General features: G+C 41.6%; 1 protein-coding gene and 1 long non-coding RNA gene across 5 annotated transcripts; one reads left to right on the plus strand and one right to left on the minus strand.

Moving 5' to 3' along the window:
* Window positions 1–1,587: 1,587 nt before the first annotated feature.
* On the minus strand, window positions 1,588–7,195 carry LOC310672139. Of its 3 annotated transcripts, none has more exons than XR_014508423.1 (4): window positions 6,775–7,195; window positions 5,031–5,120; window positions 4,550–4,598; window positions 1,588–1,738 (listed from the first exon to the last, which is right to left on the minus strand). It is a non-coding gene; the product is annotated as an uncharacterized lncRNA (long non-coding RNA). The 3 variants fall into 3 exon arrangements; XR_014508424.1 differs by lacking the exon at window positions 6,775–7,195 and adding an exon at window positions 5,641–5,717; XR_014508425.1 differs by lacking the exon at window positions 6,775–7,195 and adding an exon at window positions 5,656–5,715.
* Window positions 7,196–27,576: 20,381 nt separating this feature from the next.
* Window positions 27,577–101,738, plus strand: FUT8 (fucosyltransferase 8). 2 transcript variants are annotated; one of them, XM_083432845.1, is made up of 11 exons: window positions 27,673–28,125; window positions 51,980–52,393; window positions 59,282–59,397; window positions 59,495–59,660; window positions 66,146–66,260; window positions 73,456–73,693; window positions 76,175–76,246; window positions 90,722–90,968; window positions 93,414–93,590; window positions 94,192–94,342; window positions 100,688–101,738. In XM_083432845.1, the coding sequence occupies exons 2-11, from the start codon at window positions 52,191–52,193 to the stop codon at window positions 101,003–101,005; spliced, it is 1,803 nt and encodes a 600-aa protein (XP_083288971.1). In that variant the 5' UTR covers window positions 27,673–28,125; window positions 51,980–52,190; the 3' UTR covers window positions 101,006–101,738. The 2 variants fall into 2 exon arrangements, with proteins under 2 accessions (XP_083288972.1, XP_083288971.1); XM_083432846.1 differs by lacking the exon at window positions 76,175–76,246 and having other exon boundaries at window positions 27,577–28,125.
* Window positions 101,739–144,179: the final 42,441 nt, after the last annotated feature.

The raw sequence follows: 144,179 nt of genomic DNA on the forward strand, positions 1-144,179 counted from the left end.
CCATGGCTGAAAAGGTTGCTGATCCCTGATCTAAGCCATGGTTTGTCTTAGCATGCTGTCCATACTCAGACTCATGGTTTATTTCTTCCAGACAAACCATAAACTATAAACCAAGACAAACCTCGATTACAGCTTGTGGTTTGTTTGGAGCTCACAGTAGTGTGGCACATTTGGTGGATTGTGAGGTCCTTGGGGTGAGGATGTTAACCACCTGGTGGCACCTGGCCCAGGGGTTGCAATCTCTGCAGGTCCTAACTCTCAACAGCATGACCTGGATGCTCAAATGCCTTTGCAGTTTGTGCTACTGGCTTCTCTCTATCTGACTGCAGGTCAAGTGATGATTTTCATGTGTCACAGATATATCTGGGCATCACAGATATAAGACCAGGTTGCTTTCATATCTATTCACATGCAAACAAGTCATCACATAACACTTTTCGGTGGAGTCAGATCACACGTGTATTAATTTGATTATTCATTTCCAGTGTGATTCTTTGCACGTCTACTCAGAAGTTCAACAACATTCCCTTCCAGGTAAGTGTGCACGTAATATTGTAGCCTTTAAATATTTTTGCCCCCACCTTCCAATGGTGTGGTCCACAAGGCAACACACAATTTGTTCTTTGAAACAACATTGTCATAAAAATAAAACAGCCTAAAAATAGAAGCCTATAAACACAGTATGATTAAAAATAACATAAAACACAGCACAACGGGAGGTAGTGCAAAGTTAATCAAATGCTGTTAAATGCTTGGACAATTTTTTTTTTTAACCTGGCCAGGTGCTTGGTGAATTAAACATGTGGGATCCATGTCATTTTCTTGGCTCTTTCCAGCTGCGATTGATAAACCAGCTTTGGAGGGTGGTTTTGAGCTAGAAAAATGACAGGAGGGTAGAGGTTTAAGCAACTTGTACCCAGGCTCACTCCTCATGTTCATTCACAGCCTGACTTTTTTGAGTTCAAATAAACGAAAAGGGAGAAACCATGGAATGCTGTTTAATGTATGGTTTCATGAGCTTCACTTGTCCATCATCATTAAGTTTATAGTACCCAAGTGTAGAGAAATCAACCCATTTACATTCAAGAAAGCAATTAGAAGTTAGAACATTTGAACAGTTTCAGTGAAGAGGAATTATCCTCACAGGAGTCAATTTTCTTCATCTTTGCTGGAAGCCAAGCATTCCCTTCTGTCTGTTTAGGTCCAAGTGGACAGAGAGTGGAAGAAACTTGCTAGCATTTATGAGCTACCTTTTAAGTTCATGGAGGGGAAGGATACAAATGAAGACAAGCAAAAATATCAACTTGATTTTTTTTCGGATCCTTAGCATTTTAGTAATCAGAAGAGGGATCAAGAAAGATCCCCGGCCAGGCTATTTGGATTCCTGGGGTCAGCCATGTTTTTCTGGGAGTGATGGCATGCCATCAAGCGCTGTTGCTCCCAAGGTAACCTGCTCTATGTTCAGTCAAGCTGTGCTCATTCAAGCAAAAGTCCTTGTATCCTAGGTACTCGGGTTGGCAGTGGTTGGATACATCATTTCAGAAGGTTTAAAAGGAAATTATTTTTATTGGGGGGGCAGGGCCTTTGGATCACCTTGTAAGTTGTTTAAAATTTACCTTTATAATTAGTGTTTGTGGATGGATTTTTATGAATTTGCCCTTTAAAATCTGCCTGGAAACAGGATGGGATAGATCTACGAGAATTGAGATGCAATGGACTTCAGTGGTTATGTCCATGCCTACATGAGGAGGGAGAAAATAAGAAGAAGCTATTTGCTTCATAATTTATAGGTCAGCCCATAGTTTCTACAGCAGTCATCCAGTGGAACTTGCCCATAGCTGTCAACCTTTCCTTTTTTTTTGCGGGAAATTCCCTTATTCCAGCGCCATTTCCCGCTGCTTCCTGCTGCTATGCTGGATTGTTAGATATCCCGTAGACTGTCCCCGGGACAGGTGAGGCTTTCGAGGATGCTGATCCCTTATTTTCAAATCTGAAAGTTGACAGCTATGATTACTTGCCATGAACATTAAATGGATATTCATGTCCCAAGAATTTGGGCACATGCACCAAGCTGGGGAGTAATGATTTGCTATGACTCCATGCTGTGTTACTATACACATAAGAACATAAGAGCTTGCTGGATCAGGCCAATGGCCCATTTATTCCAGCATCCTATTCTCATAGTGGCCAGCCAATGCCTATGGGAAGCCTGCAAGCAGGAACTGAGCACAAGAGCACTCTTTTCTCCTGCATCTTATAGCCACTGGTATTCAGAAGCATACTGCCTCCAGATTTGGGGTCTCTTCCTCACATTCTACCTGAATGCTACTATAAACCTGGGTGGAAACACCTGGGGTTGTACATAGTTTGAAATGGCCCTTACAAGCTGCACATATATATCAACAATTTTGTGACTCATCCATTTCCAAGTGGGTTTGGGGCCTGCCAGGAATCTCTTCTTCCAAATGCAAATAAAATAGCTGGTAATGTAGGCACACTCTGTACTTCAGAAGAGAAACATGAAACTCCACAATGTGATAATCCCCACTATAGCTTTGGCGTTGGGGCGGGGGGGGGGGGGAGATGCTGGAAAATATCCAGAGATCCTTGTGGATGTCATTATTAAGTGGTACTCTCTGCTCTTGCTCTCTGGGCCTTGTCTTTTCCTCAGGCAGCCTGCCCAGCCATCACTAATCTGCTTGGACAGCGTGGTCCTACCACACACTCCAAATATTGGTAAAATATTGTTTCCTGGCAATGATGTAACTGGTATCTGGAGTTGCTGGGAAGCAAGAATGACCATGTGCCAAATGGCCCGTGACACTGAACACATCCTTTCCAAGTTTCATTATTCTTTCCCCCCTACCCCAACTCTAAATGGCAGGTGCCGGTGCAATAATAATAATAATAATAATAATAATAATAATAATAATAATAATATTTATTGTTACTACCCTGCCCGTCTGGCTGTGTTTCCCCAGCCACTCTGGGCGGCTTCCAACAAAAGATTAAAAATACATTAAAACATCTGTTATTACAAACTTCCCTAAACATGGCTGCCTTCAGATGTCTTCTAAATGTCATATAGTTGTTTATTTCCTTGACATCTAACAGGAGGGCATTCCACAGGGCGGGCGCCACTACCGAGAAGGCCCTCTGCCTGGTTCCCTGTAGCTTTGCTTCTCACAGTGAGGGAACTGCCAGAAGGCCCTCGGCGCTGGACCTCAGTGTCCGGGCAGAACAATGGGGTGGAGATGCTCCTTCAGGTATACTGGGAAGAGGCCATTTAGGGCTTTAAAGGTCAGCACCAACACTTTGAATTGTGCTCAGAAACGTACTGGGAGCCATCGTAGGTCAATCAGGATTGGGACAGCGGCATGCAAGAAAGGGGTGGGGTTAACTCTTTTTTGTGCCCAGTACGGCCCTTATGAAAATCCTGCTTCCTGAGATGCCTTTTGGCCCCAGGAAGAAAGAGTTCATTGCTAGCTTCCCTTCTAGGGCTAATAGCTGCTTAGTGGGGGATGGGCAGGAGGGATAACTTCCTCTAGACCGTGACAGGGGATGAAAGGGCTTCCCCATATGTGTCATGGTCCCCATCCTGATTGTGTCTTCCTGGGACCTGCTATTTAGAGTGTGGGAGGGAAATAGCACTTGAAGTGACATATTTCGTCTCACGCATCGTGTGATCTCCAGGCATTTTTATTCAGACAGGACTGGGTGGCATGTCTAATTTGTTCAATGGGATGTTATTTATTTCAGTTTTATTAGGAGATCTGTACAAATATTTTTCAATTTTGTTTAAAACATTAATGTACTGCCCTTCGTTGAAAAATCCCACAGCATCCTTTTCCAATAACATTTAACATAACCTGGTGCTTTTTAACTGCTTCTTTGTCTCCTCCCCTCTTCATTCTCTTCACGCCATTCCAACATATGCCTCCTACAGGAAAAACAAAATGGGAATGGCCTGTATCAATTGTTCGAACATTTCTGTGAGGTAGGTTGGGTCGGGAGTCAGTTTCAAAAGCTGCTTAAGTTGTAAATAGAAATATGCCGTACAAGTTAAACCTACATTTAAAAAAGCTGTATCCAGAGAGAAGCTTTGAGTTGTCAGGGAAAAGCCCCCCTTCCCAGCATCCTCTTTTAACTTCAGTCCCATTAACCATGCTCAGTGGGAAATGCAAAAGGCTATCTGTTCGAAGTTCATGGCTGAGCAAAAACTCAAACCTTGATTTCCACAGCCCTCCTTCTATTCAAGTATACCAGAAGTGGTCTTCCAGATATGACCTTTTAATTTCATCTGTAATGTCTATTGATTCCTATAATTTCCTACATTTTCCCTGTAGCTAGGCAAAGCATTCAATAAATTATCAGAACAAACAGAGTTGAAAATGAGATCATTTAGATGGGCAATTTCCTTTCAATTCTGCAATGTGAGGTAGGAAAACAATGCTGCAGCCTGCTTTTATCTCATTAGAATGTTTCCACTTACGTTTAATGGCCACAATTAATTAACCTTAAGCAAGAGCCTTTTATCTTAGATCCATACCAGGATTCTGCAAAAAGAAGAAGTTTGTGTTTTAGTGTTCTCTTGTTGACTGTTGGTTGAAAAAGACAAGAGAAAAAATACAAATGGCAAAAATTAAAATAATGCAAAAAAACAAGTTTCAGATGGAAATTGCACTCCATTACCATTTTGCGAAAGCCTGTATTTCAGATCTGAACTGATTTCAAAATAGCAAGGCAAGCAATGAACTGAAAACTCATTTGTGCACAAAGCACTGCAAAGTGTAGGGTGTAGTTTAGCTTTTTAAAAATATTCTGAACAAAGTGGGTAAACAACCAGAGACCTGTTACAAATAGTTTTTCCACTCTTTGTTTTTTTCTACACAGCTTTTATCTCTCTCTCTCTCTCTTTTTAAAAAAGCTCTACAATCTCCAGTTGCTTACACGATCATAGATTTAATCAACGGTTAAAAGGGTTTGTTGTAAACAAACACAATCCTGACAATTACGGGATCTCAGCTTACTTGTGTCATATTGATAGAAACGAGCACATCCTCAATGGTGTCTTCATTATACCAAGAAGGACAGAATTCACTATTATATGACAGAATCACCTGAGAAAATAAGAAGATTTTGTCATTACTCCCATGCCCTGCTCCAGAATTCTTTTAACTGCCATATATTGTTGACTCAGCATGAAAATAATGAGCAACTTTAGTCTGGTCAGACAAAAAGCAAAAGAAAAAAGCAAACATTTTCAAAAAAATAACCATTTTAATTCCTTCATTATAAAAGCATTTTATTTGAACGCTAGCCCACAGAAACATGTCAGGCACACTTGCATTCACAAAAATGGTATATATCAAAACCAGCTAAAGATCGGAACTGTGGGCTCACATTTACTGTTATTGCTTGAAGAATTAATCTGTTCATTTATTTTATTTATTACATTCGGATACTGACTTGTCCACACCCTCAAGCCTTACTAACTGAAACTCATCCAGCACAACAGGACTAGACAGTGCTCTGGACACCCCTTGAGATTCGTCTGCCATCATAGCAGAGTCACGATCCCGGTGGAGGCAAGTGATTATTTCCTCAAAATGCTTTGCAAAGAAGTGTACAGTGAGCTACCATAAGTTCTACCACCTCCTTTGGGCCGGACTGTAAGAGGCCCACACTGCCCAGAAGAGCTCCGACTGGATGGCAAAGTGAGGATGCAATGGAGGCAACAAGTACCGTATTGGCCTGAATATAAGCCACACTTTTTTTTCCAAAATTCTGACCGTGAGAAGTTAAAGTGCGGCTTAAATTTGTGACCTTACAAAAATTGGCTTTTATGATATTGCTGCTGAAACAGACACACGGTAAAACGGAACCAAAAAAATTGTTTTATTCTCAATTTGCGAGCTTGAGACTGTTGTGCAATTAAGTCTAATGTCGTTCATTGCTTTCCCCATATTGTACAGTGCAGTAGTGATTTTTTATTTGCATTTACGGTGCGAAAAACAAGTGTTTAACCCACTTGCAGGTCATCTCTAGTACCCATAGGATTTTCTTCTATGTTTGCCATTTACAGGTGTGAATGCCTGTGGAATTTTAAGGTAGCGGCTTACATTCGGGTATCGCCTGCTGAGGGCTGCCTGCTGGTGCCTGAAGGGCCCTGCCCTTTCCTCTTTCCACCTGGCTTGGGGCAGGGCCTGACAGGCTTCACAAGGACTGCTGCTGCTGCTCAGCAGAAAGGGCTCCTCTTTTAAACTGTTTTTTATTTTTATCTGTGTTGTTTTAAATGAGACCATCTTGGCTGTGAGCCTTGGAAGACCTGCACCCTGCCTTGCTGGCCCTTTCTCATCTGTCCTGGGAGAGTGGAGTGCTGACTGACTCCAGCTACAAAAACTGAGGCTGTTGAACAGATTCTTGGACTGGAGTATTTTTTATGGCGGGTTGAGAGAGCTTGTTGCTGTTATTGATATTATTGTTGTATCTCTAGTTTTAGATCTTACGATTTACATGGAAATTGTTTCCATTTGGTTGTGTACTTTTTGAAGTGTTTTATTTATTGCTTATGACTTCTGTTATGTTTGTAATTATGTCAATCTTGTCATGTTGTAAGCCGCCTTGAGCATAGTTTCAACTATGGAAAGTCGGTGTACAAATAAAATGATGTTGATGATGATTGTCTCTCCCCCCCCCCCTGAATTCTAAAGGTGCGGCTTATTTGCGGGTGCGTATTATATTCAGACCAATATGGTATTACTCAGAGCAGACCTGGCATTCAACAACAGCAGCTGCAAACCCGAAGGCTGACTGATATGACAACCACAGTTCCCCAGGTTGGAGGAGGGTCTGGCACATAGAACAGTCACTCACTGCCTGCTCTGTGTGCCCCTTACCCAGCCTGTCCCACTGTCCCCTACCCTGAACCATTGCGACTGGGCCCTCCTGCTCTCCCCAGCCCCTCTCTTCCCAGGCATATCCCACAAAAACCCTGTAAAAACCGTTTAAAATAATTTAAAGCATTTTAGACAATGGGGTCAATCATAACGAAACCGAAACCAGCTAAACAATACTGCAATTCAAATGTGTGTTCCGCTGCAGCAACTTTCATAGCTGCAGTTACTCAGGGCCCCGCCCTACTAGACCAGGTGGAAGAGGCCTGTCAGGCAGGGAGCCCCTCCCCTGCCACAAGACTCACATCTGAGATAGTATCTGGCCTCCTCAGCAGCCTCAACTCCCCCCCCCCCTTCTCCTGCCTCCAAGGGGGGGTTAATGTTCTTAACCGGTGGAAATTTATTCTTTTACAAAGGGCTTTCCAAGACTTCAGCTTGCAGCCTCATTGCTTCAGTCTATTTACAAAAGGGGAAGGCGGACTTCCTGTGTTGAACCTCCCCATTTCGATGCCAAATTAAACTTTTAGAAATCCAATTCTCCCGCTTCAGCTGTACTCACAGGTAATTATTTTGAAGTCAAATTGTCCACAAGAAACAGTCAGTGCTCTCCGGCAACAGCTGTGCGGCTTTGATCCATGGAAGAAGCAGACGATTCGAAGCACCGCGCCACTTACCCCATGTCGCTCCGGATCCCCGAAACCGGGTTTCCCTGTGAGTAGGGGAGGCGCAAAAGGTGCCCGCCGAATCCCACGTTCACACGCTTCTCCTGCCTGTGATTTTTTGCGGGTCTCTGCCTTCGCCGTGGCGGCCAGACCCAGATTTCCCTCCATGGCTCGCTTTGAAACAGCAAAGCGGGAGAAGAGCCGCTGAGTGGGGAGGAGAGAGGGACAGAGAGCCTGCTTCTTTAAAGGAGCAAAGCAGTGTAAGCGGCTCCTGTCCAGTTGGTTCCTTTAAAGCAAGCAGGCTCTCTGTCCCTCTCTCCTCCCCACTCATCTCACTAAATAGCAGCAAAGTTTTTCAGCTCGCTAAGCCTGCTTGCTTTAAAGTAGCAAAGTGGGAGAGGAGAGGAATCTTCTCCCCTTATACCCCTCTTCTTCATTATTAGCAGCATCCTTCTCCACCCACCCCACGTGTGCTTCTTCTCCCCTTAAACCCCTCTCCTGCATTATTAGCACCATCCTTCTCCACACACCCCATGCATGCTCCTTGTCCCTTGAGTGCTTTTCCTTCCCTCCCCACTTAAAACGTGGTTACAAAGCACAGATCCACATGGATCCTCAGGATTTTTGCACTGGGTCACCCCAAATTCACCATCAGATCACATAGCATGTCCATGGCTACAGCCTGCACCAAAGAAATCACGCACCCACTGTTGCCTCGGGACACAGTGGTGCAAAAACGTGGTTACAAAGCATGGATCTACATGGATCCTCAGGATTTTTGCATTGGGCTACTCCAAACTCACTGTCAGATCATATGTCTGTGGCCACAGCATGAACCACAAAAATCAGACATTCACTGTTTTGTTTAGAATATTTTTTTCTTGTTTTCCTCCTCTAAAAACTATGTGCGTGTTATGGTCGGGTGCGTGTTATAGAGTGAAAAATACAGTAATTTAACAAGTCCAGCCAGAAAACCAGACAAACATGGAAAGTGGCTCCCCTCCTGTTGTCAGCTACATTGACTTTAGTTAGTATTACATGCTAACAAGGGCAATGTGGGAAAAGTGCCACTATAGTGCTGCAACGATTCCAGATTCACCCAACAAGTCTATGTATTAAGTTGGTTTGCTTGATTGTACTACACCCTTATTGCCTGGAAATGTCACTCCCAGAACCAAGAAACTGATTAGCTTCATATTCATCAGCTCTAATCAAGGCTTATGACTCAGCCAGGGTAATAATACATACGGAAACCTTGTTCTCAAACTGAAGAAAATAAGAGATATAAATAGAAAGGTGATAGTTTGTAGTTGCTTAACATGTGGAGATTATTAAAACTCTTCTCTTGGCAGAAATACAACTCTCTCTCTCTCTCTCTCTCTCTCTCTCATAAACACACACAATGGGGAACTTCAGCTGATGATGCTTTCAGTATGAATTTGCAAAATATGCACATGCCTGTTGGGTTAGGTCAGATAGTACTGAAACGACAGAGGCTGACAGTGTTGGGGTGAGACATTCATTCCCAGAAACAACACTGGAAGTTACCAGAAGTGGGAATGCAACATGTAGTCAATATATGTGGACTTCTGACAACATATATGATCATGAAACAAGAGGTACATGTATTTATTTATTTCATAAAATTTCTATACTACTTTAAGGCTGCTTGGTAATGTAGCCATGTAGAATGGCTTTTCCAAAGCCTGGTCTAACGTTTGAATAAGATACAGTGGTACCTCAGGTTACATACGCTTCAGGTTACATACGCTTCAGGTTACAGACTCCGCTAACCCAGAAATAGTGCTTCAGGTTAAGAACTTTGCTTCAGGATGGGAACAAAAATCGTGCTCCGGCGGCGCGGCGGCAGCAGGAGGCCCCATTAGCTAAAGTGGTACTTCAGGTTAAGAACAGTTTCAGGTTAAGTACGGACCTCCGGAACGAATTAAGTACTTAACCTGAGGTACCACTGTACTATAATATTCAATGATTGCTATTCACTGAATAGTGACAGGGATTAATGCAATGTAACCCTTCTAAAATACAAGGGCTATGATGTCAGACTTTGGGTGTCAATTCCAGAAACTATTGCATTGCTCAGAAGTGGATCTGATATCTAATTCGAACTACAGATGGAACACTTCTCGCCATCCTCTTCCTTCTGTTGCAAGAGGCAGTAGGTAAGGTCTCTATCTAGCCAGATGGCTGGAAACAGGGCTGGAATTAAATTTATGTAATGCGTTTATTTATTACTTCTCTTTAAAAAAAAATACTATAAAGATTGCATGCAACATTTGATGGATGGGCACCGATGTTGTAAAGTTTCCTATGGATTTTTTTATCACTTATAAAGAGAAAATGAACTTTTTGTGCATGTGTAGAAATGTGTATCAAAGAGTACCAAAGTTTCTAAAAGTATATAAAAGTACAGAAAAAATAAAAGTATTACAATTCAAAAAACCTATTATTATGATTCTTCTTCAAACAAACGCTTAATAAATATATTGCTCATACAAACAAGTTGGTTCAATTTGAACATTTCTGGTTTAATCATTTTCCAAATTATCATATCAGAATCTAAAAGGAACATGAAATTAATCCCTGTCCCAGAAATTCCTGTCTGTTTAATATATTTCACAACAGAGACCCTGTCAGATCCATGGCTGAACTGTGCCTAGGGTGCTGTACTGGGGTTGGGGGAACCCTGCCATGTACTCCCATATCCAGTCAACAGCTGAAACAAAAAGTTCATTTTCTCTTTACAGGTGATACTGACCTACATTAATATGTGTTTTCTTCTAATCCATAGGAAACTTTACAACATCAGTGCCCATCCATCGAATGGTGTATGTAAGTACTGATGTTAGATCTGTGCATGCAAATTTATTGTCTTACAGGACAGGAATAAACCATGCATGCAAATTGTGCATCAGAGTCATGAAACAGGCTGTGAGATAACCAGTCTCATATAACCAACATGCTTAAGTCTCATCAGCCACTCTTCAGTTCCTATACCAATAATATAGGAACTTTTGCCACTTTGTAATTAAGCTAAGTTCTACTGCTTGTGCAACTTTCTGACTGAAGCATGGAAAAGAACATGAACCAGACCTTTGAGAAGTTTGTAAGTAAACAGTTTTAAACTTACCTAATGTGTGGTCTTTTCCTATGTTGTGGGGAGAGATAAGTTTTGAAACTCATTGGGAAGAGCATACTTTAAAGGTCTAGTAGCTTTACTTTGCTGCATATCTCTGCTGTGGTTCTCTCACCAAAGAGTACAGTGGTGCCCCGCAAGACGGATGCCTCGCAAGACGGAAAATCCGCAAGACGAAAGGGTTTTCCGTCTGCAGAGGCGCTTCGCAAGACGAATTTCCCTATGTGCTTGCTTCGCAAGACGAAAAATGACGAAAAAATTTGAATTTTTTCCCCGCTCCAAAACCCCTTTTCCTGAAGCGCTAAGCTGCTAAAAGCATTTTAAGCCCTTAAATTGTCAATAGCGCTAATCCGTCAATGGGCTTGCTTCGCAAGACAAAAAAACCGCAAGACGAAAAGACCCGCGGAACGGATTCTTTTCGTCTTGCTAGGCACCTCTGTACTTGCCTCAACCTTGGATCTTGGAATCCAGGAATTCTCCTTTCTATATTTATTTTTGCACCCACACAGGCTTCAAGTACAATTAAAAATATGGATTTTTTACAAATGAGGCGAACAAGTGAAGAATTGCCAGAGATGTTCCTTTCCTGGAGTGCCATTTGGTTTAGGGCTGGTTCTGGGTAGCTGCCGTCATATCACGATCTAGAGGGAGTCCCAGCTGGCAAAGCACCTCAGCACTGGCTAACAAAGCATCAAGGCAGGTTAAGCAGATGTGTGAGTTCAGCACAGGGTGAGGCGGCCAGGGCATCCCATTCTGCCCCTTTTTCCCTTGACCTAACCTCCTAGGATTGGACAAATTCATGGAGGATAAGGCTATCAGTTGCTACTAGTCTGATGGTTATTCTCTGCCTCCATGTGCAGTGGTAATAATGTTTCTGAATTCCAGTTGCTGGAAACCACAGAAAGCAAGAGTGTTGTTGCACTCAGGTCCTGCTTACAGGCTTCCCATAAGCCACTGTGAGAACAGGATGCTGGACGAAATGGGTCATTGGCCTGATCCAGTGGACTCTTAAGTTCTTACATTATCAAGATCTGGACCTTGTGTACAGTGGTACCTCGGGTTAAGTACTTAATTCGTTCTGGAGGTCCGTTCTTAACCTGAAACTGTTCTTAACCGGAAGCACCACTTTAGCTAATGGGACCTCCTGCTGCTGCCGTGCCGCCGGAGCACAATTTCTGTTCTCATCCTGAAGCAAAGTTCTTAACCTGAGGTAATATTTCTGGGTTAGCGGAGTCTGTAACCTGAAGCGTATGTAACCCGAGGTACCACTGTATTGTATTGAAGGCAACTGAGCCTCAAAAGTTTGTAGTTCCCATGATTCCACCAGCCTCCTGCTGTGAACTGACTCCTCCTTACAACCTGCTGTTTTGTGCTACTTATGAGGAGAACAGAATTAACAGGCAGGGCCAAACTGGCAGGTTAGAGGACACTGAGAACCTGGACACACATGTACACTCATGGTGAATTCCAGAAAGATGGGCATCATAGGGCAACAACAATTCAATTAATACTTCTTGACTAAAAGCAACACCTGCTTCCTGCTTCTGTTTTGTGTAGGATGGCATTTCAACACTTCCTCTGCTGGCTTTCTTCCCCAGAGTGATTATCACACAGTTTCTACTTGCTTTGAAATCATGAGTCCAATTTCCAGTGAAGGCACATCCTTTGGCTATGACGCAGAATCGTACAGATATATAAGTTCATGCTAATTGCAGAGAGGCAAGAGCCCCATAAGGCACAGGGCTGCATATGTAGCATAGTGTAGGCTAGAGTTCTCATTGGGTGTTATCACTTGAAGAGGAAACCCAGGTGTAGAGGCCCTGTCCCACAACTGCACAACTCCTCAGACCCCTTTGCAGTGAAATTTTGTAGTGGGGAGGCTTCTCACACAGGTGGGAACCTTGATCCTCCAGTGCTTCTACTTATGTGAGGAGCCTTATGGATCACCACTACAAAAAGTAAACATGTGAAGGGGTTGGAGGGAGTCAGGCTAAAGGTTTATCCCTGTTCTATCCATGTTCCCTGTTCATGTGATGGCACCAGAAGAATGCTTAGGGTCGCCATGTATCATACATCATGTATCATATCATACATCAGACCTTCAGTTGTGACTTACTTGCCAAAAAGGTTGAATGTACTGTACTGATTTGACCCCAAACACAGTAAAATTGACTTAAGAAAACAAAGAACGGGGAGGAACACTCAGGACAACTGTTCCTCCAGTTAAAGAGATGTCTACAAAGACTAGCTCTGTCCTGAATGCGCAGGCTTTCACAAAAGGTATAAACAAGACTCAGATATCATAGATAAAATTGATTCCTCTTGGCATCCATCCTAGGTTTGAGGTCTTGACTATTTCCTTCTTCTGTAGGCACAACATTTAATGTGGGTTTTGCAGGACGATCTGAAATAGGAGAGAGTGTTGTTAAACAGAAACAGGTTCTTTCTTGCATGGTAACAAGAGTTAAAGCATGCAGGAGCTGCTGCTTTGTAAGTTTGTCTAAACTGAAGACTTAAACCCCCCTAAGCATTTAATTTAACACGTAAATGCTGCTTTGGGGAAACTGGCTAGGCCTGATTTTCACATGCTTAAAACCATACGGTATAAAGATTTGTGATGCTTAGTCCCTCGGATATACCTGTGCTCATATGTATCCTGTGAAAAACTCCAGCAAAAAGCTTAGGACTGATTATTGAGACCCCTGCCCCCGTAGCAGGATTGGAACCAAGAACCCAAGTGTGGGCTTGTCCACACTTCTGTTTGGCCTGCTGGGGAAAACTCGCTCTTTACTTCTGAATCAGAGCAAATGCCAATTACCGGTAGGTTTTCCACGGACTGACATTTGCTCTGATCAGGCAATAGAGAGTGGGTTTTCCTGGGGGAAACAGCAGGGCAAATGGGAAACTGCTCTGACCCACATCTAGAAAGCACGGGACAAGCGGAAACCTCTTTCCGCTTTCTGCTTTCTAGGCACAGGACAAGTGGAAGTATGGCCGAGCACTTAGCTCCCATGCTGCTTGACTCCTATAAGGGATTTATACTGAACACCTGCTTTGCTCTACCCATCTTGGGACTGATCCCAAGACTCACTCTGCTACCACTTAAGAGCTTATAATGGGATGCGCCAGGCAGCATGCCAAGTGTCACAAAACATGTAATGGCACATGGCAGAAATAGACAGTATATGTATGCCAGAAACACAGGCAAATATGTTGTCACAGATGTAGGAGGCAAGATTCTAAGCTTTAAATCTAGCATATGTTGCTGCTTAAATAACTTACTTGCTTCCCCCTCCCAAATTCCCACTTTCTCTCACAATATATACAGCAGCTACATTGTGTGATTGTTTGTTTAAAAGATGGACTCGGCCTTTCATATATGACATTTTAACTGGATTTTAATTTTTAAATGGTGCATTATATACCATAAGGTAAAGGTACCCCTGCCCGTACGGGCCAGTCGTGTCCGACTCTAGGGTTGTGCGCTCATCTCACTTAAGAGGCCGGGGGCCAGCGCTGTCCGGAGACACTTCTGAAGACACTTATATACCATAGAGCATAGTAAAAAGAAAAACAGCATTATCCATATGCAGTCTCAAATAGATATTCTTACACATTCAAATTTTCTCCTTTCAATTTTTTTTAAACAATAATATCAAAATAACAATGAAACCATATTTTAACCAATGTTATAAATGACAAAGCCAAAGCATATAAAACAGCCGCAGGCAGTAAAACACCATGCATTTCAGACTAAACGGTCCTAAACGGAAGACCTAGGGAAGTTTTTAATATTTGATGTTGTTGCGATGTTGTTGCTTTTTTATTATTGTTATTGGTGTTCTGTTGGGAGCCACCCAGAGTGGCTGTGGAAACCCAGCCAGATGGGCGGGGTATAAATAATAATGATAATAAGAATAAGTTGTTGTTGTTGTTAGAGTTTGCTTGCCCCTGCCTTTTGCTGAAGGTTGGGCTAAATTTGCATCTATATACAAAAATTAGCATACACAAATTTTACGCCAAGTTGTGCTACAGTCCTTCTGTTGCTAGGTATTGAGCAAAGCCCTGTGTGCAGAGCTGACCATTGATACCTTCTGGGCAGGAAGAAATATGAGGACTTCCTGTTTAGGTGGTGCTTTGGTCAACAAGGACTCCCTGAGCTCTAAGGTGCCTTGTATTCCTTGTTCTCTGGTCCTGTCTTTTGGTCTGCATTCCAGTCAAAGTTGCTACCTAGTCATGACTTTTGCCTTGTTCCCCAGTCCGGCTGCCTCATTCCTCTCCCATCTCTTGGGGTGAGTGAAGGAGCAAATTTGTTTGTGTATATATAAACACTACCCTTCAACAGGTTCTCAGGGTGCTTTACATAGTTAATTACAGTAAAAGAAGTTGACTTACAGGAGATATTACTGCACTGCTGTTAGGTCCATATGTTTTATATCAGGGGCAAAGGTAAAGGTAAAGGGACCCCTGACTGTTAAGTCCAGTCACGGATAACTTTAGGGTTGCGGCACTCATCTCACTTTACTGGCCAAGGGAGCCGGCGTTTGTCCACAGACAGCTTCCGGGTCATGTGGCCAGCATGACTAAGCCACTTCTGGCGAACCAGAACAGAGCACGGAAATGCCATTTACCTTCCCGCTGGAGCGGTACCTATTTATCTACTTGCACTTTGATGTGCTTTTGAACTGCTAGGTTGGCAGGAGCAAGGACCGAGCAACGGGAGCTCACCCCATTGCAGGGATTCGAACCGCCGACCTTCTGATCAGCAAGTCCTAGGCTCTGTGCTTTAGACCTTTTTCACCCCAAGGGCCACATGCCAGTGGTAGGAGGGGCCAGGGGCAAAAAGTGGGTGGGTGAATGGATATGACTCCTCCTTTTGTAAATAGGCTACAGTATAACCAGGCAAAAAAAAGAGGTTTACACACACACCCCAACATCCAGGTAAGGAAGAGGATTCAAGGACACTTTCCAACCAGGCAAAAGGACCTAAGAAGGGCATAGAGCAGCAGAGGTCAGAGGTGTCCCCCTCCTGTTTTATATTGCCTCACCTGTAGGTAAAAAACCTGCAACTAAAAAAACCTGTTTAAGAAATTGTTTATAATGCTTTACCTGTAGTTTCAGTGTTTCCGTGCTCTCTGGTTTCCGTCACAGTTTTCCGTTGTGCCAGAAGCGGTTTAGTCATGCTGGCCACATGACCTGGAAACCTGTCTGTGGACAGACGGCAGTTCCTTTGGCCTGAAAGCGAGATGAGTATCGCAACCCCATAGTCGCCTTTGACTGGACGTCAAAGCGTCCAGGGGTCCTTTACCTTTTACCTTTACCTTAGTTTCATCTAAAAACTGGCTGAAGAAAAGCTGCCATGTGCTGTGTCATTCAATGGAACTGAACATATACACAACCCTTAGCATTACTCGTCTGAAAAGTTTTTCTCAACAAGAAACAGATGTAGGGTGACTGCTAAATATTTGTGATATGGATGAACAACCCCTTGAGTATGTCCATTTTTGTTGCTTCCTTCCACTCTCCCCCCACCCAAAGGCAGTGCTTAGGAAATTGTAATAAATTTGCTGCATCTCCCAGAAAGGGAACTCCAGCATTTTCTGTTTTCTTATCAATGAGTACAGATCTGGATTTATCTACCTATCAATATATATACATGAAAATGTGCCAGATAAGTAGATTTTACAGGCAATGATACCATGAACCAAATAAATATATGGGTACAAAGCTAATAGGCTTTTACATAATTAAGCTACAAATGCTACAATATTTGTTTAATAGTCTCTGAGTTACATTTATATGTATGGTAGAATACACTGATTTCAGTAAAGACAAAATATTTGTGTAACACCAGCTGTAAGGATAGAGAATACATGAGTGCACTGTGTGAAATTATATGCAACTTATAACCACCCTGTGTCTGTGTCATTCTTTTGATGATCAGGCTGCCACCTAGTTTGTGGTACAATTGAAATTAAAGGAGGTGAAAGAATCATAGAACCATAGTACTGTAGAATCATAGAGTTGGAGGGGACCACAAGGATCATCTAGTTCAGTGTTTCCAAAACTTGGGTCTCCAGCTGTTTTTGGTCTACGATTCCCATCCCTGACCACTGATCTTGCTAGCTAAGGATGGTAGGGGTTGTAGTCCAAAAACAGCTGGAAACCCAAGTTTCGGAAACACTGATTTAATCTTTTTGCCCAGTGTAGGGTTTGAACTCGTGACCCTGAAATTAAGAGTCTCATCTGTGGAGACTAGTTTACAATGATCCAGTTTGCATTACCAAAATCTGCAATAGTGGAAATGAACCCCGATGGCGGCAGCTGAAATGTTCTTGCATTGCACTAATGGATAGGAAAAGGTTTTAGCTTACAAACTAATTCAAATATGCAGTCCCATAAAATACCATCATAAGCTACCACAAAAAATAGATAATCATAAATCAGTTTTATAATGGATCTTTTACGTAGTGGAGTTGGGAGTTTTTATCTATATATATTCCACTCAGAATATGAGGCATGAAAATATGTACTTTCATATAATAACTTCCAAAGAACTTTATTTCTCATTATAAAACCATCACAGGCTCCCTGGCATGGGCTTAGTAGCTTGATCTTGCAACAGGAACTTAAGTAGTAACTAAGGAAAGAACTTCCCCTCAGGCCACAACATTTCACCACAGAGCCTTTACTATAATTTTAGGCAGAACACTTAGTGGTGCCTGTAGCTGAGATTATATGCCTTCATTTCCAGCTCTGACAGATTTGCCAAACTGTTTGGTTTCAGTTCTGCGGATGGAGCATTAGACATAAGCAGCATTTTTGCACTTTGGCTCTCCAGATACTGTTGGACTGCAACTCACATCATTCCTGACCTCTGGCCTTGTTGGCTGGGGCTGATGGGAGTTGGAGTCTAAGAACATCTGGCAGGTCACAAGTTTCCCATCCCCATGCTCTTCCTGGTCAGGCCTGTCCTCTTCTTCCCCTCCCCTCACTCCTCTTCCTGGACTTTTCCTTCACAGCACAAGGCTGAAGTTGGTTACTCGTTCCCAGTTCCTGATTAGCTGAAAAGTTAGCAACATGAAAAGGAAGGAAAATACACATGTCCCGCATCTCCAATGTGATGTTTATCTGTCACTGATGCCCAAAATAAATGTTACGATACCCATATCATATATCCCCTTGATTAGGGGACTCCTCAATTCAAGCACAAGAATAAAGCTACTCAACTAAAATTATAATGCTTGGAGATGTTCATGAATGCATGATGAAAACATAAAAATTGAGTAACTGAAGGTGCCTACCTCAAAATCCTGTTTAGCCCAGTGTAAACAGGAGAATGTCTCATTCCAGATGCCAGTGGATCCTGCCTGGCCTAGAGTTTCCTGTGGGCACATGACATAGAATCACAGAATCGTAGAATTGGAAGGGACCTGAGGATCATCTAGTCCAACCTACTGCAGGGATATGCAGCTGTCCCATATGGGGATCAAACTTGCCACCTTGGCATTATCAGCACCATGCTCCTACCAACTATCCAGCTATCTAGGCTGTGCTGCATGGATATAGGCATCTATGCACAACAAAGATAACCAAAGTATGCAGAAAAAAATATGTATTGAGGAGAAGGGTCCCATTGCATAATCTGTTTCAGGCCAGGGCAAAATTTGCAGCCAAGAAAATGGGAAGGTATTCTCCATGAGATGCCAATGCAACCAGCCCGGCCCAGAGCTTCCTGTGAACACATAGCACAGTCGAGCGCACCTATGCACATTGAATATAGACAAACTGCAGAAAAAAGTTACTGGGGGTGTCCACCTGAACACCTGCTTTGGGGCAAGATAATTCATACACACAAACAAACAAACAAACAAACAAACAAACAAACAAACAAACAAACAGGAGAGTCTCCCTCTACAATATGCTCAATAGGCTCCCTCCCAATGCCTGGGACTAGTGCTCAAATACCAGTGACCAGAGGGGGTCCACCCCCTTACCTATTGTAATGCCCGCCTCAGCTACTGCTTTTATATTACTGGCAGCATGATTTGTCTAACATTAGCAAGTGTCATTGGGTGAGGCTTGTGGATTTCATTACAGACCTCTCCTGTAATGCAAATTACTTCCTCATAATTTAAACACTGCCTGGAGCCCCAGCTGAGGCATAGCTTTCCTGGGGATTGGCATTGGACTTGTGAAGTTTAATGTGTGTGATACAAACACACTCTTCAGGTTCCAACAGCACCATTTATTGAGTACAGTCGTACCTTAGAAGTCAAATGGAACCCGTTCCGGAAGTTCGTTCGACTTACAAAATGTTCAGAAACCAAAGTGCAGCTTCTGATTGGATGCAGGAAGCTCCTGCAGCCAATCGGAAGCTGCAGAAGCACCGTCGGATGTTCGTCTTCCAAAAATAGTTTGGAAACCAGAACAGTCACTTTCGGATTTGCAGTGTTTGGGAGCCAAAATGTTTGAGAACTAAGCTGTTTGAAAACCAAGGCACGACTGTATTCTAAGTGTATCTTAGCTTTATATTGTTTTAATACAATAAGTCTACTGTACAGCCATTCTGCAACAGTTTGGGATGCATTTAATTTTACGCACTCGCAAGCATAATTGGACAAATCACAAGCACTCTCTGTTTATTTTAGCCCACACATTTCTGTAGGCTGAGACTACTTGTCTGACAAATGCCTGTGCAGAAGCTATTCAGATACCTACTCATGTAACTGAGTAGCCTGACGTCTCTTCCCTGCTCCCACCCCCCGCCTGGGTGACATTTAAGCTTTCCCAACCATTGTTCTTCTGAATTTATTCAGAAGAGCCATATGGGGAAATGAAAGCAGCCACTTAGGATGAAAAGATGGATTCCACTAAATATAATGGGAATTTATTACAGTAAGTCCGGTGAAAATACAGTTTCACTCCAGATGCCTGAGAAAGGATTCTTCATCTTTTGGAAATTGACCTTCAAATTATTTAACCCCCAACTAAAGCTACCTGCAGGGACGCGGGTGGCGCTGTGGGTTAAACCACAGAGCCTAGGACTTGCCGATCAGAAGATCGGCGGTTCGAATCCCTGCGACGGGGTGAGCTCCCGTTGCTCGGTCCCTGCTCCTGCCAACCTAGCAGTTTGAAAGCACGTCAAAGTGGAAGTAGATAAATAGGTACCGCTCCGGCGGGAAGGTAAATGGCGTTTCCATGCGCTGCTCTGGTTTGCCAGAAGCGGCTTAGTCATGCTGGCCACATGACCCAGAAGCTGTATGCCGGCTCCCTCGGCCAATAAAGCGAGATGAACGCCGCAAGCTCTACACACCTCAGAGAAGGAACATGATGTACCTTACCTCTTTGGTTTCCTGCCCCTACACCCCAACCCTCCAACCCCTATGCATGAAGCTGTGGTCTGTGTCTAAACTGTCATCTGTGTAATGGCTGTCTCAAACATACACCTCAGCTGAAGTACAAAGGGAGTGTGGCTTAAGTTTTGGTTTTGGAAGCTGTTCTGTGTAAAAATGCATCAAACAGCAGTACAGTATATCTTAAGAAATTACAGGCTAGCTCTGCACTGTGGGTAATTTTTGCTTTTGACCCATTTTCTGCAGTGCAATGGTATTTCATGACCTGCAGTGCTCTTCCTCCCAAACTCCATGATTTCCCATGTTTACTGATGTCAAAGGAAAACCAAATTCAGGCATCCTCAGAAAGTAATGCTGCCAGCTTTACCTCTTTCTACAGTGGTTAGCTAGTGGAATTCACTACAACAAGGTTTGCTGATGGCCATTAGTGTAGATGGCTTTCAATAATGCTCTTCATTGGCAATGTATTAGTCATGCTAGCTAAATGGAACTTCAGCTTTCAGAAGCAACATCCTTAGAAGCACCAAGTGCTTCTAGAACAGCAGAGGAAGGTATATATTGATTTTCACTGGAGTTTCTAGCATTCAGGTGCTCCATTCATACTGAATGAAAGCGCATAGAGCGTTATACTCTCATTTTATCATATACCAGTATTGTAAGAACTATATTTTTCTTTTTGATGCTTACTGCTGGAAAATCCCAAACCTTTTTGATGTTTTATAAATATTGCTTCACTTAACATTCCAAATAATTGCACCAAGGACTCTTTACTGTAAAACAGTTTTACTATAAAAGTGGTATTTTAACATTCTCAGTTTAAAATTTGAAGTATGAAATCTATTATTTTATGCAATTGGACCTCAGAAGGCAACCAGCCACTAGTATTCAGAAGCATTGCTTCCTCCAATTGTGGAGGTAGAGCAGAGGTATACACCCAGACACAGATGTCTACATCTGTCATTAACAAAATAATGTTTTCCAAGATCTTGGGCTTATAGCAGCCTTCCCCAACCTTGGATCCCCAAATGTTGCTGGGGTACAATTAACACAGCTACCACTCTGGAAACTAATCAATATAATCATTTCCAAGAAGCGGCCTCCGGAACAAATGGGAGCCAGAAGTAAAATGATGGAGAGGCAGAGTAACAATTCAGTGGGCAAATTAATATGCAGCAGCATGGATACCTGAAATGAGATTGTGACATCACCTGTTCAAACATCTGTGGTATTAATTGTTTAGTAAGTGTGTAGAGAGGGAGAACAGTCTGCCAGAGCATGCTCCAATAGACTATGATACAGGACTTGAGAGTAGATTGATACCCAGTGATTAAAATGGTATTTAATGCAGTTTTGCAGTCCTGCTCCTTAATGTGTGGGAAATACGATGTGTCCTATATGTTGCGGGCGCTTGAAAAGAAAGAAAACTGTTTGGTGCATTGTGAGGGTTCTGGGTCAACTTTGATCCAAGTTATGGTGCAACCAATGCTGGTGTCTGGCTATTTTGTGTCCTAGGCAAGGCTAAGTACTTGCACTCCCCCCAGTTGCTAACTTCAATTTTCAAAAACAGATGTGTTGTAGAAAAAAGTGAACAGCATAAATATTGAAACTGCTAAATTTATTTTAAATTGCCAAAGTAAGTAATACAACAATCTTTTATTATCATAAGAAATTATTTTAGCACACAAAGCATTTTGAATGATCTTGTTATGTTGAAATTTAACTTCTCTTAAAAGTTTCAGTTTTAGGCACATCAAAATCTCACTTTATGTGCTATTTCTGTTGCAATTTCCCCCCACGAATTCCTTCAGGTCAAGTGCTGATGCTTGGACATGTTCAATTGATATAGCTGCCAAGCTAATTAGTCTCTTTCGCAACATTGTTGAGCATATGTTTTATAAGTTTGAGCTTTGAGAACCTGCATTCATCACTTGCTACTGACAATGGAAGTGTGAGAAGGATCCTTAGGGCAACAGAAACATTGGACACATTATCTAGGAGTTTTTGCTGTAGTATGAAGAGATGTGGGGGCATAGACTTTGGAAGCCTTCAAGCTATAAGTTTACAGCATAGATATTCAGCATCAACATATTTGCTTCTATTGTGCATCAATGATTTTTCCAAATTCTTGCAGGCCTTATGTACATCTTCAGCAGATATTTTGTTCATACTGCATACATATCATACAGGAAGCCAAATAGGGATATATGTTGCTGTAGCTGTTGGAAGCTCTCTCCAACATATTGAATGGTCATATTGAGTGGCTGGGGCAACCCAGCCAGGTGGGCAGGGTATAAATAACACAATTATTAGATTATTATTAGCAGTAGAAATCTGCTTTGAATTTCTGCTTTGGATCTTGTGGTGCCTCTTCTTGGGCTTCATACTCAAACTGCCATTATAGAAGCATTGCAAAAACTACATGTTAAATGTAAGAAGGGGAGCTGATATATCTGTGAGAGAAGACAGAGGTGGTTTGGGGAAGATGGTGAGCAGCTGCTCATTGCTGTGGTCACGGACTTTCAGACAGGAAGTGGCAAAACCATTCATGAACCATCCCATAAATACAAAGTCCTGCAGTCATGTAACCAACATATTTACCAGATTTCTACAACACCCTATAACAAATGTATTCCCAAGACAGTTAATACACCATAAAGCAATCAGAGAAGCATGTGTATATATAAAAATTATAAAGCATGTTAATGAAATAATATAGAAACAAAACAGCCATAAAAACACATTCCCAAATAAATCTCAAATGTTTCTGAACATTTGAGGCAGAACACAAATAAGACTCCTGAGAATCTATATGCCACAGGTCTGAAGCTGCAGCTGAAAGGACTCTTCTCCTAATACATACTAATCTCAACTCCCGGGACGGCGGCACTTAGATTGGCAGTTCCGAAAGCCCCACTGGGCTCATAAGGGAGAAGGAATCTCTTCAGAATTTTGAATTACCTTTGGAAACTGGTAACCAATGCAGATGGTTTGATATCTGTTTGCACTAGAGCTGAACTAAAAAGTTCTCATGTGAGAAATGGGGAGGGATGATTCCCTACCCCCCCCCCACCTCATGAAGTCTATTCAATTTTTACGGACTGCAGATTCTGGTGGACGAAGTAACCCTTTCCCCCCCTTTAAAAAAGTTTTAAAACTGGGAGAAGCCGGAAATGCAATCTTCCTGGCTGCCTCCTGGAAGCTGCCACTCCCACCCCCACCCACAATGCCGCAGGCAGTCCACAACCATATAGTGGTCTTATGTCTCGGGACATTTTGGGCGACCCTCCACTAGTGGCTGCCCCCCGCTCAGACTGGTTCCAAATGCCCTGCATGACAGTAGGGTTATAAATTGGGTGTCATTTTGACGCAGCTCTAGTTCTTGCCACCTGATACTTCAGGGTGTTACATATGGTTACTAGATTTCTTTCTTTCTTTCTTTTTTAAATAATTTTTATTAACCGACCAATCAAATCAAATCAAATCAAACCAAACCACATCACATCACATAAATTCCGAATTACAAAGCCGAATTTTAAATTTTTGTTGGGGGTACCCATATTTCAAGTTCCGAAGGGGATTCCAATCATCTTCTTGCTGCTGCATTAATGTCCACAAATCTGTCCACAATTCTATCCAGTCCTATCTTGCTGTTCCCACATCTCATCTTGTTATTTTCATATATTTTTCTTTTTTCTTTGTGATCTCTTCTGATGATCTCCTTAAGCAGGTAAACACAAGTTGTAATCCTGTGTGAATTTTTCCGTTCGTCCAATAACCATATCGAGATGGTTTCCATATATCATCACTTCCATAAATAAAAGCACTCTTTCCATCATTAATCTTCACAAATCTGTTGCCTTCTTTAGTCCTCCGAGGAGGTTCGCCCGCAGTATGAAAATAGATCCATTCCTCCTCCCAGACATAAGTCTTTCAACAGAACTTGCCAAAATGGCGACACTGTTTTTTACTGCGTCATCCCAAAGCTCTTGTACTTTCCACGATCTCCTTAAAACATGCTTTTGGTTAGAAATTATCTCCACACAGTCTTAATCACCCAGCTTAGGTCATTTAAGCGGCATTTCTGACTTGTGGTGGGGGGATTATTGGTTAATCACATAGAAGAAAGGAAGGAAAGTCCCTCCCATCCAGTCCCGTTGCCGACATACCGAGCCCTGATGTGTCTTATCATGATATATTCCTGTTTATCCGACCCGTCTTCTTTCTCAGAGATCTCTTCAATTAGCAGTCTCTACTCCTCATTCTTCCTTGAAATATGTGCATTTGCTTCTTCCTAATTGTTTCTTTTGAAGTTGCTGCAGCTAGTGGCGCGAATCAGAGACAGCGTCCAGGAGCTCTGAGATCCGCACAAGGGCTTTCTGCCTAGTGACCCCACCCCCTCAAATTCGGGGGTGGTATAGGGCACAGCAGGCAAGGGCAGTCCCCCCCATTCCCTTGGGGGGGCAGGGAGGCTGCATACTCCCATCACAGCCTCTTAATTACCTCGTGTGGTTCGGAGAGATGTTATTGTCGGCCATCTTCCAATGCGCCTCTAGTGGCCCCCCCCCCGTTACTAGATTTTTTTCAATGAATCCGGGGACACTTTTTTTTTAAAAGCCAAGTAGCAACAGGGAGTCAGTAGTGGGGATGGTGAGGCAAAAGATCCTGGGCCCAAGCTCACATACATATTGTATAAAGGTGCAAAGTCCTTCTTTTGCACCTTGTGAAACATAAACGCACAGTTTTTAAAAAACGGCAACGGCGCCCTGCCCACCCATGACTCCTGAGCCTCCCCCAATCTCCTCCCCCCCTTCCCCCTTATAGTTTTGACTGATCGGGGGAAGCCTGGGAATTGTGGGCGGGTGGCCGTTGCCCAGTTTTTTTAAAAAAACTCTGTGCATTTATGTTTCACAGGGTGCAAAAGAAGGGCTTTGCACCTTGCCTGGCAGAGAAACTGCGCGCCTTGCGCCCCTCCTGAGCAACGGCCACCCACTCGTGACTCCCGAGCCTCCCCTGATCTGTCAAAACAAAGGGGGCAGGAGATCTGTACAGCCGGTGGCAGCAAGCAGTGAGCAGCTCCTGAAGCCAGCCAGAGCCAACTGCGTTACCAGGCTGGCTCCAGGCTGCTGAGTCTGCCGCTGCCACATTTCCTGGGGATAGATTTGCAAATCTGGGGACATTCCAGGGATGGAATTTGTCCGGGAACAGATTTTCAAATCCGGGGACTGTCCCTGGGAACCGGGGATGTCTGGTAACCCTATTATAGATGTGGGTAAAATTGATAAATGCTAGGCTTTTGTTTATTTGTGGTATGAAGGGAGAACGCAAGCTGCAAGTGAATTCCTGGGCTGGCTTATGCAAACCAGCCTGGCTGGCTGGGGGAAGAGCAGACCTGTTAGCATTACAGAAAGGTGTTGATTCTTTGGCCTGGGGAGTCACATGTCACAAAGGTTGCCTTTGTGTTTGTGTTAACTGTGTGTTTGAGGGGACAGGAAAAGGGAGGTCTGGGTAGAAAGAGGACAAAGAGAGGTCGGGATCCATCTTGGGGAGAAGAGGGAAGATTGCCTGCAATACTTTGGGCAATGCCTTAACATCTGGACTTCTTTCATGCAGTCTCCACCGTGTCTTCTATTCTCCAAAGACCATGTGTGTTTGTGCGCCTGTGGCCTCATGCACTCTTGCTGCTGCTTGGCAGAGAGAGGAGCAGGCACCAGGCTTTTGTAACAATACGTTAAAGAGGCAGCAGTAGCATTTTAAGCTATTGGCCCATTTTCCAAGGCAGCCCCACTTGAAATAAAGTAGGCCAATCTGGAGGTCAGTCACCAAGGTATGGATTACAGTAATTAGTTTCTGTGTTCCAGCAACTGGTGCAATTGGAGACGTTGACAAAAGGCTTCTCAGGCTAGATACCATCTAAGATTCTGTAAGTCATCATGGTTCCAGAAAGGCTTAAGCCTTGGAGTGTTTGGGGGGAAGTAATAAAGCCATTCACCCTACTTACATGGCTCCTTTGTGGCAAGATGTCTTCAGAGTTACGTTATCATGGTCTGTGTAAGTGGCTCTGGGCATTCTAGAAGCAAGCATTGATGCTTGTCTTTTGCCGATCCTTCAAGGGAAGGGGCCTTGGGACACTTGGGAGGCACTACAGAAGGCATGTGATGCCGTAGTGGAAGCCAAGGGCCGAGCGGGGACCGAACTGAGACCAAAGTGGGCTGGAAGGAGCCTTGATAGCCCTGTGAGTCCAGTGAGGGCACACATAAGAATTAAGAATTGGGCCTCATTCTTTCACCTCCTACTTGGTAGATGCAGGGGCAAGATTTAGATCACTGATGGGGGGAATCTGTGGTGCTCCAGATGTTGTTGGACTCAAGTTGTAGCCCACAAACATCTGACGAGCCACTGGTTCCCCACCTCTACTCTAGAGAGCCTATGGTGCTGTACACATACAGAAGCAGCCTCCTCAGGAAACACTATACGGGCACACCTTCATATTGAAGGCAGGAACCAGTTCAGCAGCTGCTTCACAAGCAACTCCAGGAAGTTAAGGTAAAAATATGAATGAAAGTAGTGTAAACTAATACTAGTGCGATTTTTTTGTTTTGTTTTCAATATGATTGACACTGTTTAATAATAAAAAGTATGCATGGTGAAATCCTCATCTTCATTTCTTTATTCAAGAGTCGTCTTCTTCACCTTGCTCCCCTGTATTTCAGTGTTGTCGCTGCAGCTCTCCTCTTGCGACCGGGGCGGACCTACATTTTGGGGAGCCCTGAAGTTTGAACTGCTATGGGGGCTCCTTCACAACCAGCATTGAGGTCTGGGTAGCCAATGTGATCTTCAGTGTTCCATGACAGATTGCCACATTTTCTTTCTTTTTTTTTAAGTTAGCTACTACATCTCTGTTTTTGATTAAAATTGCTGTACTGGATTGTCTCACATGTCAAAGTCACTGGTGTGAATAATTATTTCCTATACTTTATAGTTTTCAAGTTATTGGGTGTGTGTGTGTGAAAATTAGGGAAATGTCATATACATCCATGAATAAAGTCGTTTCTTGGGCCTCAGTGGGATTAGGGTCCCTAAAGCTAAAACTTCATTAATTTCATAGTAGATCTGTCCCTGCTCGCGACTCTGGGCTGCTTGAGAAGCCTTTCAAAAATACGAAGACGCCGAAGAGCGGCTGTTCCGCCGGGCTGAGGAATGAAAGGCTCCACTTCGCGTTCAGGATATAACAGGGCCGAGTCCGACGGACTGGCAGGTCCGTCCCCGGCTCCCGGCAGTGATAATCGCATTCGGCGGAGATCTCTCAGCGTCTGGCAATCCAGAACGCCGCTCCTACCCGATCCGGCCAATGCGCGTTCCGCGCGCTCTCCGCCGGGCGCGGCAAGACCCGCTTTGCCTTCAAGCGCAAACGCTAAGCAAGCCGGAATGCAAAAGCAGAGCAGCGGAGACCGCCCTACCACGCATGCGTGCTACCAGCCCTTTCGCCGCCGCCACCGCCTCCTACTTCTCCCCGGCTGTGAAGCTAACGTTCCGCCCGCATGGAGATTTCACAGGAGCACCTCTCCCATTGGCTGCCTCCCTCCCAGCACGCGCGTCTACGCCACACCCACTTGGCTCCCTAGTTTCCCTTTGAGGCGTCGAGGGCCAATGCCTCGCGCTCCTCCTCCCCAGTCCGCGCGCGCCCTCGTTGCTCGTAGTTCCTCAGCTCGGATTACTTCTTCCCTTCCCTCCCTCCCTCCTTGCCTGCCTTCGGTGCGCGCGTGAGGGGAGCGCGTTTGCGCGCGCCGTATCTCCCCCTCGGCCCCCCCCCTGCGCTCTGTCAGTGTCTCGCGCTCCTCCAGTCTGTTGGAGGCTCCGTTAAACGGCGGTGGGTTCCTGTTTCCGTCTTTTCATCACTCCCTTCCCCCGCCGCTGCCGCCGCCGCTCCGTTTCCACCGCCGTCTCCCTCCGCCTCTTCTTCACAGCCGGCAACCTCAGGAGCGCCGGCGTTGAGGAGCAGAGGTGACCAGGAACCCAGCCTGCGGGCGGGCGGCCGGGCAACACGGGCACCGAGGCGGGTAAGGCGAGGCCGTGGGGGCGCTCGGGGAACTTGAGGGATGCTGCTTCTCCCGCTCCAGCCCATCCTCCCTCGCGGGCCTGGCGCAGCAGCAGCAGCTGCGGTTACTGATGAGGAGGGAGGTGGCGGGCGGGCGAGGGGTGGCTGACTGGGAAGGGGAAGGAGTGATGGTGGGGGGAACGGGGACCTTCCGCCGAGGCCGCCTGGCTCTTGGGGTTCCTTCGCCTCGCCCGGGACAAAATCCTCAGGGAAGGAGGGAGGAGGAGGTGTCGTCCTGGCCGGGGCCTGCCTGCGTGCTCCGGGAAGGCGGCCGGGGGTGTCTCAGGCCGGGGGTGTAGGTAGGAGATGGTTCTCTTCTTGGGGCAGCAGCGTTGCTATGTGGGTGCTAGGAAAGAGGCGGCGGCGGCAGCAGCAGCAGCAAAAGCAATGCTGATGCACACACACAAAAACACCCAGGAAAAAAAAAAGGACGTGCACAAGCCAAAGCCCCGAACATCGTGCGCGGAGGCGCCCGCGAGAGACGCGGCAAGCTGTACAAAATGCAGCACGAGCAGCCAGTGTGCAAGGAGCTGGGGGTGGGGTTGCCATCTGGGGAATAGGCGGGGGTGGAAAACGAGGGGTAGGATGTGCTGAAAGCGGGCGCTGAAGAAGAAGAACTGCGGGAGTGGTCTCGCTTTTCTTGCACCCCCGCCCCTTGTGTAGAAGTGGTGGCTTTCAACTTTACTTCAGAGTCAGGAAGTGCACCCGGTAGCTAGCGGGGGTGCATACTCCTTTTATTTCCTTATATCTAGCTTTTTCATGGGCCTCATTAACAAGCATGGGCGCTTGGCCGTCCGCCGTTCAGTGGCCTTGCCATTATCGTTTTTCATGTATCTGTTTTAGTCAAATTTCTTACTAAAACAGGATGTTTTTGTGTTTTATGTAATTGGTGCTGTTTGTGCTTGGATACCTTTCGCATTTAGTTCTTTGGACTTTTTAAAACTTGTGCTGTGTTGTGTGAGTGACTCAACATGTCAACTAGAGACTATTTCAATAAAAGTCGCTGTTACATCCTTTCCAAATGTTCATGGATGATCCCCATTGCAAAAAAATTCAGAAGACTTGAGAAACTATAGACAGGGAGATCATAAAGACCTCTAGCATAAACTGCTACTCTTTCTTTCCTCTTTATATCCTCAAAACCTGTGGACACATCACCACTTACTTCAGAAGTGCATATAGTATTGTACAGCTTCCGTAACCTGTTCTTGACCTTAACTCTGCAAATATTTACACACATTCTAAATTTGATTATTGATAGTTTAACTTTTGGGAGTAGTCCTTTCAGTGCGGCTGTTGACACCAATAAAAATAGTGGTATGTGTTTGACGATCAGAACATAGCATTTTAAAGTACTTTAAAGTACTTCCATATGGCTTGAGCTTGCAATGTTGTTTTAAATTTTTGCTCAGCAAGGAGTGCCAATGTTGTTTCCAGTACTAATGTCTCAAATTTCCAATTATGTTAATACGTATTTGGACAGTCCTCATCTTTTAAAAAATCCCAAAAGCTGAAAGAACTATAACAAATTATTCATCAGACTTATGCCTTCGAGTCTTTCCTTCATATTTTCCCAAAATTGCCCTGTTTCAAAGGATTAGAAAGTAAGGAACTTACACTTTAAAGTCTATGAAGTAGATATTTAAAATCAGTTGCTGGTAAGGGGTTTTGTAGAAAGATACCTGGTACAGTATGCCATTTCTTTATTAATGCAATTTTGCTTTGAGTAATGGCCTTGTTGATCATGCATCCTTTAGATATGGTACTCACTTGCATCCTGCAGATGTTCATTCTTTTGTAATAAAAAACAGGAGGAAAGCCTACTTGCAGCACAATCGTAGGCCTGTCTACTTAGAAGTAATCCAGTGGGGTTTATTCCTAGGTATAGGATTGCAACCTTAGATTGTATCTTCTGATAACTTTGTTATAGTTAACTGTACTGACTTGTTTCATACTTCATATCATGCAGCTACTTAGAATGTCCAAAGAGTTGAGCTGGGTGCTTAAGTTGTCTTAAAACAGTGTTTATTTCAGAAATGTAAGTTGCTAGATATAATAAGTACTAATAGTTGATAAAAGCAGAGGCTTAATTTTGGGTAAGAATTCTCGTAGAGTTTTTGTTTTAATTTGCTTAGACTATTTCTTCAGAGGAGTGAAGGGAAATACTGTACAGAAAGGTTATATGGTAGGCTACTTCACGCTACTCAGCAACCAAGTAGGCTATTTAATAACAGCTGTTCAATAATAATAAATTGTGTGGAGAATTCCTTGATTATAAAATTTCATTCTAAATAGGTTATGTTTGCATGTAAGTCTACCAACAAAGGTTAGTATAGGTACAATAAAACTGAGTGTTTCTTCCATCTGAAAGCGGAGTGTTTACTGTTAAACTGTAATGAGTGTCAGTACTGTTCCAAATAGTACTATCTTGGCAATATGGACAATACAGACACCTCCCTTTAAAAAGTAGTTCTCGTCATTTTAGAGACTCACTGCATATTATTCGAAATTTTGAGAGACAGTTTCAATCTCTGGCTTTTGTAGCTGTGTATTCCATAATGAAAAAAGTAATTACAGTGTTAAGTTGGTCTGGAGGGGGAGCTAGTGCTAAAGCAAAACAACATTTAAATTTGTTAGAATCCTACAGACCTTACAGGACTGTTTCCCGTTTGATTGTGGTATGTTCTTATTACGGTTATAATTGCTTAAAATGCTTCAAGGGAAAAGAAAACTATTTTTATTATGCTGTACTCTAATGCCTATTAATACAAATATGTTCAAGAAGTTCATATAATAGTGTTTCTCACAAACAGTGCATAAAATGTTGGCTTGGAACATGTGTCTGCAGACATAGCTTAAATCAATTATTTTGTTCTGAAAGTAATGACTCTGTTTCAGTGTAAAAATAGTTTTTAGTGTAGATATACTCTTCTTGTATTTCTTTTGCAACCTGGTTCATAACCAACTAAGTTATAGTACTTGGGTTTAACCTGAGTTGGACTACAATCCTAAACATACTTTCTAAGAAATAAGCCCATTTGAACCCAGTGAAACCATGCTTTTTAGTGTCATTGAACTCTTAAACTGCTTAAATCAAAGTACAGTACTTGCTGACTGGTCTTACAGTATATATAAACCTACTCAACTGTTTATATATTTTTTGAAATATTAAGTGCTTTATAAATGCTTTTAAATAAATAAACCCAAGATTAGTCCTTTATGCACTTACTTGGGAGTAAGCCCCAGTGAATATAGTGGGACTTACTTTTGAGTAAATATACATAGACTTGGAAGAGGTTCTGTTGGTATCTTGAAGGTAACATTTAGGCCTGAGCCAAAATTCCTCTTGGTTCTTTTGCGTCCTTTTCTCATAGATAGGCTTCTTGTTTTGTTGGGGGCAAACATTGAAAAAAATGTGATATCATAATTATTTCTTTGTATTGATCAGTATTGGTGATTTGCGTGATTTGCTGTCTTGACATTGTTGCAGTGCTCAGTAACATCAGCACCTCTTGTCAAGTATAGCACCTCTTGTCAAGTAGTGGTATAATTGCTACACTGGTGGCAGCTCTGGCTTTCGTGTGTTTCAGTTCACTTCTATGTCACTTGTTCATGCCTAAGTTCAAAAATCATATCTGTATCTCAGATAAGGTCCTGTAATTAAGATAACTGTTCTGCACTTTGCTCTTTGTAGAAATCTTGGAACAGGGTTAAATAGTGTAAAGTGTGGGTTGTAGCTGCCTTGTCAAGGCATTTTCTCATGGTGCTGTGTACAAATTTGTCCATTGTCAGCTTCTTCTGTGGAAAAAGCCTTAGTAGGTTGAGTGGTGGTATTGCATATTTTTGCTTTAAAAGAATGACTCTTCACTTATGATGTAATTCTTGTGATTAACTTGTAGGGACTTGTTTGTATTTTGTCAACCTGTATGCATGACAGTGAGCTACATACCAAGCGGAAGTGTTATAGAAGTGTAGTAGAAATTACTGAAATACAACTTGTTGTTAAGGAAAGCAAATGACACAGTATATGGATCCTTGTTCCTGGGTGGATTAGATTGACTTTCAGCCACTTTTCTAGCCACCTTCTCTCCAAGCTTCCCTCCCTCACTGCCTGTAATAGAAATCTGGGAGCTCGAAACAATAGTTTTTGTAACACATTCCCTCATGGCTTTAAAACCGTGTTTCCAGGTGGAAGATGCTGCCTGCACAGTAGTCTTAAAAGGTTAGGTTCTGTACTCCTCTTTGCCCTGGGATGCCTGCTCAACAAATAGAGCGCATTCCTCTCGTGTGTGCATATATTGATTGATATATCTGATATGGTAGCACTCCATGTGTGTATGAAATGAAGGTGTGTAAAAAGGGGCAGTGGATGCATGCCACTGAAGTTGCATATCTCTTTGGGCCTGCTGCAATGCATGGATGTCTGCACAGGTGGAGCCTATGTATGAATTCTTCCACATGAGTGGAGTGCTGTGCAATTAGATACAACTTCTGGGGAAGCCTATGCACACGAGTTTCACCTAAGAAGAGTCTTCACTTATTGAATATCCATGCAATATGTTGCCCCTTTGAATATCTAGAGCCCCTTCACACAGTTGATAATAGTTAGGAGCAGCATTTAGGAATAATTCTTTACGAAAAAAAAGTTTGACTGTACTAACAACACTTCTAGGGGTTTCAAATGTCTATGCAGAAAACAGTAATATAATTACTGTTGTTGTTGTTGTTTTAAAAAACAACCAGGAGAAGTCCTTTAGGTCCGGAGGGTGTGTGTGTCAAAATCCAGTTTCAGGAAATGCCTTTATTTGTATTTTCATTGTTGGATTATTATTTTTATATTTTTATTTGTAAGCTGCTGTAAAAAAAAAAAGGCTTAGTAAATACATTTTTATACTACTTTTCCAGAATAAATTTTCCCCCAAGATGGTTCAGATAATGTATCAAAGTACTGTACAACAGTAAAATACAATAAACATAATTTAAAAGTGTCTTGTCATTTTAATACAGTATAACGTAATCCTATATTGTTAAAAGTATTGACTAACATCTGTTCAGTGCTAAAAATGCAACATAGTTCAGTCACCAATATCAGATTCCAAACCATAATTTGTTACCTTAAGCGAAGGTAAAATATCCAGTGACAGGGCCTTCCTAATATCATTCAGGTGGACTTCTATTTGAGAGTTGTGAGACCACTGCTGAAAACCCCCTCGCCTGCATGTCTGCCAGCTTAAGTTCTTTTGCTGACAGGCATTTCAGCAGGGTTTCAGATGCAGATCTGCTTTGCTTTGAGCAGTGCCTTTGGAGGGGAAAATTAGGGTATAAGTTTTAAAAATAAATAAGAACGTACCAAAATTGTAAGCAGTCTTCCAAGTTCTATTGTAACTTAGTTTTCAAAATTTTGGCTGGCTTAGAGTTATGTGGAACCAGTCAGGGATTATGAACATGTGGCACTTAACTCCCATTAGTTTCAACTGATGTGGTCTGGGATGATGTAATTGGTGATTCAGCAAAGGCTGCAAGTTTCCCATTCTTGTTTTAAATTGTGGCCCCCAGCTGTTGTTGGACACAACTCCTATCTTCCCTAGCAAGTTAATTTATTCCCAGTAATAAAGGAAGGCATTTCTGATAGGACAGTGAAGATGAGTTTAAACTTCAAAGCAAGGGTTTATCTCTTTCTTTGCCACTGGATTTGCTGAAAGCACCAAAGGGTGAGTAGTACGTAAGTATCTTATTCTGGTATTACTTCATCTTATCTTGCAGTGGTATGTATCCTGAGCCCTTGGGATGGGGATGGTTAAAATGTAATAAAATAAGTTTATTCTATTCCTCTTCTTCATGTTCTTGTTTCTTCTTCTGACCAGCCGTAGTTGGCTGAAAGGTAATCTGAATCAATTTCCTTTACCATCAGAAGGGGAAATGCTACTTTCTTCACCACTTGACAATATATTTGAGAGAGAATAGTATTTTTTTGATGCTATGATGTTTATTAGTTCTCTCTTGCATCATGATGTGGAAATGATCATGATTATCTCTTCTATCAGCTTACACAGACCAGTGATGTGAGGGCCCTTGCATTATCTCCTTGTTACTGGTTACCTTTTCCTCCCTTTCCTTGAAGACTAGAAGCTGATAAGAGAACCAAGTTCAGCACACCCCTATAAATAAACTGGAAAACAATATTTTCTTCTCCAGCTATTAAGTAAATTTTGTCCCATCTGAGTATTTTTAAGACTCCTGTTCTGTATGCTTGCTCTCTTCCGTGTTTCTGCAAAGTTATAAGGGAATTAGCAGTTTATTTCGCATTGTTGGCTCTCCAGGTTTTGCAGTTAAGCATTTGCTCATGTAGAGGTAGTATAGTGAAATGTGCTGCAGAGCTTCACTTTGATTTCTACTTGTTAAAGTTTGTATTGAACAAAATCTTTGCATGTGTGGAATGACTTCTGCACATGCAGTGCAACTTTCCCTTCTTTCCCTTTTATTCTGCATGTCCCCTAAATCTGCTTTGAAGGGTTGGGGAAATGCACAGAGCAGTTGAAGGGGAGGAGAAGTTCCATTATGCTTATAGAAGTATTTCTGCATGTGCAGTTATTTAGTTGAACATGACCCTAAGACTACAGTCCTGTACACATTTCCCTGGGTATATGTTCTATTGGTCTTCTGAGTAAACAGGCCTAGGATCAGGTTGCACATAACTACCGGTATAAGTTGGAATGGACAAATTTGACAACAGTTGGAGATTTTTGTGGTGGCAGTGCATATAAGGTCAGAGGTTTTCCAACATCACTGTCTGCCTTAATGAAGGATTCTTGTTTCAAGTTTTCTTAGAAGAAGAAAAACTTCAGTGGAAGGCCTTTGTCTCTTCCTTTGAACCTGGTATTTTGATCAGGTGCAGTTTGCTTTTGTGGGGAAAACTTTTTCTTAAAGGCAGTTCACTTTTCTTGAAGTAAACAACATCTAAGGTTTAGAAATGGGCACTATTCAATTTGATGCTCTGTTTCTGACTAGTTGTGGCTTGATTTCCAAAATATTGAGAGACAGGAAACTACCCTGGGGTGGTGGTGCTGTTGTTAAATTTCTGTCCTTCCTATTGATGTAGAAAAAACCTGCTCCTTTTTCCTTATGCAAGAGCCCGGTTCCCTATCTGTAGGAGAAAATAACAGAGGCCAACCAGAGAATATTGAGAAGCAAAGCAGCTAGTAAGCCTGATCTTTATTAAACTGCTGCAATAGAGTCCTCACTCACCACATGCAGGAGGGAGGAGGAATCCAGAACAATGGTGTGCAAGCCCTTATATAGACTTTTGAAATTGCCCCCCCCCCCCACACACTGTAGCTCAAGACCACCCCCAAAAACACCATACATACACCACAGAAGGAGGCGGTCTACAACAAAAATCCTTTCTGCCAGGATACCTGACAATGGCCAGTGATTGTTTTACTTGGGCAGCCTGCCCATTCTTTTGTGATGGTAAATACTTTAATTCCTGAATCCAGGTCATAGGTTCTCACCCTGTACATACACAAAGATGCCCTAAAGACAGGTAAGCAAACGACAATGGAGAGGCTTTCCCATTTCCTTCCTCCTTGCAGAGAAATATTTGAAGTCAATTTGGGAGAGTCAAAATGGTTTCAGGATTGCTCTCTTGTACTATTTCAGATATGTGGTTTATATACTTATGTATGTGTTTGCTTTGTAAATTTATGAACATTTAATTTATATATTTGAGACCTTAAGTTCTTATAACACCTCCCAAATTTCCATCCTGCCCTGTCCTCCTCAAGACAACAAACAACAAAATAGCAAAAAAAAGCAAACTTTTTTTTTAAAAAAGAAACCAATCAAATATTCTCACAGCTAAGGTTCAAGGTTGCTAGGAACAACATATTTCAGCCATCAAAGACCTGAGAGTTAATATTAGGTCTTTGGAATTGGAAATATGTATTGGGCAATTTCCCATAAAAGACTTTGAAGACTTCAGATGTGTTGTGTATCATCTAAATATTCAATGCAAGTATGTTAAGAGGATTATTATCTTTGACCTTAGTAATAGGTATGAAATGCATTGTAGTGTGTAAACCTCAGAGCAAAATGAAAATAAAACATAAGATGCATTAAAAGATAATTGTTTTGCAAAATGCAGCTACTTAGAAGCAAAGAGATCCTCATGCATCACTTCACATTATTTCATGTGCTCAGTTATCCATTCAATGCATAAATGAAACCAGAAGCTATGATCTACTTCACTTAAATTCAATAACCAATATCAGGAGTTAAAATAAAGTCATGTGTTTCTAAATAGGAACCCCTTTTATAATCACGTGGTAAATAAACCTTAAATAATACTAACCTAGTAAAGGGCTGCATGATATGTGATGCAGACACTTTATGATGTCCGACACTCCTGACATAAAAATTTCAACCTTTGGATACTCTTGGATTTACTACTGTTCATCTGCAACTGTAGCTAGGAGCCAAACTCTACAGAGAAATCCTTTAGTTCAGGAACCCTTGGCCCTCCAGATGTTGCTGAACTACTGTTCCCATCAGCCCCTAAGAGCATGGCCAATGGTCAGTAATGATGGGAGCTGTAGTTCAGAATATCTAGAGACAGAAAGCTTCTTCACACTAATTCTAGAGAATGATTTATTCTACTCACTTTTAGTAAGAAAAGCTAAAAACTGCTAAGGTTACCAATTTTCTGTGGGAAATAAAGTACTGGAAAATCTTCCCCACATCACTGATGATTAGCATGGCTCTTTGGCACTAGATTATCAGATTAGCAATATGTGCCTTAGGACAGGAGGAAGAAGCATAGATGTTGCCCTTGCTACCAACTTCATTCTCTTTTAGGAACTTGAATGAAATTCTGCAGGTTGGCTCTTTGCTTTCCCATTCTTGACATACTCTATTGTATCTTCCCAATAAGAAAAGGTTAAAATGCTTAGTTGTTTTTTTTTTAAGTTTAGGAAAGAGGCAGCTATGGGGAGGGCTTGGCTGAGATTTATAAAATCCTGTTATGGTGTGGAGAAAGGTGGATTTTTCTTTCTTTCACACAGTAGTAGAGCTTGACCTCCCAGTGAACTTTATTGAAAACAAAATGAAGTCCTACTTTACATAATAAGTTCTTAAGGAATTAGCTGCCCATGGATGGGGTGATGACCACTGACATACTTAAAATGGGTTTACACAAATTCATAAAATATGGGTATCAACACTCTGCATCTGTATTGGATATGTTATATCACTTGTGTGTTTGCTCCCCATGGCTCCTATGCGATGAAGAGTGAGATGCAAGTTTAATTAATAATGATGATGATGGTAATGATAGTAGTAGTAGCTATTAGTTATCATGGCCAAATGAAGCTTTGTCTATGTGCTTAGGAATGCTATCTGCTGGGTGTGGAATCTATATGGGGAGGGTTCCTTTGTTCCTTGCTTGTAACTTCTTAAAAGCATCTGATTGATCTGTTGGAATCAGGATGATTGACTAAATGGATTTCTGGTCCAATCTAGCAGGTAACATCTGCAAACATATAATAAAATACATTAATCTTTTGTTATGAACATGCAGCTCACAAATGATCCTTAAGTGATTAATACCTGAGTGAAAATATATTCTTGATGATGCTCTGGTTTAGTTGGATGATAAGTCTTTAGAGTACAGTGGTACCTCGGGTTACATATGCTTCAGGTTACAGATGCTTCAGGTTACAGACTCCGCTAACCCAGAAATACTACCTCGGGTTAAGAACTTTGCTTCAGGATGAGAACAGAAATTGTGCTCTGGCGGCGCGGCAGCAGCAGGAGGCCCCATTAGCTAAAGTGGTGCTTCAGGTTAAGAACCATTTCAGGTTAAGAACGGACCTCCAGAACGAATTAAGTTCTTAACCCAAGGTATCACTGTAATCAGGTTTCATTTGTTGATATTCTTTGACTGTTACAGTGTTAATAAGTACGACTGTTACAGTGTTAATAAGTAATTTAATACAGTGTTACTAAATAATCTAAAATTTTAAGCAAGTTGATATGTGTTAAATAACCTAGCTGTCCACACAGATATACATGCTTGCTGAATTGATCTTCTTGACCTTATTTTGTTAGCCCCTTTCTCAGTTTTGAAATTCACCATAGCTGAATTGAACTCTAGCCTTCTGGAGTTTACTTAGAGTGTCAACAAGCATGTGAATAGGAACAAAGTGGTAGGGAATTGTATACTTGGCCTTTCAAAAAGCTTTTGATAGTATCATATAATGCTTCAGAGTAAACTTCACAGTCATGGCTCATCTTATTGATTGGTAACTGGTTAAAGAAAAAGAAGTAGAGTAGGAAGAAATGTACTGTTATCGGATGGAAGGAGTAAGAAGTGGGGTATTTCCAGACTAGCTGAATGGGTATTAAAGTGGGCAGTGTGTTCATTGTTTGCAAGATTATAACACTTTAAAAAAGAAAAGAAAAAGCCTAACTGCACATATACAGTAATGAGAAACTGAACAGGAAAGGAATCTTAGGGTTGTGATGTATAGTTGAATGAAAACACCAACTCGACGTCAGATTCAACTAAACAGTTATGCCAGTGGGACCAGGTCAATGAGTGTCACAAGCGCAACAAAGATTTCCCTCCCCAACCTAACCCACTACACATGCCCCCTCTACATTGGCTGTGCACTGACAGAATGATCATCTGAACACAACTTTGAGTTCCACCCTTGGTGTGTGCCAGCTGTGATGAGGGCAAATCCAATGCTAGTAATCATTAAGCAATGCACTGAAAACAAAACTTCCAGTATTGTGATATCCTTATATAAATGTACGGCACAGTCACACTTGGAATACTGTGTATAGTTCTGTGTATAGTACCCATTTCTCCAGCAGTAAAAAAAAGTTTTAAAATACAGTGGTACCTCGGATTAAGTACCAGTGTAATAAATTTCAATAGGACTGGTCTAGGGAGACTAGGGGATCCTTTTGAACCTCCGTTTTGATTTTATTTCCCTTTGAATAAACTCAAACCAATCAGGAGTATCTTAGAAATGTATTGAAAATTTTATAACACTAGGACAGGACTATGAAGATACTTACTTGCTATGTGTGTTTAAACAAGATTGAGAGAGAATTACTGAATGAGCAAAGATCTAGGTTCCTGTTCACTGCTGAGGAAGCGTGACTTAACTGTGTGCACACTCATGAAAGCAAGCATACAACTAAAGCTCTGTTGGGTGCTAAGTATTAATAAAACAGCAAGGTTTGAATGTTCACTGTTTCTTTGCTGAAAAAGGAGGATAGGGAAAGAGCCAGAACTGGTGGAGGCCATGCAACTTTTCTCATATCAGAAAACTGAGACAGCTGTAAAATACTTTTCAGTTAGATGCTATTTGCAAGGGAGCAAGTTGTGAAGAAAATTGGAAGTTGGCCACATGCCCTGTGACATCTTCCCAGGTTTAGTGGACACCAACTGCCACTGTTCCAGACTCTTACCTTGCTTTCTTTACTGGAGCAGGTAGGGGAAGAAAAAAGTTCCACAACCAGTAGTGCTAATGGACAACCCCTTACTTTAGCCTGCAAGGAGTGGGAAGGAAGATGGCCATATTTTCATCCTCCAAGGATGAAGAAGGATGAACCCTTCAAGGGTTAAAAACACTGGCCTAGAGGTAGAAGGCATGTGAAACCTGGTCACTAATGCTTTATGTCTGTGATCTATTGCCCCAACTACTTTCCTGAAAGAGAATTGGCTAGCTTCAGGTCAGGAACACATTGTGGGTTTTTTTTTTTTAAATGTTTCATTAAGATTTTCTTGCATAACAATAGAACATACAAAGCTTCTGTTTTAAGTCATAGAATCATTCAAACAAATCAGTCATATTCAGGGTGAGACATTACTGTTCCAGGCAGTACGGGGTTGTGGGAAATAAGTTTCAGAGAGATCTCTTCTTTTGGCTGAGATAGTTTTAAAGGGTAGCTTGGTTGATGACCTCCATTCAGTGTGGTAGCTTGCAGTGTGGGAGAGTCTACATGGTTTCCCTTCCCACTTAAAACAGGATTCTTATTACTTCCAATCATTCACCATTGTGTGAACCAAATGCTGTCTCCTCTAGTCAGTATATTATAAAGATGATAATGTAAAAAGTGCTCTCCATATCTGTAAACCAAACAAAGATATAAAGCAATCAAGGGAGCAACTGCTTTTAGGTCACCATAGGTTTGAATTTGGGAGGTGGGTGGCACTGTGGGTTAAAACACAGAGCCTAGGGCTTGCCGATCAGAAGGTTGGCGGTTTGAATCCCCACAATGGGGTGAGCTCCTATTGCTCGGTCCCTGCTCCTGCCAACCTAACAGTACGAAAGCACCTCAAAGTGCAATTAGATAAATAGGTACCACTCGGGGGGAAGGTAAACGGTGTTTCCGTGCGCTGCTCTGGTTTGCCAGAAGTGGCTTAGTCATGCTGGCCACATGACCCGGAAGCTGTACGCCGGCTCCCTTGGCCAATAAAGCGAGATGAGCACCACAACCCCAGAGTCGTCCGCAACTGGACCTAATGGTCAGGGGTCCCTTTACCTTTAGGTTTGAATTTATCTTTAGTAGTGATACTGTTTTTCAAGCTCTGCTCTTCTGGATTAGCATTTTAACATGGCACCTCTTGCAGGATATCAGACTGATGCTGTCATATATTACTATTGGTGAAGGAAGCATGATTTTAGTCTGAACTGTACCCGCAGGAAGGTTTGCAACATAAAACACAAAAATCATCTTCAGAGGGAGCCCTATGTATAATGTGTTGCAGTAATCTACCCTAGAGGTTACCAGAGCATAGACAACAGTAGTTAGGCTATCCCTGTCCAGGTAGGGGTGCAGCTGGGCCACCAGCCAAAGCTGATGGAAGTCACTTCTCTCTTCCAACACAGGTCATTGTGCAGGGTGACCAAAGCAGCTCTTGTGCCAAAACTAGGCCTAAACTCTGATGGAAGTAGATCTAGAAAATTCTGCTTCTCTCATCTGAGAGTAAGGAATTTATTTTGCAATAGGGATGTCTTTCTTGCCTAATCTCTGATACAGTGGTACCTTGGTTCTCAAACTTATTCCGTTCTGGAAGTCTGTTCCAAAACCAAAGCATTCCAAAACCAAGGCGCACTTTCCCATAGAAAGTAATGCGAAACAGATTAATCCGTTCCAGACTTTTAAAAACAACCCCTAAAACAGCAATTTTACATGAATTTTTCTATCTTAACAAGACCACTGATCCATAAAATGAAAGCAATAATCAATGTTCTGTACTATAAAATAAATAAGACAGTGTTGTAGATGATAAAAATTAAAATTATTTCCCCCCCTTACCTGCACTGATGATAGTCATTGTTTGGATGGGGGGCTTTTATCCATTTCCGCAGTCACAAAATCAATCAATCATAAAATGAAAAACAAGCTAGAGTCACAAAAATGAAAAAACCACAAAAATGCAAAAAATAGCAAGAACAAAAGCGCCAAAACAAAAGCAGAAGTGGGAAGAAAATAGGCTTAATTATGATCGGGGAGACTGAAATTTGCTGCGCAACAGTAAAAACAGAAGCTCAGGAGCACGTTCGGCTTCCGGGACAAAGTTCGAAAACCGGAACACCTACCGTATTTTTCGCCCTATAGGACACACTTTTCCCCCTCCAAAAATGAAGGGGAAATGTGTGTGCGTCCTATGGGGTGAATGCAGGCTTTCGCTGAAGCCTGGAGAGCGAGAGGGGTCGGTGCGCACCGTTCGAGTTCTGAGTTGTTCGGGAACTAAGCTGTCTGAAAACCTAGGTACATGAATTTGTATCCTCCTATCACTCATATATGCCATTTCTCTATACAGTGGTACCTCTAGATGCGAACGTATCCATTCCGGAGCCCCATTCGCATCTAGAAGCAAACGTAACCAGTGATAGCACGTCTGCGCACATGCATGTCGCTTTTCGCTGCTTCTGCACATGCACGTGATGTCATTTTGAGCGTCTGCGCAAGCAGCAAAACCCGGAAGTAACGCGCTCTGTTACTTCCGGGTTGCCGCGGAGTGCAACTCAAACATGCTCATCCCGAAGCACATTCAACCCGAGTTATGACTGTACAGAACTTTTAAAATGCCCCTGCCACAGGGGATGTGGTGGCAGTAACAGCGGCAGCCTGCATGGCCTTGCGGACGCAATGGTAGGTGATGGCAGTAGCGGCATCCTGCGAGGTCTTGCGGTGGCAATAGTAGTGGCAGCCTGTGAGGCCTTGTGGTGGCAAGAAGTGGCAGTGGCCTGCAAGTCATCCTGGCGGCAGTGGGAGCTAGTGGTAGATGCTGTAGCACCTACCTTGCAGTCCACTTCTGCTTCTGTCACTGTGTCCTGTTGTCACTTGCAGGCCGTCGCTGCTGCTGCCACCACAACAAGGCCTTGCAGGCTGCCACCACTGCCACCACTGCCCACTACCATGGCAAGGCTTTGCAAGATGCTGATTATTGTGCTACTGCTGCCAGGCTGCTTCTGCCCCCCTCCCCCACCATTGTTGATTCTGCCACCACCAGGCTGCTGCCGCTTCTGTCACCTAAGAGGCTTGCTGGCAGTCCCAGATTATTTGTATTCGCTATGACCCGTCACCGTACTTTGGATTGTCCTGAATACCACAATATGGTACAACTATAAGTCTAATTTGGATGCATTTTGGCTTGCTGAAACTGACCATGAGGTGATTGGTAATATCATCATTTATCAGTTTTAGACCCTTAAGTGCTAGCATTGTCTTGTTTGCCTCTGTGCATTTCCTTCCTTATTTAAGATGTTGTGATATATCAATATATCACTATATTTAGCTGGTGATATACCGCAATATTGAAAACCTGTTATCTCCTAGCCCTACTGCCTATCTGCAACCCTTCTTTCAAAACTTAATTTCAGCAGGTAGCGTGGTAAGGGGAGGCAACCATGCGGATTCCAGGGAAGGCGGCTTCTTCAGATGCATATATGTGCTTTAGAAAATGACTTTGGGCTGATAACTGGGTGAAGTGTTAGTAGATGAAAACATATTTCCTAAATGGTAATGGTTGGTTATGGAAAGAGCTTTGAAAGTAGAGCTTTTTAAAGTTTCGACTTCCTGAATATTGGCTGTACTAATTTCTATTCCAGCGATGCAAGCTCTGTTGAAAGCATAATGTAGACTTGGGAGTAAGACTGCATCTTGCTGCCCTTCACTCAGGACTCAACTTAAAAAACAAAAACAGATTAGCAAAATTTGCTGGTGTTTATGGGTTACAGGGAAAGCTATACTGAAGTTCTAGTTTGAGGATCCTCCTATTATATTGGTCTCTGTAGACCAATATAATAGACTGTTGTATCTCCTTCAATGCTTTTCAGAAGATTCTTCTCCATTTCTTGCTTTGATGTGTGTGACTGCAGAAAGAAACGCTGGAAGAACACTAAGAAGTAAACAACTCTGTTTTTCTTCTACATGCCTCCATAGGGAATTCTGAATAGATGGTACCTTTGAAAAGCTTATAACTTAGCAGGTAGCTACAAGTTCCTTTCCCAGGGGATGGGAGAGGACTTGGAGAGCTAGTATCAAGCTAATTCTTGGCCCCTTTGCAGTTTGTCCCACCACCAGCCAGGGAATACTTCCTTCACAGACTGAAATTGGATTCTCTCTTTCTTTTTGACACTTCCTGCCATTCTCAGTTTCTTATTAAGATGTGAAACCATGAACCGCCTGCCATACCTGGTATTTCTGCTCCCCCTCCGACCATATATATGACCATTAACTCCTGGCTGTTTTACATTTCTCCAGGACTCTGGTGGTGCTTCCTCCATACTAAACCTTTGTGGTAAGCAGCCTTCCTTGTCTCTTGTTTAAAATATCATTCACTTATACTGAAAGAAGTGGTCATTGTTTATACATAAGATCTGATAAAATATTTTAATTGTCTCTCAATCAGTCTCAGTTTTCTTAAGATATTTGAATTTCATAACTTGAGAAATCAAACTTCAACGTTTTTTATTTAATTCATCCTTTCATTAGACTTTGTATGTGTGCCCCTCAGGAATAAGTATTATACAAAATTATTTCCTAAGGGCAAAATTAGAATGATCAAGTGCTAGTGTAGTAATCAGTACAGAAAATATCAAATTCTGCCATTTAGAATCCATCATATAAGTATGTACAGTGATGGGGAGCAAAAAGTCAGCTATTGAGTTCTTGGTAGTTTTCCACTCCAATGTTAAAGAATTGTGAAGTTAGAGATGGTATGACCTTCTTCAGCAGTATTTGAGCACAAGTGCAGGGAATATTCAGCATGAACACATGATTATAATTCACTATTGTGTTTATCAGTCTCTGTTTTCTGGCATTTAAAAAAGTGATCATTGTTTTTGACCACTTCCCCTCCTTAAGAAGATTGTTCTTCATAAGCACATCAAAATTTCATTTTCAACATGAGTAGAACTGGAAGAACTCTTTTGACTCCGTTCATGGGTAAACTTTAAGTCTTCATATTGATGGAAATAAGTAGTCAGCAGATGTGGAACAACTTGAGGGCATCCACTTTCAATTGTGCGTGTCTTGAATTGCACATCATTTGCACATCATAACCATTAGATTATGGCTGCAATATTGTGAAAGGTGGAGTTAACGATTTCCTTTATCTAAATCTCTCCCAGAGATTGCTATTTACCCCATAGCAAGCCTACAGGGACTTGTGTTTCTTGTGCCTTAATCAGTTTTGCCTCTGTTTTGCAAAGGGAATTATAAACTGACCCTCTAAAAGAGAACATTATGTTGAGAGCAAAGTAACTGTTCCTGATAACAGTTCAGTGTGTCAAATCCAGTGGAACCTGGAGTTATGGGCGGGATCTGTTCTGGAGGCCCGACCGTAACACGGAAGCGACGCAAGCCAAAGTGCTGCGTCTGTGCATGTGTGTGGCGCGATTTAGAGCTTCTGTGCATGTGTGAGCGGCAAAACCTGGAAGTAACCCATTCTGGTACTTCTGGGTTGCCGCAGGACGCAACACGAAAACACGTAACCTGAAGTGGACGCAACATGAGGTATGACTGTATCTGAAATGATTATACTAATATGAAGCATTATCATAAACACAATACAATACTATAAACAGGGTGAAATTTCAAACTGAATACCTGCAGAATCATCCAATCATACAAGTAAGGGGAAAGTACTTGCATGTGAGAATGCAAAACAACAACAACAACAAAACACCTGTAGAGAGAGAGAGGACATAACTAGGGTGGTTGTTTTGCTTGTTAGATAAAATGAGGGCCATTCTTAAAATTATATTGAGTATAGTTGCACTGGCTGCCTGGTGGAAATCTAAGGCAGTATTAGGAGGCCCCTCTACCCAACTGGTGATATTGTATATAAAAAGCCTTTTGGGTGTTGAACTGCTGGAATGCATTGTTGTTATTGTTTATTAGATTTGTTAGTCACTTGGTTCCCAGAGGTAACCTTTACAATTTAGATTTTCACATTGTCCTTATATTCAGCAGAAGAGAGAATGTTCCAACTGTGGACAGCAGCTGCTCTAAGGACTTAACTCTGCAGTGTGCCAGTCAGGCTTCACATATGTTGTTTCAACACTCTTGGACTCCACCACTATGTGAGTGTCCTTGCATTAAGATCCTTCTATTCCAGGGTCCTTTGAGCATTAAAGTAGAAAGCTTGGCAGTCTTGTTGGGAGCTGCAACATAGACTTTGAATCAATACAGAGTTCCTTTAAGTAATGGTGGTTACCGCTTGCCTTGACTGAGTTTCTATTTTGGTGCATATTGTCCCTGGGAAAGCTGCTACCTATCCTTCACTTGTTGACTAATTTGTACAGAATTGTCAAAGGTTAAGTAGAAGAAAACAAGAAAAACACTATTAGATCAGCCCAAAGGCCCATCCAGTCCAACATTCAGTCCCCACAGCAGCCAACCAGATGCCACTGGGAAGCTCACAAGAGCACATTAACCCAGCAAGTAGTATATCCCCATAACAACTGGTAATCAGTGTTATACTGATGCTGATATTGAAGAAAATATATATTCTATCATGACTCATAGCCACTGATAGCATGGATTATTAAAATTCTATTTTTCCGTAAGAAAATGAATTTGTTTTCTTTTCATTAGGATTTTCCAATGCTATTTGAATATTGGGCAAGAACTACAAAAGAAGAAGAAAAAGTTGTATTATAGGTTTGATATGTTGTGCTTACGTTGAAGCCTGTGTTTAATTCAGTAGAGCTTATATGTATGTTCATATATCACATTTTCCTATGGATATGCACACTAAATTCTATACAGTAGAATACTGAAGCTAGAAGTGTTTGCTGAATATTTCTCACACAGTAGTGTTGGCCTGGACATTTTTTAAATACCTGATATTGTAGACTTGATTCAGAGCTATTCTGAGCTAGCGCTGCAGCTTGGGTGATGGAAAACTGGTCACAGTGTGCCCACATAATGGCCCCAGTTGCAAATCATGGTACCATCAGTATTAGTTAGTCACTTTTCTTAAAAAGTAATCCAAAGCGACTTAAAACCTTTTGAGAACAAAAGTAAAATACAACTATACAAATTAAGAAGCTAAAAATACAGCTAAATAAAAGGCAGGGCAAAAAGTCCAGCCCCACTAAAAGAGGCCACAATACCACTTTCATAAGGGCCAGAAGCCCAGGTAAAGAGAAAGTTATTTGCCTGCTGCCTAAAACTTGATAGAGATATCACCAGATGGCACCTGGGTAGAACATTCCACATTAAACAATAACTTAAGACAATTTGGTACACATTGTTTTGACGTTCCTGTGGCACTCCTATTTTATTCCTCCTGCTGCTGTGCTGCAAATGAATCAGGCCAGAGTCTGACTTGTCATGTTTAAATCTGAGTTCATGGCTTGTTTCTCCCAAACAAATTATGAGTGGTAAGCCAAGAACAAACTAGGGAGTAAGTTCTAGACTTTATTGACAAATTGAAAATGACAAATCACCAAGTCCAGATGGTACCCATCTTACAATTCTTAAAGAAATCTAATGTGAAATTGCTGATCTTCTAACAAAAATGCATAACATGCCACTGAGTATGGTCTCTTTCCGAGAGAACTGCAGCTAATAAGCCACCATTTTTTTAAAGGTCCCAGATCCCCATGTTGGGCAAAAAGATTATTGCAGTGCAGGGGTTTGGACTTGATGACCCTTGTGGTCCCTTCCTACTGTACAATTCTTTCTCTCCTCCCCCCTTTAAAATCCAATTATGTGAGTGTCTATTCCTGGTAACTTGGTGGGACACATTATAAAAAGATAAAATTGTTGACTATATAGAAGAACAAGTCTTGCTGGAAAAGAATTAACAGGGCAAAGTTAAATTCTCTCTCACTAAGCTTGTTTTTTTGAGTGTGTGAACAAGCACATGTATAGGTATAATCTGGTATTTATCTGGAGTTTCAAAAAAGTTATTACAACTTTTCAGCAAAGGTTGCTGAGCAAACTTAGCAGTCATGGAATAAGATGAGACTTCCTTTTATGATGAGTTGGTAAAGAACAAGAAGGTGCAAGGAGGAATAAACAGACAATTTTTTAAATGGAGAAATGTAACCTGTGTCAGAAACTCAGATATATAAACTAGGCATCAAATGGCTTCTTAAACCTAGGTTATGGTCGCCACAACAGAATGTCTACTTGCCCGGGATTTGGGCTAAATGATCCTCAGGATTCCTTCCAATGTTACAATCCTATGATTCTGTTAGCTCATCTACATTACTTGACTGTACTGTATCTTGCTCTAACAGCAGTTCATTTGTATCAGTATTCAAGAAGGAGAAGCACACAAAGTAGAAATGGAAATGATATTAATTATGGACTAAGGCAGAGGTTTTTTAACTGTGCTTTGTGAGTTCCATTTGGGTGGCGTGTGGAAAGGCTGCAGCACAGACAACTATATGTATACTCATCCCTGTGCTTAATTTCCTTGATGTGATGATGGAGGATTGCATGCCAGTCAGCTGACTTGATGGAGAAGTCAGTAACCAATCTGGCACCCAGAAATCGTATAGTCGCAATTGGACCCACACCAATGAGCAAAATGTGCTTGGCGCATGGGGAATTTTGAACACTGCATAACATGTGGGATCTCCCTAGGAGGACTTGTATTAGAGCCAATGCTTTTTAACTGGCATAAATGGCCTAGAGTAAGGGGTAAGCAATGAGTAAGGGATTTGCTGATGTCAGAGTGATTTTGAGTGGTTAAAACAAAAAATGTTAGTGAATAACTCTGAAACAATCTCTCTAAACTGGATGACGGGACATAAGAATAAAGATGCTGAATCAAATTATTCCCTAGGACATTGTATTGGACATTAGTTAAATTTTGTGATGCAAACTTAAATTGTCCAAAGCAGGTTACTCTTATTTGCATAGAAGATGGACATGAAATAAATGCTTAAGTAAATTTAAGTATAGGGTGGTATATAAATTTAATAAATAACTTAACAATAACAATAATAGGAAAGCAAGTGAAGTGGATCATTTTTGAGTATTTCTGTCAGTACCTTGGATATTGCAATCAGTTACTTTCTTAACAGTTATATAGATGAACATAGACAAATAGAATCCTTGATCGTGAGCCGCTGTGGAGAGGGGTTAGCATTTAGAAGAATTGACATAACCCTCTCTGAGCCCATGGGATAGAATGGAAATATATAAATTAAATAAATAATAAAGCTACATGTATAAATGCTCTCTGAGGAAAGTATTTGTTGCATGTAGAAAGCCTGCAAGTTTGAGAGAAGGGTTATAGGCTAGCTTTCTATATGCACGAAGGGAGTAGTTTCTCTCCCCCTTGCCTCCTATAAGCATTCAGGCATTCAGACTAGTCCAAGTGGCATAATCCAAGAAAATGCACACTGCTTGATCTGTATGCGTAGATTAGCTTTTACTCCTCCTTGCATTTATTAACAAGAACTTTTATTTATTTTTTCCTCCAAGGAGCTCAGAGCAGCTTGTGAGACTCGTGAGAACTATATAAAATATTAACTTAGTAAGTGCGGAATAGAGAGAGTCTTGTTCCACAAAGATGAACTGCATATCTGAGCAGGAGTTTGAACACAGGTCTAGTCTCACTTGCTTCTGGGAGAATTCCATTTGTGTCTGGGCGGACCTCTGTGGAAGGGATTACAAAACAAGGGGTATAGAGGCAGATAACACCACTCTGTTAATTGTGCCTTGAAGGAGCATGTCAAGGCTTTGCTTGGTTGCCTATAGAGATAATGCTGATATGTATGAAGAGTTGGTCTCCTAAGAGCCCAAATTATTTAGCTTGTATTGTGCCTGAGAAGTAAAAGGGTGGGTAGGTTGCCATCTCAGGAATAGTGACTACAGAAATTAATAAATTGCCATGTAAGGCGTAGAGAGTTTGGTTACAGGCTTTGGCTGGATGATGAGGTAAAACACTGGCATGAAAGCTTTGAATAAATAAGCACGTGACATCATTCAGTTGCTGCATCTTATGCTAGGATGGGTGGTGATGGGGGAGGCACCCAGCTGAATGTGTGGTATCACAGTGTCCCCAAGTGGCCAAGCAGGAAAACTGCAAACTGAATCTGACATTGTAGGTTGGTTTGACATATTGATATAGGTAGTAGCTATTGTTGCTTTGTCCAGTATGGCATCACTTGTATAAGGGTTTACTGTCAACTATTTTAATGATTTTATACAAGTGTGTGTAATATCATTTTAATTATGATTTTGTGTTTGTAACACGCTGCTTAATGCTTAGTTCTTAATGCTGGAATGAATACATTTTATGTTCTAGATTCTTCCTTGTTTAAATTACTTCAAATTCGAAGTGGAACGTTTTATGCTTTGCTTCGATTTTAAAGCATCAAATAATTTTGCAACAGGATATCATGGATACAATATGGATTTTTTATCATAGAATTTTGAATTCTAAGAGAACATTCACCAACTGTTCTCCAAAGCAACTATATATTTATGTCCTAATAAGAGCTTGTGGTTTTAGTAAGAAAGTAGATCTCAAAATAAAAACACAGGAGTTTTGAATTAGTTGGTGTGAGTTCTGAGCCCCAGGTCTTACAAAATTGTACTGTGATGGCAACCTCGGAGGCAGCAAATGTTTTGCTGTAGTTGCTTGACACATGGATGGATTCATTCTGGCTACATCTTTTTTAAAATTTTGCAAAGTTGTTACTGAAAGCAAGTATAATACTTTCATTTACTTTTAAACATTAATGTTGTTTTTGTTTGTTTGTTTATTAAATTAAATTTGTATCTGCCCTTCATCTGTCGATCTCAGGGTAGTTCACAGCATAAAAATGCAAGCTAATAACAGTAGTGGTGTGCTTTCAGAACTAAAGAAAGATTGTAATTCTGAAATGCTATGTTTTTAGTCGATTAACATTTTATTGTATCAAGAAAAAATGATTTCTCCTTTTTAGTGTGATCTGCTGCTTACGTCTGTTTTCTGGGGTTATAGCCAGCTTAGTGACCTAGGTACGCCTTGCTAAGTATTAACCACCTTCCTTTATCTGTTTAGACTTCCATTCCAAAAATGGTAAGTAGAAGGAAAAAAGCTGCTACTATTCCATGACTGCCTGTGTAAGGGGCTAGTGAAAGCTCACACAGTGCCAAAAAGCATTGGGAGTTAAACTACAGGAGGTGAAATATAAGGTAGACAAAGAAGTGGGAAGTTACTACATACTTAACACATCGAGACTCTGATTTAATACTGTGTATGCGTGTATGACTAGAGTGAGGCTGTGAAATACATAGTGCAGATTGTCTATTTTAAGATTCTGGCTGATGTAGTGGGCCTCTCAACTGAGGATGTAATGGAACATGGAGGCCATTATTGCCCTGCATGTGAATTATATGGATAGTGCTGCAGAAAACAATGAAGGATAGTCAATCAGAATTACAACACAGACTACTGCTGTAATGCCATAGTGCTAGGCATTTGAATGCAGGACTTTTAACGGAGAACTCCTGGAAATGATTCTGCATACTGGTTCAAAGTTGCATGATAGCTGGGTCTAGAGGGTCCTTCTTTTTCAGGCCCTGGTTATTGATTACCCTTGGTTTTGGTTTTTGCAGGGGGTGTGGGTAGTTAATTATACCAGTTGTTATGCTTCTGTGAATCACAGCTCTTGTGGAAGTGGAAGAAAATCTTTGGAATGGATGTCACCTTTATCATGCTCTTTTACCCTGATTTTTACAAGGGCTCTTCTGCAATAAGATGATGTTATTGACTTGGTTCATTTTCAAAATAAACTATGGTTTAATGTGAATGAGGACAAACTGTGGCTTCTGTTTATGAGGGTTTGGAGTGAAGCAAGCCCCTAGCCTCAGTTCAAATGCCTCAAAAAGCCAATGCATGGCTTCTTTTGTTAGCAGCATGGCAGAAGCAAGGCATCAAGACCACTATAAGAGAACTAAAACTTCTGAAGTTGCTAGTAAGTTTGCTCAAAGAGAAGAAAATACATTGTGTTATAAGTAGTATCTATTCCACTTACAAGTGTATTGTCTTGCAAGAAAGAATAAATCCAAATCTGCTGCATAAGGTCTCTTACGATTTAGTTGCAGTTTTCTAAAGTTCAAAACAGCACTGTGTAAACAAATGTGCTACTTTTTAGTGTTTTTTGTCATTTCTATACATGCAGTTGCTGAGAGACTATTACTTTGCAAGTTGCTGAAACATTATAATGCTATTAACTGACTTGAAATTCAACACCAACTCATTTAAGCTTTACCTCAATATATGTTACTAGCTTTAAATCACAAAATGTAACTTCATTTTGTTTCTTTCCCCACAGACTATAAAAACAAAACATCTGTGACATTAGAACTTGGATTGTGCATCTTCAGTGATAATTGTTTTAAAGTTTTACTGTTGGAGAAATGCTGTGAGAAGCACAATGTGGTGAATCAAAGACACAGAAACCTTGGAATCTTTGTACTGATTGAGGAGTTACAATGTTTGCTTTGTGAACAAAAACTATTTGGTAGTGGATAGAACTTCTGAAAATGCGGCCATGGACTGGCTCCTGGCGTTGGATTATGCTCATCCTTTTTGCTTGGGGGACCTTGCTGTTTTACATAGGCGGACACTTAGTACGAGACAATGAACACCCAGACCATTCTAGTCGTGAACTATCAAAGATATTAGCAAAACTTGAACGATTAAAACAGCAAAATGAAGACTTACGACGAATGGCAGAGTCTCTCAGGTAAGTTGATAAAAACTTTCTCAATGTTGGTATACTGTACTGAAGTTGCATTTTCTCTGTGTTAATGTAAAGGACAAAATCCTTTTTTGTCCTGGCATGTGTCTTTTCTGAAGTTGAAGGAGACATCAGGGTGCTATGTTTGTGTGGTGGTATAGTAGTTGGCTGTTTGTACTATATTTGTGGACGCTGATGGTGAAAGTTTGGTGATAGTGCAAATTTAATGTTCCTTTTAAGATCCAGTAATCTCAGGTAAAAACTGTAACCCATAATTCTAACTTTCTCCAGCACTTAGGGCCAGGCCCCTGGAGAGGAGGGGCACAGCTGGGTACACTTGCACTGGGCCTCGGAGGGCTAAGCACTGGCTACTTTTTTGCTTGAGTTTATAACTTTATTCTAACAAGACTCCTGCCCTGGGCTTCAGATAAGCTCTGAATAGGCATCCTTGGGGCTTTATCTCCCTCTAATCAACAATTTATGATAGACAGTCTGTATTCCCCAGCATACTTGCTTACCTTCCTTTTACTTGAAGAAATAGTTCTGTTAGATTATCTTCCAGTTATCATGGCTTGGAGACTCAGTACAGGTTTTTGCCCCCACCCCAGCTTAACGTTTGAATCATCCCTGAGCGAAACTGATTTTTCAGTACCAAGGCCCTTTCCTTAAGCCAGTACAGGAGGGTAAGAGACTGGGATATAAGAGACACCTGGTTTTATTCCCCATACCTGCTAGATACAAATGTTGGACTCTTTAGAAGTGGGAAATGCCATGTTTGGTAGTCATTGTCTCATGGTCATGTACTTGGCTAACATATGGAACAGAAAGGGTAGTAATAAATAACTTTTTTACTCTGCCTACTTAGCCCATCAGGACCTGTAAAAGAACCTGAACATGTTAATAGATGGAATTGAAATATATATAGTTGAGGTAGCCCAACATGCAATGAACAATGATTTTTTCATGTTGGTAAAATAGTAAGCAGGTTGTGAAGAACTTCAAATGTCCACTCCAAAATGGATAACCATTGAAATGGGATCTATTGTAAGGATTTGTAAATGTGTAGACACTTGGGTTTTATAAGTAAAAAGGGAATGGTAGGTTTTATGAGGGTCCCCGAAGACATTTAGTATCCTGGCAAGAAAAACAACCCTGCAGCATAAAGTATTGCATGATTGGTTTTCTCAAATGAGGATGATTCCTGTCAGTTGAAGGTTGCACGCAGATGATAGTATTCTGCTGGGGGCTGAATTGTGTTGCAACAGAAGACTGAACAGTCTGAAACTTCTCTCGCTTTCTAGTTAAATATTAGATTTTTAGCTCAGTTTTGATGGTAGGGCTCATCTTCAGCTGAACCCAGCTGTGGACTGAGTTTCATAGTGTATCTGTGGAAAGGAGAATTTTCCCCCTAGAATTTTCAGTGAGTGGTGGCTTGCTTTAGATTTAAAAAAGAAAGTGTTGGGGAGAGGGGACTGCATTTTTTAAAGCATCATAGCTGTCCTCAGGACCCTGCTATGCAGGAGTTGGATTGGATCACCTTTAAAATGAAATGACTGGGAGTTGCAGCAGGAGTCTCCCAAGTGGCTATGATGCTACTATATGCTGCTTTCCTCTGCCCCTCACCCAGGCATCTTAGAGATTAGAGCACCTCAGTGGTCAAAACTACTCAACTCTTGCATTTAGCTATCCAGGCACTGCCACTGACTACTGCTTCAGTTCAGCCACAGACTCAGCTTGCAATATTCAGCATTTAGTTTCCATGAGACCATTTTTTCTTGTTGTCATATATGACATACCTCACTGCCCAAAGCAGGGTTTGCAACAGGAATTTCCCCACAAAAGAGGTGGTTTTGGGGATGCACTACTTAAAATATATTGCCACACCCCATCAGCCCTGATGGTATATTACTAGTACTATGAGTCTGAGTAAGAGCAAGACTAGATTTGTAGTTCATGGTTCTTGTCCCCAAGGGCAGTGTCTTGTGGAAAATAGCTGCAGGTGTCTTAAATGAGCAGAGGAATGGGGGGGAGGGGTTACTCCATGCCATCTTTTCCATCCATTAGCCTGTTCAAAGTCCTTCCCTGTTTGTCTGCAGCTGCTTTCACTGATAACGGAAAAGCCATAGAGCTGTACATAACATGTACCTCAGCCCTAATATCTTATACGTGATGGGGGACAGGAATACAGATGTTGTGTGTGTGTGTGTGTGTGTGTGTGTGTTCGTAGTTTCTGTTTTCCCCCAAGAATGCTTTTAATTTGGGGCACCACTGAAGGAAATTTGAAAAACCTTTTGTAATTAGTGATTTATTTATTTTTATAAAAAAAGAAAGCTATTCTCTACTCCATATGTGGCATGAATACTTTATGTAAGACAATGCCATATAGCATTAGAGAAGGATGGTTCCTATGTATATACTTCAGACCTAATGCACACTCAGATCTAAGATTCATTTCTGCAGAGGGTACTGCCATCTTCATGAGAGTGCCAAACTAGGTGTTCATTGCTTGGGGTTAGGGCAACATTTGATTTAATTTGGAACTGCTTAAAAGCAAGTAGCTCTGTACATTTTATAAATATGTAAAATATTAGTTTTCTATGGTTACAAATGATGCTTTTATGAATCTAAAGCAATAATGTTATTTGGCTTTGATAAGAAAGTCAAATCTAAAAGGCTTTCCCCCCCATAAAAAGTGAAAAGTGATATATTTTCATAGCTTTAAAATTTATGGAAATCTTGTATCTCTATGCAGAGAAGGAATAAAGTTTTTCTTCAAGTGCTTACAAAAGAGACAAATTAATTTAACATTTCTGTACTAGCCGCTACCCAGTGATATTTTTCCACATGAAGAAACACTCTTTAATTCAAGAGTAGTTTTCTGCATAACACACGTAATCTGTACAAGATTTTAGAAAATCAAGATAATTATAGAGAAAGTTCTGCATGGAAATGTTTCATGCCACTAATTTGGCATATAGCTTTTACATGACTAGCTTGCACAAGCAGTAGTTTTTCCTCTGCCATTTAGCTTTCTGCATTGTGCCCATTATATGTTAAATCTAGTGTTACATTTAGATATTTTTACAATATGATCGAAAAGACCATGCTTTTAAATATGTATTCTCTTGATTTTAATGCTTGTGGCTTCATTTTATTGCATTTTATCCTGTCCTTTCTCCAAGGAGTTCAGAGCAGTATTCTTCCCCTCCTTCAGTTTATCTTTAAACAATACTATGAGCTGGTTTTCCTGAGCATCAAGCATATCAGGCAAGACGCGCTAATACCAAAGGAACGTAGAGATATTGCCTATTTAAACAATCAAATGCTTTGACTCAGGAGAACAGTAGGTTCTGGATGTGATTGACTCCAAAAATTGTATTGAGAACCCTTCTATAATAGGGAAGGCTGTGGATCTTTGCCTTATGAATCCGACTTGATCGTGGTAGACATAGTTGGGTAAAATTTTTGAAAGCCTACTGGCCAATATGCCTGTAAATAATTAAGCATCCACATTAATCAATGAAATAGTTTAAGGAATTTGGCCTCTATTCTGTATGTCAATAAACAATTTCAGAAGGGAAGGCTAATGAATCTGCTGGGACCAGAAGCATTGTGGAGCTTCATATTTTTGATCCCATTTTGGATTTCTGCTGGAGTAAAAGATTGATCTAATGATTCCTGGTGAGTCTGGTTAAATCTTGGAATTACATTTTTCCCCCAGGAGTTTTGTGAAGATTTGGGAATCCAATGGTTCAATGGCATAGAGTTTTGTATATATAGTTTTTAAAATTCCTCCAAAATTTCTTTTTGTCTATAGCCCCCCCCCCCCCCGTTTGCCTTTTAACAGTGCATTACCCATTTTGCTTGCTATATGTACTTGTTTTCACTAGGAGGGCAGAATTTTTGTTGTTGAATTCCTAATAATATGGCTTTCTCTTCTGAAGTGAATAAGTACCTGTGGGATTTCTAGAGATCTAGGTTCTGCTCTTTTTAAAAAAAGTTTTCTGTACACTCTGGTTGCGAACGTGATCCGTGCCCACAGTGTTTGCAGCCTGAAGCGCCGTGTCTGCGCACACTCGTGATGCGATTCGTCGCTTCTGCGCTTGTGCGTGATGTCATTTTGTGCTTCTGCGCATGCGTGAGTGCCAAAACCTGGAAGTAACCCGCTCTGGTACTTCCGGGTTTGGCGCAGTCCACAACCTGAAAAAGTGTAACCCACAGCGTTCGTAACCCGAGGTATGACTGTACCATTAAACTTAAAAAAATCAGGAATCTCTTTAAGGCAGAGGTTTTCAACCTTTTTTGAGTCCATGGCTCCCTTGACCATGGAGACCATGAGACCAGGGCCCTGCAGGATCTGATTTCTTTCCGCAGGGCCTGTAAGACAGAGTTGTTCCGCCTGGCCTTTGGCTTGGAGCCAATTTGATTCCCTCCCTCCCTCTCTTTCTTTTTTCTTTTCCTTCTCCTCCTGCGATGAGGCTACATTTTAATATTTTAATGTTCCATTATTTTAATGTTCTATTTTACTTTTGTTTTTAAGTTGTAATCATTCATCTTGTTTTTATTATTGCTTGTAAGCTGCTCTGAGCCCAGCCTTCGCTGGGGAGGGTGGGGTATAAATAAAAATATATTATTATTATTATTATTATTATTATTATTATTATTGACCAACTACATTCTTTCTGGTGCTCCCCTGTGGGGAAATGTGCTCTGAGCCCCAGAAGCTCAGTTATGTCACTACTTGCCTGCAGAGCCACCACCCCTCAACCCTTTTCAAAAACCCCTCCCTTGTGGAGTGTTCCCTTTTTTCTCTCCTTGGAAGTTCTCCAGACAGCAGCTGCGCCTTCCTCCCCAAAGAGAGGTGCCTTCTCACACTGCTCCACAGTGGCCTGGGAAGACGATACCCCCAGCCTTAGTGGCCCAATGGAGAATGGCCGAGGGTGAACGTGAGGCCAGCAGCTTGCTGACCTTGGGAAGCAGCAGTGGCATCAGTGGGTGCTGCCAGGCCTGCGTGGCGGAAAAGCTCGCTTTCAGTGCGGGGACTCAGCTCCCAGGCAGGCTTTTCACACAGCAAGCACAAGAAAGGCCAGTGTGGCACCTGCTGGCCTGCCTGCCCGCCCGCCCGGCCTCCCACTTGTGTCCATCCATTCCCAACAGCAAGGGCTGGTGGACTGGCTGGCTAGGCTCCCTCACCCACATGTATGCTTACTCTGAGGCTGCCTCAGTTCCTGGCAACCAGCACCCCTTGGTCAGCCCCAGAGGCACCATTCACCTGAGGAGTTTGTAGCCAGAGCTCTGCAACAAACAACCATGCAAGCCTTTGGGAGGCAGAGACACAAGAGGGCATCAGAGGAGGGAAGGAAGGAAAGAGGGATGGAGGCCAGTTTTGCCTGCAGCACCCTTGACAATTATTCAAGGCACCCCAGGGTTCCATGGCACACTGGTTGAAAATCTCTGCTTTAAGAAGTTTCTCTCTAGTAATGTAATATATATATATATATATATACATATATATATATATATATATATATATATCTCCAGGGGTCTAATTTTCCACAGAAGGTTTTAGGACTGGGCACTCCCCATTGATTTCTGATGATAACAGGGGTATGGTCTGAGATATTAAGAAGACCAATCTCGTGAATTATGAACCTGAGAGTCAAGGCCTTCTGTGATTAATAAATAATCCAATCTGGCATAATTTTTGTATCTTGCTGATGTATGTGTATAGTTTCTTAGTTCTGGATTGGCTATGTGCAAAGCATCAAAGTAATTGTGTTTATGTAATATGTAGGATATTTTTTAAAAGACTGTTTACATGGGTTTTGTGATAGGTGAGATGTTCTGCTTTTATCAAAATAATCATTGAGTACAAGATTTAAGTCACTATCTATCACCACTTCACCTCAGTGTGTAAATGAGTGCAGCAGCAATGTAAAAAGTTTCATCCAGAAATTGTTCTTGTTGGGTATTAGGCACATAAATAGAGCATAATATCAGCTAAGAGTTAGCTAACAGACCTTTGAGGAAGATAAATCTTACATTAGGGTCACTTAGTATATCTTTTAATTGAAAATCAAGTATGGGAGAAATCCAGATTCCTGACTCCCTACTTTTGGAAGTACCTTGTGAGATGTACAATGTCCACATCTACTTTTGAGGAAGGATTTTGCATCAGTATTGTATTTCTTTTTTAAAAACACCCACGAATAACTTGTTAAAAAAAAAAAAAAGGTCTGGGGTATCTCTCTTTAAAGCAGACCTTACCCATATTCTTCTTTTGGTTGGTGCACCCAGGCAATCCAAGTACTGCAGTTAACTATGGCAGTATAAGGTTAATTTAAAATTGTACAACATATACCAGGCAACAGATCTGCAGTCATGGGAAAAAGAAAGTGCACCCTGTTTGAATTCTGTGTTTCACATATGAAGACATAATAGCAACCATCTGTTCCTTAGCGGGTCTTAAAATTAGGGAAATACAACGTCAGAGGAACAACAACACATGACATATTACACTGTGTCATTATTTATTTAACAACCAACCTTCCCAACAGAATAATCTCTACACCTATGATTGAGAGCAGAATAGTCCCATCTCTTTCTTCATGAGCCAAATGCTCATAAGCTGAAATTGGGGTTGTTACTCAACTAAGTTTCACTCAGAGTAGACCCACTAAAATTAATAAACATGACTAAGTTAGCCTCATTAATTTCAGTGGGTTTACTCCAAGTATAACATAGGGTTTTTTATATTTTTGTTTAAGTTTTGTAACAAAGCCACTCACAGCACAAAACTACACTTTTTTTCTAGTCCATTATCAAGAATATCCTTTCAAAAAGCATGTAACACTAATCAAACTTATTTGATGCATTCTTTCAATTTTGCTGTAGGATACCAGAAGGTCCTATTGATCAGGGCCCTGCTGCAGGAAGAGTTCATGCTTTAGAAGAACAGCTAATAAAGGCCAAAGAACAGATAGAAAACTATAAGCAACAAACAGGAGATGGTTTGTATATGACTATTTTGTTCATAATTCTACAAATGCATTTTCTGTCTAGAGGAAAACTAATGTTGACAATTCTGTACCTTTTCCTTTTTTTTAGTGGGCTTAGGAAAAGATCATGAAATATTGAGGAGGCGGATTGAAAATGGAGCCAAGGAGCTTTGGTTTTTTCTCCAGAGCGAATTGAAGAAACTTAAAATATTGGAAGGAAGTGAACTCCAAAGGCATATTGATGAACTTGTATCTGACTTGGGTAATCATGAAAGGTACTAATAACAACTAGTGCTGAGTTTTTGCTGTGCTGTTATTATTTAATTTGTATACCACGCTTCATCCATAGATCTCAGGAATCTGAAGAGAGCAGGAGGTGCCAGACCGACTGGTCTCCCTTGGAGCTGGTTCCCTCTGGTTGGCTGGCTGTCTTCCCTTTTGGCTCCCTTTCTCCTCTTCATTCCTGCTGATGGCCTTGGCACCTTGCAATAGCTACGATGTACCCTCTCTTTTTCCATGCACTGCTCTGGTTTGCCAGAAGCGGCTTAGTCATGCTGGCCACATGACCCGGAAGCTGTACTCTGGCTCCCTTGGCCAATAAAGCGAGATGAGCGCCACAACCCCAGAGTTGGCCACGACTGGACTTAATGGTCAGGGGTCCCTTTATCTTTTACCCTCTCTCTGCTCTGGCTGCTTTGCGTGATTCACCTCAGCCAGCTGACAGGCACTTAATTGCCCGGCGCCTTCTTTTCCTCCTTGTGCCCCTCTTTCCTTGCTTAGTTGACCAGCTGCTTTTTCACCTTGGCTGCCCCTGCTCCTTTGACGAGATGCCCATCTTCACCCCTATCCCTGCGATCTCCAAGGCTGCCTGCTCCTTTGCCCACAAGACCATTTTCATTCCGCCACCCCAGAGATCTCCAAGGTTGCCTGCTCCTTCCCTCGTATGCCCCATCTCTACCCTCGACCTGCGGATCTCCATAGCTACTCTTCTCCCCACCAGCATGCACAATCTTAATGTCCACCTTTCATGTTTTAGACATTGTGATATATCACTATATTGCAATGTTTAGCTGGTGATATATCACGATGTTGAAAATCAGATATCATCGATGTTGAAAATCAGATGTCGCCCAGCCCTAGTGGTTAACATTGTCCTTCACAGGCAACATGGAAATTTACTGTAGACACTCAGTGGGTTTCATAGTAGAAGCAGGTTGGCTCAAGGGTGCTAGCTGTGAATTATACCCGACGGATGTAGATGGGTCCCTTGAACAATGAAATCAGATTTTTGGGAGGTACAGGGGGCTTCAGTGGGAAGGAGAAGGCAAGTGTTCTGTGTGATTGTCTGGAGGCAGTTGGAGGATGGATGGCAGCTAATGGATTGAGGTTGAATCCTCACAAAACAGAAGTACTGTTTCTGCGGGACGGGGGGGGGGGCTGGTGTGGGGGAATACCTGGTGCTGAATGAAGTAACTGTGCCCCTGAAGGACTACAAACGTAGCCTGGGAGTCATCTTGGATTCACACCTGTCCATAAAGGCACAGGTTAATTCTGTGTCCAGGGTGACTGTCTACAAGCTCCATCTGGTACGCTGGCTGAGACCCTACCAGCCTGCTCAGTCTTGCCAGAGTAGTACATGCCCTGGTTAAGTCTTAATTGGACTGCACTTCAATGTGCTCAGTGTGCGGCTACCTTTGAAGGTGACTGGTGACTGGGAGCAGCCGCCGGGATCATATAAATTCAGTCCTGATATACCTACATTGGCTCCCATTAAGAGCACAATACAAAGTGTTGGTGCTGACCTTTAAAGACCTATATAGCCTTGGCCCTGTATACCTGAAGGACCATCTCCACCCCCATCATTCAGCTCAGACACTGAGATCCAGCACCAAGGGCCTTCACTGTGAGAAGTGAGGTTACAGAGAACCAGGCAGAGGGGTCTTCTTGGTAGTGGTGCCCACCTCAGATATCAATGAGATAAGTATACAACCTTTAGGAGACATCTGAAGGCAGCCCTGTATAGGGAAGTTTTTTTAAATATATATATATATATGCTGGAAGCTGCCCAGAGTGGCTAGGGCAACCCAGTCATATGGGTGGGGTACAAATAATAATATTATTTATTTATTATTATTTTATTATTAAGTGTCCTCTACAAGCAGGACACTGCTTGCTCTTGTTAGGATTCAAGTGATTGTTTCAGACCTTTTGTTGACAGCACCCAGGTTTTTCTGTATGTGTGACACAAAACTTTCTCAAACCCTTTCTACAAAAGTCATACTATAAAATACCATATTGCCAGCCATGAATGCAGAAACTCTAAATGTAAAAAATAGAGAGAAACTAGAGCATAAAGTTGTGTTTGTGTTTCTTCTTTGTTTCAGCATCTATTTTTAAAAGTATTGGCCCATGTAGTGTCTTCCTTACTACTACTACTACTACTACTATTATTATTATTATTATTATTACCCGCCCTTCACCAGTAAGCCCTAGGGCAAATGTTTGTAATCAGAAGCATCCAAACCATTCCATTAACTGATTTTAAGAACCAAGGTATGGGATTAAATAGAGCTAAACTCTGAATTAAGGGAGCAGTTCTAAACTGTCTGAGAGGGCATCTGGGGCATTCTTGGATATTTGTGACTTTCTCTCTCAGCCTGCGGGAGGGATGCCCCCCTGAGGTCCCTGTGCGGTGATGAAAAGCTCTGCTGCCATTGCTCCTTCACTGTTCCAGGTAGGAGAAGAAAAGTGGCATGTTGGAAGGCTGTTACAGGGGACACTGGATCCTTGGGATCTAAAGTCCTCTTGTTCCCTCAGCATTCCCCTGACAAGCAAGGGAAACCTCACAGCCCTGGAGCTGGTGTAGTTTTGCAGTGGGAGGTAGAAAAATTTAAAAGCAAAATGGAGGAGAAAATAGATATTCTTCCACCTTCTGCCCTTGCCAGTGCAAGTCTTGCAAATATGTGATTTTGTCTTTAGGTGCAATCCATGGGACGTAACCGCCACATAAGTTGCAGGCTTACTATATTGGGTGTTTTAAGATTGTGTTTTAGCATACCATTCTGTACTGCAAAGTTCAGTAAATGTCTGTTGAGGACTATTGTCACCCCTCCAAGCAGTGTGCCTCCATAGACAATGGGGAGATACGTTTTCATTGTGAGCTCCTCGACTGAGGCAATGTCCAACAGACCAGTTTTTTGTTGTTGTTGTTGTGAAGGGGTTACTATAGGGATGCTTTTATCTTTTGAATATATGGGTTTTGCTTAGAATCTTGCATATTAGATGTCTTAATCAGCTGCGACTCTGAAGGTCATACACCTTTTTTTTGGAACCACATGTTCCTCAGCTTTGTATGTTTCCTCTAATATTGGTGGCTTGGGCACCTATATTTTCATTTAGCAATCTTTATATATACTACTTGTTCTGGAACATAGAGAGAATAATAGAAAACGATATTTGCAATCAAACTTGAGAACTTAATTTCACATAACAAAAATTTTGGTAGCCTCATGAGACTACGCTAAGGAATTTCCTCTTTGGCCTGTTAAAAGTTATACAAAATAAAGCTATATAATTTGTTGCCTTATACTAAATTGATTTCTTTGGATATGTTTACTGCTAAAGAGGTGGTCTTTCTGGGTGTATATTTCATCTTGAGAATAACTGCCAAGGTGCAAAAATCTCATAAGCTATAAAACCAAATCTAAGTCGGCTGTAATACTGAAAATGATATATTTTTTGCCAGTCTTGCATTCTAACTGGATTAATTTGTTTACCTCGATGTTCAGTAACTGTACACTTACCTTGACAACAAGAACATATTAAATTTGCCTGATCTAGATCTGGCATTAAAGTTAATAGCATGTGGATCATTATTTACAACCCTGGTCATTTCTGTAAAGCTGATACTTCTATGATGTTTTGCAGATGTATGTGATTGGCTTCAGATGCAGATTGGATTTCTGAGTTGGTGAAAATACTTGCTACCGATGTTGATGACCTTAATGTTATATATTAAACACAATAATCCTTGCTTTTACTAAAGATTTATTTGTTTCATTCACTATAAATTGAAAGCAAGTACAGCTGAAAGCTTATATGCAGTGCAAATATTTAGATGTCAAACCTGTTCTAGGTTTTGTAGACTAAGGTGCAGTTTATCCCCACTTTCTTCCACTTACACACTAACACATATTTAACACCCTCCCTGGACATATCTAAATAATGGCCTTGGCACATTGAGAGCATTGGAAACTGTCTCATACCATGTCAGACCATGTCCATCTATCCCAGTTTAATCTTAACTTCTGGTCGTTGCCCAGTATTTCTGGCAGAGTACATTCCCATCACTCCTACCCATCACTTGTTATCTGATTCTTTTAATTGGTGGTGCCAGGCATTGAATATGAGACCTTTTTGAATACAAAGTATGTGCGCTACCATTGAACTATAGTTCTGTCTCCTGAGGTTTGCATTTACTAAGGCAACCAGAGCCCTAAGCCCAGTGCCATTCTCTCTGCATGCAAAAGGCTTGATGAACCTGAGATGGATCATGCATTAAGATTATAGCAGACAAATTTGGGGGGGGGGGCAGGTACTATTTAGTCCTAAAATAACCTGAGATTCTCTAATAATTGAACAGACCAATTGCATCTAATTTGTTTACCTAATGTGATTTTAAAAATACCCGATAATGAAGATTATGTGGCTGCTTGAGTAGATTATGTAACTCCATGAAATCTGATACTCACCATGAATTCCTATTCAGTTGCACTCAGGGTCTTATGGTTTATTGAGCCTTTGACATGCTGGTTTTACCTTATAACTGTATTTATTGGGCAATTATTGATCCTCCACTAAAAGAGTGGTAGGGAGCATTGTGCTCTGTATTTTGGATTTGATACAATATACTATGAGATGTTGGGAATGCAGTTGCAGGATATGGCAAAAATTTGTGGGAGTCCTGTTGAGTAATTCTGGATATTGTTGGCCAGGAAATTTTAGAGAACGTTGTTGCTGCCATCACCACAGGACCTCTGTGTGTCACTTTAAGCTTTGATTCTGTTTTTCCTTCCTCTGCCATTCTCCTTCAGGATGTATTCTTTGTATTCTGGGATTTGGCAGTATTAGTCTGTTGATAATTCACAGATATCTCTTGAATCCCAGGCAGCTGCCCTGCTGAGTTATCATGCAAGCCTAGTTGAATCTGTCCTTAACCCATTGAGAGTGTTTGTCCTGGGCTTAGCTCAGGTGAAGTTCACATCAGGCATTCTCCAACATGCACTCCAATGCCATACATGTTGGTACATGGCAAGTAGCACATAGACATATTGTGCTCAAAGTTCTTCTCAGCACTGCACAGCCCAGCCTATCATGGTGATAGAGAATTTCACTGAGAGTTTTTTTGAGGGAGTGGATGTTGGTTTGACCAGCTGCCATTTATTTATTTATTTATTTATTTGGTAATAAATATAGCCAGGTCTGTATCAACACCTTTACCCCTTCTTTGCATTCTGCATGAATGGGAGAGCCATGAATGATTCCTAAGTAAAGGTAAAAAAGGCACCCTCTGAAACTGCTTAGGGGAAAAAGGGCGAGGCTTTAGATATAATTTTGTGGGGTTTGGGGTCTATTACTAGTTGGCGAAGGTCTAGCACAGGTGTCAGGAACCTGTGGCCTTTCAGGTGTTGCCGAACTACACTTCCTCTACTCCCTAACAATTGGCCTTGCTTGCTAGGGCAGAATGGAGTTGTACTTCAACATCTGGAGGGCCAAAGGTTCCCAGTCCTATCTTAACCCAATTAGTAAGAACCTGCAGCACTTCTAAAATGTGTTCAGAATTTGTAAGCCTGCTGAGAAGGAACTTTCATTACTGTGGAGCAGCCATTCTAACTGTTCATTTGTCATACAGATTGTATGCATCTTCAGTGCTTTTTTGGTTGATCTTGAAACAAATGTATGGATACTAGTTAGGGTACAATTTCTTGTGTGACGTTCAAGTAGTTTTAACTAAGCTATGAACTCTGGGTATAATTATACACATTCATAGTTTTTTGTCTGTCACCTCCCCCCAAAATGAATTGAGTGGTTTGAGTTGGTTACTGCTCAGAAATAAATTTATTAGTATGCACTGATGGTTTGTGTCTTCTTCAACAATATTGAGTTAGCCTGCTGATTACCTAACTGCCTATAATTTCCACCATGAACCTATACTTTCTTCTCTTTTGCCAACACCTCTCCTTGATATTCTCAATGGATCAGAGTACTGGTTTTTAGTCCACCTCTCTGCCTGCTATCTGTAAACTGAAAACTTTTCACAATACTTTAAACAGCAGGGAGATTGTGTATTAAACCTATATGCATATTTTCTTAATGTTTGATGGTAGCAACTCATTTTGGCTTTCAAGAGAGATTATTATGTTGCTCTACCTGCATCAAAAGATTTGTTTTATTATGAATATTGTTTTTGGTGCTTAGGGGAAATCTATTCCAATTCTGTCTGTGCATGTGTGTGAGCTTGGTTTTCTCATCCCTAAACTGTTCAAATATTTTGCTTAAATCAGTTTGAGATTGCTAAATTTATTGAAGGTGAATACATGTGCACATACAGATATTTGGCTCTGGAAGTGGAGGGAAATCAATTTTTTTAAATTCCTATTTTAAGATCTTATAATCAGCATTTAGTTTTCATTTTGCCAGTGATTCTTCTGATTAGTTAAGTTAGCCACTAAGGTTGTTTGTTTGCTTTTTTAAAAAACAGGTCAATAATGACAGATTTGTACTACCTCAGTCAAACAGATGGAGCAGGTGATTGGCGAGAAAAAGAAGCCAAAGATTTGACAGAGCTGGTACAGAGGAGAATAACTTACCTTCAGGTAAGAATTATGGAGAAAGTGTCCTTGAATAGAAATAAATTAAAGTAGGATTTCCTGAAGGAACATTTAATTCACTCTAATATAGAGCAGTGTGAGAGTACATAAGGCACCAGAAAAATATATGTATTTATCAGGGTTAAAGCAACTTCAGTGATTAAAATAATGAAATTAGTTTATTTAATATGTGTTTGGACATTAAGTAAGAGAGCATTTGGTAAGTTTTATAGATCAAATTTATTTGCTGTTTGTGTTCAATTTCTGTTGAAGTGCATTTCCAGTCACTTAGCTATGAGAAATTGCTATACCTTTCATCAATATACTTTCTGGTTTTATCATTTTTTACTAAATTAAAAAGAAGAAAATCTCTTTGGCTGTTCAGTATTTTGTCTAGATAACATTTTTCTCAGACTTTGAGGGAAATTTGTAAGGTATGTTCTTTTGGATTGAATCACATATGCAAATTCCCTAAGTCCATGGCCCATCAGTCACTACCTTTATGGTTAAAAGGACATAGTGACCATAGTATCCAGGATGTTATGCTTGGTTGTCCCATGGCAAATACTTTTCTGGTGACATCTTTAAAAATCATGGTACTACTGCAAGGGAGAAGGAAGTGCCCATTCAAACATGACCTTAGAGACACTTCATGTAGTACTTTTTCTGACATTGTGATTAGTTCTAATCAGAAAAAGTATTTAGAATTATTTTAAGAAGAGGTATGTTTGTTTGTGTGTATGTATGTGTGCCTTGGTGCACATATTGAGAAGCAAATTAATGTAGAGGTGCAGAACCCATGGCCTTCTAGAGGTTGTTGGACTCCCAACTCGCCATCAGCACCAGCCATCATACCCAATGGCCAGGTATGATGGGAGTTGTACTCCAGTAACATCTGGAGGACCTTCGGTTTTTTCATGTTGAAGAACATTTTAAGGAAGGCTTTTATGTTCAAGACTAAAACAATGGGCAAGATGATCTCCTGAGGGAGCATGATTTTCCAAATGAGGCTGCTCTATACATGTGCATGGGACGCAGGTTAAACCACAGAGCCTAGGACTTGCCGATCAGAAGGTCGGCAGTTCGAATCCCCATGACGGGGTGAGCTCCCGTTACTCAGTCCCTGCTCCTGCCCACCTAGCAGTTCGAAAAGACGTCAAAGTGCAAGTAGATAAATAGGTACCACTCCGGCGGGAAGGTAAACGGCGTTTCCGTGCGCTGCTCTGGTTCGCCAGAAGTGGCTTTGTCATGCTGGCCACATGACCTGGAAGCTGTACGCCGGCTCCCTCGGCCAATAAAGCGAGATGAGCGCCACAACCCCAGAGTCGGTCACGACTGGACCTAATGATCAAGGGATCCCTTTACCTTTACCTTTATACATGTGCATATTTAAATAATTTTTGAATGATATAGCTAAAGTGGCAAACTTATACTTGCTGACCTCAGAATAAGCCCCAGTGAACTCAATGGATCTTCTGAGTAGAACTATTGTAATTGCATTTTTAGGAAACATGCTTTAGGACTAAAGTGAGAGCAGCCACGGTCCAGAGGACTGAGAAGCTGGGGGTCCAGTGAGGTAGGCTGGGGTGTGGAGGTCTTTACACAGGACTTGTCGACATGAGAGACTGTCTGTTGTTAATGCTTAAGTCATAAAAAAATCAGTAATGCTAAGAATTTGCCAAATAATTGTCCGCAAATCATTAGCAAATGTATGCTTTAATAAGACATATCTGCTTTATATTAACATGTTGTACAATTGGCACCTCATTTTAAAATTTAAAGTAAACAATTGAAAAAAATTGAACTTTATTACATTCTTGGGAATATTTTGCATATTTCTTAAGGCAGTTTGTTGTAGTAGTTGTAGTATCATTTCAGTTTGCATCTTTATTGAAATGGTTACAAATCAGGAGACAGTTAAGCTGCAATTGCAAGCAATTTGAACTTGGTTTTGCCATGTTTGTGGTAATTTAAATCTTATCTCTAAACTTCTGCCTTATGATTCTAAACAAAGCAGTCAGTACTATGGAATTGTGACCATGTAAAAATTTGAAGTGCATTAGTTTTCAAAAGACACTAGACAACTCATGTAATACATTTTCCTTAAAAGTATTTAGATAAGATAAAAGCCATTGGAAAATGCTACTATTCCAATTTTAATATGCATATAGAGCAGTGCTCTCTAGGGATGATCACTTGAAAAAAAATGGAATTCTTACAGTGAATTCTTGTTTCTGAATTGGGCTGAAGGACATTCCTCTGAGAGGGGTGACATCTCCTGGTGGTGGTATCCTAGAAAGTTTACTGCCTCCTCTCCAGGGGGTGGGGTCATTCCTGTGAACCACCCTGAGATCTATGAATGAAGGACAGTATACAAATTTAGTCAATAATCCCACTCACCAGAGCGATTCTCTCTATTGCCACTGCTGGTTGGGTCTGACTTGCTCTCTTCAGAGGCTTGTTTTCTTGACTTGTTTTTTTGTTTTATTGCCAGCCTGAGCCGGCATAAAAGTTAATTACAACTTGATTTCATATTTTGCTAGGATTGTGACCATTCCAGTTGCTCAATTTTACTTCAGTATCAATTCATTATGGGTGGAGTCCATTTGGTATTCTTGTGCTCAGGGAAGGGCTTGGGCCAAAGCAATCAAACAATGCAAGTGATCCAGCTGAGGCTGATAGCTAATGGAAGAAGAAAGGTTATTTTTGCCATTTCCTCCTACTGTCTCCAGTGCTCCTGAAAATCAGCTCCAGAGAGTCGGGGAACCTTCCTGAACAAAGTAGAAGGTGGCATGGAATTTCCTCCTCTTCCCTTCCATTAGCAGATGCCACCACTGGTTCACTTATATTGTTTGTATGGCACGAACAACGTCAGATACAATTTAATAGTCTTCTTTTTCTCTTCATTAAGCTGAGTTCCTGCAAAACTGAAGTATCATAATGTACGTTCTCTGCAGAATTTTGAATTTCTAGTTTAAAGTGCCTTAAACAAAGGGTTATCAGAGTGTATTTGTTTCATTTATATTCAGTAAATAAAATTGAACCTATACATGTTAATTTTCATGTTGTATAAAGATCTGAAAAGTTCTTTCAATAGCATTTGAGCAGAAAATTTGGATTAGAAAATATTAGAAAAATGTCTGCTTACTTGAACAACTTTCATATACTCTAAAAGCTTTGCTTGAGTTTTTTAAAAAAATTAGAATACATGTGAATACCTTAAAACACGTTGAAAACTAGATACAGTCAGTGAGCTGGATCGTGGGTTCCCTCAATCCTGCTGTGCCACTTCAGCAGCTGGCCAGAGCCTGCCCAGCTGTCAGTCACCTGATGTTACTATGGCAAAAGGCAACCCAGTTTTCCTTTGTAGCATAGCGAATTATGCAGCAAAAGAAAAGCCAAGGATTGAAGTAACCATGGGGAACTTGGTAGCGAAGCTGATCTCAACAGGCTTTCTCTCACTGCTGATCTGCTGATCAGCTCATCAGCGCTGACAGCAAGCCTGCCGTGCAAATGCACAGTTTGGAGTGTTTTTTAATGCTCCTGATTGTGCACTGGCAGTTGTGTCTTCACCTGTGCCCCCTGCCCCACATCATATCACATCTGATGTCAGGTGTGGGACAGGTAGACATGCTTTGTGGCAAAAAGCCTTGTGAACAAAGTTGGCATCTTTGCCAGGCTTAATTAGGTCTGTAGGCCAGAGCTTTCCTGTTGCTGTTGTAATACATGATAATTCAAAAACATGCATTTCTCTTAAATTGTTTATTTGGGAGAAAGCATTCTGTATAAACTTAGCATTTCAATGAGTAGTGTTAGATATCTGGTATCTAAAAGATATCTAAAATAGATAGATATCTAAAAGAAGTTAACCTGAAAAAGAAGTTATCTTTGAAGTGCTGCAGTTAGTATTTATTTTATTATAGAATAATCATATCCCATTTATTCACCACTCAGGGCAGCTAGCGACATTTAAAATCAGTAAGAAATAGAATATTTTTTTTTTTTAGAAATAATAATAATAATAATCCAGCATTGCCCAAATGGAGATCTGCTTGGATAATGGGACTTCTTCCTCTCCTCTCCCCATACAGCACCACGTGCTTCCCCAGAATTGCTGTGGAGGGTCCCCCACCTTCTAAAACATGTGGGAGGCTGCAGGGAGGAGGACAGGAAGTGGAAGTCCTATTGTCAAAGTGGAACTCAGTTTGGATGCAAACCATAGACAAGCAGCAGCAGCTAAAACGTAGCTAATACATGCTAATTACTGTCAGTGCCCGTAGTGTTGATGACCAACACCAACCTCATACTTCACTGATCTACAAGACCACCTACAGGGTAACATCAAGGTCAGTAGTGAACACTATTTCCTGGGATATGACTTCTGGACATAGCTCAGCATCTGGTGGTCCAGATCTAGATCTGGCCCTGATTTGCTTTGGAGTGATCTAGTAATCCAAATATTTTACAGTGGTACCTTGGGTTACATACGCTTCAGGTTATAGACTCCACTAACCCAGAAATAGTACCTCAGGTTAAGAACTTTGTTTCAGGATAAGAACAGAAATCATGCTCCGGTGGCGTGGCAGCAGTGGGACGCCCCATTAGCTAAAGTGGTGCTTCAGGTTAAGAACAGTTTCAGGTTAAGTATGGACCTCCGGAATGAATTAAATACTTAACCCAAGGTACCACTGTACTTAACCCAAGGTACCACAGTAGTCCCATTCACTTGCATTGGGAAACCAAACCAGACACAACTATTAGGTTTTTACACACGAGTGCATCAAATTAGAAGAAAAGATAGCCCCCAAAAGAGTGGATTAACCCTGCTAAATTTTAGATAGGTAGGTCCAGGGGATTTTTTGCTAGGGGATTTATTTTTCAATAAAGAAAGTATTTTAAAAATACTGTACTACATTGGTGTATATATTTCACTGATATGTGCTTGTACACTGATTCTGGTATGTGTAAAGAATCATGAAATGTCTGGGGAAGGTTATTAACATGTTTCTTTGAGCCATGAAAAATGTGTTTGCTTGTGTGGCTATGCATTTAAAACTTTTAATTTTCTAAAACTGGCACTTTGCCAATAGTACCCAAAGTAATATGGAACAAAATAAATAGAAACAATACAGTATTGTTAAACAACCTCACTAAAACCTAATACAAACAATTAGATAGTGCAAAGCAGACAGCAAAAGGAATCCCATCTATTCTCTACCTGAGATGCAACCTTCTTGTATGCAGAGTATGCACCGTGCCATGTGAAGTATGGCTTCCTAAAATGAGTCATGTTGGTAATAATCCAACTCAGTTCATTTTTGTAGGAAGTGAAAAACATGCCTCTGACCTGGTACAAATTTCCATGGGGGTGGGTATAATGTACAATAGAAAGTGGTATTGCAAAGACAAAGTACAGTGGTACCTCCAGTTACGAACTTAATTTGTTTCGGAGGTCCATTCTTATCCTGAAACTGTTTCTAACATGAGGCGCACTTTCGCTAATGGGGTCTTCCACTGCACGTGCGTCTTCGGCATGCGACTTCTGCTTGCACCTCGGGGCAAAGTTTGCTACCAGGAGACCTACTTCCGGTTTAGCGGAGCTTGTTACCTGAAGCGTTTGCAAGGAGGACGGTACGTAACACGAGGTTCCACTGTACCTTGTGTCTTAGAGGAGAACAGACTGTAGACAAGAGGATAGGTGGTGCAGGAAAGGTAGATAAATGTTAAATGAACAGTTGGATTTTAAAGTGTCACCCAGGAAGAACTGGAAAGGACAAGAAGTCCATGACTACAGCCGAATCAACCAAAATTCCTTTTCTTAATTGCTGCCTATATTTGTTTTTATTTTAACTCGATTTATTTAATACCCCATTTGTATTGTCTTCCCCAGAAAACTGTTGTTCAATTTTATTCTCATAGCAGTGTTTTAGACTAGGTTAGGCTGAAAGATGGTAACTTGCTCAAGGTCAAGCAGTGAGCCTTATATTTGCATGGTAATTCTAACCCATTCACAAATGGTGGAGTTTGGCAATTGCAAGGGGGAGGCCTTCAAAATTTCAGGGAGCACATAACTCGTGGCAAGAGTGGTACTTCCCTCTCATTTTTGCTGCTGGCCATTTTACTCTCCGCTCCCCAATGCTATCAAATGATGCAGTTTCCAAGCATTCTGGGTAAAATATTGGCACCAGTGGCTGCTGAGAAAATCTCTGTTTCCATAAATAATAACACTAAAATAATGGCGGAAGGGAGAGATCACAAAATGACCTCAGTTCAGGAGTTTTGCATTCTCAAGTTTAAGACAAAAGTTTTTTTCAGAGAACTTTGATTTCAGCACTGTTGGATTGGGATTTTGAGCTTGGGTCTCCTTGATCCAACTCCAGCTTTTATTAAACCAATTCTCACTTCATGTTGTACCACAAACTCAAGTAATCCCCTCCATTATACATCAGATCCTTAACGTCCTTTTTGAAAACTATGATGTGCCTGTGTGTGTGTGTGTGTGTGTGTGCGCGCGCATATCTGCATTTGTGCATGTGTGTGAGAGAATGTTAGTATGTGCATGTATGTTTTCCTACTCTCCTGGACCTTCCATTGTAATAGTCTCCAGAGAGGGTAGCATCCAGGTCTGTATCTGCTGAACAGATTCTTGAGACTCCTTAAGGACCAGCAAATTTCAAGCTTATGCCACAATAAATGTGTTAGTCTTTAAGCCACAAAGCTCTTTGTTCTCCTGGACTTGTCTTTTTATTCATACATCTGTTTCTTTGTCCTTGATATACAAAAATTAACATACAAACAATTAACATTTGTTTAGTGTTAACAATACAGACAGAATTGCAGTAGGATGGGTGGGTGGTTATGAATGTTCACTGAAGCAAGCTAAGAAATTTGGAAACTAGCCATCTTCAATGGAGAACATTCCACTTTCAAAGCAGTACTGGTGGCACGTGAGCATTGAGACCAAAAGTTATAATGCTGATGAATTCAGAAATAAAACAGTAATTTAAAATCATAAAATCATTTTATTTTATATTAGCTTAGTGAAGAATGTACATAAAATTTTGACGGAGCAGAAGTCTATTCCTGTATCTGCATATGAATTATGATAATTGCTATATAATTTATGATAGTTCTCATTTGCTCTGAAAAAATTATTTCTTTTGTGTCTATAATGTCTTCATGTCTACTTTCTCATTTGTAGAACCCTAAGGATTGTAGCAAAGCCAAGAAACTAGTTTGTAATATCAACAAAGGCTGTGGTTATGGTTGCCAACTTCATCATGTAGTCTACTGCTTCATGATTGCATATGGTACTCAAAGGACGCTAATTTTGGAGTCACAGAACTGGCGATATGCTACCGGAGGCTGGGAGACTGTTTTCAGGCCAGTGAGTGAGACATGCACAGACAGATCAGGAAGTACTACTGGGCACTGGTCAGGTAAGTCCCATTTCATTACAGCTATTTTTCTTTCTTGCATAAGGGGCATGTTAAGAGAAATCTGATAACATTTCAGTCCCAATTACCATTTGGGACGCAGTCTGCCTTTCCATTGTAGAGGAAAGATAATTTCTGTTAGGAAATAAAAGCAATGGAAAGAAGAAAAATGAATATTATCAGGTGGTTTGAGAATTTCCTCGGATCGCCCCATGCTTACTTGGCTGTTCTGATGTTTTTATCAATTGCTCAGACACAGAAAGTTGTATTCAACAGTGTGTGAATGGACTTCTCTGCCTGCGAAACAAATCTTTTCTTCTCCCCACACACCCCAAATCTGTTTCAGAGGTTTGGGGAGCCCCTTCAGTCAGATTTGGAGGGCACAGAGGAGGAGAGGAAGGGGGATGTTCCATTGAACAAGCAAAAGTCTGCTTATTTAGCGTTTGACCTTCTACTCTGGGTAGTATCATTCTTCTCATAGCAATTCAGATAATCTACTGGTCAAAAGAGTAGAGAATGGAGAGTTTTTTTTAATGATCTAAGGTACTGTTTCATGAAGCTAAGCCTTGTGATATAAGACTGAAGTCCAATGCTCTAACTCTGGTTCATCAGATGAAGTTGAGAAGCTCACAGATGAGCATACAAGAGATATCCCTTGTTTTGGTCACATCATTTGAAAAGAAGATGTGTACCGTCAGTGAATGTTATGTCGTCTGGGTTTTTTTTTTTAAATAAAAAAAAACTTTGGCTGGTAGCCAGTCATGTTATCAACAGTATCTAGGCTAGCCTTCAACCCTTATTCTCTTTCTAATTGAATAGCTATATTAGGCATGTTGGCTGGAATCCAAAAGGCAATGGCGAGAGCCTTTCTGTATTCATTTGTATCAAAACAGGGTCACTTATTGCACCAAAGAAATACATTGCTGAGAGCTGTTTATATATAAACAGTTTAAGAGATATGGGTAGGAATCTCAGCCTAGTATGGCATAGCAAATATTTAAAAGCATATTAGATATACCAGGCGTAAACATCTTGGTTGTCTGATCTTTGTTTGGATCTGATTGTGCTTCCTCTATACTTTATAGTTTTACTTCTGCAGAGATTGATCTTGTTGATAAAAAGCTGTGATGAAATTTCTCCTCTTGGAATTTTGTTCAAAAAGTAGCTCTGGGTTATCATCTGAACTACCAGGTGCTTGGCTGAAAATCAGTTACACTGAATACTTTATCTGGCGTATAAGAGTTCCAGTTTGACCTATGTTTTTGTTAGATGACTTGTAGCTTTTTAACAAATGTTCCAGTCCTAGAATCCTGGCTTCTTCCTTCTTTCTTATTTAGGGCCACACTTCAAAGTGATATTAGCCACATAGTTCCATCCATAATTGAAGGGAGTCTTTTTGTTTTTGTTTTGACCAGTAGCCAGTGTGGAGGTTTAAATCAGATTGGGATCCTGGTAGAGAAAATAGGGGCTCTAACTCCCTCCCCCTCTCACAAATACATACTGCAGCCTGATCTAGATCAAGGTCACCACACCTGAAATTTGCATTGCCCAAAAGGGGTGGTTTTGGGTTATACAAACTGCGGGTGCAGGGACCCTGATGTGTTTCAGCCCACAGTGGGGAGGGCAAAAGGGTGAAAGCCACATTCTTTGTACATTAGGGTCCTGGTCTGGTTCAGGTCTCATGCTATTTGCTCCCAAACTCTTTGCATTTAATTTTTAATTTATTAAATTTCTATATCACCCTTCATCTGAAAGTCATAGGGTAGTTTACAATATAAAAATATATAGCATAATTTTTGGATTGGATAGCCATCTGTCATGGATGCTTTAGCTGAGATTCCTGCATTGCAGGGGGTTGGACTCGATGACCCTTGAATCCCTTCCAACTCTACGATTCGATGATTTGATAAATAACAAACAAAAACAATACCATCAGTTTAAAAGACCATTGATTTGTTTTAGAGCAGATATACACGACTAAGGGGTCATCCAAACTTACCTTTGTTCTACACTTTCTAGTCATAGGTCTGCACTTTCCAGGTCGGTGACGGAATGGTTTGCTTGTTTTTGTCCCAGCGCTTTTACTACTGAATTGTTACAAACAGCAATCTGAGGGGAAAGCCCATTGCTGTTTGCTCCAATTCAGTGGTACAATGTGGGGTTTCCTGGGGAAAGTGCTGGGGATAAATCAATCAATCAATCAATCAATCAGACTGACTTGGAAAGCCCAGACCTTTTGCCTAGACACACGGCAGAAAAGGAAGTGTGGATGAGCCTGAACATTGCATGTAATTTGGCCCAAAGTTGCAGGAAGTCTTTCAGAAACACCTTTTTACACTACTTGAGTACTTGATAATTAGCTACTTACTTTGAGCCAATTACTGGTTTGTTTCGAGAAGTTCAATATGAGTCAAGGAATCTGAGATACTTTAGAGTTGGATTTAGCTGCTTCTCTGAAACAACGCTCTCTGAACCGGTTTCCAGGTTCGGTTTCAGGTTCAATTCGACTCTCTGAATTAGACTGCCGGATCCTCCAACTGCGAAACATCAGTACATGTAAGGTTATAAAAATGTGTGTGTGTGTGTGTGTGTGAGAGAGAGAGAGAGAGAGAGAGAGAAATTCATTTTAAAGATGATTTGGAGTGAGTGAACAACATGCAACTTGTATTGAATTCATAATTTCACACTGATAACATTTCCTTCTTGTTTGTGATTTGCTTGTTAGTGATTTGGGTTAGTGCCAGTTGGAAAGAGGCTTCTGTTCTCACCAGGGCTAATGGAGAGCAAATGGTGGCTTGAGCTTGTGTTGGCAGCTGACAAATGATCAGATGTAAAATTATGCATTAGCATACTTATGGAGTTCTTGGCCTCTCAATCCCATGAGAACAAGTAATCTTTCACTGAGGGCAGCCAGTGGTATACTCAGGTTTGCTTCGTCTGTGCAATTATAGTGAATCTGTTCATTGTCCATTCATCTGTTGATTGAACTTCCAGGACTATAAAGTTCCAGGGCACATGCAGAGTGTCATCTGCAGAGAGTGCCTTATTGTCATAGTGAATCTTACTCTCTTATTTTGGGCTGAATGAACTGCTGCACAGTTCAAACAAGACCACAAATAGAAAGCAGTTCTTTACTAGACTGCTCCCCTAACCATACAGGTGATTAAATTATATAGCAGGGTTTGTAACAGTCTTAAGATGGAATGTGGGAATTGTTAAAAGGACTTGCTTTGCTGTCCTTGGTACAAAAAGGCACCAAAAACATCAGGGGCAGAGAAGCTTAGGCGTTCTCCCTCTGAAAAGAGTAGAATCATAGAATCATAGAATCATAGAGTTGGAAGAGACCACAAGGGCCATCGAGTCCAACCCCCTGCCAAGCAGGAAACACCATCAGAGCACTCCTGACATATGGTTGTCAAGCCTCTGCTTAAAGACCTCCAAAGAAGGAGACTCCACCCCACTCCTTGGCAGCAAATTCCACTGTCGAACAGCTCTTACTGTCAGGAAGTTCTTCCTAATGTTTAGGTGGAATCTTCTTTCTTGTAGTTTGGATCCATTGCTCCGTGTCCGCTTCTCTGGAGCAGCAGAAAACAACCTTTCTCCCTCCTCCATGTGACATCCCTTCATATATTTGAACATGGCTATCATATCACCCCTTAACCTCCTCTTCTCCAGGCTAAACATGCCCAGCTCCCTTAGCCGTTCCTCATAAGGCATCGTTTCCAGGCCTTTGACCATTTTGGTTGCCCTCCTCTGGACACGTTCCAGTTTGTCAGTGTCCTTCTTGAACTGTGGTGCCCAGAACTGGACACAGTACTCCAGGTGAGGTCTGACCAGAGCAGAATACAGTGGCACTATTACTTCCCTTGATCTAGATGCTATACTCCTATTGATGCAGCCCAGAATTGCATTGGCTTTTTTAGCTGCCGCGTCACACTGTTGGCTCATGTCAAGTTTGAACCTAGCAGTTAGTTCAGTTTTGTATTCTTCAATCCCTGTGATGCAACCTGAGCAACATTTTATTTTTTGCACCAAAAATGGCCTAACAGTAGCCTAACCTTATAAGGACCCATAGTTGAAGATCTTCCTTTGCACAACTAAGAAAGTCTAGCATGAATTAATGGTGACAGGAAGATGCCCTAGTTATGTTGAGTACTTGTGTTTGGAGTTCTGAAGCAGGGTAGCTTGAAACGTTATAGCTTGAGAAGTGTTTTCAGTGTGCTTAAGTTTCTCTGTGTTCTGAGGCAAGACTTTTGTGGGAAATGCCAAAGCTTCCATCACCAGAGCTTCAAGTATACCCAACTGGAAAGAGATAGTCTTGTGCTGTGTGCCCTGTCATTTCAAGCTTCCTGTCTGGAGTTTATAGACAGGTGTTGATGTGATTGAGTTTAGGTGTAAGGTTAGGGTCACCCCCAGTCTCTTATTCTACAATGTGCCTGGCAGTGCAAGGGGGCATTTTTAAAGTGTGTTTTTCTTCTCCATTGAATTGAGTGGGAGATATTTTCCTCCTGTCAGCTCTTGTCACTCAAAATCTATTTTGCAAGGAAAACTTCAAAACATGGGGGTGGGTGGGATTGTGTTTTGCTCCTCTCAGAAAGCAAAGTATTCATATTCAAATATATTAACTTCTTTCTTCCTGTTTCTCTGAAGTAATGAAACTTTGCAACTTAACTTGTGCACACAATAAATAGTTATAACGATCTATGCCAATGCACATTCGATTAGTTTTCCTTTTGCTGTTTCTACGTAGACAAGAGCAGTGTGAGTTCAGAGGCAGTGAGCCCGGCCTCACTGGGGGCCAACAGTGTGCAATTACCAATAAAGACAGGGCAACAGTTTGGGATTAAAATGGCCACAATTTTATTGGTTACAAGATGTAAGAAGGCTTTTGGCAATAGGCACTTGATATGTATCCTGAATCAGCCTAGCCTGATTACTTGCTGATTGCCCGTCATGGTCGATCCTGAGTTAAAGGATCCCCCCATGATGCAGATCAAATGGGGAAGACCTGCTAGGCTGCCATTTGGGAAATTTTATGGCCTGTTAGTCCATGTCTGGGCCTCCGGACAAAACTTTTCCCATGGTCCATTGCCGACTGCATTGCCCACTCACAGTATAGCAGGTATGTAAGATGTGGAAGTGGACCTGAGTGAAGACAGGCTCCCCCAAGTCTTCCTCCAAACCCATTCCCCCTAGACTGGCTATGATTGGCCGATTTGAATTTAAGTTTTGGTGGGACTTCCCAGAGCACCCTGCAACTGGCCAAGATTGTTCACAGTGCCGGCAGCCACATGGGTAAGGACACCTGGCTCCCCTGAGTCTGCACCAGTCTTCAATGACTGCCATTGATGATATGGTAAGTGGTCCTTCTAATAAGTATGCAAAGGGACAAAAATTAAGAACTCCTTTAAAATTTGTTTTAGTATTTATATTCCTTATGCAGTGCTCTTTCATTGTGTTAACTTGCAGTCAATGACATTAAACAGCAGTTACTAAATTGTTTGTTCCTATCAAGCAGAGTGTAGTGCATTTATCTTCATACTAATGAACTGAACTGTCCCTGTTGGAAAATTTTAATTAATTTTGATTAGTAATTATTTAAATATGTTCAAAGCCTGGAATGGATGAAACAATTTATATAGTTACCTAGTGTGAAAATAATTAAGCGGTTTATCTGTGTATTAAGAGGATTTTTATTTTTAAGTGCCATTGTTGATGTCTTTTCTATTTATGTACACTAGTCATTTGTGTGTATTCCAGTGGCTAATTAAATCACTTCTAGTATTAAGGGAAATAGCATGAATTCTAATAGGGTATTTGACTGTAATCCTTCAGCATTTAATGAGGTAGCACCCCCCCACCGCACTTTGTAGTCTTCTGGCAAAGAATCTTGGGATTTTTCCTATGAAGTTCAAGCTGGGTATTTCTAGAGAGTTGAAAAGACAACAGTTATGGTTAGATCTGTTGATCAACTTTAAGTGATAAAACAGCCAGAAAGACAAGTATATTTATATGGGAGTCCATCAACATTTCTAAAGTAAAACATTTCACCTGCCATTCCCAGTGGGGTTCAGGTGTGGACAGAGGGTTGACTAGCCTGGATGGAGGCAGGACCTCCTCTGCATCATCATGCCGACACAAAGCATGCCAAAACCAGGGGCAGAGTCAGCAAATTATGCAAACATGCACAGTCCTCTTTGGATTTTCATCACTTCTCTTGGGTCACACTGTAGGGCTAGTTGGTTTCTGAGGAACTGAGTCTTATCATCATCATCATCATCATCACAACTGATTAGTTATAGTTGGCAGGTTTTTTTCACTTTCTCTGTACTACACACAGTGGAATGTTGGAACTAGTGCAGAAGTGCCTTCTTAAACAGTTGGCAAGTTGGTTCTTTGTACAATTTTGAGCCACTAACGTGCCATTTTACTATCTAAATTCTGATCCTAGCAGACAGTTTATGTAATCCAGGCCAGCCCTCGTGATGTATGGCTTTTTCACTGCTTATGTTTAGGAGGTCAGTTAAACTTCTTACAAGTCTTTAAGGTCTCTAAGCTATTGTAGCGTGCTGTGAGTTTGGTAGTACTTTGTTTTTCAGTTTGTATTGCATGCTGTACTGATATCCTTGGGGAGGAAGAACAGGATATATTGTAAATTATTTGAAATAAACAAACTGGTAGGTTAGAATCTGATTGCTAGAGTAAAAGGATTGTATAGATGGAGGTGCTGAACCCTGCTTATGCCTGCAGCTTACCTCCCAGCAGACTGTCCCCACACTCTGCTCCTCTGCATCTGAATTCAAACACATTACTAGATATTAGCTCAATTCAGAGATTTTGGAAATTTTGCCCTCTTCTGCTTTAGTTTTTCAGATTTTCTTTTGTCTTACATTTGCTGGTTTTAAATTTTGCTTGGGTTGTGCAAATGAATTTTAGTCACATCACACTGGAATCTTTTTATAAATAGTGGTTAAAATATTGTAAATAAAGGGAATGTATAGAGTAAAATCTTGACTGTCGGCTAATGGAATGAGAAATGAAGGAGGAACAAATGTTATCAGCCCCATGGAGCAGAAAATGGAAAAATATAAGAATACTCCTATACAAATTAATGCATCTTTACCCTTAACTGTGGTGGGGTCCAGATGGGCATGGCACATCTTATTTCAAAAAATATGCTGTAAAAGTTTATGATGAATTGCAGCAAGAAAGTTCAGAGATTTTGAACTTACCCATTCAAGTAAAAGGAGTAAAGATTCCAGTTGTCTATAGGGTCAGCTAATTTTGAAGAGTGATGTACAAAATATTGTCACATGATCTAGGTGATTTGAAAAGCTAATTTAAAAGCTAATTTCAGAATGTTGACCTTCCAAGCTCTTGCTCTTCTCCCAAAAATAAAGGTATTATTCTAATGTGGAATGCCTGTTAACCTACAATGCGAAGTAATACATGCTGTGATCACACACAGCCCTCCAATTTTCCTAACCTGTATGCTAGAAACAAACCAAAATGACTTATGGCTTTATCTCTGATCTTTTCACTTATGTCGTTATGTGTTGAGCTGAACTTTTTGAACATGAAATGTCAGATGGGCTTACCTGTATCTGGTACTAGATGTCAAGTACTCTTCACATTGATGATAATTAGAGGAAACACCTCATGAATATCAAGCTCTCGAAGTGTTTCATGTAGATCGATTGTAGGGAATATAGCCAACAAGCCTAATTGGGCCCGCCAAGCCTCTGAATGTGTCCTGCTAGGTCATTTTGGACAATCCATGTCTTAAAGCCCACAGTTGTCACCTGACATGATATCAGATCTGTTATTGCCAATCTAAGCATTAGGATCAGGGGTAAATAATTGATCTCTAATCTTAATGCTATGTGATTAATTCTAGAACTGGAGAGAAGGCTCTGTCGCCTCTTTAAAAGGCAGCAGGCACAGACTTTTCTCAGAACTTAGCTTTGAGGTCCCATAGTGTTAAAAGCAGATATAACAGAAATGCTGCCTGTTTTTTGCCAATAAAAAGAAATTCTTTCTTTGTATTCCTGGCTTGAGTTCAAGCTGCAGTTTGAACTTTGAAGCACCTGACATTATATGAATGGCATCAGGTGATTGACTCATTTGTCAAAATTGCCCATGGATCTTCCCCTTATGTGTGTTGATACAATGGTACACTTTGGATTATTTACTTTTGACGTTCTAATAGCAACGGAGAAGGGGAGACTTGCAGTGTTGGTTTTGGAGCTCCTATGCTCTCTTTGTAGATTGAAGTCAACTTTTGGTTTTGCTCATTGGGGCTGTTGTCCTTGTAAATCAGAGGAGAGTGCATGTGCAGCAGTGACTGATGACTTGGAATATTTTTTTCCTTTATCTCTCATCCCAAAATTAAGTAATACATCACAACATAGGTACAAAGCATCACTACTGTTACCTGTCTTGGGTACCTCCCATAACAATACTTACAATCAGATTTCTAACAGCTATCTGTGATGCGACATAACCTGATTTCCAATACTGGAAGCAGACAATAGAGTGTTTTGAAGATTGAAGGTTACTTAATGGGCACCTCCTTTCATGTAGTATTGGAAGCCGCCCAGAGTGGCTAGGGAAACCCAGCCAGGTGGGTGGGGTATAAATAATAAATTATTATTACTATTATTATTATTATTACTTAGTAGACTCCATTTTTTTTTCCATTGATAGCTGAAAACTATTCATAAACCTGTTCTCTCTATATTTTAGCTAGCTGCTGATCAGTTACCAGTCCATAAGACAATCCAGTCTATTATAGCATTACCGCTAGGAGCATTTGGTGAGTGCCTTTCGAATGTCCCAGTACATAGTCTACCATATGACCACTATATACCTGTTTGCTTTAAGCTCTAGGTGTGTAAGCTGAGTTCTGAGGTTACTGAGGTAAAACTTTCCTTCACAAAAGTGAAGTTAACTTCATCGTAAGAGGCATTTAAATTATTTTACTTGGCCAGTTCCTATGATGCTTATGAACTACAGTTTGCTCATTAGAAATGATGGCAGAATAAAGCTTACATATAAGTGAGAAAATAAAAACCCTAAAAGACTTTATTCAAACTTTCTGTGTAGGATTTTTTTCATTTATTTTCTCACCAGTATTGCCATCAAAGAGTTTGAAAAATGTGTTGTGTAGGAAAGATTTTCCTCCCCCCCCCCCCAGCTTTTCATTATGTGAATCATGGTGATAGGAATCAGGGGCCCTGCTTCTGGTCTTCCCATAGAACACAGTGAGAGCAGCATGCTGGACTAAATGGATCTTTAGTCTGATCCAGCAGGGACCTTCTTATGGTCTTAATTATTGTGTACATGGAATAAAAGGCAAAAGCTTTTTCTTCTGCACCTCTGAAGCTATTTGCGATTGTGTTAAATCATTCACATTAGTTTATCCTTTTCATCTGTTCTTTAAAGAACAAGCATTCAGTGTTAGTGTTAATAGTGTAAAGCTGCTGGTGGGGCGTCTCCAACTGAAAAGGTTAACAAAAGGGAAGCGTCTCATAATTTGACTGAAGTTCTGCGCTCTGCAATGATAATTCTTAGCATGAAGGTTGTGTCTGCAATTCCTGTTCTTCCTATGTCAGTGTGGCAGGAGGAAGCAGTAGAAGAGTTCTCGCTGTCTTACATAAAGTATAAATCAGGTATGATATGTATAAAGATCTTGTGCAGATAGACAACAGCACACGCTTGCAATGCTGCCATTATTTTAAAGATCAATCAGAAAATCAGCATTGGAACACTTTAAATCATAATCCTATACACAGATTTCCTGGGAGCAAGCCCCAGTAACCATTATGAAGCTTGCTTCTGAGTCGACATATATAGGATTGTGCTGTGAGCCTGTAAGCATGCAGTTGCGATTTGATTAAATCTCCAGTAGGCTTGTAAATACTAAAAATTCATGAGAAAAAGTTTACATCATGACTGAATAGCATTAAGAAAGAAGATTTAAGCTTCATACTCCTAGCAGTAGGAAGTGCATTAATGTTTTTGTTAAAATATTCCAAAGAGAACTTCAATAGTAAGATGTGATAATTACAATTAAGTTTGAAGAGGAATGAAACACTTTTCCATTAGTGCTCAATAATAGTGGTCTAATTGTTCCATTGAAAAACTAAAGCTTGTTCCATGACAATTAATGGATATTAATTGAGTGGATAATTGACTAGATTGTATTTTTCAGCTACTGTTCAGGATGCATATAACTTTTTTTTTAAAAAAAACTCACTGCAGAAGCATGTATAGTGGTACCTCTAGATATGAATGGGATCCGTTCTGGAGCCCTGTTTCCATCTAGAAGCAAACGTAACTAGCGATGGCACATCTGCACACGCGTGCGTCGCTTTTCGCCGCTTCTGACATCATTTTGAGCGTCTGCGCATGGGCAAGTGGCAAAACCCGGAAGTAATGCGCTCAGTTACTTCCGGGTTGCCGTGGAGCGCAATTCGAACGTGCTGAACTCGAAGTGTATTCAACCCGAGGTATGACTGTACTCCCAACCTGATTATCTGAACCCTAGAAGGAGTAACCTTCAATTTCCTGATTTCTTAAAATCATCGTAATTTTTTAATTTTGTTTTCCTGAATGCAATTGCATGCATGTTTTGTCAGGACTATCAGCCAACCCTGTCTAACCATTTTGCCACCAGCTCATAGGTCCTTACACTGCAGCATGAGCTGAGAGAAGGCTCCTAGCTCAAGGCCTCCAGCTGCGCTTTATTTAATGGGCAGCCAGGACCAAAACAGGCAGAGGGGGAAATTGGACAGTTCTAAAAGATTTGTGTAGTTCCAAAGTTCATGTCATTCAAAAGTTGCACTTTGCTAGGTGATGTAAAAGTGACTGTCAGTATGAAAAGTAAATTACATGGTCCTGACTCTCCAAACACCCCAGACTCTGACCAAGCAAATTTATTTCTCCCCTTTCTCCCAAATACAGTGGTATGTGGGGGTTACAAACTCCCCTAACCCGGAAGTAGTACCTTGGGTTACAAACTTTGCCCTGGGACGCAAACAGAAGTTGCACAGCAGCAGCGGGAGGCCCCATTAGCAAAAGCGCACCTAAGGTTAAGAACGGTTTCGGGTTAAGAACGGACCTCTGGAATGAATTAAGTTCGTAACCCGAGGTACCACTGTACTCTGTGCAGACTCCACTGCTATTCTCCACAGGATATTCACCAATATTTATAGTTTGAAGGATAAAATTACTGAATTTGAGCTTCAAAAAGAAGGAAATCCATCTAGATTTATCACTATAATGAGAGTCAACAACATTTCGACCCCAAAAATGCACTTGGGAAGTATGCTGCAGTGTAAGGACCTATGAGCTGTTGGCGAAAGTATTAGACAGGGTTGGCTCTGAAGATCCCTCTTCACTCTAAATGGAAACAAGCTCTTCTTACCAATCAAGTATCAGCCCACAACCACCACCACTGCGACACGCATTCCAAGTTCTGAGGATTTCCTCCCACTGTGTGTAGGCTATTAAATGTCATGAAATGTGCCCCTGAGCAAGAAAACCTTTATGTGCACATGCCTAGCATGCCTACCACATCCATGTTCTTAGTGATGGCATATGCCCTATTGCAGACCTGGACTCGTCTTCCACCCATTTATGTTTTTCCCAGCAAGTGAATTGGTGATTTTGTCACTAAGCAGCTTGGCTGTCAGTGATCCTTGCCCTATGCCATGTCAAACTATGTAAGTTGTAACTAATAAAGTTGTAGCTGTTTTAACCCATTTTCTGTCTTGATATAATTCTTTCCCTTCCATTCCACCCTGCTACATGTTGTGGAGCAATTATTTACAAATTCTTTTTGAGTTTTCAGTTTCTATCTTAATTATTTCCAACAGTAGGCATGGTGAGAAATATACTAAAGTTAAATTGTTTCTTTCAGAACATCCAGTTGGGAATGTGTCTCATTAGACCAGTCCATCTCTGTATTAAATCAATTATTTTGATATTTACAAAGTATGATAAATTATTTCTAGCATCTTCTGTTTAAGATTTAATTTTCCTTCTCATGTTAATGTGGTATAATGAATATGTGTTATTTCTGAAGGGCCAGTGTTTTTTTTCCTTCATTTTTCATTATATGCCCAAGAATAAATGATTCTGGGAGTATGCTATTTTTCAGATAATCATTTACAGTGTCTGCTAAGTGAAGAAATCTTAGGAATAGTTGTCAGGCAGTAAATCACCCCTTCAAATGAGTACTTTTATATTGGCATTTTTTAAGCTGTGGTAATTTATGTGTTTCCTTTGTGTAGTAGTCAGTTATTATTTTGGTGCTAGGTATCAGAAGTTTCACATGCAGCTCTTTGGGGCTCCTAGTTAAGTATATTGTACTTAATCTCCATATAGAGTAACAGTGAAGCAGTTCAGGCCTTCAGCATCCATAAGGATGTTGGCCAGATCAGTTGAAAACAGCCTTTCAAATGGATTTCCTTCTGTCCGCCCCCCCCCCCCGCCCCCCAATTGATCCCCATCATGGTATGGATTCTTCTTAGGGGTGCTTTTAACCGTAGTTGTCTACAACAAAAATATTTTTTTAAAAAAAATATGCACACATCATGTCTATGCATATTGATTTGCCATGTACATTTAGATGTTCACTGATGCATAATTGCCACTGTCCCAATGGGTGCCTCATTGTTTTTCTTTTTTCTGAAGTATTTAATTGTGTAAATGGTTTGTTCCTAGACACCACCTATATGCACTAAGGTTGAAATCCTAACCATGCCTAATCAGAACTCAGTTGGACTTGTTTCTTTGGGGTTAGGATTGCAGCCTTAATCTGCTTCCTACAATGAATTTTAAAAACCAGTGGAATACATTGTTCATTGTTGTTTTCATATGAAAATAAGCTACCCTTTTGGTTACCTGTAGACTTTATCTGTGTTCCTCAGTTAAAAGTCCAAGCCTCATTGTCAAAGTGAGTGGAACCACCAAGATTTGACTGCTCATTTTGACCACCCACCTGCCCTTTAAACATATGTTATTTATTTATTTATTTATTTATTTAATAGCATCTAAACCAATGGAACACATAATTCATTGTTGTTCTTTTTCACATGGCAAGAATACATTGGCACTAAAAAGGATTTAAAGCTGCCAAACAGGAATTAGCTTGAGCATTATGCTTCTGGATACCCATACAGTGGTACCTTGGTTCTCAAACTTAATCCGTTATGGAAGTCCGTTCCAAAACCAAAGCATTCGAAAACCAAGGCACACTTTCCCATAGAAAGTGATGCAAAATAGATTAATCCATTCCTGACTTTAAAAAATAACCCCTAAAATAGCAATTTAACATGAATTTTACTATCTAACAAGACCATTGATCCGTAAAATGAAAGCAGTAGACAATGTACTGCGGTTACACAATCAATCCATCAGTAGCTGAACAGTCACAAAAACAAGAGCCGCAAAAACAAAAATGCAAAATAAATAGCAAAAACAGACAGACCTCAGCGTAGCACTCAAAATGGAAGTGTGACACTCAAATTGGAAGTGTAACACGCAAAAATGGAGTGTGTTCGGCTTCTGAAAAAAGTTTGCAAACCGGAAAACTTATTTCCAGGTTTGCAGTGTTTGGGTTCCAAGTTGTTTGAGTACCAAGGTGTTTGAAAACCAAGGTACCACTGTATATGACTATTTTCTGTATAAAATACAAATTTATGAAATAAGATGTTGCAATAAATAGAACTTGTATGTATAAGAGAGACTGCAACTCTAACTCCACTTACCTGGGAGTAAGCCCCGTTAAACTGAATGGCACTTCCTTCTCAATATACTTGGATAGAATTGCAGCCATAGGTGGCTTTGTGATGTGTCATTAGCCAGTTCATTAACTTTGCCTCCTTTGTAGCAAAATCCACTATTCTTGTGGCACCTTAGCCACAAGAATAACTGATTTTGTTACAAAGGAGGGCTACCACCCCTGGAAAGTCACTAACTTTGAAAGATAACACACAGGGAAAGTAATTGATTTGTAAATATATTTTGACTGCCGAGAGTTGCGTGTTTCCTGTGTGCTATGATAAATATGAAAAAATATGTATATTTCTACACCAGAGGATGACAAAACAGAAGAAAGACATGTGCAAAATAAACCAATTGCCATGGAATGGAAAATACCAGATCAAAGCGTGAATGAACATTGGAATGGATTGAGGCATGTTCATACATCTCTGCTTGTACACCAAACTTAGCTTTATACTGTTGCTGAAAATATGGCATGATGTCCCCAGCTCTGCCTACTGTCAAGCGTCCTCTGCTGCTGGTATGTCTTGTGTTTTTGTCCTCAAGACGCTTGCACACCCATGAAGTTCTCATACTGTGAGAAATTGAATCAATATGTTTGGCTGCCTCGACGTTAAGTCGCTAAATAGCACTTAAGGACCTCTGAAGCCAATTATTTCCGTACCTGAGACCAAAGTCCAAAGAGACAGATGAAGACGGAGGAGTGCTCTGACTTTACAGTGATTCAGAAACTCTTTGGAGGATTGCAGTGTGTAGCAGTTATCCCACTGTATGCAAAATTTGGAAGGTTTTTGTTTTGATTACATCAAAAGAAGGCTTGAGAGGAAACCTTAACTGTGTAGATATAGCCTTAATCCATGGGTTGTTGCTTTTTTTGCAGGATAAGCAAATTTATCTTACATTCAGAGAGTGGCAACATTTTGATTTTTGAATTACCAGTTTTATTTTACTTTAAGAGAACCTTCCTGGGAAATCAGTTGTTGAGACCAGAGTTAAATAACCATCTACTGAAATAACTGATCTTTTAGAATTAGATTTGTACACACACACACACACACACACACACACACGGAGAGAGAGAGAGAGAGAGAGAGAGAGTATAATCAATCAAATGGAGTGTTAATGCATTGAATTTTGTTGTTAAGGAATGTTCAGTTGATTCTTTACAATTTCTTCTTGCACACTACTATTAGCATCACTACTCTCATGTAATTATTTCCATTCTTCTTTTCATGTGAGAATTCGAAATCTAATTATTCTTCATTAAATTTAATTTTGTGTGTGTGTCTACACACTACACACACACACTGCATCATTCTGTCTCACTTATAAATTAGGTCCTTTCTTCACAAATCTCTAATAGAGGTGCTTTCACATGCTTTTCAACTAAATTGATTATATTTTTCTTTAATCAATATTTTGTTGATATTACAGCAGCAGCTAGTGAAGACAGACCTCTAATTTTGCAGAAATTGTCATTGGATCTTTTCCAATTGTTTTCACCATCTAGGTGCAATATTCAATTTTAAATTGTGTCTACAAACTACCAACTATACATGTGTCGGAATTGGATCCACCATCAAAATGTCTATAAAGTGTGTGTTGGGGGTGTGTGTGTGTGTTCAAAACAGGGTAAGCTGGAGAAATTCCAAACCTTCTCCTGCCACTTCTTTGTCTCCACTTACCTCTCACTTGCTTCTCTTTTGTGGACCCAAAGTAACTCTTGCAGAGAGTAAAACTGCTGGGGGTAAGTTTTAGGGGGAGAAAGGTTTGACACATAATAGAATCATAAAATTGTAGAGTTGGAAGGTATCCAAAGAGTCGTCTAGTTCTTGCAGTGCAGAAATCCCAACTAAAGCTTCCATGACAGATGGACGTCCAGCCTCTGCTTAAAAACCTCCAATGAAGGAGGGAGTTTGTTCTGCTGTTGAACAGCTCTTACCATCAGAATCTCCACCCCGCCCCCAGTTGTTTAGTTGGAATCTCCTTTCTTGTAACTTGAAGCCATTGGTTTTGGTCCTACCCTCCAGAGGAGGAGAAAGCAAGCTTGTGCCATCTTCCATGTGACACCCTTTAGATATTTAAAGATGGCTATCACATCTCCTCTCAGTCTCCTCTTATCCAGGCTAAACATGCCCTTCCTCATGCACCATATATAATGCCATCTATTAAAAGTTCTAAGTTTTAGACTTGTGGGGTTTATCTGTCTCCCAGCTCCCATTAGATATTATGTTGATCAGCAAGCTCTAGATGAATCTGCTAACCACCATTGCCAGATATATACAACATTTTACATAAGTTCTTGAACAGTGGGCACAGACGAACTGGTGAAATGGTCATTTAGTTTGGAACCAATCTAGAATATTTATTGTGTTCTCAAATATATCTGATGTTGCTGCTGAATCATTTGCCAGAACTCTGAAATATGCAGGTGTCACATGCAAGATATTAATTAGAATGGGTGCTTGGGAGTGGGTGGTTTTCAGCTGGGAACTCTGAGGGCAACAATAAGTTCTAAATTTTGTGATCCAACCTTTCTTCAGTAATATTTGATAGTGCAGTAAGGCAAGTGACTTGGAAATCTTCTGTTTTGTCATCTTCATTTTAGTATGCCCGTACCAACATGTGACTCAAGCCTCAGAAACCTTTAGGGACTGAGCACGCAAGCCAGCAGAGATAAGAACTCTGTCCGCCCTTCTGTTGCAAAGAGTTCTTATCTCTGCTGGCTTGCGTGCTCAGTCTCTAAAGGTTTCTGAGGCATAAGTTGCAGTTTTGATGCTGTTTTGAGAACCGGAGTTCGCCCGGCTGCCGGCCAGTGGGCTGGAGCCAGCTGGGGGCCTGCCAATTGCCCCCGTCTCCCAGGACGCATCCCAACAGTCATAAACCTCAGACTTGTTAAGATACTGTAAATTGAATTATGGAACCTGCTCTTTCTTTGGCACCTCTGCCAGGTTTATGAAAGGTCTAAACTCCAATGAACTTCTATCAGGGATGAGTCTTTTGTTCTGTCTTTTGTTCTACCAGGGATGAGTATTTTGTTCTGCAAAATAATATCGGTAGTGCTTTTCTGTCACCTTATTTTTGTGCGTATATATTCTTACATACTTTATTTCTTTGATTCTTAATCTGGTGATTTATCATGAAAACATTGTATGTTAGGTATAAATGATCTCCCATTTAGTTGTATGGAAAGCTATGTATCTGATTTTGAAGTATTAACCCATACTGTATCTTTTATAGGTGAGGCAAATGATAAAGAGGTCCAAGTAATAGAGCTACCCATAGTTGACAGTCTACACCCGCGACCTCCATATTTGCCATTGGCTGTCCCAGAAGACTTGGCTGACAGGCTGATTCGTGTCCATGGGGATCCTGCAGTGTGGTGGGTCTCACAGTTTGTCAAATACCTGATCCGTCCACAGCCTTGGTTAGAAAAGGAAATAGAAGAAGCTACAAGGAAACTTGGCTTTAAACATCCAGTTATTGGGTAAGGTATTTTATTATGCGCTACGACTACAATCTTAGCCATATCCCTATTCTAAGGTTACCAGATTTTTTGTCAATGAATCCAGGGACACTTTTCAACTTCAATGGATTTTGTATGGGGACAGATTTGTAAATCCGGGGACTGTTCCCGGGAAACGGGGACGTCTGGTAACCTTACCCTATTCATGCTTATTCCTATATTGAAATTAGTAGGACTTATGAGTGAACAAAAACATTTCACCTTCCTTAGCATTCTTTTTCACACAGAAGGCTCTGAAACACTTCTTGGAAAGTCAGAACTCAAAATGCATTGAGAATAAAGGATGTTGTCCTAAACCTATTTTGCTACTTTATTGTTTTAATGCATGAAGGCAGCAGCCTTGCTGTGTTCGTTATCAGAACCTAGTACTCTGAGATAAACTGCCTCTGAATGTGGGTGCTCTGTTTGCCCATTGATAGCCCTGTCCTTCATGAGTTTGTCTAATCCTTTTAAAGAACTTCCTAAGAGAGAGAACTCTCTCCCCCCCCCCCATTTATAACAGTGGTGGAGAACTTCTGGCCTGCAGGCCTAATTAGGCCCACCAGTCCTCCTGAGTTGACTGTTTTTGCCAAGCCATGGCCATCTAGCCTACCCCTGACATTTTGTGCAGGGCAGGTAAAGCTGTGGTTGAGCTGAAAGGCTTTTCATCTGCAAAGCCCCATGAATAGTGCTTTGGAAGTGCCAACAATCAGCTGATCCTCCAGGTTTCTGTGTATAGTACTATGCAAAAAATGGGTCCCCTGGCATCACTGTAATGGCAGTTACATATTTTGTTGTAGAAATGTAGGCTCCTGCCCACCCTTGCTTGGTTTAGATATGAAAAGAGAAGGCATACTTAATACTTTTATAAGATTTCTGTGACTTATGCTTACATCCAGTTGAAGACTAAATTAAAATCACAGTAATTAAATTAAAATCACAATAGGAATCAATAAAGTAAACAACAAAGAAGACATGAAGCATTAAAAAAAAAGATGAAGTCCTCAATGCAGATCCTTATCTAAAATGATGCAGCAAAGCCTGTTGGTAGAGAAAGCTTTCACTGACCCGCAGAAAATGGCAAAAGAGGGTGCTACTTGAACCTCAAGGGATAAAGTTTTCATAATCTAGGTGCAGCCACAGAAAAGGTTCTGAATAAGCATTTTCCTGTCTCTGTCATATCTAATTTGGTACTAATGGTCTTAATAATACTTGAATACAGTGCACCAAAAGTTCAATGCATAGAATTGTTCTCAGTTTTTACTATAAAAATTAGTGTAATTTTTGTTCCACCTTTTTACATACTAATATTGTTATCTATCTGCAATAGCTCCTTGGGTTTCAGGACTCAGCCACTTGCATAATATGTATTTGAAAATAACTTAGTAACATACTAAAAATAAGACACTTCTCGTTTGAATCTATTCCTATCAGTCAGTCATCAGTTTTGTGGGGAAATGAACAAGATGTTAAAGAAAATTGAAGTTTAATAGGGGACTTTTCAGTAAACATTTCTTCTTGTTTGTTTTTATATCCCACCCTTCAATCTTGAGGTGGATGACAGCATCAGCTAGTTCAGTGGTGTCCAAACTTTTTTCAAAGAGGGCCAGATTTGATGAAGTGAAGAGCCGTGGGGGCTGACCAAAGTTTGTTGAGTTTTTTTTTAGGGTTGGAGTTGTTGAGGGTTTTTTAAGGATTTTGCCACAGGGGCCAGATTAAACCGACCGGTGGGCTGGATTAGGCTCCTGAAACAGACTTTGGACATGACTGAGTTAGTTAAAACAAGACAGGGCACAATTAAAGCCATAATTGAAACCACAGAGTCACAATCAAATTAGCAGCAGTAAGTAACTATAGTACTACCCTAATAAAAGACAGCTTCCTTTCCAGAAACCCTGGAGAAAATTAATTTTACTCCAGTGTTTTAGTTCAGCAGGCATGTTTTAGTATGGATGAAACTGTAGAGAAGTGATAAAAATGCCTTAAGAACCCTCTTGACAAATACACATTTATGATACATGCACACAAGGTTAAATTCTGTGAGCTGGTGACTATATTTAAACCTACTGGTTATGTGTGTAAAAGGAGGCCATGCTGACCGTGTGGCGCATTAGTACCTTGAAGGTATTTGCAAAATCATAATGCTGTGATTCTACTGTGACATGTGTAAAATATATTGGCGTTTGGCCTCCAACCATCTATTTGGTTTTCAAGGACTGAATAGTAATCTTTACTTCTCTCCACCCACCCTCAGCCATGTAACTAATCCAAGCCCTTGCTCTGTAGTTTTTGACAAATTTATTTTGAAATAATACATATTCTAATGCCAATTTATTTTACAGTCCGTTCTAATGAAAGTAAAGGACAAACGAACAAAAAACGAACAAATCCTGATCAAGAGAAATTTGTGTTTGCTTTTCATTGCAGTATTCATGTCCGAAGAACAGACAAAGTGGGAACTGAAGCAGCATTTCATCCCATTGAAGAATATATGGTACACGTTGAAGAACGTTTCCAACTTCTCTCCCGCAGAATGCATATTGACAAAAAACGAGTCTATTTGGCTACAGATGATCCTTCATTATTGCAAGAGGCAAAATCCAAGTAAGACCATCTTTGTACATAAGTGATTTTACGTGAAGTGTGGCTATTTAAATAAACAGCATATTTACTTTTAATGCATATATGAATGCCTGTGTTTGAAACTATTTGCAAATAGCTATAACCTCTGAGTTTTATATACATACTTCCAAAACAGGTATGGTAGAACAAGGCTCCACTAATAGTAATTCTTATCAGATACAGCTGAAAACTTCTGATTTGTTCTTGAATTTGCAGGTCAATTATGACACACATGAGTCATGGGTTTCTGTTTACAAGAAGTGGATAAAAATCCTGCAAAATTTAATTTCTCAATAGGGCTACAAGCTATGAAGACATAGCAAACTGCTAAGAGGTGAAAAAATTGTTTAATTTCAGAGTGTGGTATCCAATTAACGAGTCCTGTCAGTGCAAGAATTTCCACTTGCGCAGCAAGGCTTCTCTCTTCCCCCCCACACCCACCCCTATAACAGATTTAGAAGGTACTTGAGGGGAGGCGGAAGTTCCATTGCACAAGCAAAAATCCTTGCACTGATGGGATGTACTACTTTGGGTGCAACCTCCAAAACTGAATGCTGATATTTGTGATGCATTTCCCCCTCAGGTATCCAAATTATGAGTTTATTAGCGACAACTCCATTTCGTGGTCAGCTGGTCTCCATAATCGGTACACAGAAAACTCTCTACGGGGCGTTATTTTGGATATACACTTTTTGTCTCAGGCAGACTTCCTTGTCTGCACATTTTCTTCACAGGTAAGGTGGTGCACATTATAAAGTTTTGTATATCAATACTCCAGTAGCACAATATAAACCTGAATGACTTCAGTACTCAGTGGTTTCCTATAACCAATAGTAGTACTATGAAATACTTGAAATATACAAGCATTAATAATTCCTCTAAAAAATTACTCTCTTTCATAACATGCAGAAAATCAATGCAAAACTAACATCCCTAAAAACAAGAGCAAAACTACTATTTAAAAAAGGGAACCACAGCAATGTGTAGCTCTGCTTGTTACATCTCAGAAATAATGAGCTGCGTTCAGACATGCCCTTTGACATACAGAAGGAGGAAGAGGAAGCAATTTTAGCTGATCCCCAATGTTCTGGAAAGTCCCCACCTTTCCAGAGCAGCTTGCGAGGATTGGAGGAAGAGTCAGCAAAAAAATAATTTCCCCCCTCTTCTTGTAAGTGTGTCACATTATTGGAACTAGTTTTCATGATTACTGTGGATCCAATCCATGGTATGTCTCATGAAAATATACTAAGTTTAAGAGAAGTGATTGGAAGTTAAAACTCTGCCCCTTTGAAAAAGATGAACATGGGGAGCAATGGCAGAGAGATTTGTTGGCATCTGTCTGTCTTGAGAGACAATGGAGGAGAGCGCCTTGGGGGGGGGGGTGAAGTCAAATTGTTGGAAGGTTGCAGCACTTGCTGTGGCTGTAGAGACCAATATGGGAGATACATCAAAAGAAAAGTAAATGATAAACAATGTGAACAGTTGGTAGAAAAAAGTATTATATCAGAACATTGGAACTCAGTGGATCTCTCATTGCAATTGATTTTCTATTGGTTTAGGACAAACAAAAGGGAATACTTTTTTCAAACAACTTGGTTACTAACTGGAAGACTAGATTGCCAGATGTGGTGATGGATGCTAATTAACCTTAAAGGGTTAATCACATTCATGAAGAGGATACTGTTGTGGATCATTATTATTATTTGTGGATCATCTGTCTTCAGAGGTATATTGCCTCTGCGGACAAACATTAGGAGATGGTTCTCTCACTTACATAGTGCTTGAGAACTTGCTAGTGACATCTTAATGTCACTAATGGAGACCACTAACTAGCCTAAATGAACTAATCTAGCAGTTCTTTTCCTGTATTCTTCTAAGAAGTGTACCTTGAAGAGTGAACATCAAACCAAGTGCTGTATTCCTTTCTTGAGCTGTTAAATACCAGTGATAGATCGTTTTAAAACAATTTACAAAGTCTCCCTGCAATATTTAAGGGTTTGTATTTTAATTATTTTTTTATTTGCACATTTGCACATATAATCATGGGGGGGGGGAGATGAAATAACATTAAAGAACAAAATGAAGAAAAAGAAGAGAAAAATAATGATAAATAATAATGGCCTATCACTATTAGTAATATTTGTAAATTATTATTGACCCAAATTTGAGAGTTTCTTTAATATAGGATTGCTCCGTCAGCAGGAGTATTATTGCCAATAAAAATATTTTCATAGCAATCCTTGCTATCTTAAGCACTTTTGAGTTTTATTCCCCAGTTTTTCCCATTTCCTTAGTTCCTTGTTTCCAGGGCCACTTTATTTATTAGATCTATGTAAATTTATATTCTTTCCTTAAGCTTTGTTTCCCTTTTACTTTCTTTCAGATTCTTCCTCACTCTGTTGCCTATTCTGTATCCTCCCTTCAGCCTCTGTCCTGTGGCCGCCCCATGTTAGGTTTTTACTCTCTTCCAAACTGATAGTTTCCCTTTCTGTTCGAAGGTGGACTGCAGACTATTTGATTTTTTCCATGCAACAGAACATTCTTTTTCACCATTTTAGTATCAGAGGATTAATTCCCATGACAGCAATGCAATATACATTTTAAACTTCCTTAGTAGTTTTACGGTGTTCCCCATCTCCTGCAGTACCTGGCACAATGTGGATTAGCTCCCTGCATTGATGGTTTTTAAATTGCCCTTTTCTGCAGAGAATTTGCCTTGATGGTTAAGCATGATGGAAGAGATTATAGGATTATAAAAGATTACAAGCCTTTTCAGGTATGCTGTTCAAGTATATGCTGAAGAGTTGTACTTTTTATAATCAAGAAGTGAACAATATTCACTACAAAGCATTAAATTGTTTTTAAAGACTGACATTTTGACAAACCATTTCTTAACTTCATTCAAGGCAAAAATGTAATAAATGCCTCTTTCACTGTGAACATTTCATGGTTAGCCTTTTAATTATGGACCCAGAAAGTATTCTGTTGCACATAAATCATCTTTGCTACAGTATTCATTTCTTCAGGTTTGGAACTATAAAGTACTGTTACTTTACCATTCATATCTTTCATTTGTATATTTTATAACATTTCCATTAAGAGAAAAAAGTATCTGACCACTTCTTATGGTATTCAGAAATCCTCTTAAATGCTGTAGCTTTTTATATTTTTCATTGTCTTGTATTGTGTACTACCTTGGAGGTCAGAAGTTGGGATGTAATTCAAATTAAAATATTAGATTTTGAAAGTAGAAATAGGTGGGGTTTCTTAAAACTATCTCCAGTTTTTCCACACATAAACTGAGGTTCTCAAATGCCAGTGGTGTGGGAATAGCAGACCAGCATTTGGTGATGTGCAACAATTTTACCAGTTTAGAACAGGAGTTTAAAAATCTTGAATCTCACTCTACACTGTGCCTCATAGTATAATAGGATAAAAAATAAACATATATTAATTTCCCTATGAACAAGGAGATTCCTGAAGTGAAATAAACAAATGAAAATTACACTTGATAACTTCTACTTTGTACCTTAGTGTTGACTTGCTTTTCAACTCAAATAGCAACTTAGTATGAGAAGAGATAATCAAATATGAGGTTGCACCAGTTGTTGTGAACTGTAGTGACTCTATATTGGTGAAGAAACACCTACCTTTATTCATAGCTAGGCAAACACTGAATTTTGTTAATAATTAAACCATTCCAATTTTGGTTTTGTTGCTTACTTTAGTACTGATTGTATTGTTTTTTCAGTTGATGATTGACCAGATTTGCTAACGAGGCAAGGCTTTTTAATGTTTATGGATTTGAAATAAACTTGGTCAAAAAGAGAAAAGTATGTTATAGAATCATAGAATTGGAATCATCATGAAAGTTGTGGTGGTCGAGAAAGTCAGCCAGCAATACCATTCTGTACTTGCATGCAAAAAATATAGTTGAACATCATAGAAATCTGCATATATGTGAGTCTTAAGGCTGTTTTCCACATATCACTTTAGCAGCAGCATAGCATGCGACTAAGGAAACTTGGAGTGTGGCTACAGCACTTTCCCAATCCATAGAGTTTCAGACTGTTATCTAATAATTCATTCCCAGATACTTTGTGGTTGGGTTAGAGGTGTAGAAGGTCAGTATCAAATTATGGATGAGTCAGCCATTCTTCCTAGAGTATGACAGTGCCGTCCAACTTGGGCTGGGCGATATCTGGTTTTCAACATCACGATTTCTATCTGCGGTGGTGGAGGGTTTTGTTGGGCCTCCCCGCAGGGGCTGAGGGTCCCTCTACATCTCCCTGCAGCAGCAAAGGGTGCGCCGTGCTTCCCCGCAGCAGCAGAGGGCTTTGTCATGCCTCCCCACGGCAGCAGAAGGTCCAGCCGTACCTCCCTGTGGTGGTGGTGCATTGTGCTTCCCGCAGCAGCCAAGGGCCTCAACGAGGCTCCCTGCGGCGGTGGAGAGCCTTAAAATGTAAGGAAGTAGTACATTTAATAAAAATATTAAGCTTCCATATATTTAATATATTGTCAACTAATTTAAGAGTAAGTGATTTCCTATTCAAGCTGCATCTGCTTTCCCACTGAGAGGTCTAAGTGGAATCTGTGCATGCATAAGCCCCACTGAGTTCAACTAAACTTTCTACTGCTTTCCTGAGAGTAAGCCTCATTGAATTCAGTAGGGCTTGCTTGTGAGTAGACACACATTTGCTTTCATTGCTTACCAAAAAACATCCTCCCCATCATTCTCACATAGTACCCAAACTCCCATTTCAGCATGACGCAGCCAGCTAAATCTTCTTCCCTCCATTCTCCCCCCAGCCCTCATCCCACCAAACTCTCCTTTTTATCAAAGGGAGGGCAAGCAAGCAGAAAGATAGTCTCCTTTAAATTAAAAAACACCCTTCCTTTTTAATGTGGAGGAAAGCTATTTAGGGGGAACCAACAACATAAACACCCCCAGAAAATCAAAAATAAAAACTCTTCCCCCTTTTTTTTTCACTGGTGAGGGAAGAAAAACCTGATTTCCAGTTCTTTACTTTGCCTCTTTGATTGTCTAGGCATGGGGGTCCCTCTTAGATTGTTAGCAGGCTCTGAAAAATTAGCTGAACTCTTAAGTGGAAAGATCAGGTGAAGTTGAAAGAGTTTGCTGGTTTGTGTGAAGGCTTATCTTCATTTCTTATTGTTAGGAGGGAGGAAGGAGAGAGCACAGCCCTACTCCCAACCAGACTGGATAATACAGAATTTAAGCTATATTAATGTATCCAGGTCTGTGTCCCTTGTCGCTGGGTATGATGCTTATTCTCTCTAGAATTGGTCACAGACTATGTAAAAATTTGTTGAAGTGTGGAAAAAGCATGCCTGCTTTCTTGTGCAATTCCTGTTTTTTTCAATGGGTCTTGTGTTCACAAGTGGATCATGTCCATATTTTGTGTCTTTGAGGACAAGTTCTTCCATTTTAAAAATATCTGAAAGTAAACAGTGTGTTTTCAAAAGTCCTTTTCATGTGTACAAGATTTTTTAAATTTATGAAATAGATGTTTTAAAAAGCTACAAGAAATTTAAATACCATTCATCTTAATCTCAATGAGACCTAATAATATCAGGAAAGATAATGGTTTTGCTTCTGCCTTGTAAATAAAAATGAGCAGAAATGGCTTAAGTAATAGATAAGGCTGCAGTGTTTGTTTGTTTTTGAGGGGGGAAAGTTACCCACTTCTAATTTTAGAGTGTCAAACCTCTCTTGATTATAAGAGACACCTGTTATACCTAAAAGAGATACTAGCCTTAAGCCTTAGTGGTAGCATATTTGGTAATTGTTGTGGCCACAGAACTGTGGCTTCAGAGTGAAGCAGTCAGAAATAGTGTTTAATAAATCATATATGCTCTAAAGTATTATAAAATATTAATAGTTATTACTGTTTTTGTTAGGAATAGATGATGAGGGAATGTGTAAATCTGAGATTTTGATAAATGGCCGTGCTTTAAGTTTATTAAAAGGGATACATGTTTGATCACTCTAGATTTGAATTTATTTTGTTTACCTACTATCCATCTACCTCTTTTATTAAAACATTTATCACCACTCCTGACCACCTTCTACAGCATACAGAGGAAATAAAAAATTGGTGATTGGCCCAATTTTTCTTTCCGTGTTCTCTGGCACTTGTATACTATTCATTTTTCATTTCCTTTTTCCTTCTGCTACTCTGCTTTGGACTTGATATTCATATTCCATTTAATCGATTTAGTGGCAACTCTGAAAACCAAGAGGGTTTCACATTGCTCTGAAGGTCATGAGATTATAAGTCATTCTAATATTCTCCAATTATCCAGAGCCTTGGGCCTGTTGCCAAGACATTCCTATCTCCAGTTCTAAGAGGGCTTGTACTTAAGCCTGACAGCTTTGGAGTTGCTGAAGGATATCACTGCCAAGCCAGATCATAGTCAGAAGGTTGTCTGGATGCCTTGGGCCAATTTTAAGGAGGTTCCACAGAGTAGTACTAAGAATTTGAATTTGATCCAGTGAAGACCCAATGTAGTAAATGTCCTTTGGGCTTCTAGTAGGTTCTGAAGTTTCTTACAGAGGATGAGTCACTTTTTTATTTAATTGAAACTTTTTTAAGGTTCAGCAAGTCAGGCTTTGGGGCTTATAATATAAATTGCTGTGGTGTGAGTTGCTCAGTGATAGAGCTCATGCTTTGCATGCAAAAAGGCCCAGGTTCAAGCCAACAAAGTAGGTGCATCCAGTTAAGTTATACTCAGAATAGGCCCATTGAGATTAGTCATGTCTCCTAATTTCATTGGGTCTATGATTAACGTTGGATACAACCCAAAATGCCTTTGTATCATTCTCCAGATGTAAGCAAATTTTACTTTAAATTGAATGTTTTAAAAGGCTTCTGTAAAACATTATACAAGGATTAACATTGTTGCAGTCTGTTGCTAATTGCTTAATGTTGAAGTAATATGCTTTATGAATGATTGGAGAAGAAAGAAAGTTGGACAAGATACACTTCTGTAAGGAATACTTAACTGATGTACTGTCATGCTGTTTGCTAATTAATGCTTTTTGTTACTACTTTCCCTAGGTTTGTCGAGTTGCCTATGAAATCATGCAGACATTGCATCCAGATGCATCAGCCTTTTTTCACTCGTTAGATGATATCTATTATTTTGGGGGACAAAATGCTCATAACCAGATTGCCATTTATGCTCATCATCCCCGAACTGCTGACGAAATTCCTATGGAACCTGGAGATATAATTGGTGTTGCTGGAAACCACTGGGATGGTTACTCCAAGGGCGTCAATAGAAAATTAGGAAAAACAGGCTTATACCCCTCCTACAAAGTAAAAGAGAAAATTGAGACAGTCAAGTACCCCACATATCCAGAGGCTGACAAATAAAGACAAGCAGGACAGCTCGCCGTAACACTCACTTTGAAGCTATTTCAACCAACCATACTGTTGGCTTTTGTGGGATATGAATTTGCATTTTAACGTAGAGTTAAAATGAAAGCCTTTTATCATTCGGACTGGATATACAGCTTGGAACAATTCAACGGGCCATGGTTTGGACTTCTTTTGTTACATGCACTTGCACTCATGCACACTGATACACATTCAACAGGGAACCTGTTGTTTTATACTGTTTGTCTCTTTGAGGACATGTCCTTCCCATGAGTCATATATGAGCCTTGGGCTCAGTTCTTTGCCATTAATAGACTATAATAAGACTTTTAACACTGCTGCATTGTGTAATTTGAGTGACATGAGCATATTTTGTATGTGCAGAATTTAAAACATGGTGCCTCTCTTTGAAAGATCTGGTGACCTTTTGGAAGAGCCATGCCTAGTTCTCTCGATGGGTAAGAGTTGTACTTGCCTTTAACTGATGATGTTGTTATGACCACTGAATATGCTCCAACCAACAGATTCAAAACTCAGTCTAGACCTTTCTTTATAGGAGTTTTGTTAGCAATTTCATTGATTAGTTCATCTCATCATTAATAAAGAGTACATTCAACAATAAAATAATTGTCTGGTAGGAACTTTTGTAAAACAATGCCATGAACAGATTCTTTGGTACTGTTGCTGGACATTGTCTTTGATAACAAAAAATAAATTCAAAAAAGAAGTAGCTGGAGTTATACAAGTAATTTGATTTTAAAATTTGGAAGAACCAACAAAGGTCTATCTTTCCAGATCCTTGATCTCTTTATTTGGAAAATTATCTGTGATGAAATTTGATAACATTTTGGATTTTTTCTGGTGTTCTCAATCAGGTGGAAACTGCCAGTCAAGACTGTTTATTTCTTTCTTGACCAAGTGACAAGACTGCAGCCTGTTGGCCTCTGAATAATAAAAAAAAATTAAGTGAGTGCACATGCACACAAACACTCTCTCTTACCTCTCCTGTAGTATTTCTTTCCAATTTTTCTTTATGGTCACAACACAAAATCAGCCATGGGTGAAACTACTGTTGGTATAAGTCTTTGTAAAATGCTTTTGCTGTTTATTATAATTAACTCTAGTGTCGTTTATATATATATATATGTATTGAAATAGATCACTTGAGATTGAGATAGCACAAAACATTATGGCATAGTATTAATCTGAGCCTGCAAAGGAAGGGCTGTTGTTTAGCGTGCAGCACACATTTTGCATACAAAAGGTCACAGGTTCAATCCCTGGTGCCTTCAGGGCTGGGTAAGACTCCTGCATGAAACCAAGGTAAGCTGCTACCAGTCTATGCCAACAATACTGAATGAAGTGGGCCAGTGGTCTGATTTGGTGTACGGAAACTTCCTGTGTTGCAGGGGGTTGGACTAGATGACCCTCTGGGTACCTTCCAACTCTATGATTCTATGATTTTCCTGCCCTGGAATTTGTTCTCTCAAGGGTTGTTACATGTTTATATCACACTAGCCTTGCTTTTCAAATGTTTCTTGCTAGAAATTTTGTCATACTGAACAACTTGACACAATTTTTTCCCAGTGAACCGATAAGAGCTTCTAGCAGTTAATGAAATACAAAAATTTAAGCACATAAGCAAGCAATTCATTTCTGTGGGATAGTAAGAGTTGAAACATTTGAGTACTAAAGTGAACATATTTGTTATAAAATACTTATTTGTTAATGGCCAATAATCTGTCTGTTGACAGATACATGGTGTATCCATAGCCATACCTCTTTTCTTTTCAAGCTGACATAGAACCGACCTTGAAAATTTTATAGTGCTGGTAATAGTTCAGTGTCATCTATATAACCTTGTTCTTTTCTCCCTTAAATCACAATGATGTCCAGAACCTGAATATATACTTTATGTTCTTTCTTTTAAGCTGAGTTACACAAGCTGCTACTTTTCTATTCCTGGTTCTGGTTTGTGCAGTTGGCCACTGTGTAGCAACCTGCTCAACTTCATTCCTAATAATGTGAAATGGCACAATGGAATCCTAGGTCTTAACTCAAATAACTCAAGACAACTGTTGCATATGGTTAAAGCTTGGGCCAGACTTGACATTTCTGTGCAAACAGCAGGGCTAATGGAAAAGGAGATAGTCAATTCTAACGTATTTTCCTATGAAGATATGAATAACTTTTAACAGCAGTTGCTCCAGCGTGTTTTCATTCCAATATAAACTATTTGGCCAAGAGTATTATAGAAATATCCTGTCTTATCAGTCAGGATATTTATGAGATGTCCTTTGGTGTGAACTGCATATAGTATCAGTGTAAAAGCATCAGTTTGTTTGTGTAAATATTTCTTCTGAGTGGTGGTATTTTGAACATTATCTGGATGATTGCCCCCCCAGTTAACTGTTAAAAGTTAAAAGTAATTAGAAAAGCCTAAGACAAAGAAATTGCTACATGATCATCACTTCAAATATCCTTGGTGAGACCATAACCAACCTTTGTTATAGAGAGGCTACTCCTGAGATACTCTAACATAATATTTTAAGAGCAAATAAAAAGTAAAGGTAAAGGGACCCCAGACCATTAGGTCCAGTCGTGGCCGACTCTGGGGTTGCGGCGCTCATCTCGCTTTATTGGCCAAGGGAGCCGGCGTACAGCTTCCGGGTCATGTGGCCAGCATGACTTAAGCCGCTTCTGGCGAACCAAAGCAGCACATGGAAACGCTGTTTACTTTCCCGCTGGAGTGGTACCTATTTATCTACTTGCACTTTGACGTGCTTTCGAACTGCTAGGTTGGCAGGATTAAGAGCAAATAGAAACTATGAAAAAAGCTTGCTAACTTAAAGGCTATGAGGGAATTCAGAAATGCTTGCTATTTAGTCTTAGGCCTATTCTATATGCTACAACTTAGTGAGAGTAGCATATTTTAATGATCACAAGTATATGACAGGTATGTAGTACACACACACTCCAGGGAACTGAGCCAGTTACAGTTTTCTCCACCCCACATTTTATGATGTATCTCCCTTGGATATTACAGCATACATTTGCTGTGCTCCTTATCTCTGCAACAAGTGAAAGGGCCTCAAATCTCTTGATCAGTTCTGGTGGCAACCAGGGCAATCCTATGCATGCCTACTGAGAAGTAAAACACACGCAGTCCAGTGTGCCTTACTTCTAGGTAAATGGGTATGCAATTGCAACTTGTGTCACTCCTTTTCCATTAGGAGGGTATATCTCATAAGAGCCACTCTGTGATCTGATCAGAGGCCTAAGTAGGCTAGCATCCTGTTTCCCCAAGTGGCCAGCAAGATGCTTATGGGAAGCTCACAAGCAGGACATGAGCGTAAAACCCTTTCTGCTATTGTTCACCAGCAATCTCAGCACTTCAGCATTGTGGGGTCACTAACAAAGAAAAGTGGTTCACACTTTATTTTCTTCAGCTGGTGCAGTCTTTCTTAAAGCACAAGTTTCCACTTCAGGTGTTCTCCAGTCACATCATGTTCACTTTGCTCTATGCCTCTACTTTAATTTTAATTTTATTTTATTGCATAGCTTCCTGCATTAGCATGTCTTGGCAGATGGTCAAATGTAACCGGTTTTCCTACTCAAAAGGAAGAAATATTATCTATTCGCCAGGCCAACAAGAAGAAAAATAAGACAGCCTTTGGTTATTCAATAGTAGTGAGAAATCTTTCTTGGCTCCCTGTAATACATGCTTTGGACCTTATTGCTACTCTCCTACTCGGATAAAGTGGCAACATTTTTATATATGAATTATTTAGCTCCACTCTACTGAAAAGCAGCATCTCTCTCAAAAGCTGGCAGAAAATGGATTCTGCTCAAAGAATAATTAGCTTGTAGGGAAGGCAGAGAACCTTCTGGCTTCTGTCTTATAGTCCATTTCATTAAGCTCTTCCATTTAAACGTCTTGGAAAATTGTGATAAAAGGTATACATGTTTCTAAATGTAATCAGGCTTACCACTAAAATCTTAAATGAAAAACATACTCATAAAGGTGATCTTAGGCTTTGCATTTTGCTTCCACAGTTGAATTACTCAAATAAAGGAGAAACTAGTCCCCCGCCCCCATATCATTTATATCCTGCTTTTCCGCTTTCATTAAACCCAAAGTGCTGTGCATATCCAGCTAGGCTTGGACCAGATCCAGACCTGCTTAGCTTCAGCAAGGTAGAAGGCTCATATCATAAAGCCAAGCCCTGGGACATTGTAATTACATATAAGTTTTATATACTTTATATCTGTTTTATAAGGTTCTGTCAAATAGGGAAATGTCGAATTGTGTGACTTTGGATTTATTCAACTCTGTATAGTGTATGCGGCAACATAATGTTTAGAAAGGATTCAGCGAGAGTCAATGATTGCTGATCACCTTGGTGGATACAGTCTATGTTTGTAGTTGCTATTTTGATCTGAGCTAAGAGGCTACAGAAATTCTCATTACTACCACAAGATATACAAGAGAGATATTCAACATTTCTGCTTGTAGCACAGTTGATAACTTTGGGGTTTTATGTAGGACAACTCCTCTTAGCCATGGGACCCACTTAATCACCTTGGTCTCTTTTTCAGCCAAACTTGTCATAACAAAGATGCTCTGTGAGGATAACAGGATGAAAGTTGTGAAATACTTTGGACACTATGAAGTAGTACAGTACGGTGGCTAATAGCATGAGCTTTGAAGTCACCACTTCAGATCTCACGTCAGTGATTAACCTGCAGGGTTGTCTTACAAAATCAACTGTTCCTTACCTTCAGACAGACACTCGCAATACTGGAATAATAATTAGCGTTGAGTGGCTTTGCGCTGGCTTAATATAGAATGGGCTAGTGATTGTGAACAAAAGTACAGCACACAAAGGGATTTTATTTGAATTCTCCTTCAACTGCCATCTCTCTGAGACCTCAGGGTCCTGTACCTTTCTTCTGTGGTTGACCAGGAGGAATATTGCTTTTCTACCCTATTCTGCTGCAGCTGGAATGATGCCACAGCACTGAGAGGTGTACTTTTCCTGACACCTGGCAGCCATTCTAACAGGTGCTCTTTGAAAATGACATACCTGATGGCTCCTGGATGTCATTCGCAAAAGAAAGAGCAAGGTAGAGAAAGGAAAAAAGCGTGGGATAGGTATCTCAATCACTGCTGCTACCTGGCTGTTGCTGTGGTGGTGAGAGGGAAGGAGAATCCCCCCCCCCCCTCTGATTCAGATTCAAACCTCTACCTACTTGTGAGTTCTGAAGAGAGATGGTTCTGCACATTTTTAGCATAGTTCATTTTGAACTGGGGAGAACAGCTATTCTGAGTGCCTTGAAAACTTATTTCCCCTTGAGTAGTGATTTGCAGAAGTGAGTCTCTGCTATACCTCATTCTAAAGGAAATATGAACCTTGGGTAAGTGCCTGAAACGCCTGGAATCTCGTACCACTTGGAGATTGTGGTGGCGTACAATAATAACTTTGCTAGTTCAATGGAAAAATCCTCATCTTACACCGATGATAAAAATGATGACTAAAGTATCCCTTTCAATGGCAGCATTAATGTAGTAATGGGATGGTGTTCACCATCACATTTTGTACCCTTATGAAAGAGGCTTTGGTTATATAACACTCAAAGGCCTTCATATCAGTTATTTGTCCTGTTCCCATCTGTATCCAGCCATGCTATGTTTGTGCCTCTCAGCATTGTCAAAGGAAGCATTAATAGGAAAAGTTGTGTGGAAGGACAGCCTGACCTGCAAATTCTGTTTGGCTTCTTAGTTTTTTATATTAAACAAACTGCAAAGAGCAATCTCAGATTTATTGAAAATTTTGAGTGGTGTGTGTGTGAGAGAGAGAGAGAGAGCGCACAACTTTCAGAATTTGGACACAATGCCTTACAAAACTTTAGCCTTTTGGTGTTCAAAATAATGCATGAGAGCTCATATTGGGACTGAATAGAAGTGGATAATTTGTCTAATTTGGTTTCTTTTAGTTTCTCATTTTCTGGTCTTAAATTCAGTTGGTCACATTTCCACATCAGTTTGTGGGGTGTGTGTGTGTGTTTGCTCACAAAGAATGGTAAGGATTTTAGTGTGTATTTTTCTTAACATATACAATATTGTATGCACAGGGATGTTAGCCCCAAGGCCAATTCACACTTGCCCTTCCTCTGTAAGCCCTCAAATGCTCTCCTGGAAGGCTGACAAGCTCCTGTGTTTATAGTGAGTCTTTAGTGTGTAGAGTGAGGGTTGAGATGTGGGGTAAATGCTCACAAAAATCTTCAAATCCTGTGTAAAGCTTGATGTTCAATGTTTGAGTCACAATTTGACATTTAGCATTCGGAGCTGTGACATACTTGACTTAAAATGAATGATAATTAGTATTTGTTTACTATTGGGACTCAATATCATATTTGGTACTTGATTGCTTATACTATCTTATGAGATAAATGACCAAAACCCAAACAAATACACAACAGTGCAATAGAGATTTGAGAGATCTCTAGCAAGACCAAAGCATTCAAATTTTGAATTCAAAAACTGAATTCCTCCAAAATGTTAATTTTAGTTTTGGCATAGGGACCATATTTGTGTTCTTAAGAGAACAAATGTAGATACTCAAGATACTCAAGGAGTACCTGTGTGGTGAGGCAGGCCAAAAGAGAAATGACTGGGATATGTGCTGTGGGGAGAGAGGGATTTAATCCTCTGCCACACCCTTCTGTTGATGACAATACTCCCCCAAGGCTGCCATTTACCCCATTAGGAAGACTTGTGTGTGACCAATGGATCAAATAGCAAATGAATTGAGGAAAAGGATTGAACATTTGTCTCCCACTGCTGCAGTCTTGATCCTAGTTCAGTTCAGTTTGATTTATTGTGCGAGCAGCCATTTCACACACAATAATAATAATAAAATACTTCTAATGATAGTGGTTTACATTTCTGCTCCCCCACCAATACAGAATAAATCATTTCCCATTTCCCCTTTAAGTGTTACTACACAAATTTGTAAAGCCTTGGTAAGAAATCTGGATGTTCTAATAGGATATACACCTCTACAAAAAAAACAGGTCTTTGCAAGAGATGTCTTTCCCTAATTGGAGGATTCCATAGTTCTGAAATCACAGATCTCAATTAACTTGCCTAGTCTGGGAAGTAAAAAAAATCAATAAATAAAGGACATGCTTCTTAAGAGTTATTTTTTTACTTAAATAGTTATAAAGAACCTGTTCCTGTTTTAGTGGAAGAAATACGTGAATTGCATCATAACTGGAAATGTTGAACAATTCACACTGGTTTAAATTTGCACTACAGCTAGCCCCTAAATGGAAAAGAGCTGATTAGGCTACAACTTGCTGGTGGTCACAACAGAAGCTTGCCTTTTGTTTGCCCTTTAGAAAGCTGAGTCTTCTGCAGCTTTTCGTGCCCCTTCGTGAGGAAGAGACTGTTCAAGAAAACAAATCTAAATGCCTCTTGAGCTCGTATTCCTTGCTTGGTGTTTCTTTGGGCCCTGGGCATTGTCCCAAGTGCACACACTGATGTGTGACAGCCCTTTCCAGAGCGATCTGGCAGAGAAGGCCACAGAAAAGGAGAAGACAGTGCCTAAATTTCCTATAGGCATAGTGGGGATAGAATAAGAGTGGCTTCCAGGCCAGGAACCTCTTAGTAGTAGATGTGGGCTTTGAAGGGAGGAAGTGTCTGTGACTTGATGGCACAGGTCAGTGGTAAGAATACATACCTTGCATGCAAAAAGGCTATGGTTCAATCCCTGGCACCTCCAATTGAGAGAAAGTTGAGAAGTAGGTGATGGGGAAAGGTTCTGCCTGAGATCCTAGACAGTCATTGGCCACACAGAAAGCAGGTAATACTGGTCATGATAAACCTCTCATTCTGTGTAAGGCAGCGTTGTACGCAAAGACTAGAAGAGAGAGATTTTCCATGCACAGGCAATAGGGATATGGTAGGCAAATCCTCTGTACATACTGATTTATCACACAACGGTTTAAACAAGCATCAATCTAAACTATATATAATAAAACAATGGAGACAAACAGCATTGCAAAGTGCCTTTTGAAAGCTCCATGTCGTCACTCCTCAAGGCAAGATGGTTCTTGAGCCCTCTGGTGGCAGTTGGAGAGAGGCTGTGTTTTCTGCTGTTTGCTATTATTAAATAATAGGGCCCTTGTCATATCATCTTAGATCTGAATGTTTTCTAAAGGTTAGCATGGCTGGCAGTTTGAAATGTTACATTCCTGCAATTCAAATCAGAGAAAATCTCCCTCCTCTTCCAGATTTTTATGACAACAATCATCAGTGTTCATTTTGGTTGTATCCAAGTCCTACTTAGAGTAAACCCATTGAATTTAATGAGCATTCGTTTCAGTGGGTCTTCTCTGAGTATGGCTAACTTTCGATTCAACTCCTTGGCAAGACCTTCCTTTCAAGCATACTTTTGCATAAAAAATGAAAGATAAGTGCTGCACACAAAGATCATTGTGGAATATGGATGTTTATTTGGGCTCTGAGAAATCTTTCTGAATATGTTTCACTTCTAGAACATTATTCCACAATGTACAAAACATGAGACCATGTATTTCTTCGTCATGAAATGGTGATAGCAAGATGCGTTCTGATACACTGTTCTGAGGATATATTAAGCCATAAATTTAATAAGGTCATCATAAATGTGACTAGCATTTCTCATCTTCAGGTCTGTGTCTTGCTAACTCAATGTTAGCTTACTAATGTTAGATCATTGCTGACGTAATATCACCTCAGGAAAATGAACTTTTCACTATATAATGACTTAATTCCAATTAACCAACGCTTTGAGTGTACTGTGGATGATTTTGAAGGGTACTGTTTATAAAACATTGATCTGTCTTCAAGGCAAGTCTCATGCTCTTTATACTGAGAATGACCCAAAGCCATTGCTGTCAGTTTTCAGCAAAAGGCCTCCCCCCCCCTGCCCCACCCCCCAGGTCAAGATGCATGGAAACCCAAGGCCACTAAAGTTATTTTGGCACCTGAGAGGGAAAGTCACCCAAGCTCATCTTCCTGGAAGTAAAAATACAACAACAATTAATGAAATAACAATTTGACAAGGAAGTGGGCTGCCTCAGGCAGTTGATTTTAGGTGTCATAAAACAACAGCAAAATGTTCGTTTTTTTCCTGTTGTTTTAGGACACCCAGAATCATCTGTCTGAGGTGGCCATTTTCCTGTCAAACCATAGGGTGGGTCATGGTCTTTGTTTCAAAGAAGTAGACATGGAAGACGTGATTGGCCATCTCACATTATTTCTAGTACATAAGAGAGACAGGCTGCATTTGGATAACCCATTATGGCAGAAGGAATGGCTTACCATGAATGAGGAATGTGTTGGTGCTCCTCTTTCACTTCTTCCTTACTGCAGCCTTCACATGTTTGCTGCTTATAGATGTGATATGAATTGTGTGAAATGAATTAATGCACAGCTTTAAAAAATTAAATATCAGCGGGAGAATCCCCTGGAAAGTACTAGCAGCTTGGTGCATAAGGAGAGGTATTAACCGTGGGGGCAAAACTCCCAGTGGCATCCGGAGGAATCTTCTGTCCCAGAAGTAAGTGTACTTACAATAGGTGCAGGGGGTTAACTTCACCTTCCCATATGCAGTAGTCCCAATCCTACTTCAGTCCATCAGCAGACACTATATTGTTCAAAAGTGCACATTAATTGTCTTCCTGCTGCTAAGTTCATGCCTTGTCTGGCTGTTAAGAAATGCTTTGCGGCACCAGCCTTGAATCTAGATCAGAGATGTTGGTTTTAGAGGTTAATCTATTTCAGCCAAGAAGACAAGGAATCCAGAGGCACCGTGCAGGCAAAAGTCACACCATAGGCAAAGCTGGAACATTTTGTTTACCTTTCAGTGATTTAAATGGGAGAGGGTTAAGGATCTTTATGATTCTTCCATTAAAAACCAATGAGGCTTAAAAGTGTTTGGCTGTAGTCCAGCACAGAATCAAGCATGGTTTAGCCCACAGATTTCAGTAGGCTTTACAGTGCAATTCTAACAATGCTTACTCAGAAGTAAACCCCTTTAAGTTTAATGGGAGCTTACACTTTAGTAAGTAGGTTAAGGTTGGCATTTTTTAGCATGCTGTGCTACAATTGTGGCTCCCCCCCCCCTTTGGTTGGATTGTGCTCAGTTGGTGGTGCTGATGACATCAAGGTTGCAGGTTCGATCCCTGTATGGGGCAGCTGCATTTCAGGGGGCTGGACTAGATGATCCTTAGGGTCCCTTCTACAATTCTATGATGCTTGAATTTTAGTGTGATAATCTGTCAATAGGTGCTTGGTCTTAAGGTACTTCAGGGGCTGCTCCAGATGATCTTTTCACTGATCATTCTTATTTGCTTGCAGAAAGCTTGTGCAGAGGTAATACCATGCCTACACATTAACGAGGATTTCTGTTATGATTTGTTTGCATGGAGGTTATAGTCTTCCCATCAATCTTATCCTACAGCCTAACAACAAAAAGTATCCCTTTTTTCATTAAAGTGAACTTGCTGCCCCAGAGTGTTTTAATCAACTATAATAGCACAAACCTAAATTTCCGACCGAATCCTATCTGTGAAAAGGTGAGAGCGTGAAGGAGACCCAGAACTCTACTTCAAAAGTCCTGGTAAGAACAGAGGTAGATCAGCAGTGAGTGCTTGGAGCCACATTTCACCTTTCACATTCTCTAATCTAAACACAGATGCTAATTCTGTGGTCGATCCCATGTATATCATTTCAAGAACAATACAAATAATGGTGAACTGCCTTTAGCAATTTGTGAACAATTGGAGATGAGTTGCTGGGGAATAAAGCAGCCAAATCTGACAACTACTTAAGCAAAGCTGTTGAATAGCTTCCATGAATTAGCCATATAAATTGCTGCTTCAGTGATTCACCTGTCCCAAATTAACCCTAAAACAAAAGTGTATCTGTCTATATCCACTTACCAATATGGTGTTCTGACTGCTAACAGGGAGCCATTCATACAGTAAACACATTCATAAGCAAAATTATGCCCCGTATGGCAATTTTGTTTATAAACTTCCAGGCTCACAAAGAACTTAAGTAATACATTGCATTCAGCAGGGGCTGGCAATTGGTAACTCACAGCTGAATAGATTAAATGCTAATCCCTTTCAATAGCTAGCGACTATATTATGCACAGCATACAAATGAAGGAATATGGTTAACACACTTTATTAACAATAGCATAGCCCAAAGATTTGGGAGAGAATCTCAAAAAATGTTTTCCCCTCAAACTTGATACTAATTTTGTTTGCAATTTTTTTTGTAAGTAGAATAAAAGTGTCCTCCCATTTTCTCCATCCTTCTACATTTCTGAGATTTATTCTAAAGCTCTTTGCTAAAGCTGATGAGCTGACATTTTTGAGGAACAATTCCTCACCTGTCATAAATACCTGATTGGCTTGGGGTTGTGTTGAAGTTTTGATGTGGGCCAACCAGAGAATGCTGGTTATGGTGCAGCATAGCAACGTAATATGTAGTGAGTTATTTGTATCCCACCTTTTATCCAGGGAGCTCAAGGTGGCATGCATGGCATCCCCATTTTATCCTCGCAAGAACTGTAGGAGGTACTCCTCATGCTCCCTTATGACTGCTGCTGGAGCCAGTTGCCCCAATGCTACTTCCAGAGACAGATGCAGGCAGAAACTGAAGATCCATTCCAGCTTTTTTCTTCTGCCTGCCTCTCCCTCCATCTCATAGCTCTGTCTCTGTCTGAGCTCTGAGCTGGCTGGCTGGCTGGCTGCAGAGGGGTGGTGGGAGGCACCAGCTGGGGAACCCCCAAGGGAGGAAGGCTCAGAACTTGGGGATTGGTGGTGGGATGATGATGAGTGGTCAGAAAGAGGAGAGAGAGCAGACTGGGAGGAAGAGGAGGTGTCAGAAGCTGGAGAGGTGATAGGGTTTAGTGAGCAGGAAGAGACTATGGGAAAGACCTGGACTATGCAGAATTAAACTAACAGGAAGGATTCGAAATCTGCGGGACCAGAGATTCTCAGAAGACTGGAGTAAATTTACGGACTATTTGAAAAGTAATTGTGATGGACAGATTACACTAGTAGGTTTGCAAGAAGTTTTGTGAGGTGAATTATTTGAAATATTGAATTATTTGAAATATTGCAAAAAAAGACAATGAGGAGAATTATTAGTTAAAGATAATTAAAGGTAATATGAAATTAAGAAATGCATAATAAGGAATAAGAATGGAAAATCATCAGAGGCGTTGACAGAAGTCCAAAAAGTATTGTATAAGATGTGAAGTTCTGTTGGATGAATGTTAATTAATATGTTAAAAACTAATAAAAATGTATTTGATTTTTTTTTTTAAAAAGAGAGTCTATGGCAAAGACCAGTCCAGAATCAGAGGTAGAAGCAAAGGCTGGAAAGAAGGAGGGCTCAGTGGGAGAAATGAATCAGGCTGCTAAAGAAGCCAGGGTGTCTCCCCCTTCTGCTGAAACCAGCTCCCCTCCCCTCTTGGTCTCACAGAACCTGCAGAGGTATGAAGAGAGCAGAGCCAAAGACAGACAAGGTGAGGAAGTCTCAATGGCAGGTCCCAGGGGAAGAGGAGACTTAGGGAGTTGTAGGAAGGTGCGGACCTTCAGTCCTCACAACTGCCTCATTGGGGCAAGACCTACTGGGAAGAGTTGCTGTGCTCAGTAGCCCTGAGCTGTTTTGTTTCTTTGAATCAATTTGACTTCATGGATGCCTTGTAAGATATTGCAGACCTGCTCTTGCCTCCTGCCTTGACATCGGCTCACCACCTTTGGTGAAGATCTGTACTGGTGAGGGACTGCTTTTGTAGCATGGAAGCAGGGAGGAGGAGGAAGAGTCCAGTCCTCAGCCCTCCAGATCTGCCCTGCATCTAGTCACCTTGGCATAGGCCTTTTTCTCTGCATGGCCACTTTTGTAGTTGTTTTGTTAGCTTTTTTGCCTCTTGTCCTTATTTGTTTGTCTTATCATTCCCTCCACTTCTTCCTTTGTTGAAATAAATAAATAAATTCCCTGAATGCACATTGTAATGAAATGTGCAGCACATGCCTGTGATAGAAATGGCTACTTGGACCACTTTTTTTTTGTCTCTCATGTCTGAACAAACCTTAATCTTGAAACAAAACAAAGCAAAAGACCCATCGCAATGCCAGGCATGTACCCTCCATCTCCCAAGATATCCTTTGTTAGCAACAATTAGAATGCCAACTTTCAACTTCCTTCTAAAATCTGGACCAATGATAAAATGAGAAGAGGCCAGTAGAGGCCACATTCAAGGATGAGACTTGAAGGGAACAGGAGAACAATCTCTTTACATAGCTATATCATGTATTCTCATTGATGTTTCAACTAGGAGATCCTCACAGGGCAAAGCCTTGGAGACACTGGCAATAGAAAGACTTGTATGTGCAAAAACAAACAAAACTGAATAAGAACAAATCTTTAAATTCAAGTGTGGCTGGAGCTTCATCTTTATGTGTATGTATAATTACAATCACTTTCAGGGAGGCATGCTAATTTACTTTAGAGGAGTGAGTTCCCCACTTTTGATGCTTCCTATATCTTGCATGGCTATACAGCATGCAGCTTTGACTTTCTGGATCCTTGTCCCCTAGGCATATTGAACCTAATTATTTCCAAAACATGAGTGTTCAGTAGCGTGTGGAGAGTGCATCACTGCCATAAAAGACAAACAATTATCGACACCTGATGCACAGTTATACTCCCTGATCTACTCAGCCTCTTGGTTTATCCCAAAGTCAATGGGAAATTGCTAAAGATGCGGCAGGCGAAATAGCAAAAGGCTTTATGTCATTTCCATTAGGGTGCATTTGAGAATACCACTTCTAATGGATGTGCATTGCAAAGTGCTCGTGTCAGTTTGTCTTTGACCTTGCCTAATGCACTGGAAATACCTTGCGTGTATGTAACTTTTAAGTATATTTGTTGCTTCTTTTCTCTTTTACACTTGAGTGTTTTTCCAACCCTGCCCATACCTGAGCACTTCACTGATCATAGCTGACAAAATATTGTACCATGAGTACTGTGTGTGTCTCTGTGTCAAAGAAGCCTTTAAGTAATCGGTTCTCTACTTCTTCAATTCTTTTGATAATCTCTATCTTCTGATTATAGTTTTGACTCCAACACATTAATTGGGATGGTACAATCCTTTTCTCAGTTTCCTGCCTCCCTGTTCTTTCCTTCTGCTTCTGGTGAGTGTGTATCCCTTTCATCAGGGTGAAAAATAGCTGAGCCAACATTTAACAGAAGACTTTTTTCCTCAGAAAATGTCTGAGATTTTTCTCCTCTTTCCCCTTCCTGTTAGAAAAGAGTGTAGAATTGTCTCCAAATATCCTCCACATGGCAATAAATATATAATTTTCTCTGAAGAATTCAAGACGTTTTGCCTGAGGGCTTGAAATATGCTGCGTAATACCTGTTCTAAGCCTTCGTATGTTGCTGTTTTGTACTGTGATGTAGCTTTATAGTATTTAAAGAGCAGTCTCAGATCATCTCCCCTTCTAGAGCAACAGGGAGGTGGACAGGGGCCTCCCAACAAGTTTCATTGCCCTGGTTCACAATCACAGGAATGGAATGGGTCTTATTGCACAATTCTCTGGCCACAACAGCTGCCCATCAGGTAATGTGTGATTCTTTAAGACTAGAATGCTATCATGGTATCTAACCATATGCTGGATTGTATGATAACATGCCCTGTTGACTGCTGGGCCCAAGAAGCTGCAATGCATTTTTCACAAGGAACAGCTGGTGGCACACTCAAAGTGGAGGGCCCTCTGAGAATACAGCCTCATATAACCCAAATGCTCAAGTCTAATTAATGCACGAAGGGGTTAATGCCATAGAGTAAGCTGTCCTGCCAGACTTAGCTAGGTCACTCCCCTTCTCCTTAGGAGGAAGGTAGTCTAGTCCTGTTGTTCCCTCAGTCCACCATGTGAACTCCGGTGTGTGAAGAGGTCTCAGCTGGTTGCTCCAGGCTCAGACTGCATGGCCTTTTTACAAAGCCATCATTATGTTCCCATATAAATAGGAACTTTCACCACTTGGGAACTAACCTAAGTTTTGCTGCCTGTGTTTTCTGAATGCTGTATGGAAAAGCACATGAATCTGACCTTCAAAGATCTTGTAAGTAAACCATTTTTAACTTTCCAAATGTGTGGTAGTTTTCCTTGCTAGAGGGAGTGAAAAGCTTTGGCGGGAACTTAGAAGAGCATAGAAGCAGCAGCTGGTAAAATGCGGTCTTGACTATGCTACCACTCAGTGGATTTGTAACTAGCTGACTGACCGAACCCAAAGGGTGCTCATCAATGGTTCCTCTTCATCCTGGAGAAGAGTGACTAGTGGGGTGCCACAGGGTTCTGTCTTGGGCCCGGTCTTATTCAACATCTTTGTCAACGACTTGGATGATGGACTCAAGGGTATCCTGATCAAATTTGCAGATGACACCAAACTGGGAGGGGTGGCTAACACCCCAGAGGACAGGATCACACTTCACCTTGACAGATTAGAGAACTGGGCCAAAACAAACAAGATGAACTTTAACAGGGAGAAATGTAAAGTATTGCACTTGGGCAAAAAAAATGAGAGGCACAAATACAAGATGGGTGACACCTGGCTTGAGAGCAGTACATGTGAAAAGGATCTAGGAGTCTTGGTTGACCACAAACTTGACATGAGCCGACAGTGTGACACGGCAGCTAAAAAAGCCAATGCAATTCTGGGCTGCATCAATAAGAGTATAGCATCTAGATCAAGGGAAGTAATAGTGCCACTGTATTCTGCTCTGGTCAGACCTCACCTGGAGTACTGTGTCCAGTTCTGGGCACCACAATTCAAGAAGGACACTGACAAACTGGAACGTGTCCAGAGGAGGGCAACCAAAATGGTCAAAGGTCTGAAACGATGCCTTATGAGGAACGGCTAAGGGAGCTGGGCATGTTTAGCCTGGAGAAGAGGAGGTTAAGGGGTGCCATGTTCAAATATATAAAAGGATGTCATATGGAGGAGGGAGAAAGGTTGTTTTCTGCTGCTCCAGAGAAGCGGACATGGAGCAATGGATCCAAACTACAAGAAAGAAGATTCCACCTAAACATTAGGAAGAATTTCCTGACAGTAAGAGCTGTTCGACAGTGGAATTTGCTGCCAAGGAGTGTGGTGGAGTCTCCTTCTTTGGAGGTCTTTAAGCAGAGGCTTGACAACCATATGTCAGGAGTGCTCTGATCGTGTTTCCTGCTTGGCAGGGGGTTGGACTCGATGGCCCTTGTGGTCTCTTCCAACTCTATGATTCTATGATTCTATGATTCATCTTTTAAAGGTCTAACAGCCTATATTTCCATGCTTTACTTTGCTGCATGTTTTGTGATTTTAAATCTCTGCTGGGGTTCTCTTACTAAAGAGTACCTGCCCCAAACCTGGAGCTTGGCATCCAAGTATTCTCCTTTTTATATACCCATTTCCAGCCAACAAATACCTTGTCCAAGGACTCTCTAAACCTGGAGCTGGCATTGCAGCACTCCATCAGTTTCATCACCTTCTTCCATGTGGCAGGCAAGAGTTACTCCTATGGTCTAGAAAATCGCTGCCTTGTGGTGATGTCCATGCTTATAAGCCAAGCCTTGGTATGAGTTCAGATTTCCTACTTCTATATGCCATGTGTTAAAAATAATAATAATCAAGCTAGCTGTAGAAACTAGCTGGCTACTTTGCTTTGCATTAACGTCTCTAATTGTGATGTGCTAATGAAGCTACTCTGCTCAGGAAAAGTGCTGAGATAACACTAAGATTGCTCGGCACCCAAAGCCAGTGAGCAGAGGGTAATAAAATGTTATTTCATGCTCAAGAGTTGTGGAACCTGCTGAAGGGTACCTGCCTGGGGCAGCTGGGAGTTGGAACCCAACAACACCTGGAAGGCTACAGGATCCCTGCACCTTTTCTGTTAGCAAGCCTGTAGTTTTAACAGACAGTGAAGGTGCTGACATGGTGGTTTATTTTGTGTTAGTGCAAACTCTGCATAACAAAGGAAATTCTTTAGGGAAGGAGAGATGGGCAAATTAGGTAGCTGGCAGATGGTTTCTTCATGTACCCCAGATTGCGTTATCAAAGCATTAGAAGCTGCTTTTTCAGCCTTGGTGTTGGGAACTAATTGTTTCATTATGCATATCACCGGAATAGAAGAGGGACCCAAAGGTCTTGCCCTAAGGCTGGTGACGGTAGCACACGTTGCAAGATCCTTGTTTTTTGCTTCACAGCTGCCCTCATAAGGCGGTGCTTAGAGATACTTTGCCGCCCATTTGCATTTCCTGAAGGGTTTGTAGCCAGCTTCTTCCAAGCTTGCATTTTATTATTGATGCATAAATTATCCCTCCAGCTTGATTAGGCTGCCTAAAAACTAATGATATGAAACCTACAATGATCTGCTGGGAATATCCTTTGCAGTTCAATATCTCCTTCAAGACTGTCAGGTGAAGGGTGAGGCTGACCAACTGGCTCCCCTTGTGTGCCATTAATGTCTTCAAATTCTTCTGGATGAAGGTTAGTCCTCCCTGGGAGTTACAGACCTCACTGAACACCTTGGGACTTAGTACAAGGGCATAGAATGGCACTGTGTACCGTATGTATCATCTACACCAGTGATGGAGTTCTGTTATTCCATAGTGGATGATTGGACTATTCTGGGACACATGTCTCTAAACAGGTCCAAACAGATCACAGACTACTTCTCCATGTTCATGGAATAAGCATTTCTGGAAGATGAATGATTTGAGATGTTCTTGGAATACAACTCTTAACATCCCTGCCCAGCTGTCTAGGGCTGACTGGAGTCCAGGAACATCTGGAGGACCACAGATTCTATATCCTTGCTCCAGAGCCAGGTTGATATGAAGCTCAAACCTACTCATGTTCACTCAGATGCAAGTTCTGCTGTGTTCAGTTGGGCATGCTCCCAAGTAAGTGTGCATAGCATTGTAGCTTTAATCTCATTGCTGCTGTGCGTATCTATTCACCCAGTGGACCCTTTGGTGATCTAACCATGTCAGTACAAGCCATTGCAATGTAGCTGGGGAGAGTTGGGCCTTGTAGAAACACCAGTTGTGTTTCCTCTCTTCTCTCTGCACCCCACCCTTTTCTGCTCTGCAGCAGAGTTAGACATCAGAAACAATAATTACTACAAGAGGAAGCAGCATGGGGTTGACATTTGCTCTCCAGCAGGATTATTTTGGCATTTGTTCTGTGCCTACAAGAAATGATAAGCTTACCTGCAGAGAAAACCGAAAAAGTAGTCATAAACAAAGAAAGGGACTAGATTTGACATAACGGGAGAAGAGTTGAGCTTGAAATTGGGCTGTTCTTAAAGAGAGAGAAAAGCTGCACAGTTTATGCCACATCTGTCATTGAGTTTGACTATGAATTTTAGAGGTCCTTCATTTAAAACAACATATTTCCTTCCATTGGATTGACTTCCTGAAAGTATCTTCCAAATGTGGCCTGTTCTTATTGAATGATATAGTTCTCAGTCGTATCCCTCTGAAAGGTAAGAAGAAGAAGAAGAGTTTGGATTTGATATCCCGCTTTATCACTACCCGAAGGAGTCTCAAAGCGGCTAACAATCTCCTTTCCCTTCCTCCCCCACAACAAACACTCTGTGAGGTGAGTGGGGCTGAGAGACTTCAAAGAAGTGTGACTAGCCCAAGGTCACCCAGCAGCTGCATGTGGAGGAGCGGAGACGCGAACCCGGTTCCCCAGATTGCGAGTCTATCGCTCTTAACCACTACACCACACTGGCATCCACAGCATTTCCCTGATCCACCAAGTTTGAAACTCTGTCAAAAAAATAAATAAGATTAGTTTGGCATGATTTGTTTTTGAGAAACCCATGTTGGCTCTTAATAATCACAGCATCCTTTTCTAAGTGTTCGCAGACCAACTGTTTAATTATATGTTCTAGGAATTTTCCTGGTATTGATGGTAAGTTGACCAGCCAGAAGTTGCCTGGACCCTATATTTTCCCATTTGTGAAGAAGATGGTAACAACATTTTCTGGCCTCCAGTCTGTAGGGACCTCAACTGTTCTCCAAGACCTGTCAGATATGATTTTCTTTTTCTTCCCTGGAAAAGAGTGTAAGCCAGCCTTGGCCAACCTGATACCTCCAGATGCTGCTGGCTTCCAACTCTCATAACCTCAAAGCACCTGTGATCCCTGGTCTGGATGACAGAAGGTTCAGGAAGGCTGCTGTAAACAGTATTGAGAATAGATGGACTGGGTGACATTTGGTTCAATAGCAGAGTGACTAACTAAGTTTGTTCTAGGTATAAGCTTTCGTGTGCATGCACACTTCTTCAGGTACCTGGGTGCACACGAAAGCTTATACCAAGAACAAACTTAGTTGGTCTCTAAGGTGCTACTGGACTATTTTTTAATTTTTTATTTTGACTGTGTCAGACCAACACAGCTACCTACCTGAATCTAGCAGAGTGACTGTAAAGAAAGCAGCTGGATAATTGGCATTCATCAGTTGTGTGTCGCCCAGTTATTAGGATTCACAGACCTGCACAATTGCACGCAAACATACGCACAAGTGAGACAGTCTCTCTGTCCCCTTCCCCCTCAGCAGATAAATGATTTGGAAGCTTTGAGAATCCACTGCAGCCTCTTGTTGTGAAGTGGTGCATCTGAACAGCAGCAGCCTATCCCTTGTTCATCAAGCTGCTGTTGCATTCATTTCTTGGCAGGTGGTCTCTGAGCTACATGTGTTCAGTGCAATCCGGCCTTGGCACTTTGGAGATTTCAACAAGGTAAAGACTGCTGTTTTTAATTACTAGCATATTGGGAGGTGTGACAAGAGAATTCATCCAGCTCTCACTACCCCCCCCTTCTGATATGCATCTCCAACACTGGCACATAATGCAATTAATCTATTTTGGGGGTGTTTTGTTCTTTACCGGTTGAGTTCAGAATAGGCTGGGGGCTTTGCTCAAAGTATATTTGTGCCGGATTTCTCTTTGCTGCCTTGCTTGGGTTTGGTTAAAATATAATATGAGCATGCAGTCCGATGCGTGTTTACTTATAAATAAGCCTCTTTGTGCCAATGAAGTTCTAGGGAGAGATGTTTAGGACTGTAACTAGTGCTTTTTTTACTAAAAAAAAAAAAATGTTTAGGGACACTCTCATTTTCCTACTCATATTGAAATACTGCCCCTCAATGAGGCCAAACTTAGATTCACAACATGTTTAGGGGTATGTGTCCCCCTGCGTCCCTCCAGAAAATAAGCATTGATTGTAACCATGGTGTATCTTTCATCCTGGGGATCCAAAAGCATTTGCTGAGAGTGTTTTCAACAGTGGCACCCTCTCTGTGGAATGTCCTCCCAATCAATGTCAAGGAGATAAAGAACTACATAACTTTTAGAAAACATCTGAAGGCAGCCCTGTACTGGGAAGTTTTTAATGTTTGATGTTTTATTGTGTTTTGGAAGCCACCCACAGTGCCTGGGGCAACTCAGCCATATAGGTGGGGTAGAAATACCGTATTTTTCGCCCTATAAGATGCGCTTTTCCCCCTCCAAAAATGAAGGGGAAATGTGTGTGCATCTTATGGGGCGAATGCAGGCTCCTTGGCTTCAGCGATAGCAACGTGAAGCCTCTGAAGCCTGCGCTCCGGAGGCTTTGCGTTGCTTCCGCTGAAGCCAGGAGAGTCTACTCTTTGAGGCTGGCGGTGGGGGAAAGCAGCGCCTCCTCCATCGCCAACCCTAGAGGATGGGGGGCAGCAGGAAGCCGTGCAACGCCTTCCCGCTACTCTCCAACCTGGGTTTGAGGCTGGCGGTGGGGAAAGCAGCGCTTCCCCCATCGCCAGCCCCAGAAGATGGGGGGCAGCGGGAAGGCGTGCGACGCCATCCTGCTACTCTCCAACCCTCATGTGGGCTTTTGCGGGAGATGGGGGAATTCCCCCACCTCCCGCAAAAGCAGGCAAAAGCCGCACGCTCTTTAAAGTGGCTCCGTGGCTCCTGCTGGCTTTTCTAGGAGGTGGGGGAATTCCCCCACCTCGTAGAAAAGCCCGTAGGAGCCGCACAGCCTTTGAAGAGCATGCCACTCTTGGGGGCTTTTCCCCGAGGAGGGAGAAGGGACTGACTGGCCGTTTCAGTCCCTTTTCCCTCCTGGTCGAAAAGCCCGTAGGAGTAGCGCACGGCTCCTGTGGGCTTTTGCGGGAGGTGGGGGAATTCCGCCACCTCCCGCAAAAGCAGGGAGAAGGTCTTGGAGTAGCGCACAGGCTGCGTACAGCCTGTCCGCTGCTCCCAGAGCTGCGGGGGGGAAATCATATTTTCCCCCCTTGATTTCCCCCTCTAGAAACTAGGTGCGTCCTATGGGCCGGTGCGTCCAATAGGGCGAAAAATACGGTAATAATGTTGTTGTGGTGGTGGTGGTGGTTACTATTATTATTTATTATTATTTAATGCCTACAAATCACTGACTTCAAATCACTGATTTCACTGGTTTCAAATCTCCACACGCTCATGAAGCTCACTGGATGCCTGAGCAAAGATCACATGGACTCTTACCTTTTAAAATGATATCTTGGGATTGTTTGTCTTTTATGGGGATGTCTACTGAACCTTCTACTTTTTTTCTTGAATTTTGCGCACGATGTGGCAAACCTGAGTTTGCTGCTACATAATGGTTGTTTTGGGATGTTAGATTAAACTATGGTTTAGCCTTACATAAATGCCCACCCTGTGGAATGTCCCTCCCATCAGATGTCAAGTAGATAAATAACTACAGTATACAACTTTTAGAAGACATCTGAAGGCAGCCCTATATAGGGAGGTTTTCAATGTTTGATGTTTTATTGTGTTTTGGAAGCCACCCACAGTGGCTGGGGCCACCCAGACAGATGGGCAGGGCACAAATAATACAATTATTGCTGGTTTTATTACATAAATGAGCCTTGAGAGGGTGGAGCTGATGATCCCCTTTTCTCCTGTAGTGCATCCACAAGACAGAAAATAGACACTTTCACTTCAAGTTATGGTTTATGATGTTTCACTAAAGTATATACAGTGGTACCTTGGTTTAATAACAGTCCGGTTTAAGAACGATTTGGTTTACAAACTCCGCAAAACCGGAAATAGTGTCTTGGTTTAAGAACTTTACCTCAGTCTAAGAACAGAATCCGAATGGTGGAAGGGCACCCGGTGGCGGGAGACCTCATTAGGGAAAGCACACCTTGGTTTAAGAATGGTTTTGGTTTAAGAACGGACTTCCGGAACGGATTAAGTTCATAAACCGAGGTACCACTGTATATTCAACACACCATTCATGAGATTAACAATTTTGTGTTCAGATGTAATGCTAAACTGTGATGAATTAAACATGGAAGTGAAAGTGCTTGATCTTCTCATGGCTGCACCCAGTGCCTTTCTTATAGAAAAAAATGGTGCCAGAATGCCCCTGCCTCCTAATTTGGTTGTAAGTTGCTTGGGGCTGCCCTGGGCAAGAGAATGCTGGTGTGTCATGAAATTCCTAAGTGGTGGAGGACATTCCTCAGACATCCCAGGTCAATCAATATGGCCCAGAGCAACTTCATTCAAAATATTGCTAGCCTAGTCCTCGAGATTCTAAATCCACAAAATTGCTTTCCCTTGTTGTTCTCATGTGGCAGGAAAGTGAGATTGTGAATGAACTCCTAATGGTATATTTGTTACTTACCACATTCCTGAAACCGCTAGGATTTTCTTTTAATGCCCCAAATTGCCAAATTGACCTAACCCTTTGAAGTTACTATACCTAACTCAAAAGGTATATGACGGGGTAGAGTGGATGCTTATGAAATCTACAAATAACACAAAGCTGGGATGTATAGCTAATACTATAGAAGGCAGACTTGCAATTGAAAAAGATCTCAACAGGCTGGACACTGGGCCAAAATCAACAGGTTAAATTCACTTTAGATAAATGCAAAGTCCTGCATTTAGATGCTTTTTTTAAAAAAATAAATCAAAGCCTCATGTATGGAATGGGGAAGTCATAGCTGAATGTTATCTAAATGTCTTTGTGGGTCACAGACTGAACAGTAGTGGAATGTAACTGCTAAAAAATGTTAATGCTTCACTTCTTGGCCTTTTGGCTAAGATCAAGTGTAGTGTAAAAAAAGTTAATGCAAATAATATTTTTACCATGCTAATGCAAATATTAAAAATACACGGAACCTTATGATGAGGTTCCATAGTGGTGGCATATGCATTCCCCATTTTTAATACATTTATATCCCATCTTTCCTTCAAGAAGCTCAAGGCGCCACACATGGCTCTCTTTCCCTCCCATTTGTCCTCCCCACAACCTTGGCAAAGTAGGTTAGGCTAAGATAGGCATCCCCAACTTTCGGCCCTCCAGATGTTTTCGACTACAATTCCCATCATCCCTGACCACTGGTCCTGTTAGCTAGGGATCATGGGAGTTGTAGGCAAAAACATCTGGAGGGCTGCAGGTTGGAGATGCCTGGGCTAAGAGATGGTGATTGGCCAAAGGCTCAGTGGCTGTGTGTGTGGAGATTTAGATGGGAGCCTTGCACTGGTTATTGGACTCAAATATTTTTATATTCAACAGTGGGGGGGTTTTTTGCATGTACAAAAGTATACCTTTTTATTATTACCACAAAACTCCTTTTAAAAAGTTCTCTAAACTATTTTATGGTAATTAGATTCAGTTCTACTATTTTCTGAAAGCAGAGCCATCAACTAGAAGTAAATTTTCTGGTGTACTGAGCACATTTGATGTTGAGTTTTTGAGACACCAGAAACATGTAAGCCCTTTGAGATATATTTAGAGTTGTATTTTATATGAAAGATGCTTCACACAAAAAAGGGAGGGAGAAAAGGTTACATTGTCAAGACGGAGATGTGCATGGAAGACCAGGGAGTTAAATAGCAAGGATTACCTAAGGTCAGTGTTAAATCAAATGTAAAAACAAAACCCTTGTTCCAATGGCTTTGCTAAAGCAAACATGGATACTCATGGTAAGAACTAGGGATGTTATGCTAGCATAAGTTTGCATTGCCATTGCAGCATGAAGTTAATTCTCGCTTACTCTTTCCCCCAAGGATTATCCCCCACCCCCCCGGGTAAAATTTTGTGTTCCTTGGACTATGTTTTTAAAATAGTTTTCTGGATGGAGAAATCTAAATTGATACAATTTAGGTGAATTTGGTTGGTTCCTTTTCTGGCAATGAGGTAAATGTCTGCATGGAATTGCATGCCCCTTTCCGTTAGAGTCATGTAGCTATGTTTTGCATAGCTGTCAACTTTTCCCTTTTTTTGCGAGGAATCCTATTCAGAATAAGGGAATTTCCCTTTAAAAAAGGGAAACGTATGATGTTTTGGGGATGAATGTTTCCAGCGGTCTCACAAAACGCCCACACTTTGTTTTTCAGCACTCTTAGAATAAAGTTCCGTGATACATTGACATTGCCCTTGCTCTTAATTGCCCTGACTTGTCCTCCGTTGTATTATCACATAGCCATATCTGACTGGCTACACGGTATTGTGATGGCATCATCTTATTTTGCTGCCTGTCTCTGTTTGGGATAGATCACCCATGTGATTTATCCAAGAAGAATAATGAAGAAGCCAGGGGAGGGTGGGGAGGGTGGTGTGATGCTGCTGCACCAATAGCCAGGAGGAAAAAGCTACAGAGGAGAGATTTGAAAAAAGAGAGTAAATACAGTGGTGCCTCGCAAGACGAAAAGAATCCGTTCCGTGAGTCTCTTCGTCTAGCGGTTTTTTCGTCTTGCGAAGCAAGCCCATTAGCGGATTAGCGCTATTAGCGGTTTAGCGGCTATTAGCCGCTATTAAAGGCTTAAGGGATTAGCGGATTAGCTGCTAAAAGGCTATCAGCAGCTTAGTGCCTTAGAAAAAGGGGGTGGGGAGCGAAAAAAAACCCCCAGGAATCGCAAGACATTTTCATCTTGCGAAGCAAGCCCATAGCAAATTCGTCCTGCGAAGCACCTCCAAAACGGAAAACCCTTTCGTCTAGCAGGTTTTCCGTCTTGCGAGGCATTCGTCTTGCGGGGCACCACTGTATTTGCACAATGTAAGTATTTTCTCTCTCTTGTACCTGGGTAAGGCCAACCATATATATATATGAAAGGCCACCACCCTTGGAGTTGTATGGACAGGTCAAAGGTAAGGCAGCTATTTCTTCTTTTTTATATATATAATTTTTTATTAGGTTTTACAATTTAATATTCAACACATTAAACACAGAAGAAGAAGAAGAAGAAGAGCAAATTACCTCCACCCCATGACTTCCCTCAGCTTCCCCTTTCTGGTTCTTTAAATATATACTACATCTCCTTAATTTTATCTTACTTTCTATGTTGTTTTTTTACTAAATGCTCTTATATTCTTCTCATTTTTGTACCAAATTTTCTTTCAAATAACATCTTACACCTAATTAATTTCCATATTGTTGTTTCTTAACTGTGCACTTGTTTTCTTAATTGTAAGTGTTCACTCGAACCCTACTAGTGAGTCCAATTCTTTACACTGTTTCTGTAGATACAATATAAATGGTTCTCAGTCTTTTTTAAAATCTCTATTGTCATTGTCTCTAAGTCTTCCTGTAAGTCTTGCAATTTCTGTGTATTCCATAAGTTTGAGTTGCCATTCTTCCTTCATTGGTTTCTTGTCGTCCTTCCATAGCAGCTTAAAATATACGCGGCCAGATTCAAAACAAAAAAGGGAACACGAGAAGCTGCCTCATACCAGGTTCATTCCTCTCACCTCATGTTAATCTGGACCCTGCTAGACCTGCAGAACCATCAACTATATGAAGTATGGGCAAGCAGCAGAAGAACCATGATAGACAAAATGGATGAAAACTTCAGCTCCGCACCAACTTTATGCAAGCAGCTTGGAACTTTTGTTGACTTTTCAGTAGCAACCATGTTAGATGTTGGATGATGATAAGATTGAAAGCAACATGTTTTCAGCAGAAATCAGGTGATTTCGCCTTTTCCAAAGATGCCTCCTGTATCCTCCACCCTGCAATTTATTGACAAGAACTGGTTTTTATGCACATATGTTAACTCAGGGTGTTGCAAAGAATATGAAAAGTGTGTGGGAAGAAACAGAGGGCAATGTAAACAGCCTTGAGCTCTTGGGAGGAAAAGCAAGATACAAATATAATGTAGTGTTCACAGATCATAGAGAGAGAGAGAAATAAATATGCACAAAGTCAGGAAAGCAGGCTCCATACTTGAACTGGAACACTATGATGTCCCGATATTTTATAGCAAAAAAGCACTCTCCCCAAAAACAAAATCGTTTGCCAGCTCTGATAAACAAACATACTCTGAGCATATGCCTTACTCTCTCTGCAAAGATTTCACATTCTGCATTTAGGGAGGAGAGATTCTTTAACACCCACCCACACTTATTGTACTGTACATAGAATAAGTATCGGCACAGAAAAAGATACATCCCGTTTAAATTAGTATTACATTGTGGTAATTGGATGTAAATTCGTTTGTGTGTTTTTTTGAAAACTAATAAATATCAATTGGCAAAAAAGAGAGAGAAATATACATCCTGGTTGCTAGAAGACAAGAAGGGCAAATTGTGGAGATTCCAAGGACAAAAAAATGAGACAGAAGCAGGAAAGACAAGAGCACCAAAGCAGAAGGGGAAACAGCAGCTCTTTAGAACCTTCTGGATTCCTATTGCCTCATGTGCAAACTACTCCAGTCACAGCTCTGGATTCTCTCATTGGCTAAAAATATTGAAAGGTGGGGGCAACCAGGTTGGCTCATATCTCAGAAATCATCCAGTTTTGCTTCATAACTCTCTTTCCAGATGAAATAGAGACAACTGCTCCCCCTGGTACCTCAGTACCCTCTGTAGCTGCCTCTTGTAGGCCCTGGGGCTTCTCATTGTTGCTGATGCAGAAGGAGGGCATCAAATCCCAGGGGTGAGAGGAATACCGGCCTCTTTTTCCCTGTGCCATTGTCTCAACTGCACACAGGTCTGGTCTGGTAGCACCTGAGTTCTCTGAGCCTTCCTGCCTTCCTAATAGTTCTGAGTGAACACTTAGCTTGTGGGGCCTGTATTCTCCTCTCTCTTAATTGCTTGCATTCAATGCCACAATCAACGTAGCACTGTTTATTTTTAAACCAACCTTTTCATCATTGTTATTGGTGATAACCGCAGCAGCAGCAGCAGCCTCTATCTGCCCGCAGCTCTTGGTCGGAAAGCCTTTGCTGTCAGGCATCTTTTCCCGGAGGGGATGAGCCACTCATGGAGGCCGGCTGTGTTTGCACACTGACAGCTTCTTGCTGCAGGGGATCTTGAGCTCTGTGGCACATTTGCCTCAGGTGTGCCGTAACAACAATTCTGCCACTTCAGCTATTTGGGTGACCTGACATGGGAAGAAAGCAATCCAAGTAGAGCAAACAAAAATGGGATCCGACAGCGTGGCTCAACAGGCAATGAGCAGAGAGTGCTGCGAGATGTGTGGCTTTTGCTCTGCCAACTGCCGCAAACAGGCCATACCACCGCGAGGGAGCAAAACAGCACACCAGTCTGTGCTAGAGTCTTCATCTGCCCACAGGTTAAAACCGAAAAGAGAGATCTGAGCTGCTTCCCAGCCTCTGCCCAGCCTCATACATGCACAGCAGTGTGTTGATCTCACCCTAGAGTTAGTTTGATCTGCTATGGGTATATCAAGGGTGGGGATATTGAAATCAGTTGTCAACTGTCTATGTCAATGTTGTTTTTGCCATGTGTTCTGTTTTCATATGTTATGTGTCCAGTAGAAGTCAGGGAAGGGTAAAGCTACAAAAGTTTGTTTTTGCTAGTAGCTGGTAAGAAGTGTTGCATGTGATGAAGGAATGGCTCAATAGATTTCAGACCAAATGGTATTTCTTTCAGGATCTATTCTCTCTCATTGCAGCAGTTGGGCTCTGGCAGGAGAGCCTTCTGAATGTTTGGATCACTGGGGCCCTACAGCAAACAACATACCCAAGGCTTGTTTTCTTTACCTCTAATTTAAAAGTTATGGTCTAGGCAGCCTTGCTGTGTCTTCTTACAGGCTCCCCTCCCTCCCCATCTATTGCTAAGGTATCCATGCCTTACCAAAAGGTGTTTTCCTCCACATCAACATGATTCTTAGTATTTTCTCATTTTTCATCTACAGGATAGCTTCATTGCTTTGAACTTTGTTCCATAAAATTTTCGTCTTCGCAGTCACCATGACTTTTGGATCAAGACCTACACCTGCACACCTGTAATCATTGATGCATGAAGATGTGGACCCATAGTAAATAAAGAGGATCATCTCCCTTTTTGCAAATGGGGGAGGGCTGGGATTGAGAGAGAGAGATTGGCTTGCCTACATTTCCAGAGAAGTAACCGTGTTTTTCTCTTGCAGTAAAAGCAGCCAAGAGTCAAGGTAAGACCTTAAAGATTAGCAAATCTGTTATCACATAAGCATTTGTGAACTCAAGACTACTTCAGTAGATGCCTACAGCTCTCTGGGTTCATGGTGGAGATGAGATTTAAACAGGGGATTTCCTGATTTGTAGCTTAGTCTGGGAGTAGGGATGTTTGAGAATTCTGCTGAAAATGGAAGTTGAAATTGCCAGTGTTCACTTATTCGTCCTTTGTCTAGAACAGGAATCAGTCCAGTGAAGATGATCAGAATTTACTGTTGTTGCTTTTAGTTTACATAATTGACTGCCAAGCCCTTCCGATTCGCATTGTGTTTCTTTTGTGATGAAATTAATGGAGTGGAATCACGTAATGGCAATGCAAGTCATGTAATTACATACCGTATTTTTCGCCCCATAGGACGCTCCGGCCCATAGGACGCACCATGTTTTTTGGGGGGGAAATAAAGAAAAAAAATTTTATTTCCCCCTCAGGCGCTTGTGGGGCCAGGAGCGGGGAGAAGCGCTCTTCTCCCCACCGCCTGCATGCAGAACAGGTCCGGGGACAGCGGGGAGACGCGCCGCGCCTCCCAGCTGTCCCCGGAGCTTGCGGGCAGGCAGCGGGGAGAAGCGCTCTTCTCCCCACCGCCTGCATGCAGAACAGGTCCGGAGACAGCGGGGAGACGCGCCGCGCCTCCCAGCTGTCCCCGGAGCTTGCGGGCAGGCAGCGGGGAGAAGCGCTCTTCTCCCCGCCGCCAGCCTTCACGTCAGGTCCGGGGACAGGGGGAAGACGCGCCGCGCCTCCCAGCTGTCCCCGGAGCTTGCGGGGCAGGCAGCGGGGAGAAGCGCTCTTCTCCCCGCCGCCAGCCTTCACGTCAGGTCCGGGGACAGGGGGAAGACGCGCCGCGCCTCCCCCCTGTCCCCGGAGCTTGCGGGCAGGCAGCGGGGAGAAGCGCTCTTCTCCCCGCCGCCTGCATGCAGAACAGGTCCGGGGACAGCGGGGAGACGCGCCGCGCCTCCCAGCTGTCCCCGGAGCTTGCAGGCAGGCAGCGGGGAGAAGCGCTCTTCTCCCCACCGCCTGCATGCAGAACAGGTCCGGGGACAGCGGGGAGACGCGCCGCGCCTCCCAGCTGTCCCCGGAGCTTGCAGGCAGGCAGCGGGGAGAAGCGCTCTTCTCCCCACCGCCTGCATGCAGAACAGGTCCGGGGACAGCGGGGAGACGCGCCGCGCCTCCCAGCTGTCCCCGGAGCTTGCAGGCAGGCAGCGGGGAGAAGCGCTCTTCTCCCCACCGCCTGCATGCAGAACAGGTCCGGGGACAGCGGGGAGACGCGCCGCGCCTCCCAGCTGTCCCCGGAGCTTGCAGGCAGGCAGCGGGGAGAAGCGCTCTTCTCCCCGCCGCCTGCATGCAGAACAGGTCCGGGGACAGCGGGGAGACGCGCCGCGCCTCCCAGCTGTCCCCGGAGCTTGCAGGCAGGCAGCGGGGAGAAGCGCTCTTCTCCCCACCGCCTGCATGCAGAACAGGTCCGGGGACAGGGGGAAGACGCGCCGCGCCTCCCCCCTGTCCCCGGAGCTTGCGGGCAGGCAGCGGGGAGAAGCGCTCTTCTCCCCGCCGCCAGCCTTCACGTCAGGTCCGGGGACAGGGGGAAGACGCGCCGCGCCTCCTCGCTGTCCCCGGAGCTCGCGGGGCTGGCGGCGGGGAGAAGCACGCATCTCCCCGCCGTCAGCCTCTAAACCACATAGGGAGACAGCGGGATGGCGGCGTTCCGCCTCCCTGCTGTCCCCCGACCTTGTGGGGCTGGCGCTGCGGCTCTCCTGAAGCCTGGAGAGCGAGAGGGGTTGGTGCGCACCGACCCCTCTTGCTCTCCAGGCTTCAGCGAAAGCCTGCATTCGCCCCATAAGACGCACACACATTTCCCCTTCATTTTTGGAGGGGAAAAAGTGCGTCTTATAGGGCGAAAAATACGGTAGTTTTGCCACAGTGTACAGTAAGAGAAATAGTGTAGTTTGGGGAAGAAGGTGGCCTGAGCTGGAATGAAAACACAGCTGCAGGTGACAACAACAGGGCAGAACAGAAAATGACGCCATCTTATATCACAACCTGGGAATAACCCTCATTGGTCTCAATGGGCATTTACTTTTGTCTGAATAGACCTGTGAAGGGTTGCATTCTTAGCCCCTGCACTACACCATACATCAACATGTTCATTTTCAAGTATTACCATCGACTTGCCTGTGTTAGCAGAATTTGACCTTCCTCCTCCTGACTGTGTGGCTTAAGTAAATACCATCTTCTGTTCCTGCTCTGATGAAAGCACTTCATTCAGCTCAACCGGTCTCTGCTGAGACTTTGTAACTGCTAATTAGGAATGCCCCATGCTTGGGATGCAGAGCTCTTAGCTGAGCTGATAAAATGTTACAATTACTATTGTATTAATTAAAAGCTAGTTAAAATTCTTCATCAAATATGCCCTTGAGGAAGCAACAGGTTGCAACTGTTCTTTCGTATGGTATGTCGTTGCAGGTGGGGGGAAATCTCTCTATTAATTAGGCTTAGGAATTATTCAGATTTTGGTAATGAATTAGGAAAAAACCCCGTTACTTTTCTCCTTAAAGAAACGATCACTGCAACAATTGCCCTCTGATTTGAATGTTACCTCAGCTGGCATTTCCCAGAAGTCCCTATTTATGCAAAACTTGGTTAACTTTGGAGCTGCTTCCAGCTATTTCTTTGCATCTGCAGGCACCGAGTCTTGATAAATGCAAAGCAGTTAAGCAACTGACTGAGGGCTGGGAGTAGTTACCTTGGCTAGACTTCTTAATCAGTGTAAGCAACCCTATACAGTGGTACCTCGGGTTACAAACACCTCGGGTTACAAACACTTTGGGTTACAAACTCCGCTAACCCAGAAGTAGTACCTCAGGTTAAGAACTTTACCTCAGGATGAGAACAGAAATTGCGTGGTGGCAGTGCAGCGACAGCGGGAGGCCCCATTAGCTAAAGTGGTACCTCAGGTTAAGAACGGTTTCAGGTTAAGAAAGGACCTCTGGAACGAATTAAGTTCTTAACCAGACGGACCACTGTATACCTCCTCCCCCTCCTGTATACCACACATCTGATGACAAGTGGCATCACTCTTTCTGCTCTTCACCACCACCTCTCCCCCCACCCTTATTTCTTCATTTTCTGGAGCTTCTCGTTGCTTATAAAAGTGCCAAATAGCTTTAAAATACCAAGTGGTATCCCAACACCTCTTTCACATCCATGGTGCCAAACTGCTTCATAAAAGATTTAATTGCTCTTGCATTCATTCGTGTGTCCAGGCTTTACCCGGGAGCTCCGAATCCTGCAGAGGAAGAAGAATAGCTACAATTGCAGGAGCCACAGCCTGCTGAGGATGAGACAGAAGAGATGTTTGCTAATGGATTGTGTCAGGGAGGCCTGAGTGCTGTGGGATGGCTTTCAGTGCCCTGGACGCCTAACTGCAGCTAGGAATAGTAGGTTTAAAGGCTTCAGCGTGACTCTGGGCTGCAGTTCAGAAAAACGAATATAGCACTTACAAAAATCTTTCTGTAAACTTCCAAGTAGGACGGAGCTTAACGGGGGGGGGGGGGTGCATGAATATTTCCCAGCACCAAAAACTATTCCCTCCCTTCTGGCAAATCTGCAGTGATTGCTTTAAAACTACAGTCCAAGTGGTTTGCTCTCACTCCGAATTAACTCAATTTGCTCTCTCTCATGTCAGTGCTTAGCTAAATCTGATTGGCTTCATAGCATCAAGGTATTTTGTTCACTGATTGGTCACATGGGTGGCCCCCGCCAATTGAGAATCAATCAAGAAGGCATTGTCATCCCCTTCAGCAAGCTTTGTTTGCTCTATGTATATCATCTCAGGGACCAAATCTGATTGGCTATTTAGTCATCATGACATCCTTCCACTATGCTGTTCCCACCTGGCTGGGATTGCCCTTGAGACTAACAAATAAGTCAAACGGAAACAGGAGAATATGCTGCATGACCCTCCCTCCAAGCTACCCTATCCCATAATAAAGGTAAAGGTAAAGGACCGCTGGACGGTTAAGTCCAGTCAAAGGCAACTATGGGGTTGAGGCACTCATCTCGCTTTTGGGCTGAGGGAGCCGGTGTTTGTCCACAGACAGCTTTCCGGGTCATGTGGCCAGCATGACTAAACCACTTCTGGTGCAATGGAACACCGTGACAGAAACCAGAGCACACGGAAACACCGTTTACCTTCCTGCCACAGCAGGACCTATTTATCTATTTGCACTGGTGTGCTTTCGAACTGCTAGGTTGGCAGGAGCTGGGACAGAGTAACCCCATTGCAGGGATTCTAATCGCTGACCTTCCGATTGACAAGCCCAAGAGGCTCAGTGGTTTAGACCACAGTGTCATTGAACATGTGGGAATACAGGGATTTAGAGGAGTACGTCATGTGGCCACAGAAAATTAATGAAGCTACAGGAAGACTACCATCTACATTAAACAACTGTATGGATGAGCTCCAATATTAACCCACTTTCATTGGGGGTATAAATGAACAAACAAAAGGAAAGAAAACTTAAGTTATGCTATATGCCCCCTTTTTGAATCTCATTTGGCACCATTGTTTCTTAGCTGCTTTTTCATCCTGGATTAGGTGAGGTTACCCATTCTTGCATCACACAGTGTGTGGAAGACATTACAATGTTGACCTAGCCAACTGGATCAGGCTACATGCTAATCTCAGTGAGAGTGACAGGGGCCATGTTAAAGATTATGCAAACAGTTCCCCAGGGTGCTGGAAAATTGCCACAGAAGAGAGGCATTTTGTGGCATTGCCAAAAGAAAAGGTGAGTCGTTTGTGGTTAGCTTTATAGTTGTATTCTCATGGTGTGTTAAAAGTAACAATGGGGAGGAAAGAGAGAAAAATTACAGACAGGAGCCTCTTCCCCTTTATTGACTCATTTCTAGGCTTTAAACTTGGAAGACTGGGAGGACTTGCTAGCAGTCTCCTTTAATGTAAGCTACATGATTAAAGACTCCTTCTAGAAACCCAGGAAGAAGTCAATTAAGTAAGGAGTAGATGACCAAAACCTGTGGTAGATCAGGTAACCTTTATTAAGCTAAGGTATCTTTGCTCACATCTGCCAGCTGGTCTCGAATGTGTTGCCAGGGAGGGTAGCTGTAAAACTCTCATTGATTTTCACCCAGGTAGCTTTGAAACTTTAAAGGTCAGGCCACACTTGAATCAAAGTTCTCTGAAGCTATTAAACATATCCTTTAAATATATCCACTTACTTGGATGCCTCACACTCTCATCTTTAGGAGCTGTGTGTACGGTGGTGGTTGTTATTGTGATATTTTTTAAAATTAGGAGTTTGTAGTTACAGCTAGAGTGGCATTCAGCTAAGTTTTACTCAGAGTAGACCCAATGAAATTAATGGACCTAACTTAGTCATGTTAATTAATCTCAAAATGTCTACTCCTGGTAAAACTTAGCTGAAGGCCATCCTTAATTTATAGTCCACTAAATTGAAATAAATGTGCATGCCACATTTATTCTTAGGATATTGAAAGACAGGGGCACCATCTCTGCAGGGCCGTGGGAGCCAAAGCCCCCCCCCCCATTTTGAATGAGGGGACTGCCCCCTCCCCCAATATTCCACAGTCCACACAGTGAAAGGAGGCCTGAAAGGGCACATTGCACCCTCCGAAAGGCCCGAGGGGGGCCTGCTGTGACTGGAATGGGCTCCATTGGGCGCTCCTGCTGCAGCGGCAGGCTCTGTTGGGCAGCAATGGTTGGACCCAACAAAACCTGTCTCTGCAGCAGGAGGGCCCAGTGGAGCCCATTGCAGTCACAGCTGGCCCCTTATGCCTTTTGGAGAGTGCAACGGGCCCCGTTGGCTTCCACCCACTGTGTGACATCACATGTGTGACGCACATACATCACACACGCCAGGCACTCACAACATTGGGCGAAGCCTGGCACACTGGTTGAAAGAAGTACATAGCTTCTCAAGTTGGAGATGACAAAACCTTGGCCCTACAGATGTTGTTAGACTCAAATCCCACCAGACCCAGCCAGCATTGCCAATTGTCAGAGATGATAGGAGCTGTACTTCAGGAACATCGGGGGGGGGGGGCTACAGGTTCCCCACCTGTGTGCTAAGTGGGGGTTAGCCTGCCACCTGATAAACATTATATTTCTACCTGTCTGAAAGGAAACCTATCTTCAATCTTTTCCCTTTTATTCACTTTGGGAATCAGGGAAAATTCTACATTCCAATGTCAGTACTGCACCAAGGTCTTTCAGAAAAGGAAAAGTTCAAATTGCATTAAGATTACGAAAGAGATAAATTGACATTGGCTACAGTTCTAGGTAGCCATATGTACACAAGCTGGGAAGAAAGATCCACACAGACAGAGGTGTTCTGAAGATCTTATAGCTGATAACCTGGCAAAATAGATTATCTGTGTTTCCGTTTAGAAATGGCATATCTGTTCAGCCAGGTGATTTGAGTGCAATAAAAAAACCCCTTTAAAACACCTCTGACTGTGAGCACATCTCCTCCACCTGCACGTATACTTGTGCAAGATTGCAGCCATTGATTTTGGCTGAACACTGTTGGTTTTAGTCACACACGGCTCTGATTGCTAGAGGGGAAACCACAGAGGTTTTGCCCTGGAATTGAAAAATGGCTGTGAGCTTTGCATACAAACTGGAAGGGAACATCATCTTTCAGTTTCCTTCTTTAAACAAAGTTTGCCGTACTATTTTGGGAGAGATCAAGTGCATCTCTGAAGTTTGTTTTGCACAGAAGTTTGCTCCACAATGTTAACCTCACCAATTAAACATAATCTGCACTTGAAGCTTTAATGGATTGACCAATGTGGTAATTATGTACCCACTTACCTCAGAGTAAACCCCATGGAACTCAATGACACAAACTTCAAAGCAGACACATAGAGGATTACACGACTAGCAATTAATTTGATAAATTTGTTCAAATCTTTTGAAAAGAAAAGCAAATAGAAGCACATGCGAAAACCACACCCAATAACCAATCAAGGTGGGAAAATATATATTAGGTGGTTTCTAAAAGATTGGAAGATGCTGCCATCTGTGATTCTTTTTATTCTTGAGAACTTGAGGGAGCTCAGTGCGAAGTTTACTGATATTTGATGCTGTTGATTTCCTCCTTTGTCCTTTGAATTACTGTACTCTTCCGTGTATAAGACTATGTTTCTTTAACTTAAAACAATGCTTAAAAATTGGGGTCGTCTTATACATGGGTAGTGCAGGGGGGGGACAGTGGAAATGATTTCTGTCTTGAGTAGTAGATTGTCACTGGCGTTATTGTGGGTGATCGGCTGCTGCAGCAATGTCCGCTTGCGACTGGGCACGGCTGCGACAATGTCCGCTTGTGATTGGGTGTTGCTGCAGCAATGTCTGCTTGCGAATGGTCGCTGTGTGAGAATGTCCACTGGCGATTGGTCGCTGCAGCAGCAATGGCTGCTGGTCATTGGGCTCTGCTGTGGCAATTGGGTGTGTGATTGGCTGGTGTTGATTGCAAATAGATAGGAGGCTTCTGCGTTGTGTTCGATTGCAAGTGCTTGGAATTTGGGTGAGCTTTTTTTTTGGCATTCCTCCCATACTAGACAATCTCCCCCCATTTTCTTAATATTGAGTCCCCAAAATTAGGGGGCGTCTTATCCTTGGGGGCATCTTATAGATGGAAAAGTACAGTACATACCTTCACAGTGGTTGGTTTTTGTTTTAAATCTAATTTTGGATTGTTTAGTTTGATTTCCTATAGTGCAGCCTTTGCCAACCTGGTGCCCTTCAGTTCTTTTGGACTACAACTCCCAGCACTGGCTACACTTTCCAGTGCATTTCTCCATTATTTCCCAAATCACAAGAAGCCTGATCTTTTGGGGAAGTGGGTTTCTTGTGCAAATCCCAATCGACTATAATTGTGCAACCTGAACCTGATCCCATCCAAAAATAAGGGCAGTCTGGGAGGGTCTTTAGTTGAGCTGGGGAGTGAATCGGAAAGTATATACTACTGCTAAGAACTGTCCAGCAATATACCACTTGAGGGAAGCTTCCAGTTTCTGAACTATGGATGACTGGTTTATTTAGAGAAATTTATTATTATTATTATTATTATTATTATTATTATTATTATTATTAATTCTCTGCCCATCTGGCTGGGTTTCCCTACAGGGTTGCATCCAACATATAGTGGAACCTCGGGTTACATATGCTTCAGGTTACATATGCTTCAGGTTACAGACTCCGCTAACCCAGAATTAGTGCTTCAGGTTAAGAACTTTGCTTCAGGATGAGAACAGAAATCGTGCTCCGGCGGCACGGCAGCAGGACCAGGCCCCTATTAACTAAAGTGGTTCTTCAGGTTAAGAACAGTTTCAGGTTAAGTACGGACCTCTGGAATGAATAAAGTACTTAACCCGAGGTACCACTGTAGTGCTAAAGTTTCTCCTCCATGATGGAACATTCCCCACCAAATCTATACTAGGAGTTTCCCACCACTCCCTGGAGCAGATTTTGGGAGGAGATATGGCACTCATGAAGGGAGAAGAAGGGGAAAGTCCCACTGCTGAAACAGAAATCCTTGATCTGATGGGACTTGTTAGTTGAATACTAATCAGCCATTGATTGGATTATATGTTTGCTGCTTTTCTACAAATTTGCCTCCAGAGCATCAAAAGAATACCAATTAAATATAAAAAGCATTGGGAACAGTTACAAATAATCATAATATCCATAAGTGCTTTTTTCCTTTAAAAATGTTTAGGGGTACTCTCATTTTGACTCAAGAAAACCATCATTTTATAGTTCAAATCGGGAAAAATAAATACAGTAAATGGAGAAAAGTGCAAAGATCCACAAAATGTTTAGGGGTATGCGTACCCCTGCTTACCCGCCAGAAAAAAGCACTGAGTAAATGCATCATAAAAACAGTCCGTACAACCTTGTGTAGCATAGAAATAAAACCAACCTTACAACTGGACAGGAGAGAATAAAGCTCAACACAGAATAAACTCATTGCAATCCATGAAACCTGCAGGTATAGGGCAATATACTACTACTACTACTACTACTACTACTACTAATATTAAAAGCCATGCCAGAGGGCACTAACTCAGTTGTTAGCATGGCAGTGAGGAAGGTGAATAAGTCTGCCTGCAGTGTCCCCAGCAGACTAGGTGACTATGACCCAATGACAACATTGGGCCAGTGTGGACCATCCTCCTTGCTCCTCTCTACTGCTTGTGGCAGTGCCTTCAACATGGGCTAGGTCTCCACTGTTGGATATGCCAGGCTGTCACCATGTGGGCCCCCTGTGCTATCCTACATACAAATGCAGCTGATGACCTAGGCCTCTGGGTGCTCACGGAGGTGAAATGGCGAGGGCTCTTTCCTTGCCGAGACAGAATCATAAATCACTAGCAGTATTGATTGCCTTGCCCCATCAACGTCATTTATGACTGAAACCAGTAAACTTTAATTAATTTGTGCTTTATTTCAAGGACTGTTGACTTTTCCAAAATGTTAATGGAGACTTAAAAAAGGATGAATAAAATGTGACGATAATCAATGTGTGCACAGGTGCTCCTGCATTAAAGATATATATCCATCAGTGATGCAAGTAAAAACCTATATGAATTATTCCATGTCTGAAATAAAAATTATGCTGTGCTGTAATGCGAAGGGCTTCTCAAATGCCCCTTTCTGCTTTACCTCTTGATTGCAGTTCCAATAAGTAATTTGCATTTATTTTATTGTTTTAGGTAATCCATTTCTAAGTAATGCCTAAGAAGAGGAAATAATATTTCAACGGGTGATGCAGTACAGCAGTATTTGATTTTCCAAGGGAGAATCCCATGTACTCTGTGTGTTTGAAACTACTGACAGTCATGAGTTTATCCTATAGGACAGTGGTTTTCAACCAATGTGCCGTGGCACCCTGGGGTGCCTTGAATGATGGCTAGGGGTGCTGCAGGCAACATTGGCCTCTGTCCCTCTTTCCTTCCCTCCCTCCTCTGATGCCCTCTTGCATCTCTGCCTCCCAAAGGCTTGCACAGCTGTTTGTTGCAGCAGCCCTGGATGCAAGCTCCCCAGGCGAAAGGTGCCTCTGGGGTTGGCCATGGGGTGCTTCCCAGGCCCCTGTGCTACAGTGTGAGGAGGCACCTCTCTTTGGGGGGGGTAGCTCAGAGACCAGGGGTGGCAGCAGTGGCTGCCCAGGATTCCCAAGAAGAGGGGAGAGGAGAGGAGGCTGAGGGAACGCTCCACAAGGGGGGTGTCTGAAAAAGGGTGAGAGGCTGCCAGCTCTGCAGGCAAGGGGAGACTTAACTGTTTTCCTGAGCCCCACAGGGGTGCCACAGAAAGAATGCAGTTGGTCAAGGGAGCTATGGACCCCAAAAGGTTGAAAACCTCTGCTATAGGATAATGTGTGGGCTGTAGAAGTTAGGTAAGTAGCAGGTGTTACTGTGGGAACAGAATACGTTTCCTGAGAGATGTGCCATAAATATCAGCACTCCTTTTTCCCGTTAATTGCCACCATGCAACTGATTGCTTGTTTGGGAAAGCTAAATGTGGGTGGCTCACTGAGAAAGGGATTTCAATTTGCATTGAGGAGATCCATTAACTGGCCATTTCAGGGCACTGGCAAAGGGAAGCTCATCGGCTCAAAGCACTGGGAGACCAACTGACAACAACACATTAAAGGGACTTAGCTGGCCACCAGCACCCATTCACAACTGCCAGGGTTAGAAACCTCCATCCAAATTATGCCTATGCAACTCCCTGCATGTTACACCTGGCACCCATGGTGGGAATAGTTTGATCCTACTAGCAACTTGAATGCTGCTGCTTCTCCTTTTGACCTAGGAAAACTTGCCCCTTGACTAACCAACCCCTTAAGAAGGGATCCACGTGTGAGTGAGTGTATGTATAGTTTCTTCATTTCTGTATGTATAGTTTATTCATTGAATTTTCAAAAACAAAACAACAGATATAGTCAAACAAGAAAAACTAAATCATAATAAACCTCGACAATGTGTCCTATGCATAAAAGTAAGAAGGTGAGTGGGGGTGTGTGTTGTAAATTTCTCCTTTCAGCATTGAATTGTTAGACACTTAGCCACCAAGAGCGCCCTTACAAACCAGTTCAATTGTCCCTCTGTAAAATCTCAAGGACGCATCCAAAACCATATGCGTAAGGCTGTGGCTGTGAATCTAGCACAAGACCAAATCATGTGGCAGAGCATTGCATGTGAGACATTACAACACCAGCACCTGTCAGCACAAGTTAATTTTTTCCTTGAAAGGATAGTGTGGAGTCCAATGAACTCTGAAAATAACTTTTTGTTGCATCAAGCGCAGTTCAATATATGTGGAAATATATATTGTCCTGACAGAGGACAATGTTTTGTTTCATCTTTGAATATGAACTGGATGCTCAACTTCACCACTCAACTCTGAGTGCCTGGTTTAAAACTAGTCTGGGTTTGGTAAAGACATATATCACTTGCTTAGGGTTTTGATTAAGAACTCTTAAGTCCCCCAACAATGCAGGTAGTGCTTCAGGGCCAAATTTGATAACATATGTATGTTTTAATTGGCGATCTAGCTTTTTCAGCTGATGGGAGGGAGTGTGCTTCACTCAGGTTAGAAAAAGGGAGAATTTCATCATTTTTCTCCAGTCAGCTGATTTAAGGTAAACACACCTGCATCTTCCCATTTCTCCCCCAAAGTACCCACCAATTCTGGCCTAGGGTTAAACCTGGCAGCCTGTTTATCTTATTATCATTATTATTTATTACATTTTTATACCGCCCTTCATCTGAAGGTTACAGGGTGGTTCACAACATAAAAATACAAAAATGAGAACAAAAAATACATAATAAAACAAAAACAAAGCCCCTCTCCCACAAACACATTTAAAAGACCATGGGATGTTAATCAGCCAAAGGCCTGGTTATGGATATTTTTATTTATTAAATTACATCTTGTGCATATGGATCAAACCCTAATTTTTGTGTTAGCCTGTTCCAAGTCTCATCAGTGCTGCCACAGTCATCACCACTGGCTTTTCCCACACACGACATCTAGTAAACAGCTTTACATGGTTCTCTAAAGCACCTGAGGCTTGGGCTTTATTGGCCACTGGCAATCAATTCAGTAGGCTTTGGCTCAGCCGATTTTTTCATTACCTTGCTAATGCACAAAATCACAGAATCATAGAGCTGGAAGGCACCACGAAGGTCATCTAGTCCAACCCCCTGCAGGAGTCTTTTTGCCCAACATGGGACTTGGACCCATTGCCCTCAGTCTCATGCTCTTCCACCAGAGCTACGCAATTGGGGGCACACTTTAAGCCTCCCAATAATGCACTGACAGTCACATCTCTACCTGCTCCACACCTTGTGTCTCATATGATGTGGGGTTGGTGGGTGTGGTTTGGGGGAAACGGCCTCATGGACCAAATTTGAAGGCCTGTTGGGCCAGGTTGGGCCCAAAGACCAGAGGTTCCCCACCCCTGCTCTAGAATGGGGATGGGGAGCCTGTGGTCATCGCGGCTGAGTCCAACAACATTTGGAGGGGCTGAGATGCCCTATCCAGAAGGCAGGCACTGAGTCTGGGTTTAAATTTAATAAGATATCCATCCAACAAAGTGTAGCAGCATGTAGATTGGGGGTGGGGGATAAGGAGAAGATTAGCTGGGCAATGAGAAGTGGTGTGAACTAATTTAGCTTTCTGGCTGCCATGCAGATTACAAAACCAGGAGGGAGTATCAGGCCTACAGTCTGATTTCTCTGCTGCCTCCCTTTGATCTATTCCAGGATCCGTCCCCTGAAGAATTGCAGCGCTGAGCAGCCCCTAAGTAACATGCTCTGCTGTTAGAAGGGAAAAGACAAGGTTCAGAAGCCTGTGCCTGGCAAGTAAGGAGTTTCCCTTTTAAATACTGATCAGAAAGCAGAATAATATAATCTTCTTCTTTTCTTAAGCGAGTGCGGAAGGGAGGAAATGGTGCATCTCAGAAGAGATCATTAGAAAAAGAAAGAAATAGGCATCTAAATTGCACAAACATCTCCCCGGGCAACGTCAGAAGATAAATTCACAAATACTGTCAGATCAATATCAGAACTGTGTAATGCAGACAAAGAAAAATGAACCAAGGGCAGCAGTGGGCGGGACAAAAGAAAACAAAGCTACCAAATACTAACTTACATATGCCAATGCAAGGCAGGGGAAAACCTTTCTCCTTTTCTCCTGAGAGGGACATTTAATGCAGGAGTTGAGAAATGGAGGAGGGAGAAGAGCTGGACTCCCTATGCAGCCTCACTTAAACTTGGGTCTTTTTTGGGGTGGGGGGAGGTATTTCAGTGTTGAAACAAATGCAGTCCCAAGGGGTCCGTGCATGTTAAACCGTATGTTGCATTAAATCGTTCCCTGTAGCGGCTGGTGACCTGCAGACAGCTCTCCATCTGCAGCAGCTCGCCATGTAGATTTCTATAGATTTCCTTCAAAGGGCTGCAGTGGCCTGACAAAGCCACCCCCCCACCCCCCCAACTCTGCAGCACTGCAGAGTTGTGACAGAGAAAGCTGGGCATGCAGAGGCAGCTACCATGGACAGCAACTGAGAGCAGCAGCTTCATGTCTAGTGGCCCAAGGGAGAAAAGCAAAGCACAGCTCAGAGCCCGTTACCTGCTCCTTAAAATGTCACCAGAGTGGGATACAGCCTAGCCTTTATGCGCCCTTTCAGAAGTACCCACAATTAAGCAAGAGTCCCTTTTCTGTGAAGCTGGTGTCATGCAGCTGAGGGTTGCTTGCAACGGAATGTCACAACCACCTGGGTGGGGCTTTCTCGTGCCATGTGATTTCGGGGCAAGCTTACACTATTGGCCTCGCCCATGAGTGTCATTTAGATGCAGCCCCCAGCTACGTGTAGTTGTTTTATGCAAAAGCGTCTCCCACATGGCTGCGGATATCCCCCTCCTCCCCCAAAAAGGCACCTTAAACTCTTGCCTTTCTGCCAAACCCAACAGCCAATAAATAATGCCATGGCCGTGCCTGAGTCTTGTTATCTCAGTACTTAGTCATCTTATTTAATCCATTTGCCCTGGGTGACGCTCACTATATCTGGTTGCCTGGTAAGAGGGGGGGAAATGACTCTTTCAAGGTGGCTGGGAGAGATTAGAGAGTATTTATTTAAAGCAAAGTTGTAGGTCACTGGGAAAGTGTAGCTATTCCCTTCTAAATTTGCTTCCAAGCTCACGTTGCCATTTGGTTACATCCCCCCTCCCTCTTTAAGGCAACATTTATCTGCAAATTCTGCCCTTCCTGAGATACTGTAGTAATTAATAATGCTGCATCAAATGCTACACGTGCTTATGAACTTTGCCATTCTATAGATTGTCCATTTGCTGCAGAAGAGCTGCATGGAATCTTAAATAAACCCTCCCTGTTTCATTAGACCTAGCAAAATTATGTTAACATGCATATCACCCTCTTCCACCCTAGGTTAGGTTTTCGCATTACACCAGCGAACAAATACATTTTATTCTCATTCTGTAAGGGAAGAAAATGAGAATGATGAAAATTAAATGTCTTGCCATGGGCCACACAGGAATTCATTAGCAGGGCCGGCAACAGGAGC

This window comes from Podarcis tiliguerta, assembly GCF_965153285.1.
Source record: "Podarcis tiliguerta genome assembly, chromosome: 1".
Taxonomy (NCBI): Eukaryota; Metazoa; Chordata; class Lepidosauria; order Squamata; family Lacertidae; genus Podarcis; species Podarcis tiliguerta.

Excerpts from the sequence above, each read along its gene's own strand:
- FUT8 (XM_083432845.1), top strand. The coding sequence starts at position 52,191 with ATGCGGCCATGGACTGGCTCCTGGCGTTGGATTATGCTCATCCTTTTT. Across the intron at positions 52,394-59,281 it reads CGAATGGCAGAGTCTCTCAG|GATACCAGAAGGTCCTATTG; the intron begins GTAAGTTGATAA and ends ATTTTGCTGTAG. Across the intron at positions 59,398-59,494 it reads TAAGCAACAAACAGGAGATG|TGGGCTTAGGAAAAGATCAT; the intron begins GTTTGTATATGA and ends CCTTTTTTTTAG.